The sequence below is a fragment of the Mytilus trossulus genome, unplaced genomic scaffold, assembly GCF_036588685.1.
Source record: "Mytilus trossulus isolate FHL-02 unplaced genomic scaffold, PNRI_Mtr1.1.1.hap1 h1tg000103l__unscaffolded, whole genome shotgun sequence".
NCBI lineage: Eukaryota > Metazoa > Mollusca > Bivalvia > Mytilida > Mytilidae > Mytilus > Mytilus trossulus.
In genome coordinates this window covers 270,138-414,316 of record NW_026963296.1, presented here as the reverse complement: position 1 = coordinate 414,316, position 144,179 = coordinate 270,138, and the positions used below count along the sequence as shown (strand labels likewise).

Here is a 144,179-nt window from a genome sequence, read left to right as displayed (position 1 = left end):
AGACAGAATATGCCGTCTCTGTGACACAAACAACATTGATGACGAGTACCATTACATTATGAATTGTAAAATATTTAAACTATAGAAAAAGAAGGAAATGTTTAAGGAACTACTGTTAGTCAAACCCTTATATCTCTAAAGCTGTTCAACAGTTAAACTTATCAAATATTGTAATATTAGAAAGACTATGTAAAAGTTATAAATGTGAAAGTCAGTCCTCCAAGTTAATTTAATTGTATCGTTTACACATGCATGTAATAATTTTACCTTATAGTTATGTTTATGTATGTTCTTGATAACTAGCAATTGAAGTTTTATGAGAAATAAAGTATTTGTATTCCGTTAAACCATAAATTACAGTACACGAAGACAGCCTTCGGGTAAAGTACAAGTGAATATATCACAAAGATCATCCGTACGCGTCCTTGTAAATGCAAAACTCTGGATTTTCTTTGATAATTACCCGAGATCTAGAAAAGACTTCCGAGGTGTTTGCCAAAAATGAACTGAAATAAAAGATTTTCGTGTAGACGAGTTACAACATTGCATAAGCATGATAAGAAATTTGAACAAAAAATGTAAGTGCACATCTTTCTAGTGGCGAAAAACACGCATATCGAGTTACGTAGACGAAAAAGAATAAGTACATTCATAATGATTATGATGTGAATTCACGAAATTATAAGGTTATAATTAGAAAACAATCTAAAATACGATTCGTCATTCCCCATGTATATAGATTAAAACAGAATTATAATTTTGATTTTTAAATTAAATTCTGAAATTCAAAAGACATGTTTCTGATACTTGACAGTTCAGCGAACACTATTACATGAAATTCACGATGATATTGACCGAAAACCAAGGTGAAAGATTCAAATTGTAAAATCAGCCGCTGAACGGTAGAATTTCTATCAATCATTCAACGATAAAAAAAAAATGACTATTGAGTGTAAAAGTATGATAGAAATACTTTTAATTTATTGAAATGCGTGTTAAATTGTTCCAGTCATTGGTTACTATTGATCGTCAGTCCATGTCGATATTTCATAGCACTTTTACAAATTCTGAAAAAATAAAAGAAAAGACTAATATTCCCATGGGAAAAATATATCTTCCCATGAGAAGAAATTTGTCACGCAAAGTGTTCAACTCCCAAAAAAGGGAGTCTACCAACAAAGAAATGCTTTATCATCTGTAGATTGATTTTTATATATGAAACGATGTGTATTGATTTTACTTGGTTCAATGTTCAGTGGCAAGTATTTTATATATGCGCAGGTCCTGAGACAGAAAATCAAATTATTCATTATCAGATCCTTTCTTGCTATTGTTGTTTTGTTCTTCCCGTAAACAAGTGATTCTTTCATTGTTGAAGACACTCTAGCGACTATAAAGATGAACAGGAATAAAACGCTGACCATTGATAATTTGTATTTTTGTTAAGCTCTGACTTTGTGTTCGATATTAAAGGTCCCGTGTACTTTTACTCCATATTCCTTTATTTTCTATAAAGGCGTCTGTCTTGACAGTTAGTCGACACGACTTAATACAAGTTAAATCCTTAAATGTAAGACACCAGATGGAAATACTAAAAAAGGAGAGCCAGTTTGGTATTCTGTAATGTTAGAGTTCAATTCTTCACGAAGAAACGACTATATGTTTTCTGTATTCAGCATAGAACCATATCTTCTAAACTATATTTTTTCGCACAATGTCTGTATATTGGTGGACATTGCGAAACCAGACATTTACAAATGAAAATTAACACTTATACTATAGTTATTTTGTAGGAAAGTAAATGCACAAAAGACAAGTAATTCACGCATGGAGACTATTATGATCCTTTTTTTTCAATTTCAGTTAAACACAATTTCTGATTTGCTTTTAAATAAATTTTAACATGTTTAAATGTCTTTTTCTTTTTCTTCATCTTTTTGAAACCCTGGTTTTATATTACCACTGACCAGTTCAGTAAAGAAACCGCTGCTTCATGTTTGCATAAATGTGTTTGTAACCAATCTAACATGCTATTATTTCCTTATTTTTTATTCCGTGTTTATAGTCTTCATCGAGGAGACAAGATTTATTTTGTCTGTTGGTTGCTTGGCTAGCGTAAGCTAATCGATTTACATCACATTTTGAAGTTGGATGGAGATTGTTTTTAAATAAATGCTGTACCTTTGTACTTTGGTTTCCTGTCGGATTTTTCTCAATTTTAAATTGGGAAGTTTTATCATTTGTTTTGCATAATTATTATGTTTGACTTGCAAATGAACGATTAATAAATATAGTCCCATGTGTGCTAGCGAAATGTCTTTAGTGTAATCTAGGAGTGTATTTTTTATTTCAACTTTTACGTTTGCATCAGGACGACCTAAAACACGAAAACTTTCGTTTTTTTTTTTTGCAGTAACAGACCGGTGTTTCTTTAAAAAAAATATTCATACAATCTACTGAACGAAGTATAAGCTTCGGGAAGATCAAGGATTATAACATATTTTTCGTAATTCTGAAAAATTCAATGGTCGAATTGAAGCTTAATACCTACAAAAAAATCTCAATGAAATTAAGACTTTCATTTTAGTAATCTCTGGTGTATTTATGATGGCTTGGTTTGAAGCGAGAACAGACGAACTATGCTTACTAGTGCTGCATAAAAAAACCACGAGGATATGGTTTGTCCTTTATTACAAATTTGACTCCAATAAGGATAATTTTTGTCTCATACAAAAATCGGTATTTTTTACCGATAATTTATTTTTCGATTTTTATCGGATGTAATAGTTATTTTGAAAAATACAAACCGGATAATTATTTATTAAAGTTTCGCATGCATCATAAATCAAGCTCCGGCAACTTTTGACTTGTTCTAATATAAAAAGTAATGATTTTCATCGGAGAAAAAGATAGATATTTTTGTCGTGATTGGAAGAATCGTAAAAATGTTATTTTTCTAAATTCTGTTTGTTTAATCGGATTTCGTAGAGTCTTAATTTTATTTCTTTTTGCCGAACTGGACTTCTTATTGTGTATTGATTTGAAACATGAACGCGGACCTCGATGAGAACACCTGGATTGAAAGTTTGCAACCGTTCCGACCAATGGAATTCATTTTAATATGTAACGAGATAACTTCAACGAGAGCACCTAGATGAAATATTTTATCTATACTACAATCAGTTTTAACTTAGAAATTTCCGCTCAAATATATAGGAAATGAAATTAAATGAAAGCAACAATGCAGACTGTTTCTTTTTTTGTTTTTTTTTAACAATGTTTATGTTCATTTCAATTTAGTAAGTAGACTTATATTAAATGCCCAAAACGTAAATGTATGTTTTCTTTAAAACATTAAAAAACGTAAGAGTATGCCGACAAATAGCCTGTCAATATGCAAGGTCGTTAAACTTAAATCAACTTACCCATCTTTATCGCAGACTAAAATGTATCTCATATATACAGAATACATGTTCATTTATTACAAGTACGCCAGGGTGCATGACAGCACAATAATCTTTTTACAGAATCGTAAGAACAATATTTTTGTTTGATATTTGTTTCTCTTCCACAATTAACGCCCGATTTGGCCAGTGACCGGTATTACAATTTAACACAGTTTTAAAAGTTCAGTGGGCTGCTACTTCATTTAGAATTTTGAGCATGCCTTTCTGTTTATCATATTCAACGTCAAAATTATCTTCGTCAATTTTATTATTCAACAATATCTTGTTTTTCATTACAATCTTTTCCAAATATCAATATACAGCAAGAGAATGAATATATCATGTTGCTTCCCGGAAATATAAGACATATCGATTTAAATTATGTACACAATAGATAATTTCTGTGTAGTTTTCCGTGTCTACATTTGATATACGAGTACAATATAGCAAACTAGAAAAAAAGAGAAACGGTAAATAAACAGGAATACATAAAGTTTCGTAAATAGTTGCAAAGGACCACACGTTACTTCCGATAGATACATCCAATAGCTTAACAGGGGCGTGGCCTATTAGTTTGACGCAACTAACCACTAACTTGATTTCAATTGATCGACTGCAGAGAAATCTATTTGACTGGCGTTAAAATGAATTGATATGAATTGAAATGAATTAAATATAATTTTTAATTTTTGTCAATCTTTATCAAATAACGATCAATCTAATTTAAATAGCGTTAACACGTTTTTGTCCGATCAAGTTAAATTCGGGTTACTAGTGCATGGGTCCAAAGTTATAATTTAAAAAATTGCCTTACCTCAATTTTTAAAAAAAGTGTGAAAAATTTCCTACGGCAATACTTTTTTAGCCACTAGGTGGAAATGGTAGGTAATGGGCTAGGGTCCAATGGGCCAAAAGGTCCAGGTGGGATAACTCATGGTTTGTACTCACCATGGGTCCAAAGTTAGAATTAAAAAAATTGCCTTACCTCAATTTTTAAAAGAGTGTGAAAAAGTTCCTACGTCAATACTTTTTTAGCCACTAGGTGGAAATGGTAGGTAATGGGCTAGGGTCCAATGGGCCAAAAGGTCCAGGTGGGACAACTCATAGTTTGTCCTCACCATAGGTCCGAACTTAGGTCTTAAGGGTCAAACATGCCTACCCCAAATTTTCAAAAGTCGGTCAAAAATTCCCTACGGCAATACCTTTTTACCCATTAGGTGCAAATGATAGGTAAGGGTCTAAGGTCCAATTAGTCAAAAGGTCCTGGTGGGACAACTCATGGTTAGTCCTCACCATGGGTCCAAAGTTAGAATTTTAAAAAAATGCCTTACCTCAATTTTTAAAAGGGTGTGAAAAATTTCCTATGGCAATAATTTTTTAGCTTCTAGGTGAAAATGGTAGGTAATGGGCTAGGGTCCAATGGCCCAAAAGGTCCAGGTTGAACAACTCATAGTTTGTCTTCACCATAGGTCCGAACTTAGGTCTTAAGGGTCAAACATGCCTATTCCAAATTTTCAAAAGTCGGTCAAAAATTCCCTACGGCAATACTTTTTAACCCACTAGGTGCAAATGATAGGTAAGGGTCTAAGGTCCAATTAGTCAAAAGGTCCAGGTGGGACAACGCATGGTTTGTACTCACCATGGGTCCAAATTTAGAATTAAAAAAATTGCCTTACCTCAATTTTTAAAAGGGTGTGAAAAATTTCCTACGGCAATACTCTTTTAGCCACTAGGTGGAAATGGTAGGTAATGGGCTAGGGTCCAATGGGCCAAAAGGTCCAGGTGGATCAAATCATAGTTTGTCTTCACCATATGTCCGAACTTAGGTCTTAAGGGTCAAACATGCCTACCCCAAATTTTCAAAAGTCGGTCAAAATTTCCCTACGGCAATACTTTTTTACCCACTAAGTGCAAATGATAGGTAAGGGTCTAAGGTCCAATTAGTCAAAAGGTCCAGGTGGGACAACTCATGGTTTGTCCTCACCATGGGTCCAAAGTTAGAATTTAAAAAATTGCCTTACCTCAATTTTTAAAAGGGTGTGAAAAATTTCCTATGGCAATACTTTTTTAGGCTACTAGGTGAAAATGGTAGGTAATGGGCTAGGGTCCAATGGGCCAAAAGGTCCAGGTGGGACAACTCATGGTTTGTCCTCACCATAGGTCCGAACTTAGGTCTTAAGGGTCAAACATGCCTACCCCAAATTTTCAAAAGTCGGTCAAAAATTCCCTACTGCAATACTTTTTTACCCACTATGTGCAAATGATAGGTAAGGGTCTAAGGTCCAATTAGTTAAAAGGTCCAGGTGGGACAACTCATGGTTTGTCCTCACCATGGGTCCAAAGTAATAATTTAAAAAATTGCCTTACCTCAATTTTTAAAAAAGTGTGAAAAATTTCCTACGGCAATACTTTTTTAGCCACTAGGTGGAAATGGTAGGTAATGGGCTAGGTTCCAATGGGCCAAAAGGTCCAGGTGGGATAACTCATGGTTTGTACTCACCATGGGTCCAAAGTTAGAATTAAAAAATTGCCTTACCTCAATTTTTAAAAGGGTGTGAAAAATATCCTACGGCAAAACATTTTTTAGCCACTAGGTGGAAATGGTAGGTAATTGGCTAGGGTCCAATGGGCCAAAAGGTCCTGGTGGGACAACTCATAGTTTGTCCTCACCATGGGTCCAAGGTTAGAATTTAAAAAATTGCCTTACCTCAATTTTTAAAAGGGTGTGAAAAATTTCCTAAGGCAATACTTGTTTAGCCACTAGGTGGAAATGGTAGGTAATGGGCTAGGGTCCAATGGGCTAAAAGGTCCAGGTGGGACAACTCATAGTTTGTCTTCACCATAGGTCCGAACTTAGGTCTTAAGGGTCAACCATGCTTACCCCAAATTTTCAAAAGTCGGTCAAAAATTCCCTACGACAATACTTTTTTACCCACTAGGTGGAAATGATAGGTAAGGGTCTAAGGTCCAATTAATCAAAAGGCCCAGGTGGGACAACTCATGGTTTGTACTCACCATGGGTCCAAAGTTAGAATTAAAAAAATTGCCTTACCTCAATTTTTAAAAGGGTGTGAAAAATATCCTACGGCAATACTTTTTTTAGCCACTAGGTGGAAATGGTAGGTAATGGGCTAGGGTCTAATGGGCCAAAAAGTCCAGTTGGGATAACTCATGGTTTGTACTCACCATGGGTCCAAAGTTAGAATTAAAAAAATTGCCTTACCTCAATTTTTAAAAAGTGTGAAAAATTTCCTACATCAATACTTTTTTAGCCACTAGGTGGAAATGGTAGGTAATTGGCTAGGGTCCAATGGGCCAAAAGGTCCAGGTGGGACAACTCATAGTTTGTCTTCACCATAGTTCCGAACTTAGGTCTTAAGGGTCAAACATGCCTACCCCAAATTTTCAAAAGTCGGTCAAAAATTCCCAACCTCAATACTTTTTTACCCACTAGGTGCAAATGATAGGTAAGGGTCTAAGGTCCAATTAGTCAAAAGGTCCAGGTGGGACAATTCATGGTTTGTCCTCACCATGGGTCCAAAGTTAGAATTTAAAAAATTGCCTTACCTCAATTTTTAAAAGGGTGTGCAAAATTTCCTACGGCAATACTTTTTTTAGCCACTAGGTGGAAATGGTAGGTAATTGGCTAGGGTCCAATGGGCCAAAAGGTCCAGGTGGGACAACTCATAGTTTGTCCTCACCATGGGTCCAAGGTTAGAATTTAAAAAATTGCCTTACCTCAATTTTTAAAAGGATGTGAAAATTTTCATAAGGCAATACTTGTCTAGCCACTAGGTGGAAATGGTAGGTAATGGGCTAGGGTCCAATGGGCCAAAAGGTCCAGGTTGGACAACTCATAGTTTGTCTTCACCATAGGTCCGAACTTAGGTCTTAAGGGTCAAACATGCCTACCCCAAATTTTCAAAAGTCGGTCAAAAATTCCCTACGGCAATACTTTTTTACCCACTAGGTGCAAATGATAGGTAAGGGTCTAAGGTCCAATTAGTCAAAAGGTCCAGGTGGGACAACTCATGGTTTGTCCTCACCATGGGTCCAAAGTTATAATTTAAAAAATTGCCTTACCTCAATTTTTAAAAAAGTGTGAAAAATTTCCTACATCAATACTTTTTTAGCCACTAGGTGGAAATGGTAGGTAATGGGATAGGGTCCAATGGGCCAAAAGGTCCAGGTGGGATAACTCATGGTTTGTACTCACCATGGGTCCAAAGTTAGAATTAAAAAAAATGCCTTAACTCAATTTTTAAAAGAGTGTGAAAAATTTCCTACATCAATACTTTTTTAGCCACTAGGCGGAAATGGTAGGTAATGGGCTAGGGTTCAATGGGCCAAAAGGTCCAGGTGGGGCAACTCATAGTTTGTCTTCACCATAGGTCCGAACTTAGGTCTTAAGGGTCAAACATGCCTACCCCAAATTTTCAAAAGTCGGTCAAAAATTCCCTACGACAATACTTTTTTACCCACTAGGTGGAAATGATAGCTAAGGGTCTAAGGTCCAATTAATCAAAAGGTCCAGGTGGGACAACTCATGGTTTGTACTCACCATGGGTCCAAAGTTAAAATTAAAAAAAATGGCCTTACAGTACAGCCTGTGACATCCTCTTAGTTATGTCCACCCTCTTGCATGGTCAACATCCAATGGTGAACATTTATTGGGGTATTCAATCTTGAGATGTTGGCCATTTATTGGGGGGTCATAAAACATAGGTAGATGTGTTATCTGATTATGTTACCTGTTAAAATCAATCAGGGTTGAAGTTTTTAGTTGGTATGTTTCATTAAAATTTACCTGTACAGGTAACTCAGGTTTCTTTTAAAATTGACATTTCACCTTTTATTGAAAATGTAGAATAAAATATTGTTTCACTCAATTTATTATTTATTTTTTTGTTTTAAATTTTATTAAATTTTAATTTTTCAAATGTTTTTTTTTTTCATTTTTTTTTTCATTTTTTTCATTTATACTGATTACTTTTTTGTTTCTAATTCTTTTAATCTATTCTTGGTAAGACTTAATTATTTAATTTTTTAGTAAAAGGTTAATGTACATGATGCACATTGTATTCAATTGTTTGTCTGCATTATTAAATGAATTATTACTATTAATAATAACTAATAATCATGTCAATGACATTTAAAACTAGAGGCTCTAAAGAGCCTGTGTCGCTCACCTTGGTCTATGTGAATATTAAACAAAGGAAGCAGATTGAAAATTGACTACAAAGGTCAATAACTCCTACAGGGGTCAATTGACCATTTCGTTCATGTTGACTTATTTGTAGATCTTACTTTGCTGAACATTATTGCTGTTTACAGTTTACCTATATCTATAATAATATTCAATATAAAACAGCAAAAATTCCTTAAAATTACCAATTCAGGGGCCGCAACCCAAAAACAGGTTGTCCAATTCATCTGAAAATTTCAGGGCAGATAGATCTTGACCTGATTTACAATTTTACTTCATGTCAGATTTTCTCTATATTATTTGGTTTTTGAGTTGTAAGCCAAAAACTGCATTTTACCCCTATGTTCTATTTTTAGCCGTGGCGGCCATCTTGGTTTGATGGCCAGGTCACCGGACACATTTTTTAAACAAGAAATCCCAAAGATGATTGTGGCCAAGTTTGGATCAATTTGGCACAGCAGTTTCAGAGAAGAAGATTTTAGTAAAAGATATATAAAATTTACGAAAAATGGTTAAAAATTTACTTTAAAGGGCAATAACTCCTAAAGAGGTCAACTGACCATTTTGGTCATGTTGACTTATTTGTAAATCTGACCTTGCTGAACATTATTGCTGTTTAAAGTTTACCTATATCTATAATAATATTCAATATAATAACCAAAAACAGCAAAATTTCCTTAAAATTACCAATTCAGGGGCCGCAACCCCAAAACAGGTTGTCCAATTCATCTGAAAATTTCAGGGCAGATAGATCTTCACCTGATTAACAATTTTACCCATGTCTGATTTGCTCTAAATGCTTTGGTTTTTGAGTTATAAGCCAAAAACTGCATTTTACACCTATGTTCTATTTATAGCCATGGCGGTCATCTTGGTTAGTTGGCGGGGTCACCGGACACAATTTTTAAACTAGATACCCCAATGATGATTGTGGCCAAGTTTCAAATAATTTGGCCCAGCAGATTCAGAGGAGAAGATTTTTCTAAAAGATTACTAAGATTTACGAAAAATGGTTAAAAATTGACTATAAAGGGCAATAACTCCTAAAGTGGTCAACTGATCATTTTGGTCATGTTGACTTATTTGTAGATCTTACTTTGCTGAACATTATTGCTGTTTACAGTTTATCTCTATCTAAAATAATATTCAAGATAACAACCAAAAACAACAAAATTTCCTTAAAATTACCAATTCAGGGGCAGCAACCTAACAACGGAATGTCAGATTCATCTGAAAATTTCAGGGCAGATAGATCTTAACCTGATTAACGATATTACCCCATGTCAGATTTGCCCTAAATGCTTTGGTTTTTGAGTTATAAGCCAAAAACTGCATTTTACCCCTATGTTCTATTTATAGCCATGGCGGCCATCTTGGTTAGTTGGCGGGGTCACCGGACACAATTTTTAAACTAGATACCCCAATGATGATTGTGGCCAAGTTTGGTTAAATTTGGCCCAGTAGTTTCAGAGGAGAAGATTTTTGTAAAAGTTAACGCAGGACGACGGCGGACGACGACGCCGGACGCCAAGTGATGAGAAAAGCTCACTTGGCCCTTCGGGCCAGGTGAGCCAAAAATGAAAGTATTTAAACAATAAAATTGAGAAAGGAAGTCAGTTTCTTAACAAAATAATTGATAACATCTAACATGTCTAATACATGTAACATTATTCTGAAAAACTACAAGTATCATTACATGTATATGGTTTAGGAAAAAACTAATTTTGTTTATCCAAATTTTTTCCAAATCTCAAAACAAGAGTTATTTTCCAAATGCCCACCTAGTTATCAGCAAAATTTGATAAATGTTCATTAAAAATGCTAATCATAATGAAAAATGTTCTTATATATCTAAATAAAGTGAATCTTATGAAAAGAAATTATTTAAAAAATTGTCTTGAAATTTATCAAATATGTTATTTTCAGTTTAGTTAATTTCTGTCAAAATTTGTCTCGAGAAAAAATAAAGTACACTTCTAAAGACGGTGACACTTTTATGGTCTATTAACTAAATCATATTTTTTGGTGTATTATATTGTGGAAAGTGCTGGACTGGCATGATACATATTCTTTGTAGACATTTGCAAAGAATATGTCACTCAACCTAAGTCTTTTGGATAAAGTTAATAATTGCAGTGACTTGAATGAATTAATATCAAACTTTTGAAGTCCTTGATGAAAAAATTAATTTAACGAAAAATCTAAGAATTAAAACTTTAATATGATAAAATCTGTAAACTTAATGGTCATAATTTAGAAATAGAAAATAGTGGACAATATAAAATTCCTAGAAAGGATAGAATGGCCTAAAGACAATCTTGAATGCAGATCAGTCTATCTTCAATAATAAACCATTTTAATTTCATAAAATTAGTTATTTTAATTAATTTGAGAAACACATTTTTAATAGAAAAAGGCAGGCACTGCAAATGTTTTTAGTTATATTTGAAAATGATATTCATTTATTCTTCATTTACCAAAAAATAGACTTAATACATATAAAAAAATAATTTAATTGTTTAAAAATCATGTAAAAGGTAAAATATCAAAACCAATAGTCATGAGACAATTTGTTCAACTAGTTTTATTATTTCATTTAATTTTTGAATTTCTTGTCATAATCACAGTTAATAAATTTGACAAACACATACATGTATATATTTTACCTGAGACACATGTAAGTTACATAATTTTAACACTTCAATGCATTCAAAATTTCCCTTTATCCTTGACTAGTTTTTGATTAATACCTTGTGTATTAAAAAAGCAACAAGGGGTATGATGATGAACAAATAGGGCCACCATGGTGAACATAATTTTTATGGCCACCATTAATAAGATAAAGTCACAGGTAGTACTGTACCTCAATTTTTAAAAGGGTGTGAAAAATATCCTACGGCAATACTTTTTTTAGCCACTAGGTGGAAATGGTAGGTAATGGGCTAGGGTCCAATGGGCCAAAAGGTCCAGGTTGGACAACTCATAGTTTGTCTTCACCATAGGTCCGAACTTAGGTCTTAAGGGTCAAACATGCCTACCCCAAATTTTCAAAAGTCGGTCAAAAATTCCCTACGGCAATACTTTTTTACCCACTAGGTGCAAATGATAGGTAAGGGTCTAAGGTCCAATTAGTCAAAAGGTCCAGGTGGGACAACTCATGGTTTGTCCTCACCATGGGTCCAAAGTTATAATTTAAAAAATTGCCTTACCTCAATTTTTAAAAAAGAGTGAAAAATTTCCTACATCAATACTTTTTTAGCCACTAGGTGGAAATTGTAGGTAATGGGCTAGGGTCTAATGGGCCAAAAGGTCCAGGTGGGATAACTCATGGTTTGTACTCACCATGGGTCCAAAGTTAGAATTAAAAAAAATGCCTTACCTCAATTTTTAAAAGAGTGTGAAAAATTTCCTACATCAATACTTTTTTAGCCACCTGGCGGAAATGGTAGGTAATGGGCTAGGGTCCAATGGGCCAAAAGGTCCAGGTGGGACAACTCATAGTTTGTCATCACCATAGGTCCGAACTTAGGTCTTAAGGGTCAAACATGCCTACCCCAAATTTTCAAAAGTCGGTCACAAATTCCCTACCTCAATACTTTTTTACCCACTAGGTGCAAATGATAGGTAAGGGTCTAAGGTCCAATTAGACAAAAGGTCCAGGTGGGACAACTCATGGTTTGTCCTCACCATGGGTCCAAAGTTAGAATTTTAAAAATTGCCTTACCTCAATTTTTAAAAGGGTGTGAAAAATTTCCTATGGCAATACTTTTTTAGCCACTAGGTGGAAATGGTAGGTAATGGGCTAGGGTCCAATGGGCCAAAAGGTCCAGGTTGGACAACTCATAGTTTGTCTTCACCATAGGTCCGAACTTAGTTCTTAAGGGTCAAACATGCCTACCCCAAATTTTCAAAAGTCGGTCAAAAATTCCCTACGGCAATACTTTTTTACCCACTAGGTGCACCATGGGTCCAAAGTTAGAATTAAAAAAAATGCCTTACCTCAATTTTTAAAAGAGTGTGAAAAATTTCCTACATCAATACTTTTTTAGCCACCTGGCGGAAATGGTAGGTAATGGGCTAGGGTCCAATGGGCCAAAAGGTCCAGGTGGGACAACTCATAGTTTGTCATCACCATAGGTCCGAACTTAGGTCTTAAGGGTCAAACATGCCTACCCCAAATTTTCAAAAGTCGGTCACAAATTCCCTACCTCAATACTTTTTTACCCACTAGGTGCAAATGATAGGTAAGGGTCTAAGGTCCAATTAGTCAAAAGGTCCAGGTGGGACAACTCATGGTTTGTCCTCACCATGGGTCCAAAGTTAGAATTTTAAAAATTGCCTTACCTCAATTTTTAAAAGGGTGTGAAAAATTTCCTATGGCAATACTTTTTTAGCCACTAGGTGGAAATGGTAGGTAATGGGCTAGGGTCCAATGGGCCAAAAGGTCCAGGTTGGACAACTCATAGTTTGTCTTCACCATAGGTCCGAACTTAGTTCTTAAGGGTCAAACATGCCTACCCCAAATTTTCAAAAGTCGGTCAAAAATTCCCTACGGCAATACTTTTTTACCCACTAGGTGCACCATGGGTCCAAAGTTATAATTTAAAAAATTGCCTTACCTCAATTTTTAAAAAAGTGTGAAAAATTTCCTACATCAATACTTTTTTAGCCACTAGATGGAAATTGTAGGTAATGGGCTAGGGTCTAATGGGCCAAAAGGTCCAGGTGGGATAACTCATGGTTTGTCCTCACCATGGGTCCAAAGTTAGAATTTAAAAAAATGCCTTACCTCAATTTTTAAAAGGGTGTGAAAAATTTCCTATGGCAATACTTTTTTAGCCACTAGGTGGAAATGGTAGGTAATGGGCTAGGGTCCAATGGGCCAAAAGGTCCAGGTGGAACAACTCATAGTTTGTCTTCACCATATGTCCGAACTTAGGTCTTAAGGGTCAAACATGCCTACCCCAAATTTTCAAAAGTCGGTCAAAAATTCCCTACGACAATACTTTTTTACCCACTAAGTGCAAATGATAGTTAAGGGTCTAAGGTCCAATTAATCAAAAGGTCCAGGTGGGATAACTCATGGTTTGTCCTCACCATGGGTCCAAAGTTATAATTTAAAAAATTGCCTTACCTCAATTTTTGAAAGGGTGTGAAAAATTTCCTACGGCAATACTTTTTTTAGCCACTAGGTGGAAATGGTAGGTAATTGGCTAGGGTCCAATGGGCCAAAAGGTCCAGGTGGGACAACTCATTGTTTGTCCTCACCATGGGTCCAAAGTTAGAATTTAAAAAATTGCCTTACCGCAATTTTTAAAAGGGTGTGAAAAATTTCCTACGGCAAGACTTTTTTAGCCACTAGGTGGACATGGTAGGTAATGGGCTAGGGTCCAATGGGCCAAAAGGTCCAGGTGGAACAACATAGTTTGTCTTCACCATAGGTCCGAACTTAGGTCTTAATGGTCAAACATGTCTAACCCAAATTTTCAAAAGTCGGTCAAAAATTCCCTACGGCAATACTTGTTTACCCACTAGGTGCAAATGATAGGTAAGGATCTAAGGTCCAATTAGTCAAAAGGTCCAGGTGGGACAACGCATGGTTTGTACTCACCATGGGTCCAAATTTAGAATTAAAAAAATTGCCTCACCTCAATTTTTAAAAGAGTGTGAAAAATTTCCTACGTCAAGACTTTTTTAGCCACTAGGTGGAAATGGTAGGTAATGGGCTAGGGTCCAATAGGCCAAAAGTTCCAGGTGGGACAACTCATAGTTTGTCTTCACCATAGGTCCGAACTTAGGTCTTAAGGGTCAGACATGCCTACCCCAAATTTTCAAAAGTCGGTCAAAAATTCCCTACGGCAATACTTTTTTACCCACTAAGTGCAAATGATAGGTAAGGGTCGAAGGTCCAATTAGTCGAAAGGTCCAGGTGAGACAACTCATGGTTTGTCCTCACCATGGGTCCAAAGTTAAAATTTAAAAAAATGCCTTACCTCAATTTTTAAAAGGGTGTGAAAAATTTCCTACGGCAACACTTTTTTAGCCACTAGGTGGAAATGTTAGGTAATGGGCTAGGGTCCAATGGACCAAAAGGTCCAGGTGGGACAACTCATAGTTTGTCCTCACCATGGGTCCAAGGTTAGAATTTAAAAAAATGCCTTACCTCAATTTTTAAAAGGTAGTGAAAAATTTCCTAAGGCAATACTTTTTTAGCCACTAGGTGGAAATGGTAGGTAATGGGCTAGGGTCCAATGGGCCAAAAGGTCTAGGTTGGACAACTCATAGTTTGTCTTCACCATAGGTCCGAACTTAGGTCTTAAGGGTCAAACATGTCTACCCCAAATTTCCAAAAGTCGGTCAAAAATTCCCTACGGCAATACTTTTTAACCTCTTAGGTGCAAATGATAGGTAAGGGTCTAAGGTCCTATTAGTCAAAAGGTCCAGGTGGGACAACGCATGGTTTGTACTCACCATGGGTCCAAATTTAGAATTTAAAAAATTGCCTTACCTCAATTTTTAAAAGGGTGTGAAAAATTTCCTACGGCAATTCTTTTTTAGCCACTAGGTGGACATGGTAGGTAATGGGCTAGGGTCCAATGGGCCAAAAGGTCCAGGTGGAACAACTCATAGTTTGTCTTCATCATATGTCCGAACTTAGGTCTTAAGAGTCAATCATGCCTACCCCAAATTTTCAAAAGACGGTCAAAAATTCCCTACCGCAATACTTTTTTACCCACTAAATGCAAATGATAGGTAAGGGTCGAAGGTCCAATTAGTCAAAAGGTCCAGGTGAGACAACTCATGGTTTGTCCTCACCATGGGTCCAAAGTTTGAATTTAAAAAAATGCCTTACCTGAATTTTTAAAAGGGTGTGAAAAATTTCCTACGGCAATACTTTTTTAGCCACTAGGTGGAAATGTTAGGTAATGGGCTAGGGTCCAATGGACCAAAAGGTCCAGGTGGGACAACTCATAGTTTGTCCTCACCATGGGTCCAAGGTTAGAATTAAAAAAAATGCCTTACCTCAATTTTTAAAAGGGTGTGAAAAATTTCCTAAGGCAATTCTTTTTTAGCCGCTAGGTGGAAATGTTAGGTAATGGGCTAGGGTCCAATGGACCAAAAGGTCCAGGTGGGACAACTCATAGTTTGTCCTCACCATGGGTCCAAGGTTAGAATTTAAAAAAATGCCTTACCTCAATTTTTAAAAGGTAGTGAAAAATTTCCTAAGGCAATTCTTTTTTAGCCGCTAGGTGGAAATGGTAGATAATGGGCTAGGGTCCAATGGGCCAAAAGGTCCAGGTTGGACGACTCATAGTTTCTCCTCACCATAGGTCCGAACTTAGGTCTTAATGGTCAAACATGTCTAACCCAAATTTTCAAAAGTCAGTCAAAAATTCCCTACGGCAATACTTGTTTACCCACTAGGTGCAAATGATAGGTAAGGATCTAAGGTCCAATTAGTCAAAAGGTGCAGGTTGGAAAACTCATGGTTTGTCCTCACCATGGGTCCAAAGTTAGAATTTAAAAAATTGCCTTACCTCAATTTTTAAAAAAGTGTGAAAAATTTCCTACGGCAATACTTTTTTAGTCACTTGGTGGAAATAGTAGGTAATGGGCTAGGGTCCAATGGGTCAAAAGGTCCAGGTGGGATAACTCATAGTTTGTCCTCACCATAGGTCCGAACTTAGGTCTTAAGGGTCAAACATGCCTACCCCAAATTTTCAAAAGTCGGTCAAAAATTCCCTACGGCAATACCTTTTTACCCATTAGGTGCAAATGATAGGTAAGGGTCTAAGGTCCAATTAGTCAAAAGGTCCAGGTGGGACAACGCATGGTTTGTACTCACCATGGGTCCAAATTTAGAATTAAAAAAATTGCCTTACCTCAATTTTTAAAAGGGTGTGAAAAATTTCCTACGGCAATACTCTTTTAGCCACTAGGTGGAAATGGTAGGTAATGGGCTAGGGTCCAATGGGCCAAAAGGTCCAGGTGGATCAAATCATAGTTTGTCTTCACCATATGTCCGAACTTAGGTCTTAAGGGTCAAACATGCCTACCCCAAATTTTCAAAAGTCGGTCAAAATTTCCCTACGGCAATACTTTTTTACCCACTAAGTGCAAATGATAGGTAAGGGTCTAAGGTCCAATTAGTCAAAAGGTCCAGGTGGGACAACTCATGGTTTGTCCTCACCATGGGTCCAAAGTTAGAATTTAAAAAATTGCCTTACCTCAATTTTTAAAAGGGTGTGAAAAATTTCCTATGGCAATACTTTGTTAGGCCACTAGGTGAAAATGGTAGGTAATGGGCTAGGGTCCAATGGGCCAAAAGGTCCAGGTGGGACAACTCATGGTTTGTCCTCACCATAGGTCCGAACTTAGGTCTTAAGGGTCAAACATGCCTACCCCAAATTTTCAAAAGTCGGTCAAAAATTCCCTACTGTAATACTTTTTTACCCACTAGGTGCAAATGATAGGTAAGGGTCTAAGGTCCAATTAGTTAAAAGGTCCAGGTGGGACAACTCATGGTTTGTCCTCACCATGGGTCCAAAGTAATAATTTAAAAAATTGCCTTACCTCAATTTTTAAAAAAGTGTGAAAAATTTCCTACGGCAATACTTTTTTAGCCACTAGGTGGAAATGGTAGGTAATGGGCTAGGGTCCAATGGGCCAAAAGGTCCAGGTGGGATAACTCATGGTTTGTACTCACCATGGGTCCAAAGTTAGAATTAAAAAATTGCCTTACCTCAATTTTTAAAAGGGTGTGAAAAATATCCTACGGCAATACATTTTTTAGCCACTAGATGGAAATGGTAGGTAATTGGCTAGGGTCCAATGGGCCAAAAGGTCCTGGTGGGACAACTCATAGTTTGTTCTCACCATGGGTCCAAGGTTAGAATTTAAAAAATTGCCTTACCTCAATTTTTAAAAGGGTGTGAAAAATTTCCTAAGGCAATACTTGTTTAGCCACTAGGTGGAAATGGTAGGTAATGGGCTAGGGTCCAATGGGCTAAAAGGTCCAGGTGGGACAACTCATAGTTTGTCTTCACCATAGGTCCGAACTTAGGTCTTAAGGGTCAACCATGCTTATCCCAAATTTTCAAAAGTCGGTCAAAAATTCCCTACGACAATACTTTTTTACCCACTAGGTGGAAATGATAGGTAAGGGTCTAAGGTCCAATTAATCAAAAGGCCCAGGTGGGACAACTCATGGTTTGTACTCACCATGGGTCCAAAGTTAGAATTAAAAAAATTGCCTTACCTCAATTTTTAAAAGGGTGTGAAAAATATCCTACGGCAATACTTTTTTTAGCCACTAGGTGGAAATGGTAGGTAATGGGCTAGGGTCTAATGGGCCAAAAAGTCCAGTTGGGATAACTCATGGTTTGTACTCACCATGGGTCCAAAGTTAGAATTAAAAAAATTGCCTTACCTCAATTTTTAAAAGAGTGTGAAAAATTTCCTACATCAATACTTTTTTAGCCACTAGGTGGAAATGGTAGGTAATTGGCTAGGGTCCAATGGGCCAAAAGGTCCAGGTGGGACAACTCATAGTTTGTCTTCACCATAGTTCCGAACTTAGGTCTTAAGGGTCAAACATGCCTACCCCAAATTTTCAAAAGTCGGTCAAAAATTCCCAACCTCAATACTTTTTTACCCACTAGGTGCAAATGATAGGTAAGGGTCTAAGGTCCAATTAGTCAAAAGGTCCAGGTGGGACAATTCATGGTTTGTCCTCACCATGGGTCCAAAGTTAGAATTTAAAAAATTGCCTTACCTCAATTTTTAAAAGGGTGTGCAAAATTTCCTACGGCAATACTTTTTTTAGCCACTAGGTGGAAATGGTAGGTAATTGGCTAGGGTCCAATGGGCCAAAAGGTCCAGGTGGGACAACTCATAGTTTGTCCTCACCATGGGTCCAAGGTTAGAATTAAAAAAAATGCCTTACCTCAATTTTTAAAAGGGTGTGAAAAATTTCCTAAGGCAATTCTTTTTTAGCCGCTAGGTGGAAATGTTAGGTAATGGGCTAGGGTCCAATGGACCAAAAGGTCCAGGTGGGACAACTCATAGTTTGTCCTCACCATGGGTCCAAGGTTAGAATTTAAAAAAATGCCTTACCTCAATTTTTAAAAGGTAGTGAAAAATTTCCTAAGGCAATTCTTTTTTAGCCGCTAGGTGGAAATGGTAGATAATGGGCTAGGGTCCAATGGGCCAAAAGGTCCAGGTTGGACGACTCATAGTTTCTCCTCACCATAGGTCCGAACTTAGGTCTTAATGGTCAAACATGTCTAACCCAAATTTTCAAAAGTCAGTCAAAAATTCCCTACGGCAATACTTGTTTACCCACTAGGTGCAAATGATAGGTAAGGATCTAAGGTCCAATTAGTCAAAAGGTGCAGGTTGGAAAACTCATGGTTTGTCCTCACCATGGGTCCAAAGTTAGAATTTAAAAAATTGCCTTACCTCAATTTTTAAAAAAGTGTGAAAAATTTCCTACGGCAATACTTTTTTAGTCACTTGGTGGAAATAGTAGGTAATGGGCTAGGGTCCAATGGGTCAAAAGGTCCAGGTGGGATAACTCATAGTTTGTCCTCACCATAGGTCCGAACTTAGGTCTTAAGGGTCAAACATGCCTACCCCAAATTTTCAAAAGTCGGTCAAAAATTCCCTACGGCAATACCTTTTTACCCATTAGGTGCAAATGATAGGTAAGGGTCTAAGGTCCAATTAGTCAAAAGGTCCAGGTGGGACAACGCATGGTTTGTACTCACCATGGGTCCAAATTTAGAATTAAAAAAATTGCCTTACCTCAATTTTTAAAAGGGTGTGAAAAATTTCCTACGGCAATACTCTTTTAGCCACTAGGTGGAAATGGTAGGTAATGGGCTAGGGTCCAATGGGCCAAAAGGTCCAGGTGGATCAAATCATAGTTTGTCTTCACCATATGTCCGAACTTAGGTCTTAAGGGTCAAACATGCCTACCCCAAATTTTCAAAAGTCGGTCAAAATTTCCCTACGGCAATACTTTTTTACCCACTAAGTGCAAATGATAGGTAAGGGTCTAAGGTCCAATTAGTCAAAAGGTCCAGGTGGGACAACTCATGGTTTGTCCTCACCATGGGTCCAAAGTTAGAATTTAAAAAATTGCCTTACCTCAATTTTTAAAAGGGTGTGAAAAATTTCCTATGGCAATACTTTGTTAGGCCACTAGGTGAAAATGGTAGGTAATGGGCTAGGGTCCAATGGGCCAAAAGGTCCAGGTGGGACAACTCATGGTTTGTCCTCACCATAGGTCCGAACTTAGGTCTTAAGGGTCAAACATGCCTACCCCAAATTTTCAAAAGTCGGTCAAAAATTCCCTACTGTAATACTTTTTTACCCACTAGGTGCAAATGATAGGTAAGGGTCTAAGGTCCAATTAGTTAAAAGGTCCAGGTGGGACAACTCATGGTTTGTCCTCACCATGGGTCCAAAGTAATAATTTAAAAAATTGCCTTACCTCAATTTTTAAAAAAGTGTGAAAAATTTCCTACGGCAATACTTTTTTAGCCACTAGGTGGAAATGGTAGGTAATGGGCTAGGGTCCAATGGGCCAAAAGGTCCAGGTGGGATAACTCATGGTTTGTACTCACCATGGGTCCAAAGTTAGAATTAAAAAATTGCCTTACCTCAATTTTTAAAAGGGTGTGAAAAATATCCTACGGCAATACATTTTTTAGCCACTAGATGGAAATGGTAGGTAATTGGCTAGGGTCCAATGGGCCAAAAGGTCCTGGTGGGACAACTCATAGTTTGTTCTCACCATGGGTCCAAGGTTAGAATTTAAAAAATTGCCTTACCTCAATTTTTAAAAGGGTGTGAAAAATTTCCTAAGGCAATACTTGTTTAGCCACTAGGTGGAAATGGTAGGTAATGGGCTAGGGTCCAATGGGCTAAAAGGTCCAGGTGGGACAACTCATAGTTTGTCTTCACCATAGGTCCGAACTTAGGTCTTAAGGGTAAACCATGCTTATCCCAAATTTTCAAAAGTCGGTCAAAAATTCCCTACGACAATACTTTTTTACCCACTAGGTGGAAATGATAGGTAAGGGTCTAAGGTCCAATTAATCAAAAGGCCCAGGTGGGACAACTCATGGTTTGTACTCACCATGGGTCCAAAGTTAGAATTAAAAAAATTGCCTTACCTCAATTTTTAAAAGGGTGTGAAAAATATCCTACGGCAATACTTTTTTTAGCCACTAGGTGGAAATGGTAGGTAATGGGCTAGGGTCTAATGGGCCAAAAAGTCCAGTTGGGATAACTCATGGTTTGTACTCACCATGGGTCCAAAGTTAGAATTAAAAAAATTGCCTTACCTCAATTTTTAAAAGAGTGTGAAAAATTTCCTACATCAATACTTTTTTAGCCACTAGGTGGAAATGGTAGGTAATTGGCTAGGGTCCAATGGGCCAAAAGGTCCAGGTGGGACAACTCATAGTTTGTCTTCACCATAGTTCCGAACTTAGGTCTTAAGGGTCAAACATGCCTACCCCAAATTTTCAAAAGTCGGTCAAAAATTCCCAACCTCAATACTTTTTTACCCACTAGGTGCAAATGATAGGTAAGGGTCTAAGGTCCAATTAGTCAAAAGGTCCAGGTGGGACAATTCATGGTTTGTCCTCACCATGGGTCCAAAGTTAGAATTTAAAAAATTGCCTTACCTCAATTTTTAAAAGGGTGTGCAAAATTTCCTACGGCAATACTTTTTTTAGCCACTAGGTGGAAATGGTAGGTAATTGGCTAGGGTCCAATGGGCCAAAAGGTCCAGGTGGGACAACTCATAGTTTGTCCTCACCATGGGTCCAAGGTTAGAATTTAAAAAATTGCCTTACCTCAATTTTTAAAAGGGTGTGAAAATTTTCATAAGGCAATACTTGTCTAGCCACTAGGTGGAAATGGTAGGTAATGGGCTAGGGTCCAATGGGCCAAAAGGTCCAGGTTGGACAACTCATAGTTTGTCTTCACCATAGGTCCGAACTTAGGTCTTAAGGGTCAAACATGCCTACCCCAAATTTTCAAAAGTCGGTCAAAAATTCCCTACGGCAATACTTTTTTACCCACTAGGTGCAAATGATAGGTAAGGGTCTAAGGTCCAATTAGTCAAAAGGTCCAGGTGGGACAACTCATGGTTTGTCCTCACCATGGGTCCAAAGTTATAATTTAAAAAATTGCCTTACCTCAATTTTTAAAAAAGTGTGAAAAATTTCCTACATCAATACTTTTTTAGCCACTAGGTGGAAATTGTAGGTAATGGGCTAGGGTCTAATGGGCCAAAAGGTCCAGGTGGGATAACTCATGGTTTGTACTCAACATGGGTCCAAAGTTAGAATTAAAAAAAATGCCTTAACTCAATTTTTAAAAGAGTGTGAAAAATTTCCTACATCAATACTTTTTTAGCCACTAGGCGGAAATGGTAGGTAATGGGCTAGGGTTCAATGGGCCAAAAGGTCCAGGTGGGGCAACTCATAGTTTGTCTTCACCATAGGTCCGAACTTAGGTCTTAAGGGTCAAACATGCCTACCCCAAATTTTCAAAAGTCGGTCAAAAATTCCCTACGACAATACTTTTTTACCCACTAGGTGGAAATGATAGCTAAGGGTCTAAGGTCCAATTAATCAAAAGGTCCAGGTGGGACAACTCATGGTTTGTACTCACCATGGGTCCAAAGTTAAAATTAAAAAAAATGGCCTTACAGTACAGCCTGTGACATCCTCTTAGTTATGTCCACCCTCTTGCATGGTCAACATCCAATGGTGAACATTTATTGGGGTATTCAATCTTGAGATGTTGGCCATTTATTGGGGGGTCATAAAACATAGGTAGATGTGTTATCTGATTATGTTACCTGTTAAAATCAATCAGGGTTGAAGTTTTTAGTTGGTTTGTTTCATTAAAATTTACCTGTACAGGTAACTCAGGTTTCTTTTAAAATTGACATTTCACCTTTTATTGAAAATGTAGAATAAAATATTGTTTCACTCAATTTATTATTTATTTTTTTGTTTTAAATTTTATTAAATTTTAATTTTTCAATTGTTTTTTTTTTTCATTTTTTTTTTCATTTTTTTCATTTATACTGATTACTTTTTTGTTTCTAATTCTTTTAATCTATTCTTGGTAAGACTTAATTATTTAATTTTTTAGTAAAAGGTTAATGTACATGATGCACATTGTATTCAATTGTTTGTCTGCATTATTAAATGAATTATTACTATTAATAATAACTAATAATCATGTCAATGACATTTAAAACTAGAGGCTCTAAAGAGCCTGTGTCGCTCACCTTGGTCTATGTGAATATTAAACAAAGGAAGCAGATTGAAAATTGACTACAAAGGTCAATAACTCCTACAGGGGTCAATTGACCATTTCGTTCATGTTGACTTATTTGTAGATCTTACTTTGCTGAACATTATTGCTGTTTACAGTTTACCTATATCTATAATAATATTCAATATAAAACAGCAAAATTTCCTTAAAATTACCAATTCAGGGGCCGCAACCCAAAAACAGGTTGTCCAATTCATCTGAAAATTTCAGGGCAGATAGATCTTGACCTGATTAACAATTTTACTTCATGTCAGATTTTCTCTATATTATTTGGTTTTTGAGTTATAAGCCAAAAACTGCATTTTACCCCTATGTTCTATTTTTAGCCGTGGCGGCCATCTTGGTTTGATGGCCAGGTCACCGGACACATTTTTTAAACAAGAAATCCCAAAGATGATTGTGGCCAAGTTTGGATCAATTTGGCACAGCAGTTTCAGAGAAGAAGATTTTAGTAAAAGATATATAAAATTTACGAAAAATGGTTAAAAATTGACTTTAAAGGGCAATAATAAAACTGCATTTTACCCCTATGTTCTATTTATTGCCCTAAATGCTTTGGTTTTTGAGTTATAAGCCAAAAACTGCATTTTACCCCTATGTTCTATTTATAACTCCTAAAGAGGTCAACTGACCATTTTGGTCATGTTGACTTATTTGTAAATCTGACCTTGCTGAACATTATTGCTGTTTAAAGTTTACCTATATCTATAATAATATTCAATATAATAACCAAAAACAGCAAAATTTCCTTAAAATTACCAATTCAGGGGCCGCAACCCAAAAACAGGTTGTCCAATTCATCTGAAAATTTCAGGGCAGATAGATCTTCACCTGATTAACAATTTTACCCATGTCTGATTTGCTCTAAATGCTTTGGTTTTTGAGTTATAAGCCAAAAACTGCATTTTACACCTATGTTCTATTTATAGCCATGGCGGTCATCTTGGTTAGTTGGCGGGGTCACCGGACACAATTTTTAAACTAGATACCCCAATGATGATTGTGGCCAAGTTTCAAATAATTTGGCCCAGCAGATTCAGAGGAGAAGATTTTTCTAAAAGATTACTAAGATTTACGAAAAATGGTTAAAAATTGACTATAAAGGGCAATAACTACTAAAGTGGTCAACTGATCATTTTGGTCATGTTGACTTATTTGTAGATCTTACTTTGCTGAACATTATTGCTGTTTACAGTTTATCTCTATCTAAAATAATATTCAAGATAACAACCAAAAACAACAAAATTTCCTTAAAATTACCAATTCAGGGGCAGCAACCTAACAACGGAATGTCAGATTCATCTGAAAATTTCAGGGCAGATAGATCTTAACCTGATTAACGATATTACCCCTGTCAGATTTGCCCTAAATGCTTTGGTTTTTGAGTTATAAGCCAAAAACTGCATTTTACCCCTATGTTCTATTTATAGCCATGGCGGCCATTTTGGTTAGTTGGCGGGGTCACCGGACACAATTTTTAAACTAGATACCCCAATGATGATTGTGGCCAAGTTTGGTTAAATTTGGCCCAGTAGTTTCAGAGGAGAAGATTTTTGTAAAAGTTAACGCAGGACGACGGCGGACGACGACGCCGGACGCCAAGTGATGAGAAAAGCTCACTTGGCCCTTCGGGCCAGGTGAGCCAAAAATGAAAGTATTTAAACAATAAAATTGAGAAAGGAAGTCAGTTTCTTAACAAAATAATTGATAACATCTAACATGTCTAATACATGTAACATTATTCTGAAAAACTACAAGTATCATTACATGTATATGGTTTAGGAAAAAACTAATTTTGTTTATCCAAATTTTTTCCAAATCTCAAAACAAGAGTTATTTTCCAAATGCCCACCTAGTTATCAGCAAAATTTGATAAATGTTCATTAAAAATGCTAATCATAATGAAAAATGTTCTTATATATCTAAATAAAGTGAATCTTATGAAAAGAAATTATTTAAAAAATTGTCTTGAAATTTATCAAATATGTTATTTTCAGTTTAGTTAATTTCTGTCAAAATTTGTCTCGAGAAAAAATAAAGTACACTTCTAAAGACGGTGACACTTTTATGGTCTATTAACTAAATCATATTTTTTGGTGTATTATATTGTGGAAAGTGCTGGACTGGCATGATACATATTCTTTGTAGACATTTGCAAAGAATATGTCACTCAACCTAAGTCTTTTGGATAAAGTTAATAATTGCAGTGACTTGAATGAATTAATATCAAACTTTTGAAGTCCTTGATGAAAAAATTAATTTAACGAAAAATCTAAGAATTAAAACTTTAATATGATAAAATCTGTAAACTTAATGGTCATAATTTAGAAATAGAAAATAGTGGACAATATAAAATTCCTAGAAAGGATAGAATGGCCTAAAGACAATCTTGAATGCAGATCAGTCTATCTTCAATAATAAACCATTTTAATTTCATAAAATTAATTTGAGAAACACATTTTTAATAGAAAAAGGCAGGCACTGCAAATGTTTTTAGTTATATTTGAAAATGATATTCATTTATTCTTCATTTACCAAAAAATAGACTTAATACATATAAAAAAATAATTTAATTGTTTAAAAATCATGTAAAAGGTAAAATATCAAAACCAATAGTCATGAGACAATTTGTTCAACTAGTTTTATTATTTCATTTAATTTTTGAATTTCTTGTCATAATCACAGTTAATAAATTTGACAAACACATACATGTATATATTTTACCTGAGACACATGTAAGTTACATAATTTTAACACTTCAATGCATTCAAGATTTCCCTTTATCCTTGACTAGTTTTTGATTAATACCTTGTGTATTAAAAAAGCAACAAGGGGTATGATGATGAACAAATAGGGCCACCATGGTGAACATAATTTTTATGGCCACCATTAATAAGATAAAGTCACAGGTAGTACTGTACCTCAATTTTTAAAAGGGTGTGAAAAATATCCTACGGCAATACTTTTTTTAGCCACTAGGTGGAAATGGTAGGTAATGGGCTAGGGTCCAATGGGCCAAAAGGTCCATGTTGGACAACTCATAGTTTGTCTTCACCATAGGTCCGAACTTAGGTCTTAAGGGTCAAACATGCCTACCCCAAATTTTCAAAAGTCGGTCAAAAATTCCCTACGGCAATACTTTTTTACCCACTAGGTGCAAATGATAGGTAAGGGTCTAAGGTCCAATTAGTCATAAGGTCCAGGTGGGACAACTCATGGTTTGTCCTCACCATGGGTCCAAAGTTATAATTTAAAAAATTGCCTTACCTCAATTTTTAAAAAAGAGTGAAAAATTTCCTACATCAATACTTTTTTAGCCACTAGGTGGAAATTGTAGGTAATGGGCTAGGGTCTGATGGGCCAAAAGGTCCAGGTGGGACAACTCATGGTTTGTACTCACAATGGGTCCAAAATTAGAATTAAAAAAAATGCCTTACCTCAATTTTTAAAAGAGTGTGAAAAATTTCCTACATCAATACTTTTTTAGCCACCTGGCGGAAATGGTAGGTAATGGGCTAGGGTCCAATGGGCCAAAAGGTCCAGGTTGGACAACTCATAGTTTGTCTTCACCATAGGTCCGAACTTAGGTCTTAAGGGTCAAACATGCCTACCCCAAATTTTCAAAAGTCGGTCACAAATTCCCTACCTCAATACTTTTTTACCCACTAGGTGCAAATGATAGGTAAGGGTCTAAGGTCCAATTAGTCAAAAGGTCCAGGTGGACAACTCATGGTTTGTATTCACCATGGGTCCAAAATTAGAATTAAAAAAATTGCCTTACCTCAATTTTTAAAAGGGTGTGAAAAATATCCTACGGCAATACTTTTTTTAGCCACTAGTTGGAAATGGTAGGTAATGGGCTAGGGTCCAATAGGCCAAAAGGTCCAGGTTGGACAACTCATAGTTTGTCTTCACCATAGGTCCGAACTTAGTTCTTAAGGGTCAAACATGCCTACCCCAAATTTTCAAAAGTCGGTCAAAAATTCCCTACGGCAATACTTTTTTACCCACTAGGTGCACCATGGGTCCAAAGTTATAATTTAAAAAATTGCCTTACCTCAATTTTTAAAAAAGTGTGAAAAATTTCCTACATCAATACTTTTTTAGCCACTAGATGGAAATTGTAGGTAATGGGCTAGGGTCCAATAGGCCAAAAGTTCCAGGTGGGACAACTCATAGTTTGTCTTCACCATAGGTCCGAACTTAGGTCTTAAGGGTCAGACATGCCTACCCCAAATTTTCAAAAGTCGGTCAAAAATTCCCTACGGCAATACTTTTTTACCCATTAAGTGCAAATGATAGGTAAGGGTCGAAGGTCCAATTAGTCGAAAGGTCCAGGTGAGACAACTCATGGTTTGTCCTCACCATGGGTCCAAAGTTAAAATTTAAAAAAATGCCTTACCTCAATTTTTAAAAGGGTGTGAAAAATTTCCTACGGCAACACTTTTTTAGCCACTAGGTGGAAATGTTAGGTAATGGGCTAGGGTCCAATGGACCAAAAGGTCCAGGTGGGACAACTCATAGTTTGTCTTCACCATGGGTCCAAGGTTAGAATTTAAAAAAATGCCTTACCTCAATTTTTAAAAGGTAGTGAAAAATTTCCTAAGGCAATACTTTTTTAGCCACTAGGTGGAAATGGTAGGTAATGGGCTAGGGTCCAATGGGCCAAAAGTTCTAGGTTGGACAACTCATAGTTTGTCTTCACCATAGGTCCGAACTTAGGTCTTAAAGGTCAAACATGTCTACCCCAATTTTTCAAAAGTCGGTCAAAAATTCCCTACGGCAATACTTTTTAACCTCTTAGGTGCAAATGATAGGTAAGGGTCTAAGGTCCTATTAGTCAAAAGGTCCAGGTGGGACAACGCATGGTTTGTACTCACCATGGGTCCAAATTTAGAATTTAAAAAATTGCCTTACCTCAATTTTTAAAAGGGTGTGAAAAATTTCCTACGGCAATACTTTTTTAGCCACTAGGTGGACATGGTAGGTAATGGGCTAGGGTCCAATGGGCCAAAAGGTCCAGGTGGAACAACTCATAGTTTGTCTTCATTATATGTCCGAACTTAGGTCTTAAGAGTCAATCATGCCTACCCCAAATTTTCAAAAGACGGTCAAAAATTCCCTACCGCAATACTTTTTTACCCACTAAATGCAAATGATAGGTAAGGGTCGAAGGTCCAATTAGTCAAAAGGTCCAGGTGAGACAACTCATGGTTTGTCCTCACCATGGGTCCAAAGTTTGAATTAAAAAAAATGCCTTACCTGAATTCTTAAAAGGGTGTGAAAAATTTCCTACGGCAATACTTTTTTAGCCACTAGGTGGAAATGTTAGGTAATGGGCTAGGGTCCAATGGACCAAAAGGTCCAGGTGGGACAACTCATAGTTTGTCCTCACCATGGGTCCAAGGTTAGAATTAAAAAAAATGCCTTACCTCAATTTTTAAAAGGGTGTGAAAAATGTCCTAAGGCAATTCTTTTTTAGCCGCTAGGTGGAAATGTTAGGTAATGGGCTAGGGTCCAATGGACCAAAAGGTCCAGGTGGGACAACTCATAGTTTGTCCTCACCATGGGTCCAAGGTTAGAATTTAAAAAAATGCCTTACCTCAATTTTTAAAAGGTAGTGAAAAATTTCCTAAGGCAATTCTTTTTTAGCCGCTAGGTGGAAATGGTAGATAATGGGCTAGGGTCCAATGGGCCAAAAGGTCCAGGTTGGACAACTCATAGTTTGTCTTCACCATAGGTCCGAACTTAGGTCTTAATGGTCAAACATGTCTAACCCAAATTTTCAAAAGTCAGTCAAAAATTCCCTACGGCCATACTTGTTTACCCACTAGGTGCAAATGATAGGTAAGGATCTAAGGTCCAATTAGTCAAAAGGTCCAGGTTGGAAAACTCATGGTTTGTCCTCACCATGGGTCCAAAGTTAGAATTTAAAAAATTGCCTTACCTCAATTTTTAAAAGGGTGTGAAAAATTTCCTACGGCAATACTTTTTTAGTCACTTGGTGGAAATAGTAGGTAATGGGCTAGGGTCCAATGGGTCAAAAGGTCCAGGTGGGATAACTCATGGTTTGTACTCACCATGGGTCCAAAGTTAGAATTAAAAAAATTGCCTTACCTCAATTTTTAAAAGAGTGTGAAAAATTTCCTACGTCAAGACTTTTTTAGCCACTAGTAGGAAATGGTAGGTAATGGGCTAGGGTCCAATAGGCCAAAAGTTCCAGGTGGGACAACTCATAGTTTGTCTTCACCATAGGTCCGAACTTAGGTCTTAAGGGTCAGACATGCCTACCCCAAATTTTCAAAAGTCGGTCAAAAATTCCCTACGGCAATACTTTTTTACCCACTAAGTGCAAATGATAGGTAAGGGTCGAAGGTCCAATTAGTCAAAAGGTCCAGGTGAGACAACTCATGGTTTGTCCTCACCATGGGTCCAAAGTTAGAATTTAAAAAAATGCCTTACCTCAATTTTTAAAAGGGTGTGAAAAATTTCCTACGGCAATACTTTTTTAGCCACTAGGTGGAAATGTTAGGTAATGGGCTAGGGTCCAATGGACCAAAAGGTCCAGGTGGGACAACTTATAGTTTGTCCTCACCATGGGTCCAAGGTTAGAATTTAAAAAAATGCCTTACCTCAATTTTTAAAAGGTAGTGAAAAATTTCCTAAGGCAATACTTTTTTAGCCACTAGGTGGAAATGGTAGGTAATAGGCTAGGGTCCAATGAGCCAAAAGGTCCAGGTTGGACAACTCATAGTTTGTCTTCACCATAGGTCCGAACTTAGGTCTTAATGGTCAAACATGTCTAACCCAAATTTTCAAAAGTCGGTCAAAAATTCCCTACGGCAATACTTGTTTACCCACTAGGTGCAAATGATAGGTAAGGGTCTAAGGTCCAATTAGTCAAAAGGTCCAGGTTGGAAAACTCATGGTTTGTCCTCACCATGGGTCCAAAGTAAGAATTTAAAAAATTGCCTTACCTCAATTTTTAAAAAAGTGTGAAAAATTTCCTACGGCAATACTTTTTTAGTCACTTGGTGGAAATGGTAGGTAATGGGCTAGGGTCCAATGAGACAAAAGGTCCAGGTGGGATAACTCATGGTTTGTACTCACCATGGGTCCAAAGTTAGAATTAAAAAAATTGCCTTACCTCAATTTTTAAAAGAGTGTGAAAAATTTCCTACGTCAATACTTTTTTAGGCACTAGGTGGAAATGGTAGGTAATGGGCTAGGGTCCAATTGGCCAAAAGTTCCAGGTGGGACAACTCATAGTTTGTCTTCACCATAGGTCCGAACTTAGGTCTTAAGGGTCAAACATGCCAACCCCAAATTTTCAAAAGTCGGTCAAAAAATTCCCTACGACAATACTTTTTTACTCACTAGGTGCAAATGATAGCTAAGGGTCTAAGGTCCAATTATTCAAAAGGTCCAGGTGGGACAACTCATGGTTTGTCCTCACAAGGGGTCCAAAGTTAGAATTTAAAAAATTGCCTTACCTCAATTTTTAAAAGGTTGTGAAAAATTTCCTACGGCAATACTTTTTTAAGCCACTAGGTGGAAATAGTAGGTAATTGGCTAGGGTCCAATGGGCCAAAAGGTCCAGGTGGGACAACTCATGGTTTGTCTTCACCATAGGTCCGAACTTAGGTCTTAATGGTCAGACATGCCTACCCCAAATTTTCAAAAGTCGGTCAAAAATTCCCTACGGCAATACTTTTTTACCCACTAAGTGCAAATGATAGGTAAGGTTCGAAGGTCCAATTAGTCGAAAGGTCCAGGTGAGACAACTCATGGTTTGTCCTCACCATGGGTCCAAAGTTAAAATTTAAAAAAATGCCTTACCTCAATTTTTAAAAGGGTGTGAAAAATTTCCTACGGCAACACTTTTTTAGCCACTAGGTGGAAATGTTAGGTAATGGGCTAGGGTCCAATGGACCAAAAGGTCCAGGTGGGACAACTCATAGTTTGTCCTCACCATGGGTCCAAGGTTAGAATTTAAAAAAATGCCTTACCTCAATTTTTAAAAGGTAGTGAAAAATTTCCTAAGGCAATACTTTTTTAGCCACTAGGTGGAAATGGTAGGTAATGGGCTAGGGTCCAATGGGCCAAAAGGTCTAGGTTGGACAACTCATAGTTTGTCTTCACCATAGGTCCGAACTTAGGTCTTAAGGGTCAAACATGTCTACCCCAAATTTTCAAAAGTCGGTCAAAAATTCCCTACGGCAATACTTTTTAACCTCTTAGGTGCAAATGATAGGTAAGGTCTAAGGTCCTATTAGTCAAAAGGTCCAGGTGGGACAACGCATGGTTTGTACTCACCATGGGTCCAAATTTAGAATTTAAAAAATTGCCTTACCTCAATTTTTAAAAGGGTGTGAAAAATTTCCTACGGCAATACTTTTTTAGCCACTAGGTGGACATGGTAGGTAATGGGCTAGGGTCCAATGGGCCAAAAGGTCCAGGTGGAACAACTCATAGTTTGTCTTCATTATATGTCCGAACTTAGGTCTTAAGAGTCAATCATGCCTACCCCAAATTTTCAAAAGACGGTCAAAAATTCCCTACCGCAATACTTTTTTACCCACTAAATGCAAATGATAGGTAAGGGTCGAAGGTCCAATTAGTCAAAAGGTCCAGGTGAGACAACTCATGGTTTGTCCTCACCATGGGTCCAAAGTTTGAATTTAAAAAAATGCCTTACCTGAATTTTTAAAAGGGTGTGAAAAATTTCCTACGGCAATACTTTTTTAGCCACTAGGTGGAAATGTTAGGTAATGGGCTAGGGTCCAATGGACCAAAAGGTCCAGGTGGGACAACTCATGGTTTGTCCTCACCATGGGTCCAAAGTTAAAATTTAAAAAAGTATTGCCGTAGGAAATTTTTCACACCCTTTTAAAAATTGAGGTAAGGCATTTTTTTAAATTCTAACTTTGGACCCATGGTGAGGACAAACCATGAGTTGTCTCACCTGGACCTTTTGACTAATTGGACCTTCGACCCTTACCTATCATTTGCACTTAGTGGGTAAAAAAGTATTGCCGTAGGGAATTTTTGACCGACTTTTGAAAATTTGGGGTAGGCATGTCTGACCCTTAAGACCTAAGTTCGGACCTATGGTGAAGACAAACTATGAGTTGTCCCACCTGGAACTTTTGGCCTATTGGACCCTAGCCCATTACCTACCATTTCCACCTAGTGGCTAAAAAAGTCTTGACGTAGGAAATTTTTCACACTCTTTTAAAAATTGAGGTAAGGCAATTTTTTTAATTCTAACTTTGGACCCATGGTGAGTACAAACCATGAGTTATCCCACCTGGACCTTTTGACCCATTGGACCCTAGCCCATTACCTACTATTTCCACCAAGTGACTAAAAAAGTATTGCCGTAGGAAATTTTTCACACCCTTTTAAAAATTGAGGTAAGGCAATTTTTTAAATTCTAACTTTGGACCCAACCTGGACCTTTTGACTAATTGGACCTTAGATCCTTACCTATCATTTGCACCTAGTGGGTAAACAAGTATTGCCGTAGGGAATTTTTGACTGACTTTTGAAAATTTGGGTTAGACATGTTTGACCATTAAGACCTAAGTTCGGACCTATGGTGAAGACAAACTATGAGTTGTCCAACCTGAACCTTTTGGCCCATTGGACCCTAGCCCATTATCTACCATTTCCACCTAGCGGCTAAAAAAGAATTGCCTTAGGAAATTTTTCACTACCTTTTAAAAATTGAGGTAAGGCATTTTTTTAAATTCTAACCTTGGACCCATGGTGAGGACAAACTATGAGTTGTCCCACCTGGACCTTTTGGTCCATTGGACCCTAGCCCATTACCTAACATTTCCACCTAGCGGCTAAAAAAGAATTGCCTTAGGAAATTTTTCACACCCTTTTAAAAATTGAGGTAAGGCATTTTTTTTAATTCTAACCTTGGACCCATGGTGAGGACAAACTATGAGTTGTCCCACCTGGAATTTTTAAAAGGGTGTGAAAAATTTCCTACGGCAATACTTTTTTAGCCACTAGGTGGAAATGTTAGGTAATGGGCTAGGGTCCAATGGACCAAAAGGTCCAGGTGGGACAACTCATAGTTTGTCCTCACCATGGGTCCAAGGTTAGAATTAAAAAAAATGCCTTACCTCAATTTTTAAAAGGGTGTGAAAAATTTCCTAAGGCAATTCTTTTTTAGCCGCTAGGTGGAAATGTTAGGTAATGGGCTAGGGTCCAATGGACCAAAAGGTCCAGGTGGGACAACTCATAGTTTGTCCTCACCATGGGTCCAAGGTTAGAATTTAAAAAAATGCCTTACCTCAATTTTTAAAAGGTAGTGAAAAATTTCCTAATGCAATTCTTTTTTAGCCGCTAGGTGGAAATGGTAGATAATGGGCTAGGGTCCAATGGGCCAAAAGGTCCAGGTTGGACAACTCATAGTTTGTCTTCACCATAGGTCCGAACTTAGGTCTTAATGGTCAAACATGTCTAACCCAAATTTTCAAAAGTCAGTCAAAAATTCCCTACGGCAATACTTGTTTACCCACTAGGTGCAAATGATAGGTAAGGATCTAAGGTCCAATTAGTCAAAAGGTCCAGGTTGGAAAACTCATGGTTTGTCCTCACCATGGGTCCAAAGTTAGAATTTAAAAAATTGCCTTACCTCAATTTTTAAAAGGGTGTGAAAAATTTCCTACGGCAATACTTTTTTAGTCACTTGGTGGAAATAGTAGGTAATGGGCTAGGGTCCAATGGGTCAAAAGGTCCAGGTGGGATAACTCATGGTTTGTACTCACCATGGGTCCAAAGTTAGAATTAAAAAAATTGCCTTACCTCAATTTTTAAAAGAGTGTGAAAAATTTCCTACGTCAAGACTTTTTTAGCCACTAGGTGGAAATGGTAGGTAATGGGCTAGGGTCCAATAGGCCAAAAGTTCCAGGTGGGACAACTCATAGTTTGTCTTCACCATAGGTCCGAACTTAGGTCTTAAGGGTCAGACATGCCTACCCCAAATTTTCAAAAGTCGGTCAAAAATTCCCTACGGCAATACTTTTTTACCCACTAAGTGCAAATGATAGGTAAGGGTCGAAGGTCCAATTAGTCAAAAGGTCCAGGTGAGACAACTCATGGTTTGTCCTCACCATGGGTCCAAAGTTAGAATTTAAAAAAATGCCTTACCTCAATTTTTAAAAGGGTGTGAAAAATTTCCTACGGCAATACTTTTTTAGCCACTAGGTGGAAATGTTAGGTAATGGGCTAGGGTCCAATGGACCAAAAGGTCCAGGTGGGACAACTTATAGTTTGTCCTCACCATGGGTCCAAGGTTAGAATTTAAAAAAATGCCTTACCTCAATTTTTAAAAGGTAGTGAAAAATTTCCTAAGGCAATACTTTTTTAGCCACTAGGTGGAAATGGTAGGTAATAGGCTAGGGTCCAATGGGCCAAAAGGTCCAGGTTGGACAACTCATAGTTTGTCTTCACCATAGGTCCGAACTTAGGTCTAAATGGTCAAACATGTCTAACCCAAATTTTCAAAAGTCGGTCAAAAATTCCCTACGGCAATACTTGTTTACCCACTAGGTGCAAATGATAGGTAAGGGTCTAAGGTCCAATTAGTCAAAAGGTCCAGGTTGGAAAACTCATGGTTTGTCCTCACCATGGGTCCAAAGTAAGAATTTAAAAAATTGCCTTACCTCAATTTTTAAAAAAGTGTGAAAAATTTCCTACGGCAATACTTTTTTAGTCACTTGGTGGAAATGGTAGGTAATGGGCTAGGGTCCAATGAGCCAAAAGGTCCAGGTGGGATAACTCATGGTTTGTACTCACCATGGGTCCAAAGTTAGAATTAAAAAAATTGCCTTACCTCAATTTTTAAAAGAGTGTGAAAAATTTCCTACGTCAATACTTTTTTAGCCACTAGGTGGAAATGGTAGGTAATGGGCTAGGGTCCAATTGGCCAAAAGTTCCAGGTGGGACAACTCATAGTTTGTCTTCACCATAGGTCCGAACTTAGGTCTTAAGGGTCAAACATGCCAACCCCAAATTTTCAAAAGTCGGTCAAAAAATTCCCTACGACAATACTTTTTTACTCACTAGGTGCAAATGATAGCTAAGGGTCTAAGGTCCAATTATTCAAAAGGTCCAGGTGGGACAACTCATGGTTTGTCCTCACAAGGGGTCCAAAGTTAGAATTTAAAAAATTGCCTTACCTCAATTTTTAAAAGGTTGTGAAAAATTTCCTACGGCAATACTTTTTTAAGCCACTAGGTGAAAATGGTAGGTAATTGGCTAGGGTCCAATGGGCCAAAAAGTCCAGGTGGGACAACTCATGGTTTGTCCTCACCATGGGTCCAAAGTTAGAATTTAAAAAATTGCCTTACCTCAATTTTTAAAAGGGTGTGAAAAATTTCCTAAGGCAATGATTTTTTAGCCACTAGGTGGAAATGGTAGGTAATGGGCTAGGGACCAATGGACCAAAAGGTCCAGGTTAGACAACTCATATTTTGTTTTCACCATAGGTCCGAACTTAGGTCTTCAGGGTCAAACATGTCTACCCCAAATTTTCAAAAGTCGGTCAAAAATTCCCTACGGCAATACTTTTTAACCTCTTAGGTGCAAATGATAGGTAAGGGTCTAAAGTCCAATTAGTCAAAAGGTCCAGGTGGGACAACGCATGGTTTGTACTCACCATGGGTCCAAATTTAGTATTTACGTCAATACTTGTTTAGCCACTAGGTGGAAATGGTAGGTAATGGGCTAGGGTCCAATAGGCCAAAAGGTCCAGGTGGGACAAGTCACAGTTTGTCTTCACCATAGGTCCGAACTTAGGTCTTAAGGGTCAGACATGCCTACCCCAAATTTTCAAAAGTCGGTCAAAAATTCCCTACGGCAATACTTTTTTACCCACTAGGTGCCAATGATAGGTAAGGATCTAAGGTCCAATTAGTCAAAAGGTCCAGGTGGGACAACTCATGGTTTGTCCTCACCATGGGTCCAAAGTTAGAATTTAAAAAATTGTCTTACCTCAATTTTTAAAAGGGTTTGAAAAATTTCCTATGGCAATACTTGTTTAGCCACTAGGTGAAAATGGTAGGTAATGGGCTAGGGTCCAATGGGCCAAAAGGTCCAGGAGGAACAACTCATAGTTTGTCTTTACCATAAGTCCGAACTTATGTCTTAAGGGTCAAACATGCCTACCATAAATTTTAAAAAGACGGTCAAAAATTCCCTACGTCAATACTTTTTTACCCACTAAGTGCAAATGATAGGTAAGGGTCGAAGGTCCAATTAGTCAAAAGGTCCAGGTGGGACAACTCATGGTTTGTCCTCACCATGGGTCCAAAGTTAGAATTGAAAATATTGCCTTACCTCAATTTTTAAAAGGGTGTGAAAAATTTCCTAAGGCAATACTTTTTTAGCCACTAGGTGGAAATGGTAGGTAATGGGCTAGGGTCCAATGGGCCAAAAGGTCCAGGTGGGACAACTCATAGTTTGTCTTCACCATAGGTCCGAACTTAGGTCTTAAGGGTCAAACATGCCTACCCCAAATTTTCAAAAGTCGGTCAAAAATTCCCTACGGCAATACTTTTTTACCCACTAGGTGCAAATGATAGGTAAGGGTATAAGGTCCAATGGGTCAAAAGGTCCAGGTTGGAAATTTTCACCATAGTTCCAAAGGTAGATTACTTCTATAAATTGCTAATTTATATTTCCCGTGCACACCATACATTTAGTACAACAAATAAACCTTTCGTATAATCAAATGTGAGCGCATTCCGCTTGTTCAGAAGTAGAATCTTTTGTCAAAACAAATTTGTTTGACAAAAAAATAGCAAAGCACGAGTGCAATTTTCTATTCTTGTAATGCAAAACTATTGATACTTTTTTGGGAACTTCTTGACAGGATGCCGAGACTATGGAAAGTTATTTCTTACAAAATCACAAAATTGATTTCTTATGGAAAAGTCGATGTCATGTAGCAACAATTTTGCCAGCATTTAAATAAGTGTATAGTTATTTACTATTCTTCATACATTATTTAAAATTGCGTGCAGTACGCTGTTTGGTATATGAAAAGCGAATAAAGTAATGAACAGAAAATTACATGTATTGTTAATTTGAAAAGAAAGAAAAAACATTAAATAGTGTCTTCAGCTGCTCACTCATATCTAAAAACAGATTATTTTATGTAGTACTAGTATATGATTGATAAAAACATTTTCAGTACGTTTGAATCTTATGCAACTTTTGGGTTTATAGACATATCTGAAAACTGGCTGCTAGCGTAGTGCGAGTGTCTGCTAGCTTGAGCCTGGTCAAAAACTAATACATAGTACGTTTATAAGATGTTTGATAATTCAGTAAATTTTAGTTTAGACTGTAAACCACATACATTAAGATAATAAACATTCGGTCCAGATAAGTGTTTATTTTGATTCAATACAATATAGTTTCGTTTCATTTGTCCTCTTGTACGCCTGTCCTGTGGTGTTCTGTGGTGGTATAGACTCTATAGGATTCATCGGCATGGTCCTGTTGTTGTTCTCAGGTACAGACATCGGAGTGTGTTGGTCAGATGGTGGCTGTTGAGGTCCATGATTAGTTGGTGGTTGTCGGGGTCCTTGTTGATGTTGTTGGTTTATCTGAGGCACAAATTGACGTGGATCGAAACGCCTTTTATTGATAAACAATTTATCCTCTATCAATACTGATTCATGTCCTTTTTCACGAGCATCTTTCAGAATTGGTATAAGTTCACGCCTCCTTTCTATTATTTCTACTGGAAATTGTTCATGTACATAATATTGTTTTTTTTCTTTTTTTTTGCTGCTTCCAAAACTCTTTTTCTGTCTTTTCTCCTTTCAAACTTTGCAAGTATATTGCGTGGACCTCTGTCTTGTCTGGGCCTAAGCTTCTGCACAACATGCAAATTTATATCTTTACTTTCAAGTCCCAGTTCTGTTTTAATAAAGTCTTTTACTGTTTCTTCTGTGTTTTCTGTAGGATCATGATCATCATAAATGCCTTTAAATATAAGATTGTCTCTCATAGACCTTGTTTGCTGATCAATGATTTTTTCCTGTAGTTTATAATTTTCATCAGTTAATGTTATATTTTGTGTTTCTATTTCTTGTAGTTTTGAATGTAGACCACCAAGACCCTTGTCTAATAACACAATATTTGATGTTTGGGCTTTTAAATCAGTTTTGATGCCACAAATTTCACTGTCCAGATTAGTACAATGCTCTTCTATATCTACTAGCCTTGATAATATATCTTCCAAAATGTCAAGTTTTTGCAATTTTTCTCTAACTTCATACATAAACATTAATAAATCAGGATGAGGTGGAGTTGATATAGGGTGCATAGGGATTGGCACTGACGGAGTCTGATGTCCCATCTGAGCTGGTGTTGTATGTGGGGCTTGTAAGTGATATTAAAATTCAATTAAAAAACATCTGCCTGAACAATCAATTTACAAGTTAGTTAAATAAGATGATAAACAACTGATACAATTCTTTCTCTTCTTCCTCCTGGTACGGAAAAGACTCCGGTACCAGAGTGTGGAATAATCCGGAACTTTTGCGCTATGGTACATGGATGGAGGTCGAAAATATTTGCCATAGTTCAATTACAATTTAAAATAACACTAGTGTTTGCCATATTCACATTGTTTACAGTAGCTTAAATACAATAATTAATTAGCCAGACAGGATTCTTCAAATGTTAAGGCGTACATGTATATACCACCTTTGGAGGATTCTAGGGAGGGTGACTTTTTTTTAAAAATTGCTGCTGGAAAATTGTTCCAAACAGCAATAGTGATTGGGAAAAAAAGATGACTTAAAAAAGTCTATATTTGTATATACATATGCCTAAATTTATGTTGTCCTCTAGTATGCCTGTCAGATTGAGTCAGGACGTCATTGGTGACTTCGACGAACCCCCCCCCCCCCCCCCCCCCCCCCTAATCTTATAATTCAAAACATGTTTAGCTTTTGTTTTACGGGATTGCAATTAAACTGTATGCGAATTGTTTATTAAAGAAAGTTTCCATAGCATATGCGATTAAAATTGAGAGGAAGCTAGGTTGTACCCTTTGCAGCACATTCCCGTCTTCGATTAGAAAACATATTTTTTTCTGAAGTTAATTAATTGATTATTGTATGCTCAACGCCTAGTGGTAAATATTTCAATCATGAAGAGATAACTGCGTCGTGCCTTTTGCATCACGCTCCTCACTAAAATATGTAAATATAAAAATAGAAGATGTTGTATGATTGCCAATGAGACAATTCTCCAGTAGATACCAAAATGACACAGATACAATAAAAATGTATAAACAACTATATGTTACCGTGCTGCCGTCAACAATGAGCAAAGCTCATACCGTATAGTCAGCTATTTAAGTCCCCGAAATGACAATATAAAAAATTCAAACAAAAACTAACGGCCACATTTTAAAAAGTGAACGAAAACAAATATGTAACACATAAACAAACGACAACCATTAAACAACAGGCTCCTGACTTGGGACAGGCACATACATACAATGTAAGAACGAACAGTTGGAAAAAGGCTTTACTCATCAGATGGACAAACTAATGAAATTTCTGCTTGTGTAATGCTCAACAACAAGTGGCAAATAGTTGGGACATGTTCAATCAGAGAAAACTACTGGGAACTCATTTCTTTTGATTAAAAATTAATCTATTAAATATTGTCTGAGCAACGTCCAGTGGCAAACATGTCATGCAAGTTCCGAAAGAAAACTCTGCATCTCACATTTTGCAATACAACTATATTTTCCCCTGAGGTCGCTTAATTTCCTATCGTCTGTTCATCGTCCAGTGGCAAATATGTCATAAAAGTTCATTAAGAGAAAACTACGTTATGCCTTTTCCAATACGCTCTATTCTTTTGATTATGATCGATTTTTTTGGGACTAAAATCAATTAATTAAATATTGTCTGCTCAAAGTTAAGGAGCAAATATCACGTGCATGTTCACTCATCTGTAGTTGATGAACAGATAATTTTCCTTTTGAAGTTTCATTAACAATTATAAAAAATAACGTATTGGCAATGGAATTCTGAGGCGACAATTTCTTGTAGCTACAAACAAAAATATCTCCACGCAATCTGCTCGTTAAATTCTTTTAAAATACTTTAGATAACCTGCTGCAGGTCAAACTTGCAACCCTATCTGACATTATCTGTAATTAGAGGTACATGTTATCCAAATATCTTCACTTAAAGTTAAACTACAGTTCACCCACAATTTTTTTTCACGGAAAATGTCTGTTCCAAGTCATGAATATTACAGTTGTTTTCCAATCACTCCGTTGGTTGAAAAAGTCGAGTTTGTTATCTTGTGATGCATGTTTATGTTCTCAGCATTGTTTAATTTAAGGTGGTACCCAACATTTTAGTTTCTTGTGTACATATAAGCAATCGGAAATGTTTTATTGAAATACATGTACTAGTTTATGATATATTTACAATGAATTTTTTGAAAATAATAAAAAACATGAATCAATCAATTATGAATAATACATACAAAGAAACCGGTTTCTGTCACTTCATTATGGAAGCTTTAAAATAAGATAGAAGAGAAATTATTCATGAATGCACATTACTAAAAATTTCAAAATGGTTTGGGCAAAGAAAGATAACTCAGTTCATTTATATGGATCATGATTTAGTTTGAGCTCTGTTTTCAATGAAATAATACACAGTTTTTGTAAGGTGCCAGCTGCACTCCGACTCATGTTGCAGGATTATCTCGCTGTTTTGCAGACCAATTGATGGCTTTAAGATGTTAGTCTGCTCTTAGGTCGGATTTTTGTTTTTGACACGTTCGCCATCTCCATTCTCACTTTTGAAATCAAAATAAAATAAAAAGATTCTCATGTGAATCATGCAATTTCATGTTTGCCCACAAAATATGTTTTAAATGGTCTATCCATTATCACATTTTGTACCTGGCCCAAGTTTTGATAATTTAAGTGGTGCACTGTCGTTTTGATTGATATTCCTGTTCTCCATTTAAATGCATTGTTTCAATAGGATCCTTTATCCTAACCTTTTCTGTAAAAAAAAAGTATTACATGAATACCATCATTTGATTTGCTTGCAATTTTTATGAATATTTTTATCACTGCTGCAACAAAGTTTAAAAAAAGATATTGACTAAAAAGACATACACCTTATATTGAATTAAGCTTAACTTTATAAATTGAAAGTTACTAGAAGTAATACGAATAGGAGTACACATTTAATAGAAAGAATTAAATTCCGGAATAATAAGTTACAAAATATATTCACATTATATACATATAAAAGGAATTTGTATTTGTGAAACTAGAATAGCATATTTTGACATCGGACTCAGACTTCTCTAAAACTCATGAGTTTTGCTGTTGGTATTTTTGTGCGTTTATTTTCTCTACATTAGCTAGAGGAATAGGGGGAGGTTTGAGATCTAAAAAAAATTGCGTCTTTCCAAAGTCAGGAGCCTCTGGCCTTTGTTAGTCTTGTATAATTTTCAATTTCAGTTTCTTGTTTATAATTAGGAGTTAAGTATGACGTCCATTATCACTTAACTAGTATACATATTTGTTTAGGGGCCAGCTAAAGGACGCCTCCGGTTTGGGAGTTTCTCGCTACATTGAAGACCCGTTGGTTGCCTTCGGTTGTTGTCTGCTCTATGGTCGGGTTGTTGTCGCTTTGACATAATCCCCATTTCCATTCTCAGTTTTATAACAATTAACAAATCTTACTGATGAAAAGATATATAAGAAAGCACTTTCTGCAGGATTGACAGCCTTCTGCAGGGTTGGAAAAAACTTTACTAAGATAGATTTTGGATGAGAAGGAGTTAGTTCGGTAAGGGCCATATTTGATTATAAAGTTCAATGTTACAAGATAAATAATGTTCTAAGTTGACCTAAAGACATGGGAGAATGTTAAATAGAACTATTTGTGTCAAGTTGTAATCTAAAGCGTTGATTTGTACACCCAAAATAGGTTACGATAAGAGACTTTGGCGAAATTTGACAAATAGTACCAGGAAAACATAGAGCGCAGGCGTCGACAAACTAAATATTAAACTGAAGTTTGATATTTTTTTCATTTTTTACACATCTTTGTCTAAACAATGTCTCACATCTAACCATGTTTTATTTATTTAGCTTGACAACAGTTTACGGATCTTGTTTAGTTTATACATTAGGGTTTTACTCCTAAACATTTAAATTAAAAAAAAACCATTTACAGCCGATCTCAATGAGTATGTAGCTAAAGGTAATATCTTTGGTTATCTCGCTTGCTAGCTGAACCGTGAAGTCACTGTTAGGTTTGGTAAATTATCCTCCTTTAAGAGTAGACTAGTCCGACAGATAACCAATCTATCTGTCTGCAGGACTAGGCTACTTCGAAAGGAGGGTACTATACCTTACTCAAGAATGACTTCACGGTTCAACTAGCAAGCAAACTAACCAAATATATTACCTTTAGCTACATACTCATTGAAATCGGCTACTTAAATTGACCCTTTAACAAAAATATATATATATAAAAATTTCAAAAATTTTGAACCAACCGTTTTGTCAGAAAAATTACACTGGTTATATAGCAGTTTGACAAACACCAATTTTGATTATTGAGAAGCTTTAGATTCCTTTTACAACACAATGTAATTAAAACGTTTAACTGACTTTACTGAGTTATCTCCCTGTAGTGTTAGGTACCACCTTAAAGACTAACAAATAGGTTATTCTACAAAGTCTTGTAGGTATCATAATTTTTCAGTAAGGACAAGAGGACTGCTTAATAGGAAGTATATTGATTTTCTGATTCATTGATATTTAGCTGATTAACGTCTATTGGCAAATATTACATGTATATCCAGGACGCTAACATGTAATTCCAATATAAGCAGTAAACCATCTTTATGGAAGGCAGATTTTAAAATTACTATCAACATGTAGCTGAAAACCACAAATTCAGATTTTAAACACTTCGGCAAATAGTTACGACTTATTTTCATTGTTCAAAGTTGCAATACAATATGTTTGTAATCTTCACAACAACACAACTGCATATTCATCACTTTACAATACATTGATATAGGAAGATGTGGTGTGAGTGCCAATGAGACAACTCTCCATCCAAATAACAATTTAAAAATTAAACCATTATAGGTTAAAGTACGGCCTTCAACACGGAGCCTTGGCTCACACCGAACAACAAGCTATAAAGGGCCCCAAAATTACTAGTGTAAAACCATTCAAACGGGAAAACCAACGGTCTAATCTATATAAACAAAACGAGAAACGAGAAACACGTATATATTACATAAACAAACGACAACTACTGTACATCAGATTCCTGACTTAGGACAGGTGCAAACATTTGCAGCGGGATTAAACGTTTTAATGGGCCCAAACCTTCTCCCTTTTTCTAAAACAATAGCATAACATCACAACATATAAAAACATACGATAAAATATCAATTAGCAGACTTAACTCAATCAAAAAACGTATGATTACATTGTACATATTTCAACCCATTTTGTCAATTTACACTTGATTAAACTTTAAATACAAAAGGTGTCGAATGTTGAATTATGATTTAAAATGATGATTAAAATAAATAGTTTAAATAACAAATAAGTGTCAATTGAACTCTGTACCATTGTTTTATATGAATTATTTGCCAAACAATTTGTGTTCATGGCTGTTGCACATATTTTAAAGGTTTGAACATGAAACATATGTAAGGTATGTCTTTTATAAGGAAACATAGTAGAATTTGTGAAATTTGTATACAAAGTAAAGGCACCGATTTCTGTAATGACTGTGAACAGGTTTTTTGTCAAAATTGTAAATTATTACATATTAGGACAAAATCTAACCGTTTTCACACTTTTAGAAATGTAGACTTTTCCCAAAAAGAAATGGAATTTCCAATCTGTGCACAACATAACGAGGAATTTGTATACTTTTGCGAAAAGTGCGATGAACCGACGTGTAAAGTGTGTATTTTCACTCTACACAAAGGGCACAATATGTCCGACTTATCAGAAACCGTTGCTAAAAAGAAAAAGGAATTATCGTCAACATGGGAAGTGTACCTCCGAAAACTCGAAGGAGCACGAAAAAGTGTAGATAACATGGAGAACAGCCTACATACCTATCGAAAGAAAGTGTATAATACTATTAAAGAAATAGAGAGCGAAGGGGAAAAACTACGGAACATAATTGACAAAACGGTTTCCGATATGGCTAAAGAACTCCGTGAGAAAGAAGCAGAAGAAATGAAAAGAGTCACTCAGGTGATCAATGGATTAAAATCGCAATTAGAAAGAGGAATTCAGTTAGAAAGGCATATTAATAAAGCACTCAAGTTGAAAGACGACACGTCGATGTTAATCTCTCTTAAGAAATTTCAGGAAGACATGGCGTCATATATTCCGGAAGTTATCTTGCCATGTGAATTTTCATATTTAAAAGGAAATGCTGGATCTGCGCATGTGCACTCGATGTTGGGCAGAATTTTCTTTGAGAATGATAAATCTGGACGTGAAACTCCGTTGGAGGCAAAAGATGATTTTAACCGAAATGCAAGAAAGTACGAACTTTGGGCGTGTCCCCTGTGTAACACTGAAAGATACATCGACAGGATGGATGAGAGCGAACGTTCATTTAAGACTCCAAGATGTTGCTATGGATTTATGCAGTCACGTGGAATTGCTTACAAATAGTGTCAGAGTTATTTGTTACGTTTGTATGCTGTATGTGTTGTTATATTATGTAGTGTGTTGTTAAACTTGGGAAAGAGGTATCATTTCAATAAAGTTATTAAGTTAATGTTTTTGATTATTGTATTTTTTTTATATAATTTTGGATTTTTGTATGTTGTATTGAATTGACTTGTTTTGGAACAACATTTTTTTTACCGGTTATTTTGAATGCATCATTGACCATGCATATGTATAGCAAACCTACAGAAATATAGAGGGGAACAAAAGAAATTAGAACCACATGCATCGGTATAACTTTATTTACGAGATCAACTTCCCCTTTTCATTAACAAATCTCTGCATTTAACTAATTGAAATACATGCTACCGATTTACATGCGCACGCGGCGTGATCTGGAACATCCTTTGGCAGTTACACTCACAAGTTACATGTAAGTTTCTTTAGAAACCATTCTGATTGACTGACAACAATCGCGATGCATGAAAAATTATATAAATTTGTAACATTCTTGACTACACGTGCTCCTCGTGAAAACTCACTACAATGATTTGGAAAACAAACGAAAAGCTTGATATAACTCCAATTTCTTACCTTTCCGATTCACCATTTCATGTAACGTTAATGATGAATTTGTGGTGGGTTCGTGTTGATTAACCTTTAACTATGTGTGTGAAGTGTTTTGGGAACTGTTCTTTGTCATTTTTCTGACCATGGTGTTTCAGCCTCGTTTTGACTGGTGAGTTTCTAAAGTCCCTTTGATGCATGTTCATGTCTTTTGTTTTAATGTGCCGATTTAAGTTGCACCTGATCAGGTGATATGTGATATAGATAACCAATTTTTTGACGATTAGTAGGAGACATAAGACATTTTGTTTAGAAACATAAAAACAAAATCTTAAAATCAATTGGACGGAAATATTTGAAATTCTTACTATCCCTTTTTCAAAGATATTTATAGTATTTCATTTATCATAATTAGGACTACGAAAATATTACCAGCATGTTAACATTTTAAATTTCAAACGTATTTCTTTTATAAAAAACTTTATTGTTATTTATAAAAACAGCTTCGCTATTCGTAAAGATTTATACACCGATTTAATGTAGCTATGACCGCATTACCGACCAGATCAATTTACGTAGAACTCTGTGTCTACTATATTGATAAGGTCAAATTTAAGTAGACCTCTTAGACTAAGTATGATACAACGATCATGTCAAATTAACATAGAGCTCTATGATTGCTACACCGATCAGTGAAAATTCACGCAGAGCGCTGTGTCTGTTATACTGATAGGGTCAAATTAAATTCGTAAAGATTTATACACCGATTTAATGTAGCTATGACCGCATTACCGACCAGATCAATTTACGTAGAACCCTGCGTCTACTGTATTGATAAGGTCAAATTTACGAAGACCTCTTAGACTAAGTATGATACACCGATCATGTCAAATTAACATAGAGCTCTATGATTGCTACACCGATCAGTAAAAATTCAAGTACAGCGCTGTGTCTGTTATACTGGTAGGGTCAAATTAATGAGAGGTCTATGTCTGCTACACCGATCAGATAACGAAGAGCTCTGCGTCTGATACACCTGTTACTTCAAACTTACGCAGTACTCTGCAGCTGCTTAACTGACCAAGGTGTGTAGAGCTCTGCGTCTGATACACTGGTCACTTCAAACTTACGCAGTACTCTGCAGCTGCTTAACTGACCAAGGTGTGTAGAGCTCTGCGTCTGATACACCGGTTACTTCAAACTTACGCAGTACTCTGCAGCTGCTTAACTGAACAAGGTGTGTAGAGCTCTGCGTCTGATACACCGGTCACTTCAAACTTACGCAGTACTCTGCAGCTGCTTAACTGACCAAGGTGTGTAGAGCTCTGCGTCTGATACACCGGTCACTTCAAACTTACGCAGTACTCTGCAGCTGCTTAACTGACCAATGTGTGTAGAGCTCTGCGTCTGATACACCGGTCACTTCAAACTTACGCAGTACTCTGCAGCTGCTTAACTGACCAAGGTGTGTAGAGCTCTGCGTCTGATACACCGGTTACTTAAAACTTACGCATTACTCTGCAGCTGCTTAACTGAACAAGGTGTGTAGAGCTCTGCGTCTGATACACCGGTTACTTCAAACTTACGCAGTACTCTGCAGCTGCTTAACTGACCAAGGTGTGTAGAGATCTGCGTCTGATACACCGGTTACTTCAAACTTACGCAGTACTCTGCAGCTGCTTAACTGACCAAGGTGTGTAGAGCTCTGCGTCTGATACACCGGTCACTTCAAACTTACGCAGTACTCTGCAGCTGCTTAACTGACCAAGGTGTGTAGAGCTCTGCGTCTGATACACCGGTTACTTCAAACTTACGCAGTACTCTGCAGCTGCTTAACTGACCAAGGTGTGTAGAGCTCTGCGTCTGATACACCGGTCACTTCAAACTTACGCAGTACTCTGCAGCTGCTTAACTGACCAAGGTGTGTAGAGCTCTGCGTCTGATACACCGGTCACTTCAAACTTACGCAGTACTCTGCAGCTGCTTAACTGACCAAGGTGTGTAGAGCTCTGCGTCTGATACACCGGTCACTTCAAACTTACGCAGTACTCTGCAGCTGCTTAACTGACCAAGGTGTGTAGAGCTCTGCGTCTGATACACCGGTCACTTCAAACTTACGCAGTACTCTGCAGCTGCTTAACTGACCAAGGTGTGTAGAGCTCTGCGTCTGATACACCGGTCACTTCAAACTTACGCAGTACTCTGCAGCTGCTTAACTGACCAAGGTGTGTAGAGCTCTGCGTCTGATACACCGGTCACTTCAAACTTACGCAGTACTCTGCAGCTGCTTAACTGACCAAGGTGTGTAGAGCTCTGCGTCTGATACACCGGTCACTTCAAACTTACGCAGTACTCTGCAGCTGCTTAACTGACCAAGGTGTGTAGAGCTCTGCGTCTGATACACCGGTCACTTCAAACTTACGCAGTACTCTGCAGCTGCTTAACTGACCAAGGTGTGTAGAGCTCTGCGTCTGATACACCGGTCACTTCAAACTTACGCAGTACTCTGCAGCTGCTTAACTGACCAAGGTGTGTAGAGCTCTGCGTCTGATACACCGGTCACTTCAAACTTACGCAGTACTCTGCAGCTGCTTAACTGACCAAGGTGTGTTGAGCTCTGCGTCTGATACACCGGTCACTTCAAACTTACGCAGTACTCTGCAACTGCTTAACTGAACAAGGTGTGTAGAGCTCTGCGTCTGATACACCGGTCACTTCAAACTTACGCAGTACTCTGCAGCTGCTTAACTGACCAAGGTGTGTAGAGCTCTGCGTCTGATACACCGGTCACTTCAAACTTACGCAGTACTCTGCAGCTGCTTAACTGACCAAGGTGTGTAGAGCTCTGCGTCTGATACACCGGTCACTTCAAACTTACGCAGTACTCTGCAGCTGCTTAACTGACCAAGGTGTGTAGAGCTCTGCGTCTGATACACCGGTTACTTCAAACTTACGCATTACTCTGCAGCTGCTTAACTGACCAAGGTGTGTAGAGATCTGCGTCTGATACACCGGTTACTTCAAACTTACGCAGTACTCTGCAGCTGCTTAACTGACCAAGGTGTGTAGAGATCTGCGTCTGATACACCGGTTACTTCAAACTTACGCAGTACTCTGCAGCTGCTTAACTGACCAAGGTGTGTAGAGCTCTGCATCTGATACACCGGTCACTTCAAACTTACGCAGTACTCTGCAGCTGCTTAACTGACCAAGGTGTGTAGAGCTCTGCGTCTGATACACCGGTTACTTCAAACTTACGCAGTACTCTGCAGCTGCTTAACTGACCAAGGTGTGTAGAGCTCTGCGTCTGATACACCGGTTACTTCAAACTTACGCAGTACTCTGCAGCTGCTTAACTGACCAAGGTGTGTAGAGCTCTGCGTCTGATACACCGGTCAATTCAAACTTACGCAGTACTCTGCAGCTGCTTAACTGACCAAGGTGTGTGGAGCTCTGCGTCTGATACACCGGTCACTTCAAACTTACGCAGTACTCTGCAGCTGCTTAACTGACCAAGGTGTGTGGAGCTCTGCGTCTGATACACCGGTCACTTCAAACTTACGCAGTACTCTGCAGCTGCTTAACTGACCAAGGTGTGTAGAGCTCTGCGTCTGATACACCGGTCACTTCAAACTTACGCAGTACTCTGCAGCTGCTTAACTGACCAAGGTGTATAGAGCTCTGCGTCTGATACACCGGTCACTTCAAACTTACGCAGTACTCTGCAGCTGCTTAACTGACCAAGGTGTGTAGAGCTCTGCGTCTGATACACCGGTTACTTCAAACTTACGCAGTACTCTGCAGCTGCTTAACTGACCAAGGTGTGTAGAGCTCTCCGTCTGATACACCGGTCACTTCAAACTTACGCAGTACTCTGCAGCTGCTTAACTGACCAAGGTGTGTAGAGCTGTGCGTCTGATACACCGGTTACTTCAAACTTACGCAGTACTCTGCAGCTGCTTAACTGACCAAGGTGTGTAGAGCTCTGCGTCTGATACACCGGTCACTTCAAACTTACACAGTACTCTGCAGCTGCTTAACTGACCAAGGTGTGTGGAGCTCTGCGTCTGATACACCGGTCACTTCAAACTTACGCAGTACTCTGCAGCTGCTTAACTGACCAAGGTGTGTAGAGCTCTGCGTCTGATACACCGGTCACTTCAAACTTACGCAGTACTCTGCAGCTGCTTAACTGACCAAGGTGTGTAGAGCTCTCCGTCTGATACACCGGTCACTTCAAACTTACGCAGTACTCTGCAACTGCTTAACTGACCAAGGTGTGTAGAGCTGTGCGTCTGATTCACCGGTTACTTCAAACTTACGCAGTACTCTGCAGCTGCTTAACTGACCAAGGTGTGTAGAGCTCTGCGTCTGATACACCGGTTACTTCAAACTTACGCAGTACTCTGCAGCTGCTTAACTGACCAAGGTGTGTAGAGCTCTGCGTCTGATACACCGGTTACTTCAAACTTACGCAGTACTCTGCAGCTGCTTAACTGACCAAGGTGTGTAGAGCTCTGCGTCTGATACACCGGGTACTTCAAACTTACGCAGTACTCTGCAGCAGCTTAACTGACCAAGGTGTGTAGAGCTCTGCGTCTGATACACCGGTTACTTCAAACTTACGCAGTACTCTGCAGCTGCTTAACTGACCAAGGTGTGTAGAGCTCTGCGTCTGATACACCGGTTACTTCAAACTTACGCAGTACTCTGCAGCTACTTAACTGACCAAGGTGTGTAGAGCTCTGCGTCTGATACACCGGTTACTTCAAACTTACGCAGTACTCTGCAGCTACTTAACTGACCAAGGTGTGTAGAGCTCTGCGTCTGATACACCGGTTACTTCAAACTTACGCAGTACTCTGCAGCTGCTTAACTGACCAAGGTGTGTAGAGCTCTGCGTCTGCCAAACCGATTAGGGTTGCAATTTTCCATGGTCGGAAGTTCAAAATACAAAGGCTACAGCTAAGACAATATTAAAACATAGTATCTTTTCTAACATGTTATATTCATACCAACTACTCATTGAAGCATTATTGCAATGTAGAATAGTTTGAATAGCTACGGCAATTTGAAAATCTAAGGTTATTTAAAATCATTTGAAGTAAATTCAAGGGGTTCAAAATTCCATGTGGGATCAATTCATCGCTATGGTATTTTAGTATTTCGACTGCGAGGTCCATTTTCTATGCGGCATTTTGATGTCGGGTCAATTTTCAGGGGGTTCACATTTCGATATGACACCGGAATCTCAGCAAACCAGGCAGAAGCTAGCGAACAATAGCTAGCGAACAATCAGCCAGCGAACAATAAGGCGATATATCGAGAAACCAAAAAACAGAATAAGACAACAACGGCCGTTAAATAAAAAAATATTCAAAAAGGCAGAAAATCAGTTAAAATATAGCAATTTTAAATCAATTTTGAAATGTTTTTTATCCAATCTATTGATTTAACAAGTCGCATAACTTTTTAGGCTAATAATCAGTACCACAATAACTATGCATCTATCAACGGATTATTTGTAGGTGTAGGGCCACCTATGCACCCTCTTCAATTTAGAACGTGTGTAAAAGTAGTCCTACTCTGTAAAATATAGCACCTTTTATGTCATTGTTTAATCTAGAGCTCAAAATTTGAAAAAAAATGTCAAAAAATTAGGGGGGTCGGCCTATTCCAGGGCTTCTAGAGAAAAATAATGAGGGGTGTCACGGGGAATGACTATATAGGTCTTGTAGACAAGAAACAGGCGCTTCTTTTGCGCTAGGTATCGAAGGGCGCTATGTTCAAAAATCTGAAACTAGAGCTCAAAATTCGAAAAAAATGTCAAAAAATTAGGGGGGTCGGCCTATTCTAGGACTTCTAGAGAAAAATAATGAGGGGTGTCACGGGGTACGACTATATAGGTCTTGTAGAGGAGAAACAGGCACTTCTATTGCACTAGGTATCGAAGAGTGCTATGTTTAAAAATCTGAAACTAGAGCTCAAAATTCGAAAAAAATGTCCAAAAGATGGGGGTAGGGTCGGCCTATTCCAGGAGTTCTAGAAAAAAATAATGAGGGGTGTCACGGGGAATGACTATATAGGTCTTGTAGAAGAGAAACAGGCGCTCCTTTTGCGCTAGGTATCAAAGGGCGCTATGTTCAAAAATCTGAAACTAGAGTTCAAAATTCGAAAAAAATGTCAAAAAAATGGGGGTAGGGTCGGCCTATTACAGGAGTTCTAGAGAAAAATAATGAGGGGTGTCACGGAAAATGACTATACAGGTCTTGTAGAGGAGAAACAGGCGCTTCATTTGCGCTAGGTATCGAAGGGAGCTATGTTCAAAAATCTGAAACTAGAGCATAAAATTCGAAAAAAATGTCAAACAATTAGGGGGGGGGTCGGCCTATTCTAGGACTTCTAGAGAAAAATAATGAGGGGTGTCACGGGGTATGACTATATAGGTCTTGTAGAGGAGAAACAGGCGCTTCTATTGCACTAGGTATCGAAGGGCGCTATGTTCAAAAATCTGAAACTAGAGCTCAAATTTCGAAAAAAAGTCCAAAAGATGGGGGTAGGGTCAGCCTATTCCAGGAGTTCTAGAGAAAAATAATGAGGGGTGTCACGGGGAATGACTATATAGATCTTGTAGAAGAGAAACAGGCGCTCCTTTTGCGCTAGGTATCAAAGGGTGCTATGTTCAAAAATCTGAAACTAGAGTTCAAAATTTGAAAAAAATGTCAAAAAATTAGGGGGGGTCGGCCTATTCCAGGGCTTCTAGAGAAAAATAATGAGGGGTGTCACGGGGTATGACTATATAGGTCTTGTAGAGGAGAAACAGGCGCTTCTATTGCACTAGGTATCGAAGAGCGCTATGTTCAAAAATCTGAAACTAGAGTTCAAAATTCGAAAAAAATGTCAACAAATAAGGGGGGTCGGCCTATTCCAAGGCTTCTAGAGAAAAATAATGAGGGGTGTCACGGGGTATGACTATATTGGTCTTGTAGAGGAGAAACAGGCGCTTCTATTGCACTAGGTATCGAAGGGCGCTATGTTCAAAAATCTGAAACTAGAGCTCAAAATTCGAAAAAAATGTCAAATAGATGGGGGTAGGGTCGGCCTATTCCAGGAGTTCTAGAGAAAAATAATGAGGGGTGTCACGGAGAATGACTATATAGGTCTTGTAGAAGAGAAACAGGCGCTCCTTTTGCGCTAGGTATCAAAGGGTGCTATGTTCAAAAATCTGAAACTAGAGCACTAAATTTGAAAAAAATGTCAAAAAATTAGGGGGGTCGGCCTATTCCAGGGCTTCTAGAGAAAAATAAGGAGGGGTGTCACGGGGAATGACTATATAGATCTTGTAGAAGAGAAACAGGCGCTTCTTTTGCGCTAGGTATCGAAGGGCGCTATGTTCAAAAATCTGAAACTAGAGCTCAAAATTCGAAAAAATGTTTCCTCGGGGAAATAAATCTCTACCAGCAGTGGCATCGACTCAGAGGTTGCATTTTAAGTTTTAACTCATCATAGATACCAGTATTTTAATTTTATATTTACGCCAGACGCGCGTTTCGTCTACAATATATCAGTTAATGTCCTGTGAAGGGAAGACAGGCGCATCGTTTACGTAAGACTTCAAAAGGTGCTATGTTCAATTTTGTCGAAAGGAACATAAAAAAAATACTCAACTGTCAGACAAGAACGCGAAAACCAAAAAAAAGACCCAACATATCAGAGTCAGTAAAAACTAATTTTCAAAATATTGCCATATAAAGTCATAATTTCCCCATCCGAATAACATGATAAAAGAGTTTGTAAAATGTGTTATGTAAATACTGATAAAAGAATGCTGATTACTGGCTGATTTTCTTTTTCAAGGGTATGTCGAAAAGAAAACGACAAAGATGAAAGAACTTTAGTGCGAATGCCAGCTGGTATAAAGTTCTATATACACTTACAGACTTAATAGACAGTCTACTTTTCATTCTTTCAAAAAAAAAATCATATCAGAGGTTTTGTACCAGAAAGCCAAAATCAGCAAAGAGTACTGCATTGTTAAAAAAGAATGATAGTAAAACTACATACAGACCAGTTAACTTTATCAATGACAATACAAGCGACACAACCTTAAAGACGGTATAAGTACCCTCGTCCACGTGCGGGTGTTGTCTGATAAAAATAGATGTACATGTATACACATGGAAAAAAGTATTTTGTAAAATGTGTTATGTAAATACTGATAAAGAAAATGCTGATTACTGGCTGATTTTCTTTTTCAAGGGTATGTCGAAAAGAAAACGACGACGATGAAAAAACTTTAGTGCGAATGCCAGCTGGTATATAACCAAATTGGAATTTAAATTAAAAAAAACACTCTTTATTTTTTTATGATATAATTTGTTAAAATAGAACTAGTTAAACACTATTTAAATATCACCTGAGTTTGATCAATAATTATCGACTCGATAAGTTCTTATCTGCACATGCATCTACTGTACATGTACACAGCAAAACATGTGTTTTTATCCTCATTGTTTACAACACTTTAAATAACCAAGTTTATAAAGTTATGTGATTGACACCTTGAAATAGATCCTCCACAACTCTTAACCGCAGCAAGATAGCAAATGATCAGCATGAGAGAGGCAGGAATGTCGCTGTGACAACTGTACGTATTGTCGGTCATCACTTTTCCACTATTAGTCGTTTAGAGAATAAAAATCAGGCAATACACGATATAAAAGACTATCCGAGATCAAAAAGACCCCCTATGCCACCTGCTAGGTGCATGATGAAGCTTAGTTAGAAAGAAACCCATTGCATACAATACAATCCTGAAAAGAGAGGGGTTGGCATACAGGAGCCTTTTAACAATAATTGTTCGAGATTGAATCATCTCTACTGGTTATTGTGCGATAAGACCATTTCAGGAACGTTTGCTGACGAACAGACACACAGTTATCCGTATCCAATGTAGTGCAGAGCTGGCCAAAATTGGAAATAAGCATCGTGGAGGAAGATCCATTGTTCAAATGGAATTCTGTTTATCTTCCTTGGTCCAATCATAGCCCAGATTTGAACCATATCAAGGATGTATGGGACACTATTGGGCGTAATTTGCACAAAAGGACACCCCAGTCTAAACACGTGATGAAATAAACAATGCCCTTCATCAGAAATGGTTGCTGCTACCTAAGCAACAAATTAGTCGATTTATGGCAGAAATCATAAGACGTTAAATGGCGGTTGACCGTTTAAATGGAGACTGCGCACAAAGTACTATTTCTTTGGCGTATAACGATTACCCATGATGTGAACATATTAAGATTAATTTTGAAATGTCTGACATTGTAAAGTTCGACTACAGTGAAAGTTGTAAAGTTTTGTTTTTAGAATTGTGGTTAGATAAATAATTTTTTTTTCAAACATTTTTTGTTCGTTAAAATGCCAATGTTTTTATAAACTATGTTTCAATATTATTTTACAAATATTTTATCAAATTCTATCCAAAATAAAGGCTGATTATGCAAGTTTTAAAAAATTAATATTTTGCAATACTTTTTTCCATGTGTATATATAAAAAAAGAAACATTATTTTGCTTTTTAAGTGAAAATATATTTAATATATTAGTTTGTAATATTTTCACGATTAAAACTAATGACCTGAATAATCTATTCATGATCATTTAGTATTTTCTTTTAAATTCGAAGATAACTTTACGCCATTTTCCGATTTCAAACAAATACGCATTTTTTCAACCATTTACCTTTATAGAGATGGAACTGAGTTGTCCTTTTGATCATTAAATGTATCGAGCACTATTCAATGTCTCTAGAATGACTTTGAAAGGCGCTAAAGACTCGTCTTAGAGATACTGGTACAACATTTTAACGTCCCCGAGGTTGCAACTCACGTGAAACGAAGTTATGTGAAGATTGGCAAATCCGCATTATTCATCTCCGTAATCGATTTGGAGAAACTCATGGAAGAAACAAAAATAGGCTATATGCGCAAACAGTTTGTAACCGGCTTCATCTGGGCAGCCTAAGAGCTCGTCGTTCGTTGAAGTGAACTATCCTTACGCAGAATCGAAGGATGTCGCGAGTTAAAGGGAGAGGGTACGGATTCGATTACATAGACTAACATGGAGACTAATCCTTTTTACCGCTGAATCAAAATTCAACTTGACATTTATCGATGGCAGATACATGGTCTGCCGCAGGTACAAGGCATGCTTTTTGATGCGCGCGTACAGGAAACAAATTGGCTTTAGGATAACCTACCAGGAACGCCCCGATCTGACAATTAGTGAAGGAAACCTAAATGCAAAAGGGTATAGGAACGAAATTCTGGCTCCACTAGTTCTCCCGTTTCTCCGAAGGCATCGTTAAACTACATTTTTAACAGAAAACGCCCGTTGTAAACACATTTTAATGAATTTTAGAGAATAATCGCATTCGAGTGTTGCCGTGGCCAGTATTGTCTTCAGATTATCGCCAATGGTACATCTTTGGGACGAACTTGGACGACTCACCAAATAGAGCCCAAATCCATCGGAAACGGTCATCCAACTTGAATAACACTTTTCAGGGAAAGTAACAACAGAAAGGGTCAGTGATAAAAAGGACGATCAAGAATAGTTTCTTCAGATACTGGAACATGAATGACCACAATATCATCATCCTGAAAGCTCTGAGGGCCATTTCGGATGCTGTAATGAAATGTTGGTTCATTTAAAAGCACGTATGAAACGGATATAAAATGGATGCAAATAAAATATGATGCAGCAATAAAAGAACGTGAAAATAAAATAATGAACAAGCTGGACAAGTAAGACCACAAATTCAAACATGCAGAACCATTAATTTATTAACTTCACGAAAATAAAACGGCAGCTGAGATCCAGGTGATGAATGTTTGGTAAGCAAAACAAGAAGAACAAGAAAGAGAAATTGAATAGATTCACGGAGTGAGATGTGTTGAGACAAATTAGAGTAGATATTGAAACCTTAAAAATTGAGGGTAATACGTTGCATCATACTCATACCTCTCGTAAATAGCACACACATGGTGTTTACTATGTGCCGCACTCAATGTAATGTCACGTCACTTTGACATCTTTCTAAGATTAATACATCTCTCACATATTTAAGAAGTCCTTTATTTCTATTTTAAGAAAGGAAAAGTCATACAAAGCTAAAAGCCATTTGTTCCGGAAATGAACGAGCACTTACAAGACTTTAGAAGAATTTTGAATACATAATTGGATAGTTTCGATATAAAAATTGAGAAATTTTAGATTCATACTCACAAAAAAATGACATTTATATAGGTCATCATGATAAAATTGCAGAAGATTGCTCGTATAAAAAGTTGGTGGAAGCGATTTAGCAAACAAATCAGTAAATGTTCGTTAAGATTAAGAAATCCGTCAAATTAGATTTTTTTTATTCAATCCTCACAATCATCTAGTTATAACTTACCCGTCAATACTATCGTTTTTTTAAGGTAGCCATGTTACTGCCTCTAATAAACCGATACATATCATAATTTCACCTACAGACAATGTGTACCCGCAAGTCACTCCTCTCAATAGCACCGGCACGCCAATTAAATTGATGCACGTTGACATCTCTTGTTTAATAGAATGCAGCATATATTCATAGTAGTTACTCTGATTTATCAGAGAAAACCGCTGAATCATTGGTTACAAGTAGTAACCTTTACATTCTCATAACCTTTACAGTCTTGGAGAATCATCAAGAATATAGACCTTCTAGAGATGTTAGTTTAAGCATAGTTATTTCGGAAACAAGTTATTATGAGTTAAATTACTAGTAATCATACCCCTTTTTACTTTTATTGTACGAGTGCTGCCTTGTAGCGCCATTAGCCTGCTCTTTTTTGGAAGCTAACAAGTTGTCTTTTACGTGCAAGTGGTATGGCTCTATTTTAACACGTTATCAGTCGCGTATCCTTCTGACAGACTATCGTTGTTCCAGAAGACAATACTCGCAAATGGTGTGAAGGAAGAGCCGAAAATTTGGTCCCTGAAATTGTCTCCCAGAAACAGAGATGGACCCACGAACCTTTGTGTTTGAAAATAGAGGTTGTGACTCCATGTCTTATTGTTTGAACCAAGAAATAAATGACTGAGAATACCTTTCCATTTCTCCAAGAGATCATTTGCATCACCCCAAGTATACGATTATAGATGCGATACGCGGTATTCAGAATTTCGGGAACCCTGTTTTTCCTCATTGTTAAAATTCTGGAATTGGTAATCACGCGGAACTGACCCTGCTGTATAATTAGTATGTCTGCATACAAGTTACACTTCACCTTATTATCTTTCATATTTCTTATAAGTTGCGGCCACATGTCCTAAGTCGGTCTCTGTTTGGTGGTGTTTTTGTTGGTTAATGATATCATCTAAAGTACCAATCACGCAAGTGCGAATATATTTGACTTTAAAGTATTAGTTCATCTTTCCCATCATGGTATGATCTCAGTGGTTATATAGTGCATAGTTAACAACCTATGTTCTTTACCTCACATAGTTGCGAGTCGTTGTATTCTTATGTAGAGCATCGACTGCTTATTTGCAATAGGCGAGTGACTTATTTCAAAAAGACTCTTAGTTAACAACCCTAATGGACCCATCTTACGCACAGCTGTATTATATATACACATGGAAAAAGTATTGCAACACCTTGATTTTTTAAAACTTGAAAAATCAGCCTTTTTTTTTGGATGAAATATAATAAAATATGTGTAGGATATTATTGAAACATAGTTTAAAATAACATTGGCAACCACAATTTTAATAACAAAATGTAGTGTATTTTGTACAAAAAAATGCATTTTTCAACTTTTACTGTAGTCGAACTTTACAATGTCATAGCGCCCTTCGATACCTAGTGCAATAGAAGCGCCTGTTTCTCCTCTACAAGACCTATATAGTCATACCCCGTGACACCCATCATTATTTTTCTCTAGAACTCTTGGAATAGGCCGACCCTACCCCCATCTTTTGGACATTTTTTTCGAATTTTGAGCTCTAGTTTCAGATTTTTGAACATAGCGCCCTTCGATACCTAGTGCAATAGAAGCGCCTGTTTCTCTTCTACAAGACCTATATAGTCATACCCCGTGACACCCCTCATTATTTTTCTCTAGAAGTCCTAGAATAGGCCGACCCCCTTAATTTTTGACATTTTTTTCGAATTTTGAGATCTAGTTTCAGATTTTTGAACATAGCGCCCTTCGATACCTAGCGCATAAAAAGCGCCTGTTTCTCCTCTACAAGACCTATATAGTCATTCCCCGTGACACCCCTCATTATTTTTCTCTAGAATTCCTGGAATAGGCCGACCCTACCCCCATCTTTTGGACATTTTTTTCGAATTTTGAGCTCTAGTTTCAGATTTTTGAACATAGCGCCCTTCGATACCTAGTGCAAAAGAAGCGCCTGTTTCTCCTCTACAAGACCTATATAGTCATACCCCGTGACACTCATCATTATTTTTCTATAGAACTCCTGTAGTAGGCCGACCCTATCCCCATTTTTTGGACATTTTTTTCGAATTTTGAGCTCTAGTTTCAGATTTTTGAACATAGCGCCCTTTGATACCTAGTGCAAAAGGAGCGCCTGTTTCTCTTCTACAAGACCTATATAGTCATTCCCCGTGACACCCCTCATTATTTTTCTCTTGAACTCCTGGAATAGGCCGACCCTACCCCCATCTTTTGGACATTTTTTTCGAATTTTGAGCTCTAGTTTCAGATTTTTGAACATAGCGCCCTTCGATACCTAGCGCAAAAGAAGTGCCTGTTTCTCCTCTACAAGACCTATATAGTCATTCCCCGTGACACCCCTCATTATTTTTCTCTAGAAGCCCTGGAATAGGCCGACCCCCCTAATTTTTTGACATTTTTTCAAAATTTTGAGCTCTAGTTTCAGATTTTTGAACATAGCGCCCTTTGATACCTAGTGCAAAAGGAGCGCCTGTTTCTCTTCTACAAGACCTATATAGTCATTTCCGTGACACCCCTCATTATTTTTCTCTAGAACTCCTGGAAAAGGCCGACCCTACCCCATCTTTTGGACATTTTTTTCGAATTTTGAGCTCTAGTTTCAGATTTTTGAACATAGCGCCCTTCGATACCTAGTGCAATAGAAGCGCCTGTTTCTCTTCTACAAGACCTATATAGTCATACCCCGTGACACCCCTCATTATTTTTCTCTAGAAGTCCTGGAATAGGCCGACCCCCCTAATTTTTTGACATTTTTTTTCGAATTTTGAGCTCCAGTTTCAGATTTTTGAACATAGCGCCCTTCGATACCTAGCGCAAAAGAAGCGCCTGTTTCTCCTCTACAAGACCTATATAGTCATTCCTCGTGACACCCCTCATTATTTTTCTCTAGAAGCCCTGGAATAGGCCGACCCCCCTAATTTTTTGACATTTTTTTCAAATTTTGAGCTCTAGATTAAACAATGACATAAAAGGTGCTATATTTTACAGAGTAGGACTACTTTTACACACGTTCTAAATTGAAGAGGGTGCATAGGTGGCCCTACACCTACAAATAATCCGTTGATAGATGCATAGTTATTGTGGTACTGAATATTAGCCTAAAAAGTTATGCGACTTGTTAAATCAATAGATTGGATAAAAAAACATTTCAAAATTGAGTTAAAATTGCTGTATTTTAACTGATTTTCTGCCTTTTTGAATATTTTTTTATTTAACGGCCGTTGTTGTCTTATTCTGTTTTTTGATTTCTCGATATATCGCCTTATTGTTCGCTGGCTTATTGTTCGCTAGCTATTGTTCGCTAGCTTCTGCCTGGTTCTCAGCAACTAGAGGTTTTATGAGCGAGATGTGGTTATCAACTCGAATTATCTAATTACAATATAATAATAAACGAGCCTTTGGAAATATTTTTATTATATAAAAAAAACGAGATAATAATGCTAGCTTACACATCGCCTTGCAATCGGACATATACAATATCGTTATCATCTTATCAATAACTTAAGCTGTGTTGGGTATATCGGAAATGGAACAGCAACTCAACGACACAGAACACAATAATACGTTTAGATGCGACAAATGGTCTTCAGTTTATGTCAATATAATACCGTAATCACAGAACCGTTCACTAGAACCTCTTTGTATACTTGTATATAAACTTGTATACATTCATTGATTTGAACAAATTATCTTCAAATATGTGCTGACAGCAAGTATGAACTTCAATAGGAAATGTATATTACGTTAGAACATTATCTGGTATTTAAAAATCTGATAACAAAGAACCTGAGTGATAACTATCATGTGACCAACAAAATCAATGTTAAATGACGTCAATAAAGGGTTATAAAACAATGCCTGCTTACATATATGTTGTTAAACAGATTCCTTCAAAGCAGACAATGCGATTTTGATGATTTTATCCTTGTTCGGTCTACTGTGATTAGCATTTAATTAAACATGCCCTAAACTGTTTACAGATATATAAAGGGAAAATACATGTACAAGTGTTATATACGCCAATGATAAGCAACCAAACGACTTCTGTACGCTCGCTCACACACCCACACAGATAAATAACCACGTACGGATAAAACGAGATGTGAGAAGTACAGCAATGAGAGTGCACACCAACGACAAAAAACTAAACGACACATAGAGGGCGACACACAGTCTTTAATGATAGACAGGTGTTTTACTCTATTCAATATGTCATACCTTAATCGTCCCGAGTCTATGAAAATGGTGAATGAATTTGACGGAAAATAGCAACATCCAATGCGTCAAATACTTGAGGGTCTAAGTGAAAGATCTTTCAATTCTGTATTCTTTAATATTTTAAGCCATTTTTTTATTTTTTATAAAATTTTCCTATTCTGTTTTCTTCAATTTTTAAGTCGTTTTTCTCGATCCCTTTTAAATGTGCCCATTATTTTTCTACTCTTTTTATTTTATAAACCCCCATTATTCTTTATTTTTTGCACGATTTTCAGTAGTATTGGCCAATTATTCTTTATTCTATTCTGTAAACCCAATCCAGACCCTCATACTGTGTAAGAAATTAAGGGCTAAACCTATTGACCCCCTTTTGACTGTTGAGCGCGATTTCCAGCCGTATTGATTATATCATGGTGGTCAACTTTTATTGGTGGAGGAAGCCGGAGAACCCAGAGAACCGCCAAAGGAAAAATTACAATTCTTGTCAATTAAGTTTGGAGGTCAGTGCATCTACACGTGCGTGGTTCGGACTCACGACCTTGGTGTTGATATGCTAGTGATACAGACGATTACATGCATCTGCACGTGCGTGGTTCGGACTCAAGACCTTGGTGTTGATATGCTAGTGATACAGACGACTACGTGCATCTGCCACGTGCGCGGTTCAGACTCAAGACCTTGGTGTTGATATGCTAGTGATACAGACGACTACGTGCATCTGCCACGTACGTGGTTCAGACTCAAGACCTTGGTGTTGATATGCTAGTGATATAGACGACTACTTAGACCACTCGGTCACCGAATCCCACTTCATGAGTTCTATTGTTACAGTAGTATCGTTGTCAAATCTGGTAAATGTCTTTAACACTAAAAGTAGTATTTAAAATATAGTGTTTTGATTTCTATGACATATAGATATAGGAAGATGTGGTGTGAGCGCCAATGAGACAACTCTACATCCAAATAACAATTTAAAAAGTAAACCATTATAGGTTAAAGTACGGCCTTCAACACGGAGCCTTGGCTCACACCGAACAACAAGCTATAAAGGGCCCCAAAATTACTAGTTTAAAACCATTCAAACGGGAAAACCAACGGTCTAATCTATATAAACAAAACGAGAAACGAGAAACATGTATATTTCAGTATGCCTTTTCGTTAAATTGTATCACTGTCAATCACTTTTTAATTTGTTCTAGTATTACTCGAGTTTTGTTAACACTATTCCAACTATAGTTTTTTTTAAATTCTTTCAATACATAATATTTATATAACCTTTACCATTGTTTAAATTATTGAATGAAATCTACCAAATTGTTCAGTATAGCTGTAATTTAGACGACAAATCCGATATCTCTGCAATTACTCATATAAATATGCTGTATGTACAGAAAGACACAAGAGATAATGAGCTCTATTGTTATGATGAATATAAATGGGAAAAGATGCATTTATTTAAGAATTGAATGCTTCTTTTTGTAACTTCATTGGGGTGTAGAAGCGCTTAATCATTCTAAAAATGTGCGCACGGTCAACGCTTTTACAACCCTATGAAGTTACAAAAAGAAACATTCATTTCTTATAATTACATTTTTTAGCTAGGATCATGAAAACACGATTTTTTTTTTTTATTTGATTCACCAGTGCACTTCATTGTGGGACCTCGTGCCATCATGAATGATAAGTTTTATTGTGTAATTCAATTGCTTAAGGATTAACACGTGATGTGCAGTTAGCCAATCAGAATAACGTATTATAATGAAACATACATCTAATGTAATTATTATCACAACAAGACATCTAACTCCAATATGATGAAACATTTTCTTTAATACTTGAATATCTACATTATTTATTACAGTTTATTTATTTGTTTACATGTCAATTTACCGTTAAACAAACATCTTTTCTTAAAATGCATCGACAATTGTTACTAGACATATACCTGTATTCACATCATGAGTTTAACGTCGACAGCCATCCCTTAATTTCTGTTGAAGTAATGGTAAAGTTCCAAAACCGAATAATGCATCCGTCAAATAATTGAGCATAGAAAGAAAGCCAAATAAATCAACAACAGCAGCTTTATTTAATTTCCCATATTTTAGAAATTCAGCAACCAATATAAGCTGGGGTACGAAAATACATAAATGGGTTAGAACTAGACCAACAAGAACTTTGAGAGCTTGGATTTTCAGTTTGATGTTCATCTGTACAGTTTGAGGTAAGCAGTGGTGGTGGATTATTCCAATATGATTGTCCTTTGCAGTGAATCTTATTTGTACGCCAACAGTTCGGCATGTCTTTCGAATATTTAAGAATGTTAATATACTCATTGGAATTTCTATAACGAAAATACAGACAATTATCCAAAAGCCCGAAGTTCCAAGAACAAAAAACTTGTTGCTCTTTGATGGATACATTCGACATTGTCTGATCTCAAAAACGTTTGAAATAGAAAAAACACATGTACATATAAACGTTGTAAAAAAACTTACAAGTGAAAAAATCCCAAGAAATTTTCGTCTTTTTTGAATTACAGATTTAAGAAGAGGAAGTGAAGACTGGTACCTGTCAATCGATACAACTGCTGTTTGGGTAACAGCAGAAATCCTGCAAATTGTTCGATTTACGTTTAAAAATAGACAAATATACCTCTCGTCTCTATTTTGTATCATCATAATTTCACATCCTAATGTGCAAAATGCACCAAAAACATGAAATAAATAAATAGAAAACAGAAGCTTGTAGAACAGGTTTGACCTCAGTTCCTTTGTTATGATAAATATGATAAAGGCCAATCCATTTAGTAGCACAGCCAGGCTCCCGACTCCAATGTTTATTTGATTAAGATAAATTATTCCATGAATTTCTTCCGAAACATTAGATCCATTCATCGCTTTTGTTCCTCTTTTTTCTTGAACTATTTGTTCTTCCTTCTATACGTCATCACTGTTCTCAATTTAAAGTTTAATCCACATTTGACAAACTAGTCGAAATGTTTACAGAAGACATTAAATAGTTCAATATGTTTATTTTCATTGGAATCAACTTGAAGATTTTTCCAAAACTTAACAACGCAGAACTTATGAACATTCTAAAGTAATTTTATACACATTCCAGTGGATTTAAAGTTTACCTTACGAACACTCTAGTTGATCTTTTAAAATTAATTTTAAGAACATTGCAGTTGGTCCCAAAGTTGACTTGTGCACGTTCTAGTTGATGTCGAGTTGAATTAATGAACATTCTAGTTGATTCCAAGTCTAACTTATGAACATTCTAGTCGATTCCAAGTCTAACTTATGAACATTCTAGTTGATTCCAAGTCTAACTTATGAACATTCTAGTCGATTCCAAATTTTACTTTCTAACATTCTTGTTGATTCTAATTTAACTTGTAAAATTTTAAGTGGGTTCTAAATTTGACTTATGAATATTTTAGTTGAATAGAAGTTTAACTTACTAACATTCTAGTTGGTTCCAAGTTTAACTTATGCACATTCTAGTTGATTCCAAGTCTAACTTATGAACATTCTAGTCGATTCCAAGTCTAATTTATGAACATTCTAGTTGATTCCAAGTCTAACTTATGAACATTCTAGTCGATTCCAAATCTAACTTATGAACATTCTAGTCGATTCCAAGTCTAACTTATGAACATTATAGTTGGTTCCAAGTTTAACTTATGCACATTCTAGTGGATTATATTTTTACCTACATTTGTATTTTCCAAGAAACTGTTTAGTCAATTCCTTTATTTAACTTTTGAACATTCCAGTTGATTCCAAGTGATTTTGAGTTTTTTCTGTACATTCCTGTTTATTCCAAATTTACCCTATTGAAAAATCCAGCTTATTTCTTTTTTAAATTGGATATATGCTTACATTGTTTAAGATTAATCACAAGAAACTTTCAACATTTAAACTAAGTTGTTCGGACAAATGTCCACGTTCGTGTTCACTGAATGAGACCAAGAGACATCGACTGCACTATATTGTTTTTGTAAAATGATTAAAAAGTACATTAAGCTTCTGTTGCGCTACGCTTATGTCACATCGAAGTTCTCTTATGGAAATGTGTAAAATAAACGACACGCAGAAGAAATGACATTACATTTACAAATTTGTCTGAGAAAAGGAAGTGATCAAGTAAGGTAAAAGGTAGTTATTTTTAGACATATCTTCTTAATTGCAAAATAAGACAGAATCTGTTAGCTAAAGGAAGCAATTAAATGACTTCATGTGACATTGAGAAGGATGACATGGGAAGATAATCACTATATTGGCTGTGTTTATGTTACGAAACCCTGAAATGCTTGATTGCACATAATGTTATTGCTTTTGATGGGTTGATAGTTGTGAGAATGTGTCTGAAAAAAAACTTAAAAAATTTCTGTAGGCGTTGTTTTATTAAAAAAAAACTTTCTATTTTTGATTGTAATTATATGGATGCATGTTTAGTTTAAACATATTGTATTTCAAAAATAAAGCAAAACATATCCGACTAACTTTAATCAAACTTAAAAGTCTTCTCCTTATATACAGAAATTTAAGTATATAGTATAAGTGTATGTATTTAAACTAATTATAATAAATTCCGTCAAGGAAAAAGAACTGAGGGAGCTACCATTTGATTTTTATTGGGGGCTAGGATGAAATTAAAAAAAAAAAGACAGGACAGGAGTTTTGAGTTAAAAAAAAAGGCAGGATGAGCAACTTAGCAAAAAAAAGGCAGGATGACAATTTATGTAAAAAAAGCACTTTACGGTTGCTATCAGGAATCAACGCTTGAAATTCGTCATTCCTATCAAATTCACGTTATAGTGCAGATATCTATAGGGGTAAATTCAGTAAATAAATATACGTCATCAGGGACCGCCCATTTAGGGGAGAGCTTTCTGTATAACACTGAAGTTATATGGTCTTCTGATTGGCAGATAATGTTTGTAATAAATATTTTTTGGTAGATGGATCAAAACTAGAGTTGAAAAAAAATAAAAAATAAATGCTGAATGTACTAATTTAATTCCCTTCAGGGTTGAAAAGTAATGGGGGTCAGTATTGGAATTCAGTGCGAATCTACATTGTTTGACATTAGACATTAGACATTAGACATTATTTTATTTTTCCAATCATGGGCCCTTGTCAGGCAAAATACAAAAACATCATAATACAATGATTATATAAACATTAGTGAAATACACAATAAGTAATACATAAATAATAAATTGATAATATGAGCAATGTAGGATATAATTATAGTAAGAGACATTGAGTGCAATGAGGCCGATTTAATATTAAAAGGATATGATATTAAGTTTATTCTAAAATATGTAAAAACTAAAAAATAGCAAAAATAGAACCGGGAATATAGTATCTCAATCTGCAGTAGTTCTCCTCATGACCAGTGCACAGTAGTGAGGGACTTCATCACAACAATGCAAAGGTCATCAAGGGGGGATCCTTCAGAACTAGCTACAGATACACGAGATTACTCCAATAGTGATTCTCCTCATGTCTAATGCACAATAGCAAGGGTCAACATTGCTACTGGACAATATTCATCAAGGGACGGTGCTCTAGATCTCACTATGGAGAAAATATAAAGTTCAAATTACAAGTAGTAGAGGGAAATAAATCCCATTAACACTTTTCATATTTCTTAATGAACATGCATAATTCTGATAATAAATTCTCATCTTCATTATTCATTAACCATATCAGTTTTTGTTTAGGGTCAAGATATTGAAAATTCTTGCAGCAATTATTTATCATTGTTATCATGTCTTTCCTTTGATCTGATAAACTATCACAGTTAAAAAGAAAATGTGTTTCATCTTCGACCTCATTACTACAACATCTCTTACATATTCTATTGTGTCGGGGAGTATTACTATATCTACCTCTCTCTATAAGTAAATGGTGAGCAGATATGCGAAATCTTGTTAGACTACGTCTATCTTCAAATTTTTTAACAATATCAAGATATTTTTCACAACCAAAATTTGCTTTAAACGTAACATATGTGCAAAGTTTTCCTTCTGAGTGAGTTTGAGATTCTTTTCCCAATCTTTTAACATGGCAATTCTTAGTTTTCTGTTGTCGATTGGTTTAGCCATGTCTGAGGATATTTGATAATTATTAATCAGTGAAAGAAGTTTTTCAGATGACATATACCATGATGGTTTCTTTGACTCATACAATTTCTTTGATTCTATAAATGCATTATATAACAATGGAAAGTTAGTGTCTGACTTTTCTAATCTGTAATAGTATTTAGTCATTGCTTTAATCATGTTAAAATATATTGGTAGTCTTCCCAACTCAGTTAATACTGCAAAATTGGTGCTTTTTTTTGGAGCTCCAAGAATAAATTTACAGAATTTAGTATGAAGTTTTTCAGCAGGTAATTTAGAATAAATATGGTCAAATGAAAAAATTCCATTTCTATATTTAGACGACATAGGATTAAAGGCACCCCATATCTCACAGCTGTATAGCAAGATGGGTTTGATGGTATGATCAAAAACATGCATGCTTGTTTTGACTGAAGGATGTAAGGATAAAAAATCTTTAGATAACTTAAAATAGGCTTTTAGAGCCTTTTTATACAATTCATCCTGGGCTACTGTAAAGGAGCCAGATGCACAAAAATGTATACCCAAATATTTATATGTTTTAACACACTCTAGTTTTACACCATTTAGCATAAAATCATATTTGTTAATCAATCTACCTGCCTTGTTGAATATAAGAACCTTTGTTTTGTTTGTATTCACACTTAAGCACCAATCATTGCAGTAATTTTGCAAAATGTCCAATTTTTTTTGCAAACCATTCGGAGATGTTGACAATAAAACAATATCGTCAGCATACATAAGGCAGTGTAAATCTTGATCATTTATTGAAACTGGGTCTTCAGAGTGTTTTAAATAGTTTGTCAAATTATTAATAAAGATCTTGAAGAGGTTTGGACTCAGATTGTCTCCTTGTTTCACCCCCAGGTGCGTTGAAAAGGAATTTGTTAAGTTTTCATTTACCTTTACACATGATTTACTTACTTCATACATGCTTTTGATGATGTTGTAAAAAGAAGATCCCACCCCAATATCTAGTAGTTTCAATTTGATTCCAGTGTGAATAACAGTATCAAAGGCCTTTTTGAAGTCAACAAAGCAGGCATATAGTTTACAACCAGGGTTATTACAATATTTATCAATAATTGTCTCGATTACAAACATGTGGTCAGAGGTCCTAGCTTTTTTTGTGAAGCCAATTTGGCAGCCATCAATTATTTTGTGTTCGACTAGAAATTTGTCTAGTCGGGAATTTAGAATAGAATTAAACAATTTTCCTATTGAACTAGTTATGGTCAAACCACGATAGTTATTAGGATCAAGAATATCATTAGCCTTATGTAAGGGTGCTATATATCCTTCTGCCCATTTTTCAGGATAAATGCCATTACTCAAACAAGAGTTGAATATTTTTTTGAAGCAACCAACTAAAATACTTTGGCTGCATTTAATCATATTATTTGTAATATTGTCCAAACCAGAGGATTTATTCCACTTTAATTTTGAGATGGCAGTGATAATTTCATTATCAGTTATTACAAAATCTAATTCATTAAAACATTTCGGGGATATCTCTGCAGATTCTAAACTCTCCTCAAGATGTTTCACCCTATCTAAAAAATTATCATTAACCTTATTTAAATCTTGAAAGTGATGAAGCCAATCAGATGGTGATATATTGTTAACTGAAGAATCATGATTTTTGTCCTGTAACTTATTAATCAATCCCCAGTATAATTTTGGATTGTCCTCATGAAGAGTTTCTAACTGTTCTAAAATATCTGCCTTAAAAACTTTCTTTTTGTTTTTTCTGCATTTGTTATATTCCCTATATAATTTGTAATAATGATTTTTAACCATTGGATCTTTCGGGTTAGAAGAGTAAATTTTCCCATAATTTATAAGATTCTTTCTCATTGAGTGCAAATCAGAGTCAAAGAAATTTTTGTGTTTCTTTTTCTTTTTCCTATATTTAGGTGTTTTTTTTCAAAGATTGTTCAGCAGCCTCAATGAAAATGTTAGTTAGTTTAACTGAGGCTTCATTTATCTCTATTTTGGAAGTAAAATGCCCTTTAAGTATGAAATCTGATATTTTTTCAAGTACAGATGGAGAAGTTAGAGCCTCCTGAAACGCTGTAACTGAGTTCTCTGACCACATGTATCGAGAAGGCATAGTATGCAAATCATGATCAATACAATCATCTGTTAAATTAGCACTAAATTGGGCTGACATTTCCCATTCAATTTTACAATGACAATCAGATAATGTAGGTACAAATTCAGCAACTCTAAAGTACAAAATATAATCAAGGGCAATCTCCGACACAATAGAATAGTCTACAACACTTGCTCCATTAGGAGTATAACAGGTAAAATTACCATTTAAATCACCAAGTGTACGCCCATTTAAAATTCTAAGCTGATGAGAAATACAAAATTCACATAAATCTTTCCCTCTACAATCAAGCTTTTTGTCTCTGTTTTTACGCAACATAATATTTTTATCCAAAGGATATGTATTGTATAAAGGAAGAAAATCTATTTCATCTTGTATAATTAAATCAGGGTGTGATCCAGCTCTGGCATTAAAATCACCACAAAGAAGTATATCTGCATCTTTACAAAATAATGTGATATCATTTTCTAGACATTCAAAAAGTTCTATGCCCCCTTTCTTTGTGTAAGTTGATGTTACAGGTGGGTAATAAATAACACAAATATATAGGTCTCTGTGAAAGCCAAAGAATTTTTTTTCTAATCTAACCCATTGATAATCAGTGTTAGAATTTTTCAAAATTTTCACATGATCTTTTATGTGAGGTTTTCTCAAAATGGCTATTCCACCATAATATCTATTGTTAGCCTTAGTGATAGGTCTACATACAGGATAGTAGTTAAAAGGGCCCACATTTTTAATATTGCTATTATAACCAACATGGGTTTCTACAAGGAATGCTAGGTCATATTTTGAAATTGAGTCTATAAAGGTTTTATCCTAAGTTTTATCAATGTCACCAGAGAAGAGCCCTCCAACATTCCAAGTACACATTTTCAATGTTGAAAATAACATAGTCATGTCTTAGTCTGTAAAAAATATGTATAACAAATAAAACAAAATAAGATACAGAAAAAAACCTTCAAGTAGTTGTCTGCTACTATAAAAACTAATATTTATAATATTACTTAAAATAATCACCAGTAGTTTTTAGAGTACAAAAATATTGGTATTGATAAACCAAAAAGAGTCAATGTTCAGTTAAAGAGGAATAACTCCAGTATATTAATGAGTCTTAGGTTAAAAGTGCTCTTTTTTTTTTTTTTTTTAAGCTAACAAAATATCTTCTTCTTTTTTCTTTCTTGAAATAACTTTTCAAATCAGATAATTGGTAGAATTTCTTTGTTTAAGAAAAATAGTATGTATTTAAGTACTTGTAAACTGGGAAAATCTTAAAAAAGAAAAATTAGAGCAATTTACAAACTAACAATTTTTGTCCAATATTTTTTGTATACAATAATTTTCTTTTATGAATCTTAATTATTAATGTTATTTATGAGGTGCGGGTCCCATTAAGCCACGGCCACGACCACGTCCACGTCCTACTTGTCTACTGTTTGTGTTGCGACTTCTGGATCTGCTTCTGTTACGCTGTATTGTTATATTCAGGGTTGAATGTATTGCGTGTTTCAGATTGTTTGCCAGTATTGAGGTTCCTTTGTCGTTCAGGTGATATTTGTCATCAGACAATAGTGTCATCATGGTGTTTCCTCCTGATAGCATGTTTGTGTGTTCTACAACCGTAACATGGTGACAATTCGATATTTTCTGTTTGATCAAGGCATTTATGATCACACCATTAGTGTGGTGGTTAATATCGTCAGCTCTAGGTGTAGCTAGTGATATCAGACATTTACTTTGAGTCCATTTTTGTCCGATAAGGTGCACTAGGTGCATTAATTTGTCAACACATGTTGTAGGTTCATATTTTTTTAGATCATTTGTAAGAATGTGCAGGATTACTAGATTTGGTTGTTCTTCGTATTGTGTGATGTAAGTAGTTGCCTCGTCTATTGTGTATTGAATTGATTTGTGAATTTTGACTGCATTAGTTACTTTATCTTCTTTTATTCCTTTAGTGTTTGAGGTACCAATCAGAAGAACTTTTGGGACATATTCTTCTTCAAGGTGTGAGGTATCTGCCTTCTGTAAGGTGAATTTGTCCTGTGTTTTTACTTGAGTTGCCTGTTGTGGGTCAAGTAATGTAAGCAGTTGTGATTTGAGGTTAAGATTATGTTCAAAAAGATTATCCAACTTGTCGCTTAAACTTCTGTTGCTGGTACTGAATTTTTCGATCTCTTCATCCTTTTTGTCGAGTTTGTCCATCAAAACATGGGTTTCATTTCTTGATGACTGTAATGCAGTATTAAGGTCCTCTATTGACTCCTTAAGAGTGTCCTTAAGTTGTTGATTACTAATATGGAGATGATTTATCTCTTCCTTTTTATTGTTCAATCTTTCGTTTAGTATTATTACTTCATTTTTTGATGCTTGTAACAATGTGTCAAGTTCATCAGCTGTTTTAGTACACTTTATTATCAACTTTACCTGTTCTATCTCTGTTTTCAATGTTTGAAAATTTGAATTTTGATTATCCAGCATTTGTGATATCTTGTGTGTAACACTGGTTTCTAGACGTTGAATTTCATCAGTAACAGTGATTTTAGTGTCTTCTTGTTCAGTTTCAGTATGTTGGTTCTTAGTTGAAATTGGAGTTTTGAGTTTCGTGTACGTGCCATTATTATTAGCATCTTTTGGCAGTGTTGAGTCGGTTATTATTTGTTTTTGTGAAGTTTCATCAGTAAAAGTCCCCATTATGTGGATAAGTTGAGGAAAATCTTCTTTTGCAAACTTTTCAAAGTGGTTTCCTTGTGCTTGTAAACAAGGCCATGTGAATGCCCAAAAATGCCGCATGACCCTATGTTTTTATTGTTGCAAAAGATAGGGCTACATTTGTACTTTCATGAATGATATATGAAAGATTTTAATTTCTAAAGGTAAATCAGGTATAAATTTATTTCCACACATAGATTAGCATTAAAGTCAATGGGAGATTTTTTACTGAATTTACCCCTTTAGCCTTCCGCTGTCATACTTGTTGAATATCATATTCCTATTATACGTTGCTTTAGAAAATGTACCATTCAAGATTTTAACTGAGCGTGATTCATTGTATTACAATTTTGCGTATATCATATTACCTTGGACTTGACAATTACATTTGCTATGTTTTTAATCGAATGATCATCGATAAAATTCAGAAAACAACCGACTCATTTGGTAGCATAAACATAGAAGTGATTCAATTAACCAAACTTTCAATTATCTACTAAGTCATCATAATAGATATAAATAAACAAGGAAGAATTTACAAAATATCCTTAAAATTTATTTATCAGAGACTGATTAATTTTTCTATCTATCTGGGAAATTCTGGCCTGAGAACACAGAGTCATTTCGAAGTGCATTTCTTTTAGACAATAAATTCAAATAAAAAAATCGCACATGCTCTATCTCAAAAAGATTTTTACAGTGTAGTGTACTACTTTTGGGACAAATAATATTAATATTATAGAAACTTCTACCAGATCTTACTCAAAATATTGACAATTCTGTGTTGAGGGGGTCTAAAATTCAGTTTGACAGCTTCAGACATACTAATTTTTGACCTTTTCTTAACTGGACCAAATCACTACTCAACATTCAGCACCCAAATATTTTTTAAACTGTAATTTCATCCCCTTACTTAATAATTCATGCATAAAATATGAAGAAATAAATTGGGAAAGTGTATGAAAAAAATTGGCAATTTATACTGTTCACACTAGGGACTATATTTGTGTCCTCGGACCTTCTTACATTAACATGATTAATGCGAAGAAATGCTCGAAAATTTAGCGGGAAATAATGCAAGGTCCGATGGAAATTGATGAGTGTTTAATAACACGAGCGCGTTTGTTTTAAAGAAATCTAAAATACATTGAGATTGCTTTCTTGAATTGTCTCGTCTTTTTTTTTTGCCAACCAAAATGACCAGAGCTATTGTACTTCACACACATGAAAATATGGGTATGTTTTATCAGCATATCCTCATCTGAATGATTCACTACTGCACGTGAAACAGTTATTCAATTTGTTGGTATGAAATCATTATCATAGGGTTACAAATCCGCAAGGGATAGAATTACTAATAATAGAAAAAGGGGAAAAGTCTAAAATTTGTCAATCTTATATTTGAACCAGTTCAAAAGTAAATATTTCAGCAGAGCATTAAAAATTGACATTTAGATTAACTTTACATATTGTTCCATCCTAAAAAAATTTTAAGAAACTTTTACCGTACCGATTTTGAGAAATTTTGATGAAAATGTCAAGGTCACAGTTCCTAAATGGAGACTTGGTATCACTGTTCTGATGTTTTTTGGTATAATTTATGTAAATATTTGGAAAAACTCACCATGCTTCATATAATCTTAATATAATTAGAATAAATTCTGATATTTATGACATTTAATGTTCAAAAGTTCAAAGGTCAAGGTCATATTTGAGGCTAAAATAAGACAATAATCTCGTTTTTTGCTTAATTTTCTGAAGTGTATCTACCTATTGGTCCCATAATCTTCATAACCTCTGTAAATACAAACCATTTGCTGATATTCAAAAGATCAAGGTTTGGTTTCAACCTTGAGGGGTCAACAGGTCAAAGGTCAAGAAATTTTAGGAGCTAAAATTAGACAATGACCTCCTTTTTTCGCTCAATTTTCTATAGTAAACTTACCTATATGTACTATACTTTTTCATTACATTTGTTAATTATGATAACTTTATGATATACATTGGATAAAGGATTATTTTCAATCTTGAGGTCAAAAGGTCAAAGGTCAATGTAATTTTGGAACCTGAAATAAGACAATTCTCTCCTTTTTGCTCATTTTTTCAAAAGTAGGTAATTGAAACATGTCAAAAGTAGGATAATTATTAAAAGTACATAGTATACATATTTATATACTTTCATTTATGTAAGCCCTTGAAATTTGACCCTTTGACCTTAGAGATGAAGCCTATCCTTCATCTATTGAATATCATCGAATAGGACCTATTGTTTAGAACATTTATTTTAGCAACATGTAAAAAATACATGTATGGATATATGTCCTGTTTGAATATATATTTGTGTTTTATAGTGGCAAAGTCATTTGTTTATGGTTTTTGAAAAAAAATTATCATATATATTAAAAAAGAAGATGTAGTATGATTGCCAATGTGACAACTCTCCACAAGAGACAAAAATGACACAGAAATTAACAATTATAGATACCGTACGACATTTAACAATGAGCAAAGTCCTTACCGCATAGTCAGCTATAAAGGCCCCAAAATCACAATTTAAAACAATTCAAACGAGAAAACTCACAGCCTTATTCATATAAAAAAATGAACGAATAAAAAAACTGAATAACAGGCTCCTGACTTGGGACAGGCACATACATACATAATGTGGCAGGGTAATACACATTTCAGATTTTGTCGAAGGTGTAACACCAGAAATCAGATGAACAGCATTGGGGCTCAGGCTTTATTGAATGCAGAGGATGTATTTTCTTATATTTCATACCAGCATAGATTAGAGCTCATTATAGAATATCCCATTATTCCAATCCAACATCAGTTAGATTAATTATCTCCCATGAAATATTTTGGATAGGGTTTATACTACTTCATGTTTATGTGTTACAACACTGAGGGCTGTTCCAAAAAAAATGTAGGGGGAGAGGGGGTTGAAAGACACTTTATTTCACCCCCACTAAGCATAATTTTACATTTGTCATTTCAGTACCTTTTATAGCTGAGTATGTGGTATGGGCTTTGCTCATTGTTGAAGGCTTTATGATGACCCATAGTCGTTTATTTATGTGTCGTTTGGTTTCTTGTGGAGAGTTGTTTCCTTGGCAATCATACCACATCTTCTTTTGTATATAAATAGGGGGTTTAAAAAAATGTAAAGTTCTAGATTTTTTCTTTTTTAATAGAAGTTATTGATTTTCAAATATAGGGCTGTTCAAACATAATTGATTATATATGTCAGCTAACATACTCAATCAGTTGTTTCAAAGTCCATTACAATGAAGGATGTAGAAGTGTTCATAGGTCCCTCAACATTTGAAAATGTCTGCCTTGGTGTGGCATTTGGTATGTAGTGGATATCTGAATCTTGATCTCACAGGCTAATTTCTACAAGAAGCAAATTACATACTTTTACAAATATGTACACAGCAGAGTATTAATCTGTGTTTACTCAGTAATAGACATTATTACTTTGGTAATGGGTAAATTTAATAAAGTTCAATCTTGTTTATCCCAGCCACATTCTGTATGTGCCTGTCCCAAGTCAAGAACCAACAATTCAGTAGTTGTATTTTATTGCTGTATATATCTCATATTTGTTTTTCATTCATTATTTTGTACATTAATCTTACAGTTAGTTTTCTCCTTTGAATTGTTTAAAATTTGTCATTTCATGGCCTTTTATACCTTGGTATGAAGTATGTGTAAGGTTGTATGGTGGTTCATTAATATGTCCTGTGGTGTATTGGGGAGAGTTTTCATATTGCCAATCATACCACATCTTCTTATTTTCAAAATGGTTTTGTACCAATGCAAGTTTTATGAATATGTTATCCAACTTTATCGATAAAATTTTCAAACTCTATCCAGTATAAAATAAATCATGGACAAATAGAGAAACAAATAGACTTAAATTCTGATAGTACTAAGAAGTTACCAGCTTTTTTAAAAACAGGTTAGATAACTCTCTTATATGCGTAAACATGGTACATGTACATATGTGTTTCATATTTTAAATCTATCTTTTTTCAAGACAAAGCATACTATTACAAAAGACATGAACATGTATCTTAGAAAACTGTTCTATTTATTACCTATGCCCATCTGTGTTTGTTTGTGTATTAGGTAAATGTAGCATACATGTAAGGTCTCCAGAGTCATTACAAGGTAAGCATCTCTGAAATTTAAAAAGTTCCTTGCCATCATTGATACATTGATCATGTACATGTAGATATTGTAGGATTTAATAATGTCCCCAATGAAAAAATGTCCATAGAACATATTCTCATAGTAAATACTGTCCATGGACAATGTAGACTTATTTAAATATGTCCTGGACACAATTTCCTATGAAAATATGTCCTCAGGTATGAAAAATTGTCTATGAACATGGACATTATTAATAATATTGTCCAGGTGGACATTTTTTCACAGGACATTGTGTCCGCCAAGGGATTTTTTTATATGATTAAAGTCTTATTACTGGATGCATTTTAACTTGAATTGTGGAGTTTAATTATTACTTTGACATAGAGTTGTTTCATGATGCTGTTCGGTATAACAAAAATGTATTTTCCTTGGACATGTTGGAGGACCCAATTAAATAACATTTATTACGAAAATGTGTTCTGTAGATGGACCATATTTCATAACAGTTGCTGTAAAATGCTGTCCACTAAGGAGACAATATTTCATGGAAATGGACATTATTTATTTTCTTTTGCCTTCTTCTTCTCTGCCAAATGAATAAAGTAAAGTTCTTCAGAATTGATTGCTCACTTCTTCTTATTGTTATTCTTTAATTGTCATTGCCATTTGCTGGAAATTTCTTAGAACTTATATTTCTCTTATTATATTCACTTCCATCCATTATGTGTTTGTTTACATTTGTATATTAATCAATTTCTCGTCAATCCTTCATTATTTTAATTAAAATCCAAGTATAATAACACTTTTTAATGACCTTTGTATTACTTCATTTGGAGGACACAATTTAATAGCACGCACTATGAAAATTTGTCCTGCGAGTGGACACTATTTCATTTCTTTTGCAGTAAAAATCTGTCCATTTGAGGGACACTATTTCATGGGAATGAACATTATCAAATACCTAAATTCTATGAAAAACTGTCCACATGGACACTTTTTCACAGGACACTATTATGTCTTACAGTACAAGTTATCGTCAAGGTAAGTTTGTCGAAAGCTTACAATAATCACGGATAATTTCATTGTTCGTACCCTATAATGAAAATAACGTCACGTCATTGGTTGAATTTCCATTGTTTATGACATTTTTAACCAATCACGACGTTTTTGGTGTACACTCTGTTGAAAATATAACCCAGAACCATTAGATTCTGAAACGGCGAATTGACCAAATGCTCTCTATTCTGTTAACCCAATCCTGACCATAATACTGTATTATAATATAAAACGTATGGATATCCTTTTGACTGTTTCGCGCGAATTAAGCCATATTGGTGCCCTTTTTAGAATAGCGGAGGAAGCTGGAGTTCCAAAAGAGAACCACAATAGGAAAACTTATAATCCTGGTAAATTAAGTACAACAGTCTTGTGCGCCTGCTACGTGTGTAAGGGGAGGTTTTTTTTGAACTCGCATCATCCGAGTTGATATGCTAGTGATAAAGACAATCATAACTTAGACCAATCGATCACCGAATTCAATTTCATGAGGTATATTTGTACAATATTAATATAGTTTGGTAATTCATAAAAGTTCGATTGAGATGTTATATAAAAAAACAGGAATCTAAATCATTTATCTTTAGAACAACACATACAAAAATGCTAAATGTTCACAAAGACGACGGAGATACATAGAAGATCTATTATGATGACTATAACATGTCATGAACATGAACAACATGAACAAAACATCGTTTATTATCACAACGAGGCTTTTAAATCCAATGTATATATGGTTACAAGAGCGCAATTATTCGTAAAACATTTTCAATAGGGTAGCACTAGTGTTCCGTTTTTTTCTTTCTCAAAGACTACACAAACTAGAGAAAACGGGTAGCAGTTGCTGTTACTAGAAATGCCACTGTTGCATTACAACTAAAAAATTATATAGGGTCATGCGGCAAAAATTTACTTAAAATGCAATTTTTAAACCTAATTGGATAAGCTTTCGATTAAAAGTAATTTCAATCCTGTATCATCCAATCAGAAGCCGTATAGGATTCTATTCTGAGTACCATGAGTACCTTCCGGTAAAATGTAAACAGATAATTACGCTCTTGTGACCATATGACGAAGACATTTTTAGTAAGTATCTACAATATTTATTACATTCTTTCCCTTGTTAAAATCTATATTTACAAAAATATATATATTTCAATTTAAAGGGTATCAACAATTGTATTTTGAAATAAAAATGTGTGGTACAAATGTATATGTTTGAGTGCCAATAAGGCAATTCTCCATACTAGTCACAATGTTCAAAAAGTCATCAATTATAGGTCAAAGTACGGCCTTCAATAGGGAGCCTTGGCTAAGACATACTAAATGTATGAACAATTGTATACACATATATTTAAATCAGCGTTTAACGTCGACAGCCATCCCTTAATTTCTGTTGAAGTACTGGTATTGTTCCAAAACCGAATATTGCATCAGTCAAATAATTTAGCATGGAAAGAAAACCAAATAAATCAACAACAAAAACTACAATCAAATGCCCATGTTTGAGTAATTTAGCAACTAATATAAGCTGGGGTACGAGAACTAATAAATGAATTAAAACCAAACCTACGAGAACTTTGAGAGCTTGGATTTTCAATTTTATGTTCATTTGTACAGTTTGAGGTATGCAGTGGTGATGTGCTACTCTAATATGATTGTCCTTTGCATTGAATCTTATTTGTACGCCAACAGTTCGACATGTCTTTCGAATATTTATAAAAGTTAGAATACTCATTGGAATTTCTATAGCAAAAATACAGATAATTATCCAAAATCCTGAAATACCCATAATAAAAAAACTTTTTTGATGGATATAATCGGCATTGTCGTATTTCAAAAACGTCTGAAATTGCTAAAGAACACGTACATATAAAAGAAGTAGAAACAAACTTACGACAGAAAAAATCCCCAAAATATGTCGTCTTTTTTAGAAGTACAGATTTCATCAGAGGAAGTGAAGACTGGTACCGGTCAATCGACAAAATTGCTGTTTGGGTAACAGCAGAAATCCTGCAAATTGTTCGATTTACATTTAAAAATAGACATGTAATCCTCTCGTCTCTATCTTGTAACATCATAATTACACATCCTAATGTGCTTAATGCACCACAAACATGAAATAAATGAATAGAAAACCAAAGCTTGTTAAACAGATTTGATATGAGTTCCTTTGTCCTTTGTTATTATAAATTTAATAAAGGCAAATGCATTCAGTATCACTGCGAGGCTCCCGACACCAATGTTTATATGATTCAGATAAAGTGTTGCATGCATTTCTTCCGACAAATTAGATCCATTCATTGCTTTTTCCCTTTATATGAACTATTTGTCGTTCTTTTTCTTTTCTATGATATTTCTCTTCAATTTTAATATCTGATTTACATTTTCATAAACAGGTAATTTGTTTATCAAATACTTTTGTAGAGTTATCGTCATAAAAGCGATTCAATCGTAATTGGCCGTTTTAGAATCTAAAGCATCATGGTTAATTTCATTGTTCGTACCCCAAAGTGAAAATAACGTTACGTCATTGGTTGAATTTCCATTGTTTATAACGTTTTAAACCAATCAAAACGCTTTGGTGTACGCTTTTGAAAATATTACCCAGGATGCATTAGATTCTGAAACGGCGAATTGCTTACAACGTGTTGGAATTGTATCGAACATTATTCACAAATTCTGACAACGACAAATTATGAACAATCAACATGCTCAAAGTTAACATAAGGAACATACCACATCTTTACTTTGTACTTTTTTAAATAAACTCATCATAGATACCAGGATTGAAATTTCATATTCATGCCAGACGCGCGTTTCGTCTACAAAAGACTCATCAGTGACAAAGCAACTGTTGAATATTCTAGTTGCAGGATTCCAAATGTAACCTCTAAACATAAATATTATGTGAAACAAAATAATCATTTCAGCAAGAATTAAGTTTAACCAATATCATTTCTAGTTGGTTTAAGGTTTAACTGATACACTGTCCAATTGTTTCAAAGTTTAGGAGATTGACATTGCAGTTGGTTTAAGGTTTAACTGATACACTGTCTAATTTGTCCAAAGTTTAGCAGATTGACATTGCAGCTAGTTTAAGGTTGAACTGATACACTGTCCAATTTGTCCAAAGTTTAGCAGATTGACATTGCAGCTAGTTTAAGGTTTAACTGATACACTGTCCAATTTGTCTAAAATTTAGCAGATTGACATTGCAGCTGGTTTAAGGTTTAACTGATACACTGTCCAATTTGTCCAAAGTTTAGCAGATTGACATTGCAGCTAGTTTAAGGTTTAACTGATATACTGTCCAATTTGTCCAAAGTTTAGCAGATTGACATTGCAGCTAGTTTAAGGTTTAACTGATACACTGTCCAATTTGTCCAAAGTTTAGCAGATTGACATTGCAGCTAGTTTAAGGTTTAACTGATACACTGTCCAATTTGTCCAAAGTTTAGCAGATTGACATTGCAGCTAGTTTAAGGTTTAACTGATACACTGTCCAATTTTTCCAAAATTTAGCAGATTGACATTGCAGCTAGTTTAAGGTTTAACTGATACACTGTCCAATTTGTCGAAAGTTTAGCAGATTGACATTGCAGTTGGTTTAAGGTTTAACTGATACACTGTCTAATTTGTCCAAAATTTAGCAGATTGACATTGCAGCTGGTTTAAGGTTTAACTGATACACTGTCCAATTTGTCCAAAGTTTAGCAGATTGAAATTGCAGCTGGTTTAAGGTTTAACTGATACACTGTCCAATTTGTCCAAAGTTTAGCAGATTGACATTGCAGTTGGTTTAAGGTTTAACTGATAAACTGTCCAATTTGTCCAAAATTTAGCTAATGACATTACAGCTAGTTTAAGGTTTAACTGATACACTGTCCAATTTGTCCAAAGTTTAGCAGATTGACTTTGAAGTTGGTTTAAGGTTTAACTGATACACTGTGCAATGTGTCCAAAGTTTAGCAGATTGACATTGCAGTTGTTTTAAGGTTTAACTGATACACTGTCCAATGTGTCCAAAATTTAGCAGATTGACATTGCAGTTGGTTTAAGGTTTAACTGATAAACTGTCCAATTTGTTCAAAGTTTAGCAGATTGACATTGCAGGTTTAACTGATGACGTGTCCTATTGACATTCCGGTTTGGTTAACGTTAAAATGATAAACATTCCGTAAAGTTTCACTTGCGAACATGTCAGTTTAATTGCAAGTTTAACTGATAAACAGTACATTTAGTATAAAAATCTAACTGATTATCATTTCTATTTGGATTAAGTTTAACTAACGAACATGTCAGTTTGAATACAATTTAACTGATAAACATTAAACATCACCAAATGATATTTCATTCAAAATGTGTTAAAATGAGTAAAACTTAATTTCCTTATCTCACTAAGTCACTGCTACATTACATATAAAAATTCGTCGAAGAAAAGGAAGTGATCACGATTGATAAAAGGGAATGTTCCATTTTTATGATTAAAAATAAAACAAAAACGGTTATCTAAGGAAGTCGTTTTTTGACTTTGAGAAAAATAAAACAGGAAGATAATCACACGATTAGCTTTGATTTAGTTACGAAACCTTAAACATGCTTGATAGCTCTTATATACCTAATGCCTTGATGTGTTGTCTTTTGTGAGAATCTATCAACAAAAACCCCTCAAAACGTTATGTAGGCGTAATTTTTCTTCAACAACCCATTTTCAAATTAACCTAATAGCAGTTTTAATTGATAAATATTTAGTTAAACGAATTGTATTTACAAGAATAAAGCAAAATGGATAAGACATTTAAGGACTGTAATATTTGTTTTGTCATTGAAAAATAACATAAACAATCTTGTACACACTAAATGGCCCGTTACTTAGTTCTAATCTATCTTTGATGCTACAATAAATGCTACAAAAGAATAAAGTTGATCAAAGTGTAATAGACCAAGCCTAGAATTTAACGATGGACAGTCTGCGGGCTGAATGCTATCTGATTGAAAGATATTGCTGACTCTATCCAGGTCATATATACTGTTCCCAGCTCTATCAAAGCTAACGTATTCTAGATCTACTTCGGAAGTCCACCCTATTTGCAGAGTCACCGCAATAATTATACTTGTTTAGATAATTTTCAAAAATGCGTATACTTTATAAATTATTAAAAATAAGTAAACCAAAAAAATAAGGATAAAGTGTAAAACTTGTATTTACACTGTACACTAGCGTTTGTTGCACCAATCATATATATCGGTACGGTGTCTTCCTGCTAGTCCTACATTTAAATATAAATACCTAATCCTTCTATTCCTATAAACAAAGAACAATAGATGTTGGTATAAGGTGTTTTGTTGTTTTAGCAATTTGAATTAGATTAAAATACAGGTAAGTACATGTAATCTGGAAAAGATAATTACAGTGATAATAATAAATAAAAGAAGTAGATGCATTACAGCGTCTATGACATAGAAAAAACTCCCAAAAAATAATGTATTTTTTTAAACATATATAAGTAGCCTTATTATTGATTTTTAGATCAATATATATTTATTTATATCTTTAACATTTTATTCATCAAAATAAATAAATAATAATAAACTCTTAAATATCTTTAAGGAAGCTGGCTTGTCCTGTTTTGGATTTTTTGTCAGATTTTCGGAATCCTCTGGTTTTATCGATTTGAATGCCTTGAAAAAATTTGCCCGGTAACCCCCATTTTTCTTTTTGTAAATCTTTTACTTATATAATGATAAGCCATCTGTTAAAGTATTATAAAATTTTAATGACTTTTTAACAGTTTTTGAGAACTTCAACTTTTCAATGATAAAGCTATGAAAAGTCAAGAGAGAACATTTCCCCTCCAAAATTTCAATAGCTAATATCTCGAAAACAAGCACGGTGACCTATATATTATTTTTGCTTTTTGGATTCCTTTATTAATCCCCTATAAATATTAACAAGTGTTTTGAAAAGTTAATTACTTTGAAACTGAGAAGCGAACTCCCTTGGGACATTACATTGAACTTTAATTTTGACTATTTTTATTTTAGTTCTTATCTAGCTTTGATGCTTCAATAAATGTTACAAAAGAATAGAGTTGATCAAAGTGTAATAGACCAAGCCTATATATAGCTAGTAATTAATGTGGAGCTTCTTTGTTTCAACACTGATTATCCAATTCAGCTAATTAGATCAAAAGCATGCTCAATGTTAAAGCTGGAGCCATTGTGAACAGATCAAGCTTAGGGTCTTTAAATATCCACATCCCCATTTCTGATATCATTAACTGGACTTTTTTCTAAAGTTAATTTGACTATAATGGACTAATTCCAAATTTAGTTACCAGAGCGGAATTACCAGTTGGTAAGCCTTCCACCAAAAACATATAACCGTAACCGTCTGATATCATTCTAAGTTCAAAATGGCCAATGCACAGCTAGAGATAACTTTTGAAACAAATAGACGTGATACTCAAAACCTAGTACACATTGGTTTCAAGTTCCAGATAAAATCAAGACGGGGAGAGAGATGTTACTGACAATGTTCTTCACAGAATTGTCAAGCCACCATTAACACACGGAATAACCTTCCCATTAAAGTATCACCAAACCACAACCATCAGTCTGACTGAATGCAACTGCAAGTTGATGAAGTACTAAGACGTATAAAAAAAAACCGTTTCAAAGAGGAACTTACAGCAATACCAACTATTTAGGAGGAAGAATTAGTCAGGCTGCGTAACCCAGAATGGAATGATGCCATACAACAATTAGTAGATAATGTACCAACATTTCATTCATGTCAAACCAGCCTTTACCACCAAAGACACAAAACTCTTCCTGCATTGACAACTTCAGCAGCAGAAATTGTATTGGAAGGTGAATGGACTCAAACCAATAACGCTCAACCATTCTTACTCTCAGATGACAACAATCATGAACGCATCTTAATATTCAGCACCAGAGAAAATTTAACCCATTTAGCCGCAGCTGATACTATTTACGTATACGCTGATGGAACATTTTACTCATGTCCATCTTTATTCCATCAACCCTACACATTCCATGCAATAGTAGACCGTACCATGTATCCCTAAGTCTACAGTCTCCTTCCAGGGAAAAGTCAACTAGTGTACATACAACTTCTTATTCTACTCAAAAACATCTGCCATCAATGGAACATTCAACTACAACCAACAACAATATTCCAAGACTACGAAAGATCCATTTGGAACGCAGCATACTCAGTTTTCCCACAAATCAACATCAAAGGCTGCTTTCTTACATTTTTAAACAAAATTATCAAATGTAGGAAGAGCAAGAATAAACCAAATTTTTTTGACAAATATGTAAAGCCTTTACGACAGTGGTTTTATTTGCATGTGTCAAAAGTAGTGTTGTCAAATCGTACAATATTGACTAACCGGTTACTCGGATAATCGTTCGACCAATTAACCGGTTAACCGGTAGTTTCAGTTGGTGTTTGAAAGCCTTATATCTTTAGTACCCTACACATAGCTATAAGATGTGACAACCTTCCATCCAAGTCATAAATTTACGCTTTTTGAATTGAAATTTGTCCTTAAGCATTATAAGGCTTGTCTGTGAAGATTCCTTGCGAAGTTTGACTTTTAACATTCAGATACATCATATCAACTATGGCGTTTGTATCAACTTCAGATTGAAAAAAAAATCTTGATCTCGTAGAAGCGAATATGTCTGAAACCGATAATTTTTTCCTTTACTCTGGTCTCCGAAATTAATGTGGAGTGTTTCAATTTAAAATTATTACGCATGTTACTCGTACTATCACGTATACATTGATTACATTCACATTGGTTTGCATTTCACAATATTTTAGTTAACATTTCGTTTAAAGTATACCAAAGCCTTATACGACGGAGGTTGCACATTTAGAAGTAGGTCTATACGCTATTAGATCAAAAATAAAATAATGAAGAAAATCGTAAAATTTAATCGTATTACTGATTTAAAGTTACTGTTAAAACAAAATGTATACTAATCATGTTTCATTAAGATCTTGCCCCAAGCTGAGTGACAAGTTCTAATTAATGTTATGTTTTTCGGATTAAAAGAAGCAATCAATCGACTGCGCAATTGATTTGTCAAATTAATTACATCGACGACAATTTTTTAATAAAACATAACTATTTAATGATTTCGATACAAATTTATATCAAATCTATCAAAATTGAAATAAATGTCCTGTTAACCGGTTAGCGTTTTTGGTATTCGGTATTTGGTTGTTGACAACACTAGTTAAAAGGTATCGACATCTGATTAGTTCCAGATTCAATCTTCAACCTGCATTTTTCGACCTCATCAAATATCATGAAAATTAAAATAAAGGCCAATTCTAACGGCTCACCTCTACGTTTCACTACAAATGATTATTATTTTAGGTCCCCCGATCTTTAGAGTAATATTTGACTTGGTTGAACGTTGTCTAGATCTCCTTAGCTCTCCCTATCAAAATAGCAGACGATGAAGAATAGGAGACCAAATAATCGAAAGGCCAATATATTATATAAGAAGAAAATAAACTACTCTAAGACGATGAGAGCAATACTACATATATGCTATCATATTTCAGCAATGCTTAATTTCTATCAACGATTTAAAAGGAGATATGAAGTATATGTAATTAATTTAGATAGCAACCCAATTAAACAATAAACAAACAAATTTAATTCTAACGTTCAACCAACGGTCTTCTATAATGGACATGTTATTACAACATTTTTTAAGTTGTTAATCTTCCCATAAGATATATAGAATATTTGTTTATTATACATGTAAAAATGTATCTTATTAGGAAAAAATTACATATTACTTGAAACAATGTACAGGATTAAGAACAAACGTTTGATAGTTGATTTGAGGTTTATTTTTACTATTTATACAATTTAAATGACAGAATTGAAAACAAGTATAAACATACAGAGACTATGATCGCAAAACAAAAAGACAGGCTTCAAAGTTATTGTGAAACTATTCTAGAGATGGCGTGAATCAGATGTGGATACTTAAAAATTCCAAAGATCTTTAGAGTACATGCAATCTAACTCTCTTTCATCTTGTAACAGTATTAAAACATTTGACTTTTCTACTCTTTATACAAGTATTCCACATTCCAAACTAAGAGACAAATTGAAAGAGTTGGTATTGCTTTGCTTCATAAAAAAGAATGGTCAACGTAGATACAAGTATCTTGTCTTGATAAATCCTACTTTGTGAAGGATCACTCTGATTCAAACAAAAAATTCTCTGAAACTGATATTATTAAGATGCTTGATTTCCTGATTTACAACATATTTGTAACGTTCTGATGACGTGTTTTTTTCAACAGACTGTCGGCATTCCAATGGGAACAAATTGTGCCCCTTTTCTTGCCGACTTGTTTCTTTATTATTATGAGGCTGACTGCATGCATGAACTTCTTAGGAAGAAAAATAAAAAGTTAGCGATATCCTTTAACTCTACTTTCCGCTATATAGATGATGTTCTTTCACTAAATAATTCAAAATTTGGTGATTATGTGGAACGCATCTATCCCATCGAACTAGAAAAAAGGGATACTACAGATACAATTAAGTTGGCCTCATATCTTGACTTACATCTAGAAATTGACAATGAGGGTCGGTTGAAAACAAAACTTCACGACAAAAGAGATGATTTCAGCTTTCCAATAGTGAACTTTCTATTTCTAAGTAGCAACATTCAAGCAGCATCTGCATACGAGGTATATATCTCACAATTGATACAATATTCCCGTGCTTGCATTTCCTATCATGATTTTTTTGCTGCTCACAAGCTTTAAGGAAGCTATTAAACCAAGAGTTCCAAATGGTGAAGTTGAAATCATCCCTTAGTAAATTTTACGGACGCCATCACAAGTTGGTTGACCGTTATGGAATAATCGTTTCACAAATGATATCGGATATGTTCCTTACGTCGTAACTACAATCCCCTCCCCTTTCATGAACGTGACCTACCGAATTAGACTATTTACCGAATTTGTTATCACATAAGCAACACGACGGTAGCCACATGTGGAGCAGGATCTGCTTACCCTTCCGGAGCAACTGAGATCACCCCTAGTTTTTGGTGGGGTTCGTGTTGTTTATTCTTTAGTTTTTTATGTTGTGTCATGTGTACTATTGTCTGTTTGTCTTTTTCACTTTTAGCCATGGCGTTGTCACTTTATTTTCGATTTATGAGTTCGACTGTCTCTTTGGTATTTTTCGTCGCTCTTTTAAAGGTGACTGGCTTCTCATGAAAAATAATGTCAATTCGGTATGTTAAACTTTGAAGGTTAAGCACGATAATGACCTTTATTGGCACCCAGCATTAATAGTAGAGTAAAAAGATGTGAAGACATTTACAAGTAAAACAATGAAAAAATATGATACAGTATCAAACGGTATAATGTCTGATAACGTGTTTGAAAATCTAAAATAGCACTGCAGAACTTATTACCTTCTTTATCATGTTTTTAAGTAAAACCAATGACATTATCATAATATGAAAAATCTCAAAATCCTTGGAAATATATGACTTGTGTTCTTATGTGTTTAAATTTAACGATATTTCATGAACAAAAAACATTGAGGTTAAAGCGTCGCTTTTTTTTTTAGCACAAAGAGGTAAACAAACAACCAAAACAACATATCTGTTTGGAAAAAAAGATCAAATGTACAAACGATTAAGACACGAGTTATCCCATCACCCCTACCATTCCAGTGTTGACACATTATCCCAAAAACAAGTAAAATAATATTAGCCTTTTATAATTTTGCATAAACTTTCCAATTATATCAGCTAAGATGCGACTAGCTTTTGAGAAAAGCTATTACTTTCAGTTATCAAGAATTTAATGTTTCATTTTATAAAGTTATTGGGGTGTAAAAGTGTTGACCGAAGTACATTTAAATAAAAATGTGCGCACAGTCAACGCTTTTTCAACCTTAATATTAAATTGTAAAGAATACGATAATCCGAAACTATGTCGCATAAAATATTCTGAGTTTCCACTCAAGCTTCCATGAGATAGGTGAATAACTATTAGTCGTAAAAATTATGGAATGAATTTAGAATTCATCATTAATGGATAACATACCATAGATTTAGCTAAATACATAACTTTACAATATCATTACGATCACGTTCGACCAGTTCATTGTATTTCTTAAAACAAAGGGTAATACTCTACGGGGTTTGTGGTACACTTTTAATAATTGATGAAAACAAACAAGTAAAGAGATGTGTCAATTTATCCGTCCAAAAGCGACAAATTCATAATTTGACAACGTGAAATCCACTTTAATGATTATTGTATTGATATACATGTGTTTCATTAATTGACATTAAAATGAAAGACATGATTGCTCATTCGTGGACAGTGATGTACCAGCCCACAATAAGAACAAACTGTAAAGTTAGTGTGCAGTTAGCTTACCTCAACTCAAATAATATGCTAGACACAAACACACACACAAACACACTCACATTGTGTCTCACTCTCTCTCACCCAATCACACTCTGTATCTTATTTTCGCGGACTGTCTGGCCCTCTCACATTCACCTTCTCACTAAAACTCTCTCATTCACGATTACTTACCCTTTAATACTCTCTTTCCTTCTTTCGGTTTTTCCCATCTTCGCCAACTCCTCTCACTCTTTCACACTTTTCCAGCTCTCTGTGTCAGCTTCTGTCATACTCTCACCCTCGCTCACTTTCTCACATCCTGTCTCACCCTTTCTGAACCTCTCTCACTCTCTCTCTTCCACTGCCTCACTCTCTTCCACTCTCCCTCTTCCTCTCTCTCACTCTCTCTCTCTCTCTCTCTCTCCCTCACTCCCTCTCTTCCACTTTCTTCCGCTCTCTCACTATCTTCCACTCTCCCTCACTCCCTCTCTTCCACTTTCTTCCGCTCTCTCACTATCTTCCACTCTCCCTCTTCCGCTCTCTATCTCTCACTCTCTCACTTTATCACTCTCTCTCTCTCTCTCTCACTCTCTCACTCTTTCTATCACTCTCTTCCACTCTCTGCCACATTCTCCCGTCCCACCCAATCAATCTCTCACAATCTCCCATTATCTCTCACTCTCTACAATCCTTCCGACACTCTCTCCTATTATCTAGAGAGAGCAGGAGAAAAGAAAGTTATAAAGTGACAGAAACAGAGAAATAAAGGAAGATTGAGAGAAAAAGAAATTAAGGAAAAGAGAAAGATTGAGAGTAAAAAGATAGTGTGAGAGTGTAAGATATAGTGAGAGGAAATGAATACAGATTGAAAGGAAGAATGAAGGAATATTGAAGAGAAAGATGAACAAGTAGAAAGAGAGGTAGAGATGCCTGCCAAAATAAATTCTTCAGGGCCATTTCAGACCCATAAGAAAATACACCTTGTACAGGTGCACGGCTAAAGCAGTAATGGGTTCTCCTCCGTCGGCGCTGTACATTATGACAGTTCATTGGCGAGAACACCACTGCCTACCAGAATTTTGGTAAGGTTGGCGCACTTACCTTCAGTTCCCTTCATTAGGTAAGAGCGCAGGGAACAAATCGAAAATAATCCTTTTATCTAATTAAAAATAATGCAAGTTGCGGTATTTCTTATTTCTTCTTTTTGCAGTTACACTTTCGATAAGGAATTTGTTGATATATTATTGTCATTTGTATTTTACATCTTTTATCACTTTATTGAATTTATAGAAAAATACAGTAACAATGTTTTATTTTAAAAAATATTTCAAAATAATTGAAATGAACAAATTAAGGAAAAGTAACTCTAGTTGTATATTTGTACTACACATAATAAACGTGTTTCTATTCTATTCACGTAGAGTCTACAGTAGGTACCACAGTATATATCAACTTTATGTAAAGGATGTACTTAGGTGAGGTTTTGGAATTTGTATCAAATGTTTGGACTACTTGGTGTTTTTCCATCAACCATAAAATTATATTTGAAAAATTAAATGAACATGATGTATGAACTTATAGTTAATACCAAATTAGTTTCAAAATATTGATAATACACTTAAACCAAAACTTAATTCTCTTTTATAATCAAAAACCGGATCTCTTTTATTTGAATTTTCATATTTACATTTAACATAAAAGGGAAGTTGGAACATTTTCACTTTATTATATAATCTTTTTGAAGAACAGATTGACAAAAACGTTGAGGTTGCTATATGCTTTACATGTTCTTATTAACAATGAAATTAAATATATTAAATATGTAAATTGATTTAAATCACTTAGTTCATTTAATCATTTATTAATCAAAATTTTCCTGGCAACATAAGCAGTTATATATTTGCATATATCAAGTGCCTTGACCTAAATATTGATAAAACCAGGAAATCAGTAATCACTGCAATATTCACGTAATCTGTTTAAAATCACGAGGTTATTTGAGGTATTTAATTTTAAGGTGTAGTATCGTGGTCATTAAAACTGTATGTTAATAATTGTAAGACAGACAATTTATCAAAAACCAAATTAAAAAAAACATATTTTTCATCGAAGCTTTTTTATTAAATTTCACGCGTGTGTTTACGACTATGACACATATTCTAAATTGACTGTTAGACAGATTTGCAATGATTTCAAAACTAATTACATTTTGTTTTGTTTTTTTGTTAAATATTAATTTGGCTTCAATGTGTAAAATTATTAATGTCACTGGAGGTGTTTACCAAAAGAATAAAATTTCAAAAACTCATGTGATAAAGGCTAGTGAAATGATTGGTCCAAAAGGGTGCGTCAAAGATTGTATGATGTATACGGATTGTTCTGCAGTAAATTTTCATAAGGACAGGTCATATTGTGAACTATTAGATGAGTCTTATTTTGACCAAGATGCAGAACATAAATATGGAGTTTATTTCACAAACATCTCAAACTGGACAAAGGTAAGTTAGGAAAATGGATAATTCATTCATTGTTGGTTTGTAAACATTCAGTGACAAATATTTCATGCAGATTCCGAATGAGAACAAAAATAAAATATGTAGGTTCTGTAATGGAGACATCCGGGATACAGATAGAAAACTAGACTGTCTCCAGAATGAAGGAGTATTGGATAAGGACAGATATTGAACTTGCAATAAGTCTCTAACGAACCCCTTTACATTTTGTAGAGTCATCGGAATTGCGTCCCTTTTGTGGCTTTAAATTTTAACACACCAAACAGCCAAATACACGCCCAATTTTAGTGAGGGTTTAACTGCCGTCGAGGAAGATCAATGGTAACCTTACTTCTATTACCCATTTATCCTAGAAAATTAGGCAAATGAAAATGAATACGGGAAAAAAGAATTTTATAGAGATCAACAGAAGGTTTTCAAGTGTTCATATCATTTGCTGAGCCTTAATCCTGTTTTTATCTAAATTAAAATTGGTTGCCTTCCGTTTATATATATTTCAGCGGTCTATCAAAAAATAACGTTAACTTTTAATCAAGTTTAAGACTAACAAGATTCGTCATTGAGTCAACCATATTTACATGTTGAAACCTTTCACTTGTTGCTGAATCGCCCATGCTGAAATAAATATTTTAAAAAAGCCCTTATCATGATTATAAGATTTTAGGTTTTTAAATAGTTTGACTCCGAGCATCATTGAAGGTACAAAATTCAAAGCAGTAATTTTGACGGGTTGCAATTTTCGTAATTTTTTCTAATATAAATGTTCTAAGGAACCAGAGTTGCAGAGACTCTTAACTTCTTGACGACTGCTTTATTTGGTTTGTTTCGGTGGTCATCCTGCATTCTAAAGAGTAAATGACTTTAAATTGAATGTTTTATTATCTTGTAATATTCTAACCAGAAATTTTACGTTCGACAGGATAATGATGCTTGCTGGCCGAAAACGTGTCCACCTAAAACTAGATGTATTGTTGCCTATAGAAACGAACGTCTTTGTTTACCTTTTGGTGAGTTATATTGCAAGTTTCGCTATATGTTCATGTTTATAAATTTGATTTTTTTTATACATACGGGGGTCCATGCCGTTATCGGTAGTTCAAAGTTTTTTTTAGAACACAACTTTATAGTTTATTTTCATTTTGAAGGAACAACACTAATACACAAACAATATCTATTGTATGGATATCAAAAAGGTATTTTCAATGTAATGAAATTTGATGCGACTGTCATATACGTGAGATGTTAAGCTAGAGTTCAGTATTTTTATGATTTTACTTTTTATTCAGATATTTTGTTTTGTTTTCGTTCTGTTTCCCATATATGGTCTCTATGTTTAATTTCGTAGAGATATAATTTTGGAAATGTAACCAGTATATAGCAAATTTTGAATTCTATAGAAAACTTTAACTAGGAAGTGGTAGTATACACAGTAAGTATTTACCGGATTTATAATCACATAAGCAACACGACGGGTGCCACGTGTGGAGCAGGATCTGCTTACCCTTCCGGAGCACCTGAGATCACCCCTAGTTTTTGGTGGGGTTCGTGTTGTTTATTCTTTACTTTTCTATGTTGTGTCATGTGTGCTATTGTTTTTCTGTTTGTCTTTTTCATTTTTAGCCATGGCGTTGTCAGTTTGTTTTAGATTTATGAGTTTGACTGTCCCTTTGGTATCTTTCGTCCCTCTTTTGGTATAAGTTCAAACTCTTAGAAGTTCTGTGCAAATAAATGTTGAAAACTTTGAATAAAATAGTATACTATATCAAGTTTCCGTTCTAGGTATAAAAAAAAACAATGACGAAACTTCATATTGAAAGTTGCACAGTTATAAGTGTAAACATGGTAAAGGGGTTTCCTATTGGGAAATAACATTGCCTGTGTTTACAGAAATACAATTTATAAAATGGACAACTATCTGTTTGGCTTTATGTAATTGTGAATAACAGATAAAACTATTAAATAGTTATAAGAAATATATCAATATATCATTTGTAGAAGTTATTCTAACAATGGCCTTTGTTAGTCTTGTATTATTTTTAAATTTAAGTTTCTTGTGTACAATTTGGAGTTAAGTATGGCGTTCATTATCACTGAACTAGTATGCATATTTCATTAGGAGCCATCTGAAAAATACGCCTCCGGGACGGTTGCAGGAGTTCCTTGCTACAATGAAGACCCACTGGCGGCCTTCGGCTATTGTCTGCTCTATGGTCGGGTTGTTGTCGCTTTGACATATGCCTTATTTCTATTTTCAATTTTATTTCCCAAATTGATAGATTTACAATAACAAAACATATATTTCTGTAATAGAATTTTATGTAACAACCATTAAATATTGTTAAGATCAATTGTTTTCCCTGAGTTTTAATTGACGTTGTCATTAGAACCACGTGCATTTATGAGTTTTTTTTATTTTCTTCGGAAATCAATCGAATAAAAGAACGATTCTCCTCATCGATTATTTAACAGTGTGCACCAAATTTTTTATGCTATTTCGAATAGACAGAAAAAATATTAGTCATTTTTTATAATTTGATTCTAAATTCCATTTTAAACCGTAGAAAAACATGAAAAAATGTTGATGATGTCACGGTCTCATGACTAAATTATGTCTTTAGCCTGATATCATAATAACGTCAGCCAATCAGAAGACGCGTTACATTCAAAATTAAATTATTAAGCAATGAATATGTAATATAAATATTCTAACATTCAGTATAACTTTAAGTATATTTTTATACTAATTTTATTATAAATTGTCCATCCCCTTTTCTGGTAAAATTCTTAACGTTAATTATAAATCCAATGTTATAAACTGTATCACTTATATGTTATGTTTAGATACACCTTGTGATAATAATCAGTGTCAAAATGGCGCTTTGTGTATTAACTCTGTGAAAGACCATAGCTGTCGCTGCCTAGCTGGATACAGTGGACAACACTGCGAAGGTACGTTATTTTGTATTCACTTTATAGCACAATTAAGACAAAAACAAAAATTGAAAAATAAGTTTGTGACGGCAATTTCCAATATTTATTCAAGTCTTTACTAGATTGTCACTGTACCACGGCTTCAAGTTTTGAATATTTTTCGTTTTTTTCTAATTAATTTCATTTTTTGAAATTTTCAATCGATTACATTATTGATTGGTATGCATCAATCTTACACAAGAGAACGTATACCACATTTTGCTCATTTCTATATTAGAAAAACAAATATGAACTAAGTCAGGAATATGACGGTTGTCTGATGTTTTTGAGTTTTTAATTTTGCACTTTGATTACGGATTTTTCGTTATGAATTTTCATTGGAGCTCGTTTTTTTTGTTTTTTTGTTATTTGATTTTTGTTATTTCACTTATTTAAACGTATTCATTTGTATTACAGTGACCCCATGTTCATCAGGTCCTTGTACCAATGCAGGCACCTGTAGTATATCTGGATCAACGTACACTTGTACATGCAGACAAGGATATTATGGAACGCAATGCCAGTGTAAGCCCAATAATTGTTTATATACTGCAGCTGTGCTACTTGAGCAGCCAACTTGCATTGACCGTATATTCATATATGATATACAGTCACTGAACATATATTGCCTTGTTTACGACGTTGGAAATGCGTTTTTAGTGTTTTATTTATGACGTCAATAAAACATACAGGTTCGTGGAAATGTTACGTTTTTCGCTCAAAATAAAGAATTAACAGTTTTTACCATAAGGACTTCATTTAGAACAGTGATAAGGATTGCAGTTAAAAAAGAATCCATACATTGTCGTCTCGAAATATAAATGTAACACAAATAAGAGAAAAACAAGAATTGCAAAAATATAGTTAGGTGAAAGCTCTGTCCAATAATTATTCAAGTCTATGCTAGATTTTCACTGTACCACGGTTTCAAGTTTTAAATTTTTTGTTTTTTTTCTAATTAAATTCAATTATTTTTGAATTTTCAATCGAATACATGATTGATTGCTATTCATCGATCTTCAGAAGGTTTCTACTCCGTTTTAAAATAAATAGCTTTTTCATAAAACTAGAATATATTGATAGGGATTAATAAAGGATTCCGAATCAAAAAAAATATAAAGGTCAATGTGCTTGTTTTCGTGATATTACCCATTGAATATTTTTTCATCATTCACAAGGGTAAGTTTTCAAAAACTATTAAAAAATGAACAAAATGTGTTTAAACATTTACAATTGATTTATAATTATACATGCAAAAGATTGTTTAAGGGAAACTAGGGGTCAATAACAAAGGGCATGTGCTAAGTCAGGAATATGACAGTTATCTGATGTTTTTGAGCTTTTAATTTTGCACTTCGAATACAGATTTCCGTTTTGAACTTTCATTGGAGCTCGTTTTTTTTTTATTTACTTTATGGCTATTCCACTTATTGAAACGTATTCATTTGTATTACAGTGACCCCATGTTCATCAGGTCCTTGTACCAATGCAGGCACCTGTAGTATATCTGGATCAACGTACACTTGTACATGCAGACAAGGATATTATGGAACGCAATGCCAGTGTAAGCCCAATAATTGTTTATATACTGCAGCTGTGCTACTTGAGGAGTTAATTTGCATTGACCGTATATTCATATATGATATACAGTCACTGAACATATATTGCCTTGTTTACGACGTTGGAAATGCGTTTTTAGTGTTTTATTTATGACGTCAATAAAACATACAGGTTCGTGGAAATGTTACGTTTTTCGCTCAAAATAAAGAATTAACAGTTTTTACCATAAGGAATTCATTTAGAACAGTGATAAGGATTGCAGTTAAAAAAGAATCCATACATTGTCGTCTCGAAATATAAATGTAACACAAATAAGAGAAAAACAAGAATTGCAAAAATATAGTTAGGTGAAAGCTCTGTCCAATAATTATTCAAGTCTATGCTAGATTTTCACTGTACCACGGTTTCAAGTTTTAAATTTTTTGTTTTTTTTCTAATTAAATTCAATTATTTTTGAATTTTCAATCGAATACATGATTGATTGCTATTCATCGATCTTCAGAAGGTTTCTACTCCGTTTTAAAATAAATAGCTTTTTCATAAAACTAGAATATATTGATAGGGATTAATAAAGGATTCCGAATCAAAAAAAATATAAAGGTCAATGTGCTTGTTTTCGTGATATTACCCATTGAATATTTTTTCATCATTCACAAGGGTAAGTTTTCAAAAACTATTAAAAAATGAACAAAATGTGTTTAAACATTTACAATTGATTTATAATTATACATGCAAAAGATTTTTTAAGGGAAACTAGGGGTCAATAACAAAGGGCATGTGCTAAGTCAGGAATATGACAGTTATCTGATGTTTTTGAGCTTTTAATTTTGCACTTCGAATACAGATTTCCGTTTTGAACTTTCATTGGAGCTCGTTTTTTTTTTATTTACTTTATGGCTATTCCACTTATTGAAACGTATTCATTTGTATTACAGTGACCCCATGTTCATCAGGTCCTTGTACCAATGCAGGCACCTGTAGTATATCTGGATCAACGTACACTTGTACATGCAGACAAGGATATTATGGAACGCAATGCCAGTGTAAGCCCAATAATTGTTTATATACTGCAGCTGTGCTACTTGAGGAGTTAATTTGCATTGACCGTATATTCATATATGATATACAGTCACTGAACATATATTGCCTTGTTTACGACGTTGGAAATGCGTTTTTAGTGTTTTATTTATGACGTCAATAAAACATACAGGTTCGTGGAAATGTTACGTTTTTCGCTCAAAATAAAGAATTAACAGTTTTTACCATAAGGACTTCATTTAGAACAGTGATAAGGATTGCAGTTAAAAAAGAATCCATACATTGTCGTCTCGAAATATAAATGTAACACAAATAAGAGAAAAACAAGAATTGCAAAAATATAGTTAGGTGAAAGCTCTGTCCAATAATTATTCAAGTCTATGCTAGATTTTCACTGTACCACGGTTTCAAGTTTTAAATTTTTTGTTTTTTTTCTAATTAAATTCAATTATTTTTGAATTTTCAATCGAATACATGATTGATTGCTATTCATCGATCTTCAGAAGGTTTCTACTCCGTTTTAAAATAAATAGCTTTTTCATAAAACTAGAATATATTGATAGGGATTAATAAAGGATTCCGAATCAAAAAAAATATAAAGGTCAATGTGCTTGTTTTCGTGATATTACCCATTGAATATTTTTTCATCATTCACAAGGGTAAGTTTTCAAAAACTATTAAAAAATGAACAAAATGTGTTTAAACATTTACAATTGATTTATAATTATACATGCAAAAGATTTTTTAAGGGAAACTAGGGGTCAATAACAAAGGGCATGTGCTAAGTCAGGAATATGACAGTTATCTGATGTTTTTGAGCTTTTAATTTTGCACTTCGAATACAGATTTCCGTTTTGAACTTTCATTGGAGCTCGTTTTTTTTTTATTTACTTTATGGCTATTCCACTTATTGAAACGTATTCATTTGTATTACAGTGACCCCATGTTCATCAGATCCTTGTACCAATGCAGGCACCTGTAGTATATCTGGATCAACCTACACTTGTACATGCAGACAAGGATATTATGGAACGCAATGCCAGTGTAAGCCCAATAATTGTTTATATACTGCATCTGTGCTACTTGGGGAGTTAATTTGCATTGACCGTATATTCATTTGTGATATACAGTCACTGAACATATATTGCCTTATTTACGACGTTGGAAATGCGTTTCCGTAGAGTTTTATTTATGACGTCAATAAAACATACAGCTTCGCAAAAATTTAACGTTTAAGCTCAAAATAAAGAAATAATAGTTTTTACCATAAGGACTTCATTTAGAACAGTGATAAGGGTTGCAGTATAAAATGAATCCATACATTGTCTCGAAATATAAATGTAACACAAATAAGAAAAAAACAAAAATTGCAAAAATATAATTAGGTGAAGGCTCTGTCCAATAATTATTCAAGTCTATACTAGATTTTCACTGAACCACGGTTTCAAGTTTTGAATTTTTCGGTTTTTTTCTACTTAATTGCCTTTTTTTTTAATATTCAATCGAAAACATGATTTATTGAGGAATAAAAAAAATTAAAAAAAAATATGGAGGTCAATGTGCTCGTTTTCGTGATATTACCCATTGAATATTTGGCGGAAAAATGTTGTCTCTAGACTTATCCAAGCTGCATCATCCACAAGTTTAAGTTCTCAAAAGCTATTAAAAAAACGAATAAAATGTTTTTAAACATTAACAATTGACTTATAATTATACATGCAAAAGATTTATTAAGAGAAACTAGGGGTCAATAACAAAAGGCATGTGCTAAGTCAGGAATATGACAGTTATCTGATGTTTTTGAGCTTTTAATTTTGCACTTCCAATACGGATTTCCGTTTTGAACTTTCATTGGAGCTCGTTTTTTTTTGTTATTTACTTTTCGGCTATTTCACTTATTGAAACGTATTCAGTTGTATTACAGTGACCCCATGTTCATCAGGTCCTTGTACAAATGCAGGCACCTGTAGTATATCTGGATCAACCTACACTTGTACATGCAGACAAGGATATTATGGAACGCAATGCCAGTGTAAGCCCAATAATTGTTTATATACTGCAGCTGTGCTACATGATGAGTTAATTTGCATTCACCGTATATTCATTTGTGATATACATTTACTGAACATATATTGCCTTCTTTACGACGTTGGAAATGCGTTTCCGTAGAGTTTTATTTATGACGTCAATAAAACATACAGGTTCGCGGAAAATTTACGTTTTTCGCTCAAAATAAAGAAATAATAGTTTTTACCATAAGAACTTCATTTAGAACAGCTATAAGGGTTGCAGTATAAAAATAATCCATACATTGTCTTGAAATATAAATGTAACACAAATAAGAGAAAAACAAGAATTGCAAAAATTTAAATAGGTGAAGGCTCTGTCCAATAAGTATTCAAGTCTATACTAGATGTTCACGGTACCACGGTTTCAAATTTTGAATTTTGAATTTTTTTCTAATGAATTTCTAAATTTTTTTAATATTCAATCGAAAACATGATTGATTGCTAATAATCGATCTTGAGAAAGTTTTCTACTCAGTTTAAAAAAAAATCGTTTTTTTTTCTAATTAATTTCAGTTTTTTTTAATATTCAATCGAATACATGATAAATTGAGGAATAAAAAAAAATTAATAAAAAATATAGAGGTCAATGTGCTTGTTTTCGTGATATTACCCATTGAATATTTGGAGAATTTTTTTTCTCTCTAAACTTATCCAAGCTTCATCATCCACAAGTTTAAGTTCTCAAAAACTATTAAAAAAATGAATAAGATGTTATGAAACATTTACAATTGACTTATAATTATAAATGCAAAAGATTTATTAAGAGAAAATAGGGGTCATTAAAAAAAGGCATGTGCCGAGTCTGGAATATGACAGTTACACAAAATGTATCTGATGTTTTTGAACTTTTAATTTTGCACTTCAATTACGGATTTCCCGTTTTGAACTCTCATTGCAGTTCTTGCGTTTTTTGGTTATTAACTTTATGCTTTATCACTTATAAAAAAGTTTTAATTTGTATTACAGTGACTCCATGTTCATCAGGTCCTTGTAGAAATGCAGGCACCTGTAGTATATCTGGATCAACGTATATTTGTACATGCAGACAAGGATATTATGGAACGCAATGCCAGTGTAAGCCCAATAATTGTTTATATACTGCAGCTGTGCTACTCGAGGAGTTGATTTGCATTGACCGTATATTCATTTGTGATATACAGTCACTGAACATATATTGCCTTGTTTACGACGTTGGAAATGCGTTTCTGTAAAGTTTTATTTATGACGTCAATAAAACATACAGCTTCGCGAAAATTTTACGTTTTTGCTCAAAATAAAGAAATAATAGTTTTTACCATAAGGAATTCATTTGGAACAGTTATAAAAATAATCCATACATTGTCTCGAAATATGTAAATGTATCTGTTGTTTTTGAGCTTTTAATTTTGCACTCCGATGATGGATTATCCGTTTTGAACTTTAATTGCAGTTCTAGATTTTTTTTGTTATTTAATTTATGCTTTTTCACTTATACAAAAGGAGTCATTTGTATTACAGTGACTCCATGTTCATCATATCCTTGTCAAAATGCATTGTATCATTTTTATATTACATAAACGTAGAACAAAAAGTCATGAATATGACAGTTGTCTGATGTTTTTGAGTTTTTAATTTTGTACTTTGATAACGGATTTTTCGTTATAAATTTTAATTTTTTGAAGTTCGGTTTTTTTTTTAATTTAATTTTGGCTATTTCACTTATTGACACGTATTCATTTGTATTACAGTGACCCCATGTTCATCAGGTCCTTGTAGAAATGCAGGCACCTGTAGTATATCTGGATCAACGTATTTTTGTACATGCAGACAAGGATATTATGGAACGCAATGCCAGTGTAAGACCAATAATTGTTTATGTACCGTAGCTGTACTATTTGAGCAGTCAAATTACATTGACCGTATATTCATATGTGATATACAGTCACTGACCGTATATCGCCTTGTTTATGGGGTTGACAATGCGTTTCCGGAGAGTTTAATTTCAATAAAACAATACAAGTTCTCGAAAATTCTACGTCTTTCCTTCAAAATTAAGAAAGATGGTTGTTACCCTAAGTACTGCACTTAGAACAGTTGATAGAGTTGAAGTTCATAAAGAATAACCGTACGTTGTCTCGAAATATAAATGATATTTGTTCTAGGCTCAAATTATGAAGAAATGATCGACACGACCTCGCTTTCTACCTGTTTAAAAGTCTTGTACAAATAACATTGATATTTCGATACAATGCATACTTATTCTATATTTACTGTTAAATGTTAATAAAAAAACAATGAATTAAGATATGGTTTGCAATACCAGCAGTCAGTTTCATGAATTTGTATTGTCGGGGAGTGGGGTGTGGGTTTAGGGTGGATGATGCCTGGTAGCAAAGTGATTTGCGTAGCTCTACTTCTAAAATCACTTGTCAGTCAACACTGAGGTTGTGAGTTTGAACCCCTCTCGTGCACGTCACTCGCCTCCAACCTTAATTGACGAAGATTTTAAATGTTCCTTTCAAAGTCAGTGGTTTTTACTCCGGTTTCCTCAACTAATGAAACTGGTTGCCAATTAAAAGCATTAATGGGCGCCGAAAAGTGGCATCACCAACAATCAATCAATGAATCAGCTGGTCAATTTTAGAAATTAATGGATTTATCAAATAAAGTCAACAACATAATGCCGCTGTTAAGAAGTCCTAAATCGATACAGAGAAAACATTTCAGGGTAACAAACGATACCCGAAGGAAACACATCAACGTTAAGAGATTTAACTTTTTGGGTCGTTAGATATTAAAAAAATCACACGATGGTTTAATGGATTCTAATATTTGTTTGACAATGTAACTTATTTGTATGGATTATTTGTATGATAATAACGGATTCTAATATAATTTGACAATGTTATTGTTTGATGTTACATTTGAACATATTTGAGATCAATTCTACTACACTAGTTAAACTTTGTGAGTAAAAGAAAACATTTCTATTTTTGATATAGTTAGTTGAATGTTTGGTAATCAAAACTTTCGATTGCGAATAATTTAATAGTTTTAATGAAGAAAAATGTATAACCTTCTGTTTAAGTTAATGCATGTTTACCAAACCCGTGTCAAAATCTAGGCGTATGTTATCCTTCTGGTGGATCGAGCTACAACTGCGCGTGTTCATCTGGATGGTATGGAACACTTTGTAATAGTAAGTATATTTCAGTAATGATCAGTTAAGTTGGTACTTTCACTTAAATGAATTTGGCTCCTTTAATTTTCATAAAATTTTGACAATGTATTTACGTTGATCCTTTAACAAAAATATGAAAATTTTGAACCAACCGTTTCGTCAGAAAAATTACACTCGTTATATAGCAGTTTGACAAACACCAGTTTTGATCATTAAGAAGCTTAATATTTCCTTTACAACACAACGTAATTAAAACGTTTAGCAGACTTTACAGAGTTATCTCGCTGTAGTGTTTTGTTTCTCCTTAAGTGTATTATTGTCTCATTGGCAATCATTTCATTTCCTAATTTTTAGAAATACTCGTGAAAAGTGAAATCACAAAAATAGTGAACTCCGAGGGAAATTCAAAAAGGGAAGTCCCTAATCAAATGGCAACATGAAAAATTCAAAGACATCAAACTAAGGATAACAACTGTCATATTTCTGACTTGGTAGAGACATTCTCTTATGTAGAAAATTGTGAATTGAACAACTTTGTTAAGCTGGCTAAACTTCTCATTTATCGTTAAAGAGTATGCTTATTGTACCCTGCGTTCCGGACATTTTTTAAAGCTTATTGTAGGTTTGTTTTAGTTGTCCAAAACGTTAAGGTACATGTTTTGGAATGTAACCTTATCAAACATGTCAAAATATTGTGGAAACTTTAGTTCATATAGAGGTTGACATTATGCTAGCAATTTTCCAAGACGAATAGAAAGAAAGTAATTAATTATCATAACCAAAATAATGTACTAGTATATTGCAGTAAACAAATACACCTTTAGGTGATTCGATTGACAGAATCTGAACGTACACATTAGGTAACATGTAAAACTTACAATTGGTATTGTATCGAATTCGACCAGGAACTACGTTCATACGTTTGTTCGCCGGATGCAAGCAAAGTCACGAAAGCTAAACAAAAAAATCATGCATTCAAAGGGTCATTATTAGTCAAGTTCATATTGCCATGTTTGACTCAAATACTCATATTTAATCTAGATCTATTACACACAAAACTGTATTTCCAAATTACATGAAATCTAAAAATCAATTTACAAGACAGGCGCTCGATACTATGAATCATTGTTGCATGTGTATTAAATAAAAAAAGAAGATGTGGTATTATTGCCAATAAGACAACTATCCACAAAAGACCAAAATGACATAAACATTAACAACTATAGGTAACCGTACGGCCTTCAACAATGAGCAAAGCCCATACCGCATAGTCAGCTATAAAAGGCCCTGACATCACAATGTAAAACAATTCAAACGAAAAAACTTACGGCCTTATTAAAGTCTTGACACAATCTAATGAACTTTAGAATTGAGCTTCGAATTAAAGACCATCGACGGTCTTATAAGCAATATAAACAGACATTCGGATAGAAAAAGATTGTGAACTCGTGCAATAAGTTTGTCTAGGTCTGTTTAACTTCATATTTTAAGTTTAAAATACACATGTATGCTAACCACAATTTGTATTTGCACAAGAATGATTTTTAAAGGATAACTTTGGCAACATTGAACTTACTGGCTGCTAAAAGCGAATTATTATTTCACTATTACACTTTCATAAATGATAGAACCAAAACAAATCGAAATTATTTTTTTCTGTATATGAGACAATATCTGAAAAAGTCGATTTGTTTGGCAATAAGAAAAAACAAAAAAAAATGATCTTTAGACCCGGTATTTTAATAGCTCGCACATTGTGGACCTAGGAACTGTTGTCTGTAATTCAAACAATTGTTTAATAAGGAAGCAATGGCTATTTTAAAAATGTTACAAAAAAATCCAGTTCTTTCCTGTTACCAAAGTGAACCAATTTAAAAAAGTTTCTAATGGGAATTAGAAATAAGTTTAAGACACTATTTGTGGTTTACTAGTATACCCTGCAATAGTTTATCAAATGTCAAGTATAGATTTTAGCATTTGCAATACAAAAGGTTTAGAAATATACTTAAATATAGTCAGATATGTCGGTAACATGAAAGAATCTTGAGTAAAAGGACAACGGTAACAGGACAGAGTTGGTAACAGAAAGGATTTTTCTGCTTTATTTTAAAGTTTAAGAAAATACATCATTTTAGATTGGTCACAATTGGAAGATAACAGCAAACAATGTCATTTGTCCTTTGAAACTGTATTTGCAAGATGAAAAAATCTGCCTAGGTAATGAAAAATTCTAAAATAAATTCTTTGCTGTTACTATCTACTATACTATATTGCACAATGTTCTCTGCTGTTATCAAAGGGAAAAACTCTATTTTTTTTATTCAATATACTGTGTATTATTTTAAAATTTATTGGATAAGGTGGTGATAACATAAATTAAATGAAATGGTTGGCATATAGTAGATAAACTTTTCGATTCTTTAGTGAAATTGTCTTTAGCATCCTTCCTGTTACTGATGATGGTTATGCTGTTACTTTTAATCAGGTAACATGACAGAACGTAACAAAAAGGAATTACGCGATAGTTTTTGTCCTTTTTATCACATTAAATGCAAGAGTATTTCCTGTGACATATAACATTTAAAAAGATGATATAAAAACACACCGATTGTTGTTGTGCACACATAAAACTATTCTCAGAAAGTGTAGGAAAAGGCTATAACAGGATAGAACACCATTAAGTATTTTTCTATAAATTCGTACCTTGGATGGGCTTGAATTTTCAAACCTGGCCGCCTTTCCCTATATTTCTTTGTACTAATGCATTCAGGAAATGATGCTCTTTAAAATACATAATGGGAAAATAACTCTTGGTCTTGTAAACGTTTCTACAGGTAAAAAAACCCTAGTGGTAACAGGAGGGAAATCACCCCTGGGGACAATTTTTTTTTGTCTTAAAATTTACAAAATTTTATTACATGCTCTAGTTAAAAGATAAAAAGACAAATTAGGGGCAAGTTTATTATATAATATATCATATATGTGAGAATCGGACGCCTGTTGAATTAATTTAGATATCATTTGAATGATTTAGTTTTCAAAAATACACAGGGGACGACATGATTTAAGGGGGGGAGGGGGGGGGGGGTTGAACATTTAAATTACAATATTTTATTGGACGAAATACAAGAATGAGTGTTTAATTGGCAGGAGTTGGTGCATTATATAATTTAGTTTATACTGAAACTTAAAATTTTCAAAAAAGATGGTTGAATAAAAAAATAATTGCTGGTGAAGTGGGGGACATGGAAAGTAGACTTTTTCAGATATTGTCTCATATATTTCGTAGCTAGTGTCCCTTTAAATACGCTTAATACACTTGACAAACAAGATTATTTTCGAAACAGAAAAACGCTACTTGATTACCACTACATTGATTTTTAATAATTGCACGAAAATATAAAACATAAAATTTATATAAGTAGAAATGTAATCTATGATAATTATGTAGTTCTTATTAGCCAATTGAATAAATTTTTTTAGAAAATAAAAACTCCTGCCATGGTCGGTGTGGAACTGTCAGTGGTTCGTACAATTGTCAATGCGATGCCAACTGCTTAACATATGGGAATTGTTGTGTTGACAAAGTGATATACTGTGGCTGATTGTAGCTGTATCACATATATCGTGTTGAAGAGCTGTTTCTATGACTAGTGTAACTAATATAAGGAGGCATTAAAATAGTTGCATCCATGCTTTATTCATAGAACAATATTTGGAAGGCTTTTTGAACCTGTCAAAACCAATTCAGAACACCCATACGCAAACATCACAACAACTATATCATGTATATAATCCGACTATCCTTGTCAGAATATGTATATCATTCTCACAGCGACTTCTTACTTAAATAATAAAGTAGTTTATCTATTAATATTATTTGTTTACTCTACTTATGCCATTTAACGGTGAGTTGTGAATTTTTTCTTTGATGAGTACTCGTTGATAATGTCAGGACTGGTCGTGATACAACACTTATTGAGTTAGTTCGCAATTGACATGCACAAATGCACCGCGGAAGTATCTACTTTTGTTTTCTGAATGAAGCATATTTTGAATCTTTCAGTAATCTTAGTTTAGCCTTTTTGTACGGTTATGTCAAATTTGAACAGAAAATGTACGAAAAAAAACTATAAACTTTTAAAAATTGCGTTATCAGCAGAATTATTATTATTTTCATGGATAGCTTCACTAACTATTCACAAGCACCTTTACTAGTTTGTTCATGCTATTTCGATCTGAAGCGTTATACTGGTGCTGTTCTAAGATGTCTTCTTTTCTGCTTTTTTGGAAGAACTTGTTAACTTTTTTCAGCCATGTCTAGAATCAAAATACATAAATAATGACCGAAAGATGTTTAATGTTTCAAGTCCTGTTTAAAATAGATAACATGACTTTGGAAAGAATTATAAGCGAAAGTAAATAGCTTAACATTGAGTGACATTTATTTAAGCTTCTTCAGATAGTTTAGCCTACAGATACGAGAACAATTAACATAAAAAGTAAAGTCGCAAAAATACTGAACTCAAAATCAAATGACAAAACCCATACAAAACGAATGGTCACTAACTTTCATATTCATGACTTTTTGGTACAGGAATTTTTAAATGTAGAAGATAGTGGATTAAAGTTGATTTTATAGCGCTTAGCATCTCACTTTGTACAACAGTGTCATCAGATTCCGTTATATTTACAATGGCGTTCTCTTGTACAAGTATTGAAATTTTTTATTGAATGAGTTTTATTTGTTCTGCTTCGAACATGACTTTAACAATGTCGATTAATTAATGGGGGCATCTTTTATCCCGTAAAGTATAGACAGATACGATATGAATCATATCAATGTTCAAAGTATCTTTTACTTACTCGAATGGATAGGTTGTTTAAACAATACCTTATTTTACCATTATACACTCAGCGTTCATCATACAAACGATCAGTTTGATTTCAATTATTGTTATAAAGAAAGGACTATATAAGGCCACACCAATTAAATTCCTTGTTCGCCGGACCCGTCCGCACATACTTTTTTTAAACGAAATAAAAAAATATGTATATTCCTGCTCACCACATCCGGAAAAGTAATCCTGTATATTTCCTGCGCCTTTGTATGTTTTAAAAACATTTCATTAAGATATTAACATTATTTTTTCCCCTTTCTTACATAACCCTGCAAAATCATATTGTTGTTCGTTGTTACAATAAAGTACGCAGAACTTCTGAAGGAGGAGTCTTACCTTCAACTGCAATATGAATTACCACCGGAACATACATATCCATCCCTGCTGCATGTTTATGCGCCTATCGTCAGACGTTGTCGTTTGCTGGTAATTGTAATTTGGGGTTCTTTCTTAGTAGCTGTTTGGTGAAGGCTAAAGTCCTGTGTTTAATGCCGTAATATGTCTATGTCCTGTAATTGTATTAACTTTGAATACTGTACGTTATTAATATCAGGTTGGGAACAACACTTCAAATGAGGAATCCCTTAAATGATGGACTGGAGGTAAAATATTGAATATTTATTTTAACTGCTTCAAATGATTGAATTGTCACAAACATCTGTTTTTCTTTCACCTGTCATGACGTCTAACAAACAACATGCAGCTGTCTTGCAAACAACAGGAACTGCCCATTGTTTTCCTCTCAGAACAATTGACAATGTGTTCACCTCCAGTCCATCATTAAGGGATTACTCATTTGGAGGGCTGTTCATTGAAATACTAAATTCCAGTTGTTTATCAACATCTTGTTTTTTTTCATTAATATGGTCAAACTCTATTATGTTATGTTTACCAAAAAAAAAATATAATCGCTAGCCTCTAATTTCAAGCTTCGTCTAAAAGAATTACGAAATTATTTGATTTATATAAAAATGTTCAAATCGCTCGTTTGCCCAATTTTTTGGAGTAAAAGAACCATAGAACTTAAAAAGAAATTAAATTGATGTGGCCTAAGCAGACATTAATTTATAGGCAGGAGATAACGGGCACCTGATATCTAAATCATTCTTATAATAATTCTTACAAAGACATAAGTTTTATCACCATCAAAACCTTGCTAAAGATGCATGTGATGAACAACAAAACTATTATTGCAGGGTATGAGTGGAAAAGTACATTGATTGTCCCCTGAGGTGTAACTACGATCCTGATGCGTTGTCAAAATATTGTGTACTTCTTTCATATAGAAATTATAAATGAGGTAAAATAATGCTTGATATCAACTCTTGTAATTTAATTTTGATATAATAATAAAGCCGTTGCAACTTAGTTTCAAAATAACAAGCTTGTCATAATGCTAGCACATATTGATAGGTATTTAATAAAGAAATCAAAATAGCAAAAAAATGATAAACTTGTCAATGTGCTTGTTTTCGAGAGATATTAGTCATTAAAATGTTGGCGGGAAATTTACTTTCTTGACTTTGTAAAGCTTTATCATTGACAAACTAAAGTTCTCAAAAACTATTCAAAAATATTTGTATAAGACCTTTAAAAATGGCGTATACTTATACATATAAAAGATATCATAAAAAGAAAAATTGGAGTCATTGGTCAAACCTGTAAGGCATTCAAATGGATAAAACTAGAGAATTCCGAAAATATGATAAAAATTCCAAACCATGACAAGCGAACATTCTTAAATAACGAGAGTTGATATCAAGCGAGATCTAATTATGACAAGTTGTTGAACCTATTACTTTTATGGTCTACACTCTTATTATGTCCAACTTAAAGTTTCGTGAATCGTTGATGTAGTCTTTTGCACATTCAAGTATGACGTCATATTATTTTTTTTGGTTTCAATTGTTTAAATCAGATATTTTAAGACTTTTTGTACGCTTCAGAAAATGTTATAAAATTTGATAAAAAAATATTTTCAGGTTAGAAATGTAAGTGTTTTGTATAGTAAAATAAAAAATCTTCGTGTTCACGAACGAATTGAAATGTACTCAGTTTTAACCTTTGAAAGTCATTAATGACCTAATGAATACCCAATAGAAATGTCGTAATTTCATCTTTAGGGGGTTGGCTGCTCAGTTTCAAAATAATTCCCTTTCCAAAAGACTATTATTTATAGGTGATTAAAAAAGGAACGAAAAGAGCAAAACAAACAAAATATGAAGATCAATGTGCTTCTTTTCGATATATTAGCCATCAAAAATTCTGCAGAAAAATGTTCTCTCTTGACTTTTCATAGCTTTATCATTGACAAGTTTAGTTTCTCAAAAACTATTAAAAAATAATTAAGATTTTATTACACTCTAAAGGAGCACTAGTTACGAGATATACAAACATATAGTGAAACAATAATTCACTTTTAGCAGCTAAACTGGTTCAATTTTGTCAAATTAGAGTCATAAGAAGCCTCAAATTAAAAAAAAAAATGTTTTTTATAACGAAATGGATAGTTTTCATTATACAACTTTTGTCCATATACTTTTTGCAGAGGAAAATTATTCAATTTTTCCACATTAAGAAGAAGTTTACTTATTTTGTATTGCTTGCTTCCAGCAAGCAATTCGCCGACATATTTTCCGTATGCATAGTGACCCGAGCGTTACCCTCCTCGTAAAAATCCGGTGACCACAATACGCACGGATCTGTCATTAAAATAAACAAAATATCTGATTATACATGTTAAACACGTTCAATACCCATGCATTTTGTGATTTGTTTACTATGAGGTGACAATCGGTAAAACTCGGCTTCAATACACGGCATTTAATGAGCAGCCATATTTGTTAAATCATAACAAACAGAGAGAAAAACAATGACTATTTTATGATATATTTGCGAAAATAATGATTACGTGCACAGAGGACTAAGTTCATGACGTATACATGCATTGGTTCAAGAATTGGACAAACTTTATTTTTCACCACTCACTCGTTTCATATGACGTTAAGCTAATAAAAATTGATAATGAATTATTCACTTGCAAGTGAATAACACGACCTCATTAAACCTGTATACATGTGAACTCTAATTTAACCCCGTAGAAAGAGATAGGATAACGCATGCATAATCCGTGTACGATTATTTGAAGGAAAAGAATGTGAACAATAAAAGCGAAACAAAAGTAAATAATTAAATTGACTTATTCGTTCCAGAAAAATCATTCTCATTTAGGAAAAAACGACGATAAACTTTTTTTTAAATCTATAATACAAAATTAAGTAGACCTGTAAAACAGCAGAGTTGCTTAATCTATTTATATATATGTTAATGTTTGCATCGCTTATATGGCCATAGAAGGTCAACTCGAAATTTAATAAGTTGACGTCATTGCTAAAATTCACACAAAACGAAGCTTAATCTTTTTTAGACCATGGCCTTTAAATTGTTTATTTTATACTTTCGATAGTTTGGAAAAACATTTTATAGTGTGATAAATGAAATAAGATATTTGAGTCAAATTGGTGAACATGAATTTGACAGCTTGTGCCCCTTTAACAGATGATTTATTATACATGTAAAAGATGTAAAAAGAGAAATGGGGCTAAATGAGCAAAATTTGATAAGGCATTTAAATAGGTAAAACCAGAGGATTCCGAAAATCTGACAAAATATTTATTATAAACATGACAATCGAACTTGTTAAAGATAATGCATAAGCCTATAAACATGATAAAATGAACGCATATTTTCGAATCACGTTATCTTATTGCACTCTACAAATACAAGAAATGGATAAAAACATACATCAATTAGAGAAATAAAGATGTATTATATAACGATATATTTCCATTCGAGCCATTTTTTTCGAAATTTTAATATTAAATGCGCAAGGTTTGCCGAACCTTTTTTATTAGTAAAATTTAACTGTTCAGAGTCGTGAAATATCGTTATACACGAGTTGTGTAATTTAATGACTCTTTAAGTTACATATGTGTTTGATTTGAATGTGTTTTTTGTTTTTTTTAAATATACTTTGATATATTGTTCTATTACATAACATATGGTGAAGCATCCAAATGTTATTTTACGTATCTGAAGCCTTGTTTCCATTTTTACATAATTATATTGACGCTATATTTCGATTTCTATGTATATTGGTGGTCAATATAAAAATGTTACTACATTTAGATTGATGACGTTGTGATTTAAAACATAACAACTACGAAGAAAGCCCTTCACTTTAAAGGAAAAGTTGCAAGTTTATCAGGTAATTTCAAGAATTTCATGTTAAATAGGAAAACAAGAATCAATTCTTATGCAAAAAAAAATCAAATATGGCAAAAAATGTCACTTTTCAGATAGTTTTTGTCAAACATGAAAGTGGATGCATCCGTGTTCATCCTCAACCTTTAGATATGTTATGTATTATCACCAAATACAACCTTAATTTCAATATTAAGAATGAACACGAATGAGGCCGCTTTCATTTAAGACGGACACCGTCTAAATGTTAACTAAAATGCTAAAATTGTAAAGATTTCAGTTATTTAGCATGACTGAATGATGCCAGTACCCGATATATGTGTATTGTATTGTCACAAATAGCCCACATTCATGTAGCAGAAGCATTCTACTTTCCAATAAATAACTAAAAGTTTACATTTAAAAAAAATGCTAATGTTGATATGTCTTTTGATTAAGCTTACCCATATTTTTTAGTGTGGGTTTATATGTTATAATATTACACTATTGTTACAGATGAGAGCGAAGAATGGCAAATATTAAAACTTTTAAACTCGCTGCATTTGTTTGCACCTGTCAGGAATCTGATGTTCAGTAGTTATCGTTTTTATATGGTTTATGAATGTTTTGTGCTTCTCGATTTTTATATAGACAAGACCGTAAGTTTTCTCGTTTGAATTCACTAATACATGTCAATTTTTAGTCCTTTAAAATAGTTTAAAGTCCGGTGTGAGCCAATGCTCCGTGTTGAATACCTTACCTTGACTTATAATGGTTTACTTTTACAAATTTATTGTGACTTAGATATAAAGTTGTCTTATTGGCATTCATACCACATCTTCTTAAATCTATTGTCAACTTATATTAAATTTGTTCGCTTGTGGAGAGCTGTTGCACTGTTCATATAAAACCTGACATTTTTATCCAATCATACTTTTTTTCAAAAAACCACAATTGAATTCAGCAATACTATGTATTTTCCAAAAGACAGAAATTTGTTTTTGGATCGAAATGTTTTTCTTTTGTATATGCATCGAAATATTCATGTGAAACATAGTATAGTCTAAGGAATATATTAAAAAGTAGCTTCCGGAAAATCGTGTTACGTAGCAATTAAAAACCTATACATAATTGATGCCATTTTGCGACAATTGAGATGATTTTCGGTAATCTAACCTCATGTCAAAATAAAGATTAATGTTATTTCATGTGTCAGTTTAAAAGCTGTCAAAAATTTGAATATATTTTGCCGGAAGTAAAATTGTTTTTTTCTGTTATCTAACCTGGTGTCAAAATAAAACTGTATCTAGTTAGCATGACTGATGAATATCTTTGGAATGGAGATGGTAGACAGCACTTTCAAATGAAAACTTAAAATGAATTTGTGTTCAGAATATATTTATATTTTGCACACATCATTTGCACAACAAAATATGTATTTTTTTAAGTATCGATCACACAAAATATTAATCTTTTAGAGCACTACCTATATGTCGGAGCAAGCAGTATAAAAAAGGAGATGTGGTATTTTTGCAAATAAGACAACTCTTCACAAAAGACAAAATGACACAAACCTTAACAACTATAAGTCCCTTTTACTACGTGGCAATCTTTACCATTATGTATTTGATTGTATGAAGTAAGGATCTTGATATTCAGTGTTTGTCGTTTGTTGGTCTATACTATGTTTTTCATTTTTGTTTAATACAAAAAAGAAAATGTGGTTATTTGCCAACGAGACAACTATTCACCAAAGACCAAAATGATACTAACGTTAACATATATAGGTCATCGTACGGCCTTCAACAATGAACAAAGCCCATACCGCATAGTCAGCCATAAAAGGCCCCGATCAGACAATGAAAAACAATTCAAACGAGAAAACTAACGGCCTTATTTATGTAAAAAAAAATAACAAAAAACACATATGTAACACAAAAACAAACGACAACCACTGAATTACAAGCTCCCGACTTGGGACAGGCACATACATAAATAATGTGGCGGGGTTAAACATGTAGGCGGGATTATAACCCTTCCCCTAACCTGGGACAGTGGTATAACAGTACAACATAAGAACGAACTATAAAAATCAATTGAAAAAGGCTAATGTTTATTTGTACTAACCATCTAACTTGAGTTAAATAAGCAATATATTTTATTTCAGAATGACAACAGTAGGGGTAGTAATATACTGTGTTAAGCTTAAAGGAGATAATATATACAGTTGATTTTCGTACAGTCAAACCTGATTAAACCGGACCCTGAATAAACATGTTTCCTGTCCATTCCGGCCGAAAATGAAAGTCCCATATTGTTTCATTCAAAGTCTTTGTTAAAATACCCTTTGTAAACCGGACCCTGTGTATTCCGAATTCCGGTCTAATTATGACGTCCCAATACTCTTAATTACATTAATTATTACCTGTCAAAACCGGTTTGTCTAATTAATTTCATTGATCGATATGCAATCAAAACATATTTGATAATCAATTAGTCAGGTGTCAAACTGTGAACCTACAATCGTAGAGTAGTGAGCTGTATTATTTATCAAAACATAATAAACGTGTCAATTAAACGAAAAGACACTCCGAATATATCTCGAATTAAACTTACGTTTTAACTTGGATAAACAAGTTAAAATCGCGGAGTAGGAAATTCACATCGTGATTTCGAAATCCTGGGTTCCCTGTTGTGAACCCCTTAATACATGACCTTGATAATGAAAAATACCCGGATGACAACAATCAATGGATATTGTACACTGTACGACAACGTTTCGAAAGTGATGAAATTACATTTGATAATATTCTGGCTTTTTAATCGGCCATTCCAACATTTCAAATTATTGATCATGGAAGTAAATCGAAACTCTCGTCTTACAATCCAAACAACGCGAGCATTATGATGCACATGCAAACAATGAAAAACGAAGTGAAAGTATCTTAATTTATCAGATATAATTTACAATCAGAAAGAACTTTTACATGCAAAATTTTGGACGTCACAAGTTATTAACTTCCGGTCAAAACGGAAACCTGAATAAACCGGCTCACTGTCCAAACCGGCCCTTTTTCATAGTCCCGTAGCCGGCCGGTTTATACAGGTTTTACTGTACATATAACTTCTCAGACATGTTTGTTCGTGCCTATAATTTAATTATTCTAGGAGAAAATCTGGGGGACTTGAGTTGAAATATAAAATACACTCTTGTAGATTTTGATAAAGAGAAGACTAGAGCCGATACAAGGCAGCACTTCTACCCGAAATGTAGAAATGGATTAAAATAAGTTGCAACAACTTGTTTCCCAGTGCACTATACAAAACAATGTTTTAACTCATATGAATAGGTATAAAAACATTTTATTAATTAGTACTTTGATGTTATGTTTTTTTATAATATCAGATTTTCTACTATGTCGTAGTCTACTGATACTAGTGTAGAAGGGGCTTTTCATTTTATCATTTGTATTAAAGAGAACACTGTGGATTCATTATTATTCGTTGGATACCAATTTTCGTGGCTTTCTTTGGTAAGGTGAACCACGAATTTTAATGTTCAACGAACAACAAAATTTCTATAGGCTTATATGGAGAATTCTGCAAAACCACGAAATCAAATATCCACGAACATGCAAGTTTTCCGTAATCCACGGAAATTGGTACCCTCGAAAATAAATGAATCTACAGTATTCATTGAACGATGCAGGCAATACTAACAACTATGGACCGTATCCAATCATGCATGAAACATCAGTTTAAATCGTATAGCAGTTTACTGTTACGAAAACTATATGTCTTATCCTTTTAATAAGACGAAGCAATTGACTCAGCAATCATAAAAGCATCTGCGACAATATTTCTTTCAGACGAAACTCAAACCTGATGCTACATGTATGATTATATACTGACCGGCTTTAGAAACGCAACACTAGATTATTTTTGTGTTGTTTTTGAATGAATGTGTCACCGTCAAAAGCGATGACTGCCTGTTACAAACGCCAAAAAGATTGTCAGAAAGGTCAACAAATACTGTCTGACATGTTTTAGGTTCTGTTTTACACCTTCTGATTTTGCATTTGTTCGACCCATTAATTGCTTTTGGCAATTATGCGGTTGGAACTTGAGGGCTTTTAAGGTTTTCCTTCAGTCGATTCTTTAGTAATTCAGTTTATGGGAAACATTTATGGCATGAATCTGTACTCAATTACACTCGGCAATTTGATTAGCAGTTGACGTTGTGGCCGTAAACATGTCTGGCAAATGACGTTGCGTATTCAAATTGTGTTGACGTTTCATTGTCACTACACGTTGATCTGTTCATTGATGGCTAGAAACAAATCTGGTCTACTTGTTTCGTTGTCGGAAGGACAGTAAGACGAGTTTCTGAAGTCATAAAGTATGGTTGCAGCACGTTTATGTTTTCATGTTTGCAGTATTCTTAAGGGATAATTCAGTTTTTTATTTCTCAGTCTTGGCAAAATGGGGATGCAACATTTTTAAACTGAATTAAGTGAGGCAAAGGATTTAAAGAACTGTTTGACAAAGCAAAAAACCCTGAAACAATCTTTCATGGGTCCAAAATTTCGCTTTAAGAAATTCGTGCGACTTAAAAATTCGGTATGTTCAATAACCACAGGTAAGTCAGATTTTGATTTTTTTGTAAGGAGAAAGAAGTATGAAAAGCATGGACAGAAAATATAAGAGAATCAAACAAGATTTGGTAAAAAAAATCAACAAAACGAGTGTTGCGTTTCTAAAGCCGTTCAGTATACAAGTAAGATTAAGTGTTATGATTGCCAAAGAGACGATATCACAGAGAACGAAAAAACTGTAGGTCACCGTACGGACTAAAACAATGAACAAAACCAATACAGCATAGACAGCTATAAGGCCACAAGATGACATCCTTTGTCAATAAAGAAAATCTTTATTGGGTTCGAACCGATGTCCAGAAAAACCTTGTAAAATGTCTTCATACATCCTGACTTTTATGTGTGATGTGGATTTGAACGTTCAACAATTTTTACTTATGAAATTCTACACGGAATAACCTCAAAGAAATAAATTACAAACAATACGGACATGCTTTGAATACTCTATAAAACAGCTAAACTGTTTATGAGTTTCAGTCTCCGAAATTAAGAAAACTGATCTTATAAGCGACAAATGAAAACAAATGGATATGCAGAATGAACATAACAAGGTAGATTTTTGCTTAAAAAAATATGCCTTTTTAGCAGGTTTGACAGTATTTTTGAATATTTGCAACAAATGTATGATTTGCAGAAGAAAATATTTTCATTGAAATTAGTGCCTTAATCGTCAGTCGCCTGAGAGTAATTTGATTTGTAAAATGTTTTGATATTCTCACAAGAACAGCATTTAATATTCCTATTCAATATGTGACCGCCGTGGATAGTAAACTTGAAATGATAGCAGGTAGAATTCTGAAAATACACTTTATTCGTAGTATATGTATGTTCAAAGTATACAGAAAAACGCAAACCGGAAGTATAATCTGACTTTAAATATCGTCCAATGACGGGACAATATCCGTGTGCCTTTCTTTCTCGTTTTTCTCATAAAAAAAACCTCGTTCTGAATAAGTATATGAATGGATGACAAATGCGACTATGCACTGTACCTAAAGGGCACAGAGGCGTATTGATTAGTTTATTGTGGAAAGAAGAGAAGCGACACACGAAATGAGGTCTTCTCGTTTGATAGTAAAGATACAGTTAAGTATTATTAAGAACATAATTTCCGATGCCTTTCATTTTTACGCTATTTTTTTTCCTTTAGGCTACCAAAGTCCACGAACATACAGCTTTTGATCAAACTCGAAAATTGATACCCACAAATAAAAGTACTTACCACTTAGCAAAAATTGAGAAAACAGTAAATATTAAAAATGCAATAACACAATTTTTTTTTTTTAACATGCAATAAGAAAGATAAACAGTGTAAGTACCTATAATATATATATAACAAGACCATAAATCATTAGTGATGTTTATTCGGAATATTTATTAATAAGATTTTGATACCTTCTAATGACTTTAAACCAAATTTATGTCATGGACTGGATTTGCATTTTAGATTATGAAAGATGCGCTGTCAATTATTAATTGATCATTAATATATATTGATACTGATTCGACGATGCCACAGCCACAGCATCGTTTAATAGAAACGTTTAAACCAAACGATAGCGAATAGAGTTTTCCTTCGGTATACAAGTATTCACTAAGGACAAAACAAACTGATGGACAACAAGTAGACGAAAGGGTTTTAATATCATGGTCATTTGCTGTACACAATTTTGTCTCAAAACTAAAAAATACATTCTTTGAAAATATAAATGTTTCCCAATGTTTTTTTTAAATATAAATGTTGTGGATTACTTCAGAAAAAATGTGATTTTAACTTAAACTGCACTTACATAAACTATTATAATTAATAAACCTAGCTTTCTGATTTAGACATTCTATCTACATTGCTCATTATTTATATATAAATGTATATTGTATTTGTTTTGTTTCTGTTTCTCGTTTGAAGCCCACCTTGACTTTTTCATCACTGACGTGTATCGTCGACTATCACATGTTTTCGTCCATCTTCCATCGTCATCGTCTGTCGTTAATGTTTTCGTCCATCTTCCATCGTCATCTCGTCTGTCGTTATCTGTTGAAGTCCGTGAACGATTGTCTTCCGTCTCTGTCCGTCTATTACGAACAATTTTCTCTTCTAAAACGACTAGGACAATTTTGAACTATTTCAAGCATTTTTACGAAGAGACAAAATATGATAGGACTGATTAGTTAATACATAATGTTGAGCACTACATATTAATTACTTTATATTACTACATATTAGTAACATTTGTTAATAGTCAAGTTAAAAGTTTTGTTTTTTATTTCGGCCTATTATCTTGATAATTATAATCATATAATATATGTGTGTTGTTAAAGCTGTTTGCAATGATTTTGTTATCATTTTAGTTTTAAAATGAAACATATATCGTACTATCATTTTAAAAGAATGCAATAAATATACAAGGTACATTTATTTGTTAAACTGAATCTCATTACATAAACTGCTTGATTAACAAATTAGGTATTGACAACTTAGAATGAAACTCAACATGTACCCTTACGACACTTACCAAAGAGGAAATCCTAGATAACCATATACCTTTGGAAATTCAATCAAAAATGAATAACTAGATCTTAAACACGTTATTGGGTACGTAAACCGCATAAGAGTCCTTACAACCAACGGTATATTGTTCAGTCTTTCAAGAAAAGCATTTCTAAATCATTGCCATCTATTTTATCAGCAGTCAAAGCCGTGCTTCAAAATTATTGGGCAACTGCACATTAAGAGGTGACTTAAATAAGATGTATATACTAAAAACATATAAAGTTTTTTTTAAGAATACATACAATATAAGACTCTTTCATTTTGCAGTAGTATTAAACATTTGACTTTTCCACACGTTACACAAGTATTTCTCATTCCAAACTACAAGACAAATTCAAAGACTTAGTATTGGTTTCTTTCATAAAACAAAGGTCAACGTAGATACGAGTATCTTGTCTAAGGGAGGGACAAATCATAATTTGTAAAAAATAACTCTGATTCAAACAAAAAGTTCTCTGAATCCTAAATTATCAAGATGCTTGAGTTCTTGAGTGACAATATATTTGTCACTGTACGTTTGGAGGACGTGTTTGTTCAACAGACTGTCGCCATTCCCATGAGAACTAATTATATTCCTCTTTTTGTCGTCTGATTCTGTTATTATCGTGAGGCTGACTTCCTTCTGGAACCCACATGAAGAAAGATTAATAGTTTACAATATCCTTTACATTTATATTCTGCTATATAGATGATGTTCTCTCAATAGGTCATTTAAATTTCATGACTGTGTTAAACGCATCTATTCCATCGACCTAGAGATAAAAAATACCACAGATATAGCGAATCTGCCTTACATCTTGGCTGAATTTTAGAAGTTGACAATAAGGGTCGGTTGAAAACAAAATCTTAAGTCAAAAGAGATGGTTTAGCTTCCCAATTCCATATCTATGTAGCAACATTCCAGCAGCTGCTGCATGCGGAGTATTCGTTTTTTTCGCTTGAATTGTTTTACATTGTCTTATCGGGGCCTTTTATAGCTGACTATATGCGGTATGTGCTTTGCTCATTGTATAAGGCCGTACGGTGACCCATAATTATTAATGTTTTTGTCATTTTGGTCTTTTGTGGATAGTTGTCTTTATTGGCAATTATACCCCATCTTCTTTTTTATATTTATATGATCTCCTTATTGGTATTCCTGGGCTTGTATTTCTTAACATGATTTCATTGAAGGAAGCTTTTGAACCAAGAGTTTCAAATGGTGCATTTGAAATCATCCCTTCGTAAATTTTATCGACACCATTACAAGTTGGTTGAACGTTATGGAATATCCGTTTTAAAGGTGATATCGGTTATGTTCCTTATGTCGTAACTACAATCCCCTTCCAATATCACTAATATGACCTACCGAATTAGGCTATTAACGGGGTTCGTGAAAACATGAGAAACAAGACGGGTGACATGCAACCAAACCACTCTGCTTTTCTAAAAAAGTAATTAATGAACATATCATTAAGTGCATTTACCAATTATTAAAATGCAAAACCAGTCCATGACGAAAATGTTGTTTCAAAGTCATTAGAAGATAATAAAATGCAAAACCAGTCCATGACGAAAGTTTCAAAGTCAATAGAAGATATTAAAATGTTATTGATAAATATTACGTATGAATTTCACAAATTATTTAGTATGATCTTGCTCTATTTATCATAGGTACCAATACTATTTATCTATATTTTATTTTCTACGATTGCTCTTACATTTACCATGTTTACTGTTAACTCCATGTTTGCTGCGAGAAAAGTACTTTTATTTGTGGTTACCAATTTTGGATTTTGATCAAAAATTGTATGTTCATTGGTTCTTAAATTCGTGGAATTAAGAAGCTTAAAGAAAAAGGAAGAAAAAGAAATTGAAGGCATCGACATAATTTTTATTAAAATACTTAAACTGTGTTATATTAATTTGTGGGACAAAACAAGTTGACGAGTGACATTAATTAAAGCATTACATTTTATTTTCAATGCACCAAACTAGCAAACGGGAAAATCATATATCAATAGTCTCTGATGAATCATTCTTAGACGAAATGCGCGCCTGGCGTAAATAGAAAATTTAATCCTAGTTTCTATGACGAGTTACTATTTCAATGTTAAAAAAAATCCAAAACGTGGTCAGTTTGATAACATATTGATTATGTGGCTATTGTATTGTCGACATTGGAGGTTCCGGTAGCTCAGAAATCGTCATAGTAGGACACCCTAAACTAATAGTAACAATAATGTAATTATGCAATAGTGAACGTATTGGTCTTGTCACACTCTTGGATAAACACTTACAGGTACATGGTATAAGATAAACTTGCTTGAAGGTCTTGCACTTTTCTACAGACCCCGATTTAAACATGATAACTAAGAAAACTTCATATCATGCCAAGAATGCCAGGTTGTTGGTTAGGCTTGTCAGAAAATGTAACTGGACACTGTTATTATTCGAGATACATTATTGTACAGTCAATGACCGTAAGGGGCACCGTAATTGTTCGAGATACATGATTGTTTACCCCTTTCACTACAGACAATGACCGGAAGGGGCACGGTAATTATTCGAGATACATTATTGTTAAACCCTTTCACTACATACAATGACCGTAAGGGACACGGTAATTATTCGAGATACATTATTGTTAACCCCTTTCACTACAGACAATGACCGTAAGGGACACGGTAATTATTCGAGATACATTATTGTTAAACCCTTTCACTACATACAATGACCGTAAGGCATATAAGGGGCACGGTTATTATTTGATATACATTATTGTAAATTCCTTTCACTACAGACAATGACCGTAAGGAGCATGGTAACTATTCATGTAGCATTATTGTTAACCCGTTTCACTACGGACAATGACCGTCAGGGGCATGGTAATTATTCGGTATAAATTATTGTTAACCACTTTCACTACGGACAATGACCGGAAGGGGCACGGTAATTATTCGAGTTACATTATAGTTAATCCGTTTTACTTCAGACAATGACCGTAAGGGTTACGGTTATTATTCGAGTTATTGTTAACCCGTTTCACTACAGACAATGACCGTTAGGGGCTCGGTAATTATTCGAGTTACATTATTATTATACCGAATCACTACGGACAATGGACGTTATGGGGACTGTTATTATTCAAATTATATTCTGGTTAAAAGCATCGTACTTGTTTAAGCGTCTGCCAGATGTAATTATTCCTGATAATACACATCTTATTATATTTTTAAAATTGATTATCTATATGATCTATTTGATTTTGATTGAAATTTTTGTAATTATTTCCACCTTTTTCATCTCCCTTGTCTTGTCATATTTAAAAGTGTATATTGGTAATACGGTAAGGCGTAGTTCTCGTTTATGTGACATGTGACGGACCCAATTTAACCATATCATTTTGTCAACAAATACAATCGACATCTTTAATAATTAGTCCTTTGTTGCATACAGCTATGAAATGCAATCAGCTCATTATTGATAATCTGTCAAAATCTTTACGGGTTGATTGTTAATTTTGAACATTGTCCGATCAGGTTAAGTCCGGGAAACTCGAAAAAAGTAAATAAACAAGATGGATGGAAATAAATGTTATACATATTTTTTTCGCCAAATTCTTTGACAAATGACGAATTTTAATCGCCACAATTATTACTTTTTCATTAATTACAAAAATGGCGACCACCAGCGGAAACCCTGCCTGTTATCTAGTCGCATTTTTATCAGTATTCATTTGGCTATCGATATGAAACTTTGTTATAAAATCGATCGTTATATGTGCTTTTTGTGTTTTTCCACCTCGGGAATTATGCAACCTTTAATATCATCAGCATACAATTACTGAAAGGTGTGTATTTATATAAAACGTATTTTTTTGATAACTTGAACATATAAAGTACTATCAAGAGACCGGTCTTTTAATTAGTTAAACATTAATTGGATATTTATACCCTAAATGAGAGATCTAATAAATCGTTCGTAGATAATTGTTTCATCTCTTACGTGAATAAAACATTATCTAATTTATATTACAGACGATAATGAAACATTGAAACATAACTGCATATCATATCAGTTACACAATACCAAGGGCTCCAACAGTTAACAATGAAAATTAATTCAATAAAATAAAGCTTCAATTATTTAAAAGGTGAAACAGACAAATCAACATATAATAGGTCAACGTATAACGTCAGCGCATAGTAACTACATAGTTATTCGAAGTACAAACTATTGAAGTCAATCATAGAAGAGAACTTTGTGAACTGATACGAATGGATATATCTATCATATTTTTATGTATGCATACGATGTTCGTTGCTGTCTTGAGCGAATCAAGAATGATCTCAGCGCACCATAAACCTGTATATGACAACAAGTATGAAGAAGAGAACGCCATTGACACTTATCTTGTTAGGTCTGTAGGGCTATGCGGTATAAAATGTATATCAAATGCGCGCTGTTTATCATTCTTTTACAACAATCTCACAGGGATGTGTGTTTTACACTCAGATCCGTTTACCTATACTGTGATGTCATCTTCAGCAAAAGGGTGGAAATTTTACCTTTCACAAGAACGTAAGTCTACATAATATAATTATAAACTAGCAACTACCTATCTTGTCTGGTTAACAAAACTTTTTAACGTAAACGTATATATTTCTTGATATATTTCACTTGACTAAGCGGGGTTTAACCGGATCGCTACATTTTGTAATTAAAGACCAGTCCATCTACATTGTATAGACAAGAGCTTTGGGATAAACTCATCAATGAAGTGTCCAGTTATTCGTCTCATAGCATACACTCATTCATTTTGTTTATCCGTTCGTTGACACTGGTATGTTATTAGAAATCACTAATTATTATAACGGCAATTATCTTTATCGCACACATCATCAAATATACTGTTTTTCGTCAAAATTAAACGCATTCTCCGGACAATCTGATGACATCACATTCAGGACTTGCTTATGAGTATTGCCCAGCCCCGTTGGAAATACTGGGAAACCCCGGTTCAACTGAATTTTAGTGGGTTTTACTGGGCATTACTGGGTAATATAAAATACTATTTGAATTTTATAAAGGTTTCAGTAATGAAACATAAATGTTTTTATACATTTAAAAAATATCATATTTTTTGTCCATGGATTTATGAGTTTTGAACAGCGGTATACTACTGTTGCCTTTAGTTAAGCTATTTATTATCTATTGTGTTTGTCTTGATCATGTTGATTGGTAAAACTGGAAACATAAAACATAAATAAGTTATTTTTCAAATAAATGTAACTCCGATTAATTAAGAATTTCCACATGTAAGAAAAATAACATTTAAATGATGTATATGTACTGTCACTAATTATTAAGTAATTATTCAGATTATAATATAGATTTGTTTATGTAACAATTATCTGCCCATTATATTCTATAAGTATTAATGGCATGACCCCTTTAGGTGTTTATTTAGCAATATGAATGTATAATATCTAAACTTAACAATTAACTTTAACACTGCAATAAATGCATCTTTTTCAAAGTTTTGATTTTTGAAACAATGTTTGGTAATTAACAAGGTGTCCTTAAATGTTCAAATCTTAGAATTCTGTCTACATAAAAAGAGATTTAAATTAAATTTTTCATTCTTCTAGAAATGACTTTCAAAAGATATCTGTAACGAAAGTATATAGTTAGATGTTATAATATGAAACTACACTAATTCTTTATTATTTTATGTTAAAATGAGCTAAAAAAATCATATTGCCCAGTAATGCCCAGTATTACCCATTTCTGGGAGTATTACTCGGCCGGGGAAATCACGGGTTTTCCCGCCCAGGATTTCCCGGGCGGATAATACTTTTCTAACCCTGATCACATTGGTAAACTAATCATGTGTACAACCACACTGTCATTGTCACTACTGCATGATGGGGGGTTCACTACTAATGGGGTTTCCACTACTGATGGGGCTGCTCCCTGTGAATACCATACGCAAAGAAGTCGTCATTTATTTTTGGCATGCATTGTCTTTGTTAAGAACATCTTAAAATAATTTCTTTTTGTCTTTTTTTTCTTTTTAGCCATGACGTTGTCAGTTTATGTTCGATTTATGAGTTTGACTTTCCCTCTGGTATATTTCGTCCCCCTTTCAAAATAAATTGTTGACAATCACCACACAGTTTTTTTTTTATTCTAATGTTAGCCATGAACGTTTTTCAACTTTTTAATTTATTTTGCCTTTTGAACGTTTTTGATTCCAGTTGCGCATTCCAGTGTACACTCATGAGTCTTTTGTAGGCTAAAAGAAAATCGGATGTAAAAATATATTCCTGGTTTCTATGATTAGTTAATTTATAAAGGTTTACAATTTATTATATGTAACAAAAACAGACGAATTATCGTCTCTTGACACTAATTTATAATAGCAATGTTTATGTTCTGGATCATGGGGGTCGATGGACCATATACTTATACTCATATGGTTCGACCATACGCTTGTGTCGACCATACGTTTGTGTCGACCATATGAGAATATAATTGGTTAATTGTTAACGGGTCAGACCATAGGAGTATTTCTTATTATTCTTAACAAATGCTGTTGATTATAACTTCCTCCGCAGGACATTCGAACCAAAATCGACGCAAATTATTAACTTAAATTATTTATATTTTAAAAATAAGAAGGGGGTGATTACCCAACAATACCTGACACATTGATTATGTCAATTAGTACATTTGTATATACCAAATGATACAAGGTACATATACAATAAAATGTTTTATTTGTCTCTGATATTATGTTTCGTTAAAAAAACCGGTAAAGAACTTTGAACGGTTTCACACTAGTCTTTGAAATAATACAATGTACATATACTGTATATATAAAATGTATTATTTGTCTTTGATATCATATTTCGTTATAAAAAATCAGTAATGTTTTTTTGGACATTTCTCGATCAATTAGAATATGATTAAACTAGTCAAACATGATTTTATCATCAACAGTTAAAGTGACTTTCTCCATGTTTCTTATTACTTGGTCGGAATATATGAGTACATGTATATACGCATACAATCACTAAGATACTTGTATGGTCAAAATACTCGTATGGTTCAGAACATAATTAGTTGAAAAAATTGAAATTTATGTGATAATTACGCTGTTAATCTTGATTCATATCAATAAACGAGGATGTCATGGTAAATAAATACGAGATTTCGATCTAAAGACATATTTATTACTTTACGTATGTCATTATGTAAGAAACATTCAAACACAGCCTTATATATGCATTTTTGTTTGTGTTATTTTAGTTTAGTTTTTTTCATTTTCTTTATTTAAAAAAAAATACTTCAATCTTGTTGTGTAAATAGTCAAGGGAATGACAACTATACCAAATTGAGTTAACCAATTTACAGTTTTTCATTAAGAGGATGATTTCGCATTTAAAACAATACGTGTTTCCGCTCTTACGGTAAATGCACCCCCATGCATACAACCAGAAGTGACATGTGGAGCAATATCTGCTCACACTTCCGGATCACTTGATATCACCCCGAGGTTTAAAAATGGTTGGTGTTGCCTCATCTTGAGTTTTTATGTTGTATCGTCTGTAATATCATTAAACTGTTTGTCGTTTTGTTTTTAGTCATGACCTTGTCAGTTTATTTTCAATCTATGAGTTTGAATGTCTCTCTGGTATTTTCGTTCCTTTTTTTAAATATGCCACGTTTCCGCTCTAACGATACTGAAATCCCCGTGCATTATCCAGAAGTGGCATGTTTTTTTTTATTTCCTCCATCTTTTGTAACTGAAAAATTGTCTTCCCCATATAAATTATTTTTTTAAATTTTGAAGTTATCTCTACCAATCATCATGGTCATTATATTGTATTGTGTAGCTGTGGTATCTGTTATTGCTAACAGCTGCCGGACTATGTGGTCCTAATGTACAGTATTTCAATGCATGATAAATATTTAGTTTTTTTCGCCACCACTAAATAGTTTGTGACGATAAGTTATGTAAACAGATTTTGAACATGCAGGCGTGATTTCAATATGAATTACATTTTTTGTAATATTCATATCACTTTTTATATGGCATGTTTTTTATATCATGGCAATTCTTATATTATAGTTCGTTTCTGTGTGTGTGCATTTTAACGTTGTGTTACCGTTTTGTCGTTTGTTTTCTCTATTTTTGGAGTGTGAACTCACATTACTATACGACGTGTCACGGTACTTATCTATTCCAAATTGATTTATTTGGTTTTGATGTTATATTTGTTATTTTCATAGGATTTTGTCTAGTGTTTAGTCCGTTTCTGTGTGTGCTTCATTTTAATGTTGTGTCGTTGTTCTCCTCTTATAGATAATGGATTTCCCTCAGTTTTAGTTTGTTACCCCGATTTAGTTTTGTGCCATGGATTTATGAGTTTTGAACAGAGGTATACGACTGTTGCCTTTATTTATATACCCTTATCTTTAATAAATAGAGGATTACTGCTTTCAAGGAAGCATATAAACCAAGGGTTTCTATTGATGCAATTAAAATCGTCCATCCGAAAAAGAATTCGATCCCATCAAAATTTGATGACCGTTTAAAGATGTTTGTTCAAGTGGACGTTTCCACAATACCGTCTTACTTTCCTCAAACGGGACTTACCACATTATAAGAATTTTCACCGATTTTTACTTACTTGCGAAATATTTAGTACCATGTGGCACAGGATATGCTTACCCCACCAGTAAAACTAGATGTAACCATCGTTTTATTGATGGGGTAGTATTGCTATAGTCAGTATTTGGCTGGATATTGGTTGTTTTATTATGTATGTATATTGTGTATTCATTATTTTTATTACAATCAATATGTGACACTTTAATAAACACATTATTTATTGATAATTATTTATTGCAAAGTGATTAGTTTTCTGTGTTATGTTTTAATAAGTATTAGACTTCTTGGAAATCTTTCTTTCTTTCTTTTGACATGGTTTGTCAGTGTATTTCTACTCTTGAGTTCAATCATCCTATTTAGTATCTTTTACCTCGTCTTTTGAATCATATCACATGCTCATGACGACATAATTTTTTTTAAAGAACTCATTAAAGATTTTAAAATCAACATATTATCAGGTGGCATGTTACGGAAAATACATTAATTTTCTTCTCTATGATTTGTTGTACATACAATTATCTTTTATTCCGTAGACAGGTAGAAAACACAACTCCATGCATATCAAGAAAAATAGAAATTAACTCTAGTCTCTCTAATTGGTTAGTTGAACACAGTTTGATACTTTTTAACGTTCTCAGTCATGTCATCTCCAGACTTTGAGATTGGTTGTTTGTTATTAATATTGAACCGGTATAATATCCATTTTATATCAATCAACAGTTTTTCCTTATCCTCAAATTTGTGTGACACTAGCAACATAACACTTGAATGTTCTGCAATATCGTGTGTTTTATGTGACCTTTTCGTCGAGAAAATGTCCTTAAAATTCATTATTTTTTCATAACGTAACTCATGCAGCTTTCAGTATTTGTTCCATAATAAAACAACCACAGTTAATAATTTGTGTTTCAGGTGCCGGTCGCTGTTTTGTCAACTTCTTCTACTACAGAGAACTGGACTTGTGTTTCAATTTTGGACCACCTATTCCAGTAATCGATGTTTATAAAGAGTTCGCGTGTAAAGGAAGTGAGCTTATGCGTATCGATTCTGACGCAAGACAAGATTATATCAAGCTAGTTACAGGTAATAACAAACTAAGAGGATGCAGCTAAATAATTCAAATGCGTACAAAGGGTTATTTTGCGTTTACCTCCATTAAGGCCACCAGAGCCGAATATTTAAGAGCCAATGATTAACCATACCGAACAGTTATTAGAGTATTGCAAAATTCTATGAATATTTATTTAAACCCCTCCATCTACCTTAATATGTGTAAGTGATAGATCCGTATATATCCTTACATTGCCAATATGAAATGTTATAGAATCAATCCGATTGGATGTTATTTTTTTTAAATTGATGGAAATCCCGACAAAAATATATATATCCACAATAGTTCAGTTTCAATCATTTGCAGTCAGACGCTAAAACTAAAGGATGTCCTTAACAACATAAACAGTCTTAATATATCAGTTGTTCTGTTCCTAAAACGATAAAATGTCCTTGACACCTTAGCTTGACAATCTTAATATATCGGTAGTTCTTTTCTTAAACAATAGAATGTCCTTGACAACCTAAACAATCTTAATATATCGGTAGTTCTTTTCCAAAACAATAGAATGTCCTTGACAACCTTGACAACCTTGATAATCTTAATATATCGGTAGTTATTTTCCTTAAACGATAGAATGTCCTTGATAACCTTGACAATCTCTATATATCGGTAGTACTTTTCCTATAACGTTAAATCGAAATAATATCAGATTCTCCTACAACTCATTGGCACAACTTTTTGGAATCTGGATCCTCAATGCTCTTCAATTTTGTACTTGTTTGGCTTTATAATGGCGTCACTGATAAGTCTTATGTTGACGAAACGCGCTTCTGGCGTACTAAAGTATAATCCTAGTACTTTTGATAACTTTTTATCTTGACAGTGCCATATACTTGACACAAGTTTTCCAAATTAAACTAAAATATCCTTAGTATAAGTATACAGTCATTAAGATGTGAGTACCGGAGAACATTTACATCAAGAAGTTATTAATATTTATAATCTCTATTCTATTGATTTAAGAATCATTTGCTCAAAGGTCAATCTAACAGTGGCTATGCCAGGACACTTTTTTTAGCAAAATAAGGATAGGTCATAATGTTTATCAGAGATCTAAACGAAGTAATTGAATCGAATGTCAAAGTTAAAGTTTCGAAAGCATCACTTACATGTTTTCGGATCCAACTTTTGAACCGTTCGATACATCAACAGTTAACTTTCTAACAATGTCGTGGTTTAACTTCTATTTGTTATTTATAATCCTAAATTGGATATTTATTTTTAGTTTAAGATAGTTTTTTATTTTGAGGCAAATTTGTAAATAGTCAAGATCACAAAAGCAAGTATTGGAATACAATCTAAGCCAATAACGGTTTATTGGTCGAATCCATGAAGATCGGATATCGGGTTATGTAACTATGGCGATTCTGTTGGTATTTAATTTTGTTTGATATAACTATTACGTTCTTGGAATTCTTACTAAATTATATGACACATTGTTTCATCACCAGGAAAGCAAGTAGGGGAACCGACTGAGTTCAATCAAGAAAATATAAAAAAAATGTATGGGGAGCTCGTCAAGATCAGACTTTATTACGTACATCAACTTAATTAAGTCCTTCATGGATTACACAGTGATTAATGAAGAATTTCTATCCTTTATCTTTAATTATTACAGACATACATTTATTTCAGCTGACATCGGACTAGTGTATAATATTGGCATATGCATACAAGGTAGAGAGACACAAGGAAACTGGACATATATCGATGGATCTGAGATGGATTATTTCAGGTGGCTACCAAATGAACCAAGTAGATCATCAAATGTTATTAGCATGTATCGGTATCTTAACTACGGTTGGAAGTCTTCTAATCCCGAACAAAATTGTACCTACATGTGTGAATATAGATTACAAAATTAAAAGATGGTGACGCTATTTACGATAGGGAAAACGTTTCTTTTCTTTAAGTTTTACTTTTCATTGTCATGCAAATCAGATAAATTAATTTAGGAAACCCTGATATATAATATGTATCTATTATACTCCATTCATAGACTGAATAAACAAACTGGTATCGTTGGTAAAGTGTGTACTTGTACCTCAAACGAGCAAACATGCCGCCATAAAATCATTTTACCTTGTTGGAAAATTTAGCTCGTGGAGATATTGTCTGCTAGAAATCATTCTCAGCCCAGACTTCCACGTGTATAGATGTAAGGTAAAAAAGGTAATTTTCAACCATGTGCGCGATATTTTTGGAAGTGGTCTTTGTAGGAATCACGCGCTATTTTTTATATACTATAATTAGTGTATTGAAGAAAATATGTTTTACAGTAGTTTTTAGGTAAGAAGTCCCCCCTTCTATTGTTTTCATGTACATATTTTGAGTGACTAAAACTGGCTGGTTTTTGATCACGGTTTGCATTGGAGAATTAGCGGAAAACTTTGAATATTTACTTGTTGAGGCGTTATTCATTTAGGAAGCGGGTCGCTGGTTAAATTATGAGTTGAGTTTTTAAAAAAAGTTCTTTGAACTGAATAAAAGCTTAAGTTGTCAGTTGGCGAATAACGAAATTCGGTTAACTGTTCAGCTGTTCAGTTGTTAAGGTTAAATGTATTAATTACTTGTGGGTTAAAGCAAGTAAAAGTTCGGATCCATTGTTTGTTGACATTCACGTGAGTGACTCAAATCTATGACTTGAACTTAGGGACAGTAAAGTACTATAGCGTTAAAAATGGAAATCCATATGCAAGCCCTGATCAGAACGGCAGAGTGAGTCGTTAAAGAAAGTAGATACTGATGGAAATTATGTTTGATCTAAGAAATCTTGTTATAGACTGCAGAAATAGACTATTGACTCGCAAAACTGTAACGAATTAAATGTGCAGCTGATTCATATGCATGTTGTTTAATAAAAGTTGTAACTTACTGAATTATTTTATTACAGAGACACGCCTTGTCCCTTGCATCAATTGACCCATCGATTTAAACTCATCCTGATTACTTCCCTTGGTATTGGTAACAACCCAGATTTTGACCTTCTCGTGAGTCTGCGTTTCATGATTACCTGATTACAGATCATTTAAGTGAAAGCATATTCAGGACAGAAAGAATTTTATGTTGTCCCAGCTTCCCTTTAGGTGTTTATTTTCTGGTTCTTGTTGCTGGTGTATTTGTTATATAAATCTAATTACGTGTTTGGAAATCCTGAACTAGTTTGGTTTGAAAATTCTGTGTTATATTTGTGGTGTCGTACATGAGACGACCACACTTGTTGGGTCGGGCTATTTACATTTAGTCCGTCTGTCTGTCTGCCCTTTATTTATTGTTCACCTCCTTCAGGTTTATGGGAAATGTGTTAGTTTTACTCTAATCCATACATATCTGTAATATAGAATTAGCGTAGGCCGGTACTACATATTTGCGCAATAAAAATACCTAGACATACTTATAATAGAGGTGCAGTATATTTCCGGACTACTACCCAAACTATAGTGTTGGGACTGTGATTTCTCTGGTAAACTGGTATTGCCAGATCCTATATTTGGTAATAGTCCAGATTGTCATTTGAGTTGTTCATTTAGTCCTACACTAGGAAAGCATGACTGCGGTCAAGGTCAAAGGTTAGAAGAGTCTGGTTGGCCCTAAAAGTAGACTAGACCTTCTTTATTTAACATTGGTGATAGAATCCAGCAGTAACTCTTAACTGAGACTTGGAGAGTACTGAACGTCAGACATCTGGTTCTAGAACACATATTTAAATAAAATATAAACAGGTGCCATAGACCTGTAAAAATTATACCTAATAAACTCTTAAATATTTTTTGAGGATGGGTTAGGTGTGAGTGGTTGCATTTTATAGCACAACTCATTCTCCACAAGAGATTAACTATAATGCAACTCGTAAGGAACTAATGACTGTGATTAAGTCCATTAAACATTTTAAGCATTATCTATATGATCAAAAATTTGTCGTAATATCTTACCCTGTGTCACTAACCTGGTTCCGAAACTTTAAAGAACCTCATGGTCAGGTAGCTAGATGGTTAGACTTTTTTTTAACAAACTATGATATTCAATTTGAATATAGACCTGGGTTCCACCATCAGAATGCAGATGCCCTCTCTAGGTATCCTAAATTTTCTAGTATTCAAATACACGGATTCACTACACAAAAAGTCCCTGAGGCCCAACGTGCAGATTCTGAACTAGATTTTGGTATATCTATGCTTAAGTCTTATGTGGAGAAGCCTCCCTTTTCTCATGTCTCGGGTCAAAATAACGTTGTTTAAGCCTACTGGAATATGTGGGAACAGCTCTAATTTGTTGATGATGTTCTCTATAGAAAATGGTTTAGATTAGAAATAGATGAAATATCTGGTCTAGTGATTGCCCTAAGGAGTTGAAACAGACTCTAGCCTATGATGACGTTTCAGGTGGTCACTTGGGTACAACAAAAACTGGCCAGAAAGTACGTCAACGATTTTTTTGGGTTAATTTGCAAAGTGATGTAACTGATTGGATACAAAGTTGCCCAAGTTGTTCATGTTGTTGTGCTAGGAAAAAAACTCCAAGGAAAAAAGGGCAGAAATGGAGAATATCAGGGTAGGGGAACCTTAAGAAAGAGTAGCTTTGGATATTACGTGTCCTTTTCCCATTACAAATTTTAAAAATAGGTATGTATTGGTACTGATGGACTATTTTACTATGCGGGTCGAAGCTTATATAATTCCAGATATGGGGAGTTGCACAGTTGCTCGATATTTTTGTAAATATAATTGAGAATGGAAATGGGGAATGTATCAAAGAGACAACATCCCGACCATATAAAAAACAACAGCGGAAGGTCACCAACAAGTCTTCAATGTAATGAGAAATTCCCGCACCCGGAGGTGTCCTTCAGCTGGCCCCTGAACAAATATATACTAGTTCAGTGATAATGAACGCCATACTAATTTCCAAATTGTACACAAGAAAATAAAATTGAAATAATACAAGACTAACAAAGACCAGAGGCTCCTGACTTGGGACAGGCGCAAAAATGCGTCGTGGTTAAACATGTTTATGAGATCTCAACCCTCCCCTATACCTCTAGTCAATGTAGAAAGAGAACGCATAACAATACGTACATTTAAAATTCAATTAAAGAGAAGTCCGAGTCTGATGTGAGAAGATGCTACCAAAGAAAATAAACAAAATGACAATTATACATAAATAACAACAGACTACTAGCAGTTAACTGACATTTCCATGTAACCGTAGCCAGTGCCTTAAATTTATAGTTCACGACTCATATCTCATAGCACTATCTTTTTGAATAACGTATTCTTAATCGCAATTAAAAGTAGATGTACATGTATGTGTAAAGCATTTCTTGTTGACTCTCCTTCGTGTTATTTATGTGTATGTGAACTTGAACTTTAAAATAAAGTGATGGGGGTATGATGACCCAATTTTCAACTTGAGGCCTATTTATTGAACAAGTAAGGAAATATAATATGACAATAATTTAAGAACCAGATCAAGCTCTAAATGCATACGTTAGACTGGTATTTGTCTTATTTGAAATGTTTGACAGTTGTCATTTGGGAGACTTTAATTGGTTGTTAAGCGATATGAATGTTGATCATAACTCTCATGATGACCTACAGTTGGTAACTTTTGCGTAAAATTATTATTATTTAAAGTCTCCGAAATGTTATGTACAAAGAAAAAAAAGTTTTTAAATGCAAGTACAAAGATCTAAACTAGTACATCGATGACCGTTTATAATAACTAATTATCAAATGTATCATGCTTATAACTTAAAACGACACGTTTCGTCTACTTAACCCTTTCCCTCTCAGGCGTTTTAGACCATTACATATCGAAAAGACATTATCGAAGTTTAAATGAATACTGCATTCGCATCAATGGTCATACACATGCCATGTTTGGCTCAGATGAAAGATAATTGCGTTTAAATATAATTCGTTATTTTTTGGTCACGTGGTATATTTCAAAAAGTCACTTGACTGTTGAAAAAAATGAAAAAATACGAAATCCTTGGACAAAAAGTCATGCAGAGACATATTGGTGGGCTAATAGGGTCAGGTTTTGGGTGAAAACACAATGCCTCGAGTCTGTTGAAGCCATGTAAGTAATCATAGTGGTATGAATAGACGCATAACGTGCTATAGGCCTTTAAATATAGATGTCCGTTACATTCAAAATAACTGGTTTTAGACGCAATTTTTGTCCGATTTTAAACTTGGACCCTAGTTATTTGTCTAATTCGTTTTCAATCAATCAGCAACCTTAACTTTATTTTTACAAGGTAAAATTTATTGAACTACCAATGCTAGCTTGATCTGGGATACCCTTGATCGAGCCCGATGGGTCAAAGGGGGTAAAAAAGGGGGAGGGGGGCAAATTGGCAGACACATTTTAAAAAAAAAATTCGTAGGTTTTCTTTTTGAAATTGAAAGTAAAGTTAAGTTAAGTTTCATTTAATATAGAAAAATATTTTTCCAACTCCGCAGTGCGATTTGAACTTTCAATCGTAGCGCCTTTGCATATATCATCGTACCCCTGCGCGACTGGCATTGTAATGCATTTTTTGAAATTTAAGTACTTAAGTCTACTACTACGGAAGAAATTAAAAAAAAAATAAAAAAAAAAAAGATTCTCATTCAGTTTGTTTTCTTTTTGGAATTATGTGTTCAGATGCAATTTTTTGGTTGCCAAATGCATGATTTTTACACAAATCTTGGAGGAATCCACTCTTTAAAATGCCATTTTTTCATTGATATATACATGTTCCTTTATTCAAACAAATGTGTTTTCAACTTTATCATACCGCAACACTTACTAAACCATGTTTTGTTACACCTATTTCAACTTTGCAAAAAAAATAAAAAAAATTAGTGGTTTTTGTCTCTTTTTTCATTATATCTTTAAAAAATGACATTTGATTTTTAGCGCATTTCAAATTTTGCGATTGCGCTGCTACACTAAAAATTACATTTGCAACTAGTGTACAAGTTAGAACTATCAGTTTAATACTGTATTTCAAAAACTCACTGCACAGTTCTTGAAAAAAGTCATAAATCCTCTTTAAAACGCAGTTTTCGTTACCCTTCTTTTTGAGAACATTCCTCAAAATTCGAAGAAAAATAAATGCTTTTACAGAAAAATTACACATCAGTAAGGGGCGATTTGTTTATTAACTAATAATGATAGAGGTTTGATACCCCTTAAATCGCAATTCTGGTTATCTGAGGATAAATTTGAGCCCTTAACCAAATCTGTACGTCAGCAAATGGCGATGGAACAAGTCTAAATTCCCCCAAAACAAATCTTGAAATTGGCTTTACTGGTAAGCTGTACCGGTGTGAAAGTGAAAGGGTAAGACTCACCAGCGACGCTCGGATAAAAAAGTTAGAAAGCAAAAATTTATAAATTTATAAAAGTATAAATTTGAAGAGCATTGAGGACCCTAAATTCAACAAAAGTTGTGCCAAATACGGCTAAGATGCCTAGGATAAGAAAATCCGTTTCTATTAAAAAAATTCGAAATTGTGTAAAATTTATAAAAAAATATCCTGCATCAAAAAGCGTACTTCAGCTGACCCATGAACAAAAGTGCGCACTAGTTCAATGATAGTGGATACCATACTAAACTCCAAAATAAAAAAAAATGAACAATGAATACAATAAATAAAACAAAATAAATAAAATACACGACATTGATTGGAGTGTACTGATGAGTCTGTTGTAGACGAACAATGTGTCTCGCTTACAAAAATCCGAAGTCTGTATCGATGATTGCTTTGTTTAGAACCACTGGATCAATGCCACTGGCGATGCAGTTTTTGTTCACGATGTCATCACCAACCCAATAGCCACCATCATTATGTTGACAAAACTAATCATTTATATGGCCATAAATTTTAATTTCCTGTTTACTAAATTGAAATTATCAAAAAAGAATGAAATTTCTACTTACTAAATATGAAACTTTAAGCTGTCTTTGGCAAACGGAATTAGGAATTGTGGATCTGAATTGCTCCTCGACTACATCCTTTATTTGATAAGCTTGAATGTTTAATTCGAGCGTTACTAACGAGGTTTTTTTGTAGACCCAACGCGCGTCTGTCAGAAATATTACAATTTTGGTATATATGATGATTTCTTTAAAGAATGTGTAAAGTTTTAAGGTAACACAATCCTTGACATGATACTTTACCATAAATACTATTATATCAAGTAGAAAGGAAACTATACTACAAATAAGGGAACACGTTTTGATTTACAAACAATGTAGGACGGGTTTTAAGGTACTTCCCTGTAGTCGTGTTTTTTTATGTGTAGAACGTTCCGTTTAAAACTGAAATATCTAAATTAAGGAGGGACAGTTATTGCTGCTTACAATTTATCTAAAGTCTGTAATTTTATTCACTCATTTTTACCTATGCTTAATGTTTAAGCTCCTTGTTATTTTCTATTCGTTAGATTTAGCTTAGTTTACTATTTCCTTAATTTATTTCATGGCACATTTTTCTAAAATATTTATCTCCTATTTTTGAAAAAGTTGAAAAAAGTTTAATAATAGGGATTTTCTGGTAACTTACAGAAAACCCTTGCCGTTTTTGGCACAACTTTTTTGATCTTTTAGTCCTCGATGCTGTTCAACTTTGTAATTGTTTCGGCTTTCAAACTTTTGTATCTGGGCGTCACTAGTACAAAATGTAGGTCTTGTGTGGACAAAATGCACTTCTGGCGTATTAAAATTTTGAACTTGTTGCCTTTGTTGGCTGTGGTTCGTGTGATTCTTTGTCAATTGTGTTCTCCAATTTATTTATATCGTAGTCATGTGGTGTTGTGTTTATAAACATGTTGTGTTATATTTCACATGGCCATAAAAGTGCGAGGTTTAGCAGGCCACAAAACCAGGTTCAACCCATCATTTTTTCCTTTAAAAATGTCCTGTACCATGTCAGGTATATGGCCATTGTTATACTATAGTTCGTTTCTGTGTGTGATACATTTTAACGTTGCGTCGTTTGTTTTGTCTTATTTTTTAGTGTAAATTCACATTGCTGTAAGATATGTCACGATACTTGTCTATCCCAAATTCATGTATTTGGTTTTGATGTAATATTTGTTATGCTCGTGGGTTTTTGTCTGATACTCGGTCCGTTTATGTATGTGTTACATTTTAATGTTATGTCGTTGTTCTCCTCTTATATTTAATGCGTTTCCCTCGATTTTAGTTTGTTACCCCGATTTTGTTTTATGTCCATCGATTTATGAGTTTTGAACAGCAGTATACTACTGTTGCAGTTATTAATCAAAACCCAATTCAGACCCTCTTTTAAATTCAACTAAAAAATGAATAAATGATTATCCAAGGAAGAACATAAACTAGTCAACAAAAGAAACGATACACGACTTTGAAATAAAATTTATCAAAAAGTATTAAATATAAAACAAAGGGAGAAACATTATTTAAAAAAAAAACTTTCATTTGCAAGGTATGCACTTCACTACACGAAAAGGCAGATTTACAACAATTTGGACAGTCATGTAAATGTTTGACAAATGTAATTACTTTTCTGCAAGAAATATTTGCGGACCTGCTAATGTATATGTAAATGTATTATTCCTTTGACATTATTTAGGAGGTAGTCAAAGATATGCTAAAGATAATTATTTTATTTCCATAGCTTTAGTCATTCTCCAAAGATATGTAAAGATAGGCCATAGATTTACATGCACTTTCCAAGATAGGAGATATATGCAAAGTTTAAAATTTGCATAACTGATTTACAGTGGTGTGGGCAGTTTTGAGAGACCGCGGTTTATAAAACATTTACAACCAATGTAAATGCTGACAAATGTTTGTGTTATATTTGCAAACGTTTGTCGATATCGTTCATGTATGTAAAGACATGTATTTTATTTACTAATACTTTCCAGTATTATATGCCTATAAATATTGATATTTGCAACACATCTTTACAGACGTATGCAAAGCTTTGAGAGACCGCGGTTTATTAAACATTTACAACCAATGTAAATGCTGTCAAATGTTTGTGTAATATTTGCAAACGTTTGTCGATATCGTTCATGAATGTAAAGAAATGTATTTTATTTACTAATACTTTCCAGTATTATAGTTATTTTGATAAATATTGATATTGCAACACATCTTTACAGACGTATGCAAAGCTTTGAGAGACCGCGGTTTATAAAACATGTACAACCAATGTAAATGCTGTCAAATGTTTGTGTAATATTTGCAAACGTTTGTCGATATCGTTCATGTATGTAAAGAAATGTATTTTATTTACTAATATTTTCCAGTATTATAGTTATTTTGATAAATATTGATATTTGCAACACATCTTTACAGACGTATGCAAAGTTTTGAGAGACCGCGGTTTATAAAACATGTACAACCAATGTAAATGCTGTCAAATGTTTGTGTAATATTTGCAAACGTTTGTCGATATCGTTCATGCATGTAAAGAAAAGTATTTTGTTTACTAATACTTTCCAGTATTATAGTTATTTTAATAAATATTAATATTTGCAACACATCTTTACAGACGTATGCAAAGTTTTGTAAGACCGCGGTTTATAAAACATTTACAACCAATGTAAATGCTGTCAAATGTTTGTGTAATATTTGCAAACGTTTGTCGATATCGTTCCTATATGTAAAGAAATGTATTTTACCAACTCCCCAAAAAATAGAAAGGGTCTTATATATTACAAGACTTTTTGGAGCAAATTTTACGTATTGATGGTTTCAGAGACCGTGAAAATATTTGAATTGATTAAGCAGATATTGTTCTTTCCGAATTCAAAACAGAACTTTTTGAAGTTATGATATTAAAAGTGGCAGGGTGCTTTTTCAAAGTCGGACCGATGATATTTTTTTCTATTTGAATGGTTAAGAAAATATTCAAAGCTATTCTCAAGAACCAAGGAAACTATTTATAACTTTAATGAGGATTTTTTAAGATCTTGCTGGTATAAAAAAAAAACCAAATGCTTTAAAAAAAGTATTTATCTTTTCTTACAGCAGGGTTTTCAATTCGATATGCTTGTTTGTATCAGAACGGAAACTTTAACTTATACGACGTTTGTAACAGTAAATTGATACTTTTTTATTTGTGTAAACGTCCAGCTGCAAATGCTACACCAATCTCAATTGTAGGGAAAAATGCACTAATATAATAACACTACTTAATTGTAAGCAGCATTACTTTTTGAACTTCAAAATACGAAAAAAAACGATGTAATTCAATGATATCATAATTATTAAAATGAACTCTAAACCAAAATAAATAATCTAATGATCATATCGATCAAATCGGTACGTTTTCTCAACCCAAGCTAAAGTACTTATATTGGTGTGGACTTGGAAAAAGTTAGTTTAGTTTCTACCTATTTGTGATCTTTTTTTCATTTAAATCAAGAGAATAATTGAATAATTATTTTGTTTAATATAACATAAGCCAAGGCGTGTGTTTTCAATGTAAAAAATAAATGCATGATCGTATGATTTGAAAATACACGAGTATGCACGTACATGTACATGTATTTTATCAGAATGGTTATGATTACAATTGAAAATGCCTAATAATACAATAAAGAAATAGTATCAAGTATCCCTCAATAGGTGGTAAATATGTCACTTGTGTGTAAATGAATGGATTTTTCTGACTGTGAAATGGTCCATCTTTTAGCACTACAGGGTTCCTTAAAAGGAAAACCGTATATATTAATTACCAAAATTTATCTTAAAACGCTAATTGGGTATAATAAAATCCAGAGGTTCTAAAGAGATTAATAATATAAACATGTACAAAATCATGCCAATTATACGCAAGCCAAGAATATGGTAGATAAAGACATCGGGGTTATTTCTATAATTTAACATGCAGTTTGTATTCATGAAAATGAGTTTAAATACTTCGAAAAAGGCAAATAATTTAAACGTTTACATGCTAGAAAATAAAAGAAGAAATTAGAACAGTAGCATTCACTTTGTATCTTAATTCTGTTGAGGATAAACACCATTTCATATTTAAAAGTAGAATGTACACGTTTACAAGCTTATTAACTAGAAATATGTTGAAATTATATACAGTAAAAGTATTTTAAAACAATTATCTTTTGTATATAAAAACATGCATTCTCGTTTCCCCGCTTCTGATATATAGAAGATTACATAAATTTGATGCAAAGCAAATGATTAAACCTTTAAATTGGATATAATCTCTATATTTCGAGTTTCAACAAGAATAAAAATGACCAACATGAATGAAATAAAAATACATCAATTTCCATAATCTTCCATCTACTATATTAATCTGATTATACATGTATATATGAAAATATGAAAATATTTATTCAATTCAGAATAGAAAAAGAAAATCGTTGTCCTTTTTGTTTTCTAATCTTGACTTTATCCCAGTTAAAGATATAATGATCTCAAGAAATATTCCCATGCAGTACATGTATTTGTTCCAATCGAAGGCTTCAAATTTTTAAAACATTTTCTTATCAAGATTAATAACATTTTATTATTTCAAATTTAAAAAATGTTGTTGCAGAATGGTTTAAATGTTAATAGCCGATATCGAAATCTACCTCCATTTTGTCATAAGTAACAACATATTAAAATTTGAAAACCTTTGGATGAAAGGTTCGAAGATTATCGAACGGAAATGATAGGAACAGCCCGCCCGCTCGTCTGCAGTACAACAATAAACCAATAACGGGACTGGAAATTCCGTTAAAAAACCAGCAAGTCATAAATAAATGTAAAATACACCCGGTTTACTGTCATCCTCATATATATGTCTTATACTTGTTTTAAAACTAGTGTTTGTCTTTGAGTCTCTTTTTGTTTTTACTCAATGTCTTCAGAAGTGTGTCGGCACTGATATAGGAAGACCGGACGGAAGGACGGACACCCTGTATTTCTATGTTCCCATCGTTGAGTCGCGTGGGAGAAAAAAATACAACAACATCTTAAACTCATTTTCAATTTAGATTCATATTAATTTGCACTTTGGTCTTCGGGGATGTGTGTGTTGTTTGGTGTTTTGAGATAGACATGATGAATAGGCTTGGAACAGCTGGTTTAAAACGCACCTTTTCACAATTGCAAAATGGGGAGACAAAACGACCCACAAACGATTAGCAAAGTGGCCGTTTTGTGGGTGGCATCTTTGTCAAAAAGGCGTCAGAAAAAGCCCGAGAGTATTCACAATCTCTTATAAGGAGTTTTCTTAAAAGTATACAAGTGATGTAAAGCAAAAGGGTTACTATTGCTTTATTTACATAAATAGAAATGTGGAATATACACAGCAACTGGCAAATTAACAACAATCAAAACCAAAGACATATAGATAACACGTGACTAATGCAGGATGGACAACAACATGGAGAATGGAAGTATATTTTACTGCTAATCTGTTACAGTATAGTTTTAGTAAAGATTCGTTGGTCTCTTGATTATGAAAGATAATATTTAGTATTGCAAGTATGAAATCTGTCAAATTATAAAATCACATGTTCACAACAATAGTCAGATTTAAGCTATAACAGCAACAAAGTTCAATCTCCTAGAACGTATGTGTTTGTCTTGATTAAAATCAAACCATTATGACATAAGGAGATGTGATATGATTGCTAATTACACAACTTTCCATCAAAGACTTAATGACGTACATATATATCTAAGATCTCCAAGTTAACGTCCCACTAATACTATGAACTGCTTATACAAAAAGACATTTTGTCACCAAATGATTTATTATAATTTATAAAAAGAACATCATTATGTATGTTAAATAAATTGTGTACCCTTGGTTAAATACTGGGATCATATTGTTTTACCAGTGTCCTTTCGATAGTTCGTCCCGCACTTGGTATAGTAGTATAATATAAGGTTTATACGGATGATTTCGTAGGATTATGTACAGTTTTTAAGCTTTAACGTTTAAACAATGTACCTGGTGTTAGTACATACACTGAATATTCGCATCTTGTCATTTTTTCCCTTTTCGACAGATTGCTAAAGTTTGGCCTTTTGAAATATATTGCGCCGGTTTATTTTTTAACCTATATTGAGGGTGCACATACATATAGTATGCATATTCTCAGGATCATTTTTCTTTAATGACTTTTCACAGACGACAGAAAGTTGAACTTGGTGTTTTTGAGTAAACTTTTGCATTCAGTTTGCAAGGTTTGTCCGACTAACGACGCACACAACCCACACGTTTACATCATACAGAGTATCCTGTATCTTGTATTGTATCAGGATGTTGATTTTCTTTTTAATTTTCACAACTAACAGAGTGTTTAACCTTTCTTGACTGCTGCACTAAATGTGTTTGTCAGACACAACAATTCAAATTGCACTTTATCGTCCTGTAAATGCATGAAATATTTGCCACCGGACTTTGAGCAACCATCTATCAATCAATTCAAAGTGTACCTCAATATCAATGTTTACCAAATTACGTTATTCCAAAACGTCACAAGTTTTCTGCCAAATTCTAAGCGTATCGGTCAACTTTGAAGCAATGTATATAAAAAAAACAAGGACGATGACATATGTGTTACTATATATATAAATAAGGGAATGTGGTTTGATCGCCAACTCCGTACAAGAGACCAAGTGACAATGAAAGGCCTGAGTTGGTCCGGTAAGGGCCGATTTTGGCCTCAAATTTCAGGTTCTCCGAACGAAAGATCAGTTTGACCACGTTTTAAACAATTTTTAAAGTGTCTATTTTATTTAAATCAATTAGTTTAAGTGAAAGATTTTAACTGACTAAGTCATAAAAAACCGCACCGATTCAAGCTTAAATACGAAAAATCTACCAAATATGCTGAAAAATAAATGTTTTTTTATCTCAAAAATGAAAGTGGCCGCATCCGTGTTCATCCTCAACCTTTATATATGTTATGTATTATCATAAAATACAACTTCCATTTCAATATTAAGGATGAACACGAATGCGGCCACTTTCGTTTTACACCCAAACCGTCTAAAATTTAACTAAAATGCTAGAATTGTGAAGTTCTCAGTAAATTATTATGACTTTATATGTGCATTGTATTGTCTAAAACAGCCCATATTTATGTAGCAGAAGCATTTTACTGACCAATAAATAACTAAAAGTTTTACATTTTAACAATTTTGTAAAACTGTAATATTTATGGGCCACAAAAGGGTCTTACTGAACCTACTCCTTTACATCAATAGGTCAATGAACTGCCTTCATCAATGAGCAAAGACTATATCGCATAAAGTCAGCTATAAAAAGCCCCGAAATGACATAAAATTTATGTAAAACAATTCAAACGAGAAAAGTTACGAACAAATTTATGTCCAAAATAATGAACGAAAAACAAATATGTTACATAACAACAAACTGAATTTTAGGCTACTTGACTCGGAACATGAACATACAGAATGTGTCGAGGTTAAACACGTTTATAGGACGCAATCCTCCCCTAACCTGTGGCCTAAACTAGATCCCTGTTGTGTTCACTTATCGCTTAACTAACGCTGCGAAGCTTAAGATGGAATGGCGGACCAGTTTAACATGGGACAGCGGTGTAATTTAACAACATAGGAATAAACAGGAAATCAGTTAAAAAGGCTAAACTCATCAGATGGATACAAATAGAATGCATCTAACAAAAACAGAGTGGACATGGAAAGAAACTTATACATGTACATCCGAACAACCAAAATACTTTAAGTACAGATCTTAGACTACTCGCAGTTACTGACAATTGGTTGAAAGCTAATAACAACTAATACAAAAAGCATGCATCTTATATGCATGGATTCAGTATACAATCCTGGATATTACGTTAGTTTTTAGTCTTTCTCCTCCGTATATAAGAACAAAGCCATCTATTGAAAAATTAAAAAAAAAACTCTTGGTATGGATCAATAGTATTTTAAGGGAAAACATGTCAGGCATGGAAAAGCATATTCCTGAAAATATTCAACATTTAAACTACACTGTGGTCTGATTATTAAGGGATACTATACTGCATTGTGGA

At 34.3% G+C, this 144,179-nt stretch overlaps 3 protein-coding genes across 3 annotated transcripts; 2 read left to right on the top strand and 1 right to left on the bottom strand.

The window, feature by feature from the left end:
• The first annotated feature begins 44,080 nt into the window (after positions 1-44,080).
• LOC134699890 (uncharacterized) lies at positions 44,081-44,791 on the top strand. Its single transcript, XM_063561291.1, has one exon. It carries the CDS (start codon positions 44,081-44,083, stop codon positions 44,774-44,776), a length of 696 nt encoding a protein of 231 aa, XP_063417361.1. The 3' UTR covers positions 44,777-44,791.
• A 25,678-nt stretch (positions 44,792-70,469) lies between these two features.
• Positions 70,470-72,083, bottom strand: LOC134699971 (uncharacterized). The gene has a single exon (XM_063561376.1). The coding sequence runs from the start codon at positions 72,023-72,025 to the stop codon at positions 70,700-70,702; it is 1,326 nt and encodes a 441-aa protein (XP_063417446.1). The 5' UTR covers positions 72,026-72,083; the 3' UTR covers positions 70,470-70,699.
• Positions 72,084-75,333: 3,250 nt separating this feature from the next.
• LOC134699889 (fibropellin-3-like) lies at positions 75,334-129,133 on the top strand. The gene is made up of 9 exons (XM_063561290.1): positions 75,334-75,400; positions 94,064-94,171; positions 94,610-94,717; positions 95,649-95,756; positions 96,688-96,795; positions 97,727-97,834; positions 99,826-99,933; positions 127,943-128,113; positions 129,108-129,133. Exons 1-9 carry the CDS (start codon positions 75,334-75,336, stop codon positions 129,131-129,133), a joined length of 912 nt encoding a protein of 303 aa, XP_063417360.1.
• Positions 129,134-144,179: the final 15,046 nt, after the last annotated feature.

Bases quoted from the DNA above. Each gene is read 5' to 3' on its own strand.
- LOC134699971 (XM_063561376.1), bottom strand. From the start codon at position 72,025: ATGGGGACTTTTACTGATGAAACTTCACAAAAACAAATAATAACCGAC.
- LOC134699889 (XM_063561290.1), top strand. From the start codon at position 75,334: ATGAAGGATGTAGAAGTGTTCATAGGTCCCTCAACATTTGAAAATGTC. The intron at 75,401-94,063 runs GTATGTAGTGGA...TGTTATGTTTAG, and splicing joins CTGCCTTGGTGTGGCATTTG to ATACACCTTGTGATAATAAT. The intron at 95,757-96,687 runs GTAAGCCCAATA...TTTGTATTACAG, and splicing joins TTATGGAACGCAATGCCAGT to TGACCCCATGTTCATCAGGT.
- LOC134699890 (XM_063561291.1), top strand. From the start codon at position 44,081: ATGTCCGACTTATCAGAAACCGTTGCTAAAAAGAAAAAGGAATTATCG.